Source organism: Pithys albifrons, chromosome 6, assembly GCF_047495875.1.
Source record: "Pithys albifrons albifrons isolate INPA30051 chromosome 6, PitAlb_v1, whole genome shotgun sequence".
NCBI classification, from domain to species: Eukaryota; Metazoa; Chordata; class Aves; order Passeriformes; family Thamnophilidae; genus Pithys; species Pithys albifrons.
Window position 1 is genome coordinate 13342038 of NC_092463.1, and position 144179 is coordinate 13486216.

Here is a 144179-nt window from a genome sequence, read left to right on the forward strand (position 1 = left end):
CCTCTTTGTTTGGCATCAGGATGTATAAATATCTGTCACTTCCTATGCAGGTATCTGTATATTTCAAAGTAACTGACATGCTAGAATTATCAATAAAAGAAATATAACTTACACAATAATCATCACTTCCTGACAGCTGAAATTTCAGAGAAGTCAGCTCTGTGCTTCTTTAAATGAAAATGAATTAACAAAACCTTACCAATGTGAAGTTTGTCTCTCACTATCAAAATAACTCAGCTTACCTGTGCTAAAGACTTTGTGAGAATTGTTGGCAAATAAGAGAGGAATAGGCAGAGATTTTAAGCTGGACATTCTCTCCAATAGCTATAAGACAGCACTGATAACCCAGCTTTAAAACATGGCCTCATTGAACATCTGCTTTTTTTATTCCAATACATACTAGGTAAAGCATAAAACATATACTTAATCATGTATTTCTTTTGTAAATACAACTTTTGAAGTACAGTTTGAGACAAGACATCTGTGCAGCAACTGTAGACAAAAATACAGTTGCCTTAATTCTCTTCAAAAAGTTAAGCTTCACAATATTGTTCAATGGGGAACTGCAAATTTTTTGTGCTGGCAAGGTACAGGCAAGATCCAAGAAGACATCCTGGGCAGAAAGTGCTTACATAGTCCAAATGAGTTTCTTGTGTACTGAGGACATTACTGCATTCTGTTCTACATAATATTTAGGCTAGAATCTAAGGGGGGGAGGGGGAGGGGAAGGTAAGTTTGTTAAAATGAATGCTGTTGTTGATAATGGTTGTTACTAAGTGCACCTGCCTCTCATGAGTACCAGCCTCATGCTCCGATCAGCGGGATTTTGAAAAGTAAATGTGCCTCTTAAAAATGTAATTAGTACCTCAGAAGGGCCTTCAAATCACAGAAGTTCCTGGTTGATATCTGTTTCAATGTGCACAGAAAAATACTGGACATCCTCTGGTTTAAAGTGAAGTGGAGATGATAACCAAAAGAGAAGGAGGACAAGGCTAAATACAGCAAAAACAACATCAAGGGGAGACAGCAGTGATAAGGATATAAGGGCTCTGCAGAGATGTAGCCATTTCTTTAGCCTGTAGCAGGAATATCCCTCACTGATTGGAGCTAATTAGGGAGGACAAAGGTTGAGCCTTTTTAAACTCCTCAGTAAACCTCATTTGATGCAGGTTGGTTATAGCACAGCTCTGGTTCTAAAATGGATTTTGAATGTCCTTCTTTCATTGGTCCATTTAAATAAATACAACAAGCTTTCTAAATTTCTTATGCACAATAAATCTATTTTAGTTCCTGATGACTGATTTTATGGCTCTGTAAATGAGGTGAGAACACCAGTTTTGTTTCTTTTTAGCACTGTAAAAGAAGAATTGAATAATTTTGTGAGATCTGGAAAAGGTTTAACAAAGTGGTAGGGAGGTGATTTGGATTATAAATCTTGCACCTTTTACTGAAGACACCACAACCAGTTTATTGATGAGAAAGTTTAGAAATTTCATGACCAGAAATTGGGAATGACCAGTATTGGGGAAATAATTCAGTTCTCTGTCCTAGCACAGATAAGTGGATTGGAAGCTGAAATTGGACTAATTCGAGTTGACAATAAAGTGCATTAACGTTTTAATAAGGGAAGCAATACATCATTGAAACAATTCACTTAGGGTTGTTTTGGACTTGTCCTTAAGCTGAGACTGGGTGGCTTTCTACAATTCAAATGGGAGCTGAGGATTTAGCTGCTGAAAAACCTGAGTGAGGTTCTGGTGCCTGCATTATGCAAGCGGCCTCTAGCCTTCAAACCAACTAATCCAAGCACTCAAGAGCAACAGGCGGAACTGAAAGGCTTGAATTACACATGTCCAAGAGACATGCAATTTGAACACCAAATGTCCCAAATTGACACGAAATGAGCCTCCTTGGGGAATTCAAATATTTCAGTCTTTATCAGAAAAATTAAGACCTCAAGCACACAGCAATATGCCTGTGGGTGATGGACAGTTAAATGCAAGTGGTACCCAGCAGAGTGCAAGCACATGTACACTGTATCAGGGAGCAGCAAACATTTTTGCACAGCACCGTGCAACGCAAGTGGCCAGGGAAGCCAAAGCAAGGTCAGTGCTGTGCTGCCTCAGGCCACCATTGAGCCTCCCATCTGCTTTCCTGCAATGAGCCCCGCCTACTGACCTGTGATAGGTGAGAGGAGCACAGCTGAAGTTTTACCTCTCACACAACCCATCAGGCTTTTTCCATGCTCTGAATTGCTGGGCCCCAGAAGATGGGTTTTTTTAGCCAGAGACTCCCAGCTCTGCAGATTTATGCCTTGGTGGTTGCTGGCCAACTGGGAATGGTTTCAAGGTTCATGCATTCAAAAGCAGATGAAACCCAAGCTGATAGAGAAGAGCAAGATGGTAACCATGGGCACTCTGGATTCATGAGGTAAGACTAAGTGCTGTGCATGTGACTGAAGAAGCATTTGCTGTTTTAGTTCCTTCTATTGTGTTTAGTAAAGTGTCTTATTTTTTTCTCTCTGCAATGCTGAGCCTTTTGGTTGGCACAGTTTAGGCTTTTGGCACATTTAAATTTTCTTTTTATTTTTTCCCCTCTGCAGTTAGGAAAAGCTCTTTTTTTAACTGTGAACTTTTTTTCACAAAAAAAATCTCAAATCTTAATAAAATCTGAAGGTGGCAGCAATGAAACAGTAGCAAGGCTGTGACTACAGCTTCTAGGGCAGGTTTGCATCACACAACAAAGAGATCCCCAACCCACTGCTATGCTGACTTTGTAAGGTCACACATCTCAGCAGTTTAGGCCTGGAAAGGTATGTGGCTGAGGTGGCAAGACCTGCATCTCCAGCAGGACTGTTCAGTCTTGTGATGGGAAAAGCAGTGCTTGCGCACCACGGCTGCCAACAGGGAGAAGGTGCCTGTGCAGAGCCCACAGACATGCCCAGCCCTCCTCAGCAGGTTTGAAAGCCCTTCTGCAAACATCAGAAAGGTGTATATACAGGTGTGAGAGTATCTGTAGGTTTTGTCTGTGGAAAGTTGATGTACACAGAGGCTTTTAGGCCTGATGGTTTTACTGTGTTCATATTTTATATCCTTCTAATATCATCAGAATGTATCATGCTGAAACTAAATTGATTTGCGTGGGTTGGTCATCTCAGAACAACGTCCAGCCTTCAACAAGAGATATGCTGTACTTTGGTTCAGAGATAAGGCTTGGTTTGTCAATGGTAAAAATATTATCACAGGTGTTGCTGACCTATACCTATGGTCCAGAGCACCCCACCTTGCCTTCTGCTAGTCCCAAGGCTCCTCCTTCGGCTTTCCCTGTAGTCAAAGGAAAAGGTGGATATGTTCAACAAAGTTCACCCACCACCACTAGGAACTGCCTAAAGCAACATGGCTGTGATAGAGAATGATAAAGCAGCACCTATGGCCAAGAGTGACCAGCACAGGGTTAACCACAGTGAAAATCACCCTGAAAACTCAGTCTGTGGTTTCACCATGAAAAAGGGCACAGAACAGTTCATTCAACAGCCCAGTGAACTGCTGCGAAGGACAGGGTCCAAGTGGCTCATAGAGGCTTTTTTGAGATTCACTTTCAGACTGACAGAAAAATTGCAGGAGTGGCAGCAACAACCACCTTGGTGAGGGCTTTGAGTGGACAGAAATCTGTCAGCTGCCTAACATTTGTGTCCTCAACTGCAGTGGGTTCAGAAGGTGCCCAAGCATCCTGGCTGTGGTGTTAGTGCCGGACTCCCCCCAGTTAGTTGTGTGATGTTCAGTGGACAGGAAGTTGAGGGGGTGAACAGGTCTTTCTGGAGGGCATGATAGGGGATGATTAGGCAGGGACTGGCAGTGTGCTCTACTGCTGCTACTGCTACCCTACGGTGCTTCACGGAGGGGATGCAGAGGCGTAGCAGGCAAGCAGCAGGAGAGTAGGATGCCACATGGCAAGGAGGAGGAAAAGAGAGAGGTGGAGGAGTAGGCAGAAGGGAGATTCAGTTTAACATGGCATGCCAGGCCTCCACTGCTGCTTCCCTCCCTCAGGCCTGCTCATCATGAATTTAATTTGCGCATGGGGTGAGGGGGATTTTGTTGGCACAGTTTTATTCTTATTCGATGTGCTCCTTTGCATGGCAAATGCTGGTAGTGTGCTCATTGCTGTGCATACAGGCAAACATGGCCTTGGGTGTACTTTAGTCTAAGGCCCGGATTCTGCAAACACATGAATAATCTGAAAAACAAGAGGACTTACTAATATGCTTAAAATGACACCTGCTTTTGTCTTCATCTCTTTTCTTCTCCCTACCAGTATACTTCTCCTTCTGGATAGCTAGTTTGAGCTCAGTATCTCAAATAAAATTGGAATACAGAAAAAAAGAGTGATTTTTTTAAAATATCAATTTAAAGGCTGACCTCATCTACATGTACTCAGTAAAAGAAATAAAATCCACTTATGTGCTGCCCCAGCTAAGATTCTTCTATGAGGGAAGGCTCAGGAAGGGTCATGCTTGAAATGGCAGTTGATATGCAAGCAAGGCCATTGTCATTTGGAAAGATTTGTCTTAACATGACTCAGAAGAATTTAGATACATACTTTGGTAGGTGATAGTTTACTTTGCTTATAGGGATTAACTTGCTCTCTTAAAAAAATTATTTGGGAAAAAATTATTTGGGAAAGTATTGAATTCTTGAGCAATTCAGTGGAAGGCAATGCAATTATCTGTCATTTTGAAAGAGGGTAAGAAAATTCACAAAAGATAGAATGAGCATATGTGTATATATATACATATATATGTTTAAAAAATAGATTTAAAAAAACATTCCTGAGGTGTGGAGGCTCCGATCAGCAGCAGAGAGCTCCCTTTTCTCAGTAGCTGCAGCATCATTACACAAAGATACAGAGACACAGGAGCCACTATTCAAATGCAGCCCCTCAACTTTGTGACCACAAGTAGGTTCTATTTTGGTCCTTCCTTTTGAGGCTGCTTTTGATAAAGGGATCAGAGTTTTTCAGCTCCCTGCCATTACATGTTGCTGTTGACCTCTACCTGCTTCTAGCTTTTAGAACTTTGTTTCCATTCCACTTCTTTAGTGTGAAGACTAGGGCTGGGATCTGTATTTTTAAAACCTTGGTGCCAACTGCTGTGTGCTGTTGTACTGTGACTGACTTTTACTTTCCCTACATTTCCTCTTGTGTTTCTAGATTGGAATTGTCCAAAGTGTCTGCTGGAGTATGGCCTCTGGACTTGGATCTCCTGGTGATCTGGGGCATAAACTGTTGTATGGCAAATCCTGACTTGATCAAATTGGCAACAGAGTCTCAAGATTTCTTTAGGTACCTAATGACCACTGATTTCACTATCAGGGGAGTCCCAAATTGAGAATCTGTGCATTCTTTTTCTGTGGCTTGACGTGTCCCTTCAAAACAAGGGTATTTTCTAAACTGCCTTTTTCCTTCCTCCCCTCTGAGCAGACAGGGGTTTTGGTTACCCTGTGCTGCTGTTCTGTGATCTTCAGACAACATTTCCAGTGGGCTGTCATAAACCTTCATTCCTTTTGCATTCCATGTTATCATCTGGCAGCCTGGGTTACAGCATGGACCATGGGTAAGGAGTGAGACCCTGCAGTCACCAGGGAAATTCAAGGGTGTGCAGGGAGAGTTGCAAGCCATATATGACATTGGGGGAACATACTCAAACTGGCCCTCTACTTGTACAGCTCAGTAGCCTAGTACTGAGTAATCACATGACAGTTTAATATTGCTGTTGTTTAAAAAGACAGGTAGAGGTGCTCTTAGGAGATAGGTTTCAAGGAGTTAAGAGAACTGTTTTCCAGCTTTGGTAATCTTGCATTTTTGCTTCTGTCCCACAGTTTGGCTGGATGATCTTTCAAGGTTATAGGAGTACCTTTTATGTCTCCTTTTGTATACTATTATTAGAAGTATTTCAATTGTTACACACCTTTATAAACCACCTGGAGATGCATGTGAGACAGAAATGCAAAAGTAATATTATTGGTATCATATTACTATTTTTCCCAAGGAAATCGCTGTTTTCCACAAAGCAGAGCACGTGATTTCTTGTTTATTCTGTATTAATAGCCTTGTGTTGTGATGGTAAGTAGGACACAGATACAGCTTTTCAGTGATGTACAGCACTCTTTCTTATCTTTAATTAAATGCTATTCCCTTGTATTGAGACGAATTCTGTGATTACACATGTTTACAGTCTTTAAGTAACTTACCATCAAATACACTAATGAAAATCAGTGCCCCAAAGTGACTTGTGCCTTTTGTCTTGTACTATCCCACACCTCTCTCATATTTTATTTTTTTTATTATTACTTCCATTTTCCATTTTAAAAAATAAGGGGTTGAATTAAACATTTTCATACGAATTTCCACCAACCATCTCTGCTTTTGATCTAGGGACATGTATCTATCTAGCTCTCTGCCCTTCCCCAGAACAGTAACCCCTAGGGATACCATAGAGCATAGAGATGATACAATTTAATAAAGTCACAATAAAACATCCAAGGCCTTTCATACTTTTTCACTTTCTTTAACTCAATTTATTTTTCATTTCATGGACAGAGATTTAGTCCTGGTATTAGTTTATGATTTTGCTGAAAGAATTACTGAACACATACAAAAAGGAAATATTATTTTTATTATTTATTTTGCACCATGTATACCATAGGAAAAAAAAAAGGTTGAAATCACTTCAGTACCGCTGTGTTTTTCATTACAAAGTTATTACATATAGAAATTACTCCAAATTATCTGAAATGAATGGAAATTATGAGGTTTAAATTCCCCAGGTTACTGCAAGCACAGCACTGGAAATTTATTTTGTCATCTTGCTGAACATAATTGCTACAACAAAATTTCTTCCATTTTACAACCACAGCATAACTTATTTATACCAGTGTTGTTGTAATTTTACATCAATAAGTTGCATGGGAAGGAGTACACAGGTGGTAATTGAAAACAATAATTTGTAGTGGGGTCCAGGTGGAACAGTTGGCTCAGAGATGACTTCATTTGATGCTCTGTGAATGCTCTGCTTCTCAGTGGCCTTTGACTAGGGTACTATCAAACCTCTGGTCCACCCAGCGGTGAGGTGGACTGATAATCCTAAATTACATTTCAAGGCATCAGTGGAGGTGAGAGAAAGAACTGATCTATCATTGTGGCGCTGACTTGCAGCTCATTCACAGAAGCCAAAAGTGAGGTGCATTGGGAGAAGGTGCAATCACAACTGGGAAAGTGGGAAGCACAATCATGTAGTCAGGAGCAGCATCCTCGAAGGAAACACAATCCAGGGCTGGGGCATGTGTCTGTGTGCACACATGTGTGTACTCGGCATGTATTATGGCCAATACCAGCTGTTGTCCCTGGCTTTCCAGCTTAACCATCTTCAATGAGCGTGGCAAGATGTTGTGTGTTTGTTGAAAAGAATGCTGTTATTTGATAATTTTCAATTAAGATGTGAGTAGTTGCCTGAGACACGAGCAATGACGCTAACATTCATACTTTGCTTCACTCTTTATGAACAGGAATGTGTAATTTGGGTGCAATATACAAGCACTCCCCGGCCAGGAATCCACACTTCTGCAATCCGTAATTGTCAACAGGAATAATGAAACTGCAGAGGCTGATACTGAACCTAGGAACTGATGAATTTTTCTGTTTGAGTTTCGTTGCCTGAGTTAAAATAGTAAAAATAATAATAATAACAACAATGCTAAGCTGTTACTATGGATATACCCTATTTAAATAAAATAAAGTAGGAGGAACATAAAGGGATAAAGAACAAGAATGAATGAGTTGCTGCTCTCTTCTGATGTTCAGATTCGGATTTTCATGATTCACGAGAGACAGACTGGAATGTTTCTGTCATGAGTTCAAGCTGAAGATTTCATTGCAAAATTCAGAGCTTAGAGGCCTTTGTTATTTTAAACAATCCAAAGATTTCAAATCCTCTTAAAATCATCTGAGAAGGGAAAGAGAAGAAATTGGTTGAAACTTCCACTTGAAAGCAGAGCAGAGCTGTATGGATCCCAAATTTCAGACTGTAAGTTCTGAAGAGCACCTCTGAAGGGAGGAAGGGTTCTTTGTCCCCTCCACACACAAACCAAGTTGCACATGCATCTCTCTTATGCAAGGCCATGTTATGCATTTCCATAATGGACAAAGTTTTTAAAGTACCTCTTCAGACAAAAATAGCCCTCAATTTCTATGCGGTTTTCATGGATTTTTAAAAAAAATTTTGCAATTAATTTAGTGCTGGTTCACAAAACTTAGCTTACTGCACCAAGCAATGATGACATTTGTTTTCCAAAGACACAAACAATCCTTGGATTGAAGTTGTTAGGGAAGATGTGCCAGCTTTTTTTTAAAAAAGCCTTCCCAGCAACAGTGGGTTTTGCCCATCTTCAATTTTTTTTTTTTTTTGTAAATAACAGTCCTAAAGTGGGTGCTATGTGAATGCACAAATGGCATTCATAGTGGGATGGAGTACATATAGCAGATGGGATGTTTGACTCTTATTTATGTTGGATCCTTGTAAAACATGTTCCCCTTTACCTTTGCCTGATGGCATGTGCATACAGATACAGGTGGTTCTCTGCAGGATGAGAGAAGGTGCTGGAGACAATTTTTATCTGACTTTTAGAGAGATCCTCAAGGTAAAAATGTAGGGGCAGCTTTCTCTCTCCCTGAGATCCTACAAGTGGTTTCAATGGGGATGTAACTGAATCTCTACTGTTAAAAGGTGAAGCTTTAACAGACCAAATTCTGCCTTTAGGAATAGACTTTCTAGAGCTGAAGAAGGAAAACATGGACTGATCCTGCATTCAATCTGATTTTTAAAAAAACTTAAAAAGGAAAACAGTGTTTTTCTTCTGACTTGACAGGTCCATGAGTTTTTATCTTTTTTTTTCTTCTCTTTTTTTTTTTTTTTGGGTGGCAGAAATGGTATTGTTTTGGTTCTCTTTATTTTCATTGAAAACAGGAGTGGGTGAAAACTCGACCCCAGCATTTGGACTGTTATCTAGTACATTTAACACTTGGAAATATTTAGAAAAATGAGGGACTCTGCATGAATTTAAAAAAAGGAAAACAAGCACAAAACCAAAAACCAAAACAGAACCGCCCCTCAAAAGAACTGAAAGACCACTGACTGAGGAAAAGACTCCAGGGAAGGTTTAGAATGTAAATGTTGAGAAAATCCATTTTCTGAATTCACTCCTAGAAACATCAGCAAGTGACAATCACCAAAAATAAGGGGACAACAAATGTCTTGAAAACACACAAACATCCTCATCTCTTCTGCCTCACTCCAAGAAGTCTTGAGAATGGGGCAGGGGATAATGCATTATCCTCTTAAGTCTTCATTTCACTGCACTCTCAAATACACCAGTGTCATGGAAAAGAAAATTAAGTGAATAAATGTTGCAATTTATATATATTTGAATGGATAACAAGAACAATTTTACTGTTTGCCATAAATGAAAACTCCACCAAATCATTCCCCTAATTGAGGTTCTGAAGCTCTGTTTATGGCTGCAAAGTGATTTGATACAAAAAAATTACACATTTTGAGTTATTGTATCACCCAGAAATTTGATGCCACTTAACTATGTAATTTTCAGAAATGATATAAAACCACTGCAGAAAAATATTCAGGGAAGCCCAAAAGACCTCTTTTTATCTGTTTTTATGGGTCTAAAATGAGAACTCACAGAGATCCTTGCACTGTATGTGAAGGCTGAACTGCCACCTCGGGAGCTTTATTAATATGTATGTAAATATGATCTGGTTAGATCCTGTGTTTCTGTGCCGTTTCACAAGGTGGAGTGGCTAAATAAGCCGAACAGATCAACGCCTTGTGTTTATTTTCTTTTTTTTTTCCCTCCCAAGAGGCAACATTTAAAGATTCAAACAGAATGAAGACAGCAGCCTCATTTATGTCAAGATTGTCTCAAACCTCCCTTTCTTCCTTCCCTCTCTTCTCCCCCCTTCAACACTCCCAGCCCAACACCCAGACCTGTATCAAAAACAATTTACTTCTAACTTAGCATAAGCTTTCTCATTAAAGTCTGGGAAGAAACCAAAATCACATCACACAGAATCAGTAGCTCCAATTTTTCTTCCACTGAAAAGTTATTTGACCAAATGGGGAGAAAGTGGAAATGCATACAAAATGTGTCCAAGTGACACATCGTGCTTTCCCTCCATGAGGATATTGGGACTTTCTCTTTACACTTAAGCTACTGTTATTTGTGCATCTATATCAGTGCCAAATTTTAGCTAAAGACATTGTACGATTAAAAAAGAAAAAAAAAAAAGAAGAAACCCAGAAGCTGAGCATGTGTGTACTGAGAGTTCTTGACTCAGCACGCCTTGTTGTATATAGAATAAAATGGAATATTTCACATTAGGTGAGCTTGTTTTTCCCTATGATAAGAACAGTGTTTCTAGATGAGGACTCCTCAAATCCCTTATATTTTATGAAGATAGAAAAGCTTATTATCTTAATAGAAGGTATTTTGTGCAGCAGAGCTCCCCCCAACTGAAAACAAGGGACCATAGTACTACTAAAGCTAACGAAAAGCTTCCTTTCTTCTTGCAGGTTATGCTCCGTTTTGCCTGGGCTTTTTTTCTTTCCTTTGGTGATATTTTTGTGGGGGGTTTAGGTGTTTGTTGTTGTCGTTGGGAGCTGCGGCCCCAAGTTTGCAGACCAGTGTCGGAGGCCGGAGCTGAGCAGCAGCCCCACGACAGCGGAGTGGCCGACTGAGGGGGCGCAGGCCCCTCTCCCGGCCGCGGACGCCCAGCGCGGCCGCGCAGACCGGGACAAAGGGAGTCGATCCGGGGCCGCGGCCGCCGCTTGGGCAGCCCCCGGGGACCCCGGGCCCTCTCGCGAGGCTGCTGCGGCGGGTGGGGGAGACACAGAAGCGCGGGGCCAGCTGCAGATGGAGGCAGGTCGAGGGATAGGTCAAGGTTAGAAAGAGCCTGCTATTGATCTGGCTTTGAACGCGAGACAGGGAGAGCAGAGAGACTAAAGGGGGAGCTGTGAGACAAGACATTAACAGCTTTCAGTGCTAATGATAACAAGTGCCAGACAGGGGAGGAAGGAGAAGACTGAGAAATCACTTTGGAATTTTTTTTCCTCTATTGGGATGTATTTTCGGAGGAGGAGGCAGGCTGGGGGCTCAACCTCCGAAGCCCTGCTGACAGCCGGAGGGGCGGGAGGAGGATGCGGTGGCCCCACCGCCCCGGGCAGCTTCCGCCTGGTCAATCATTGCCGGCCCTTATCTCCTGCTCTCGGTGCCCACTGGAAGACACTAGTTAATCAACAGATGATGCCCAATAACTTCCCGATAAGCCGCGCTCCGAAGGGGTGCAGCTTCCTGAAACTCGCCGAAGAAGGGCCGCGGCCGCCAGCGGCCGGACTTTGCACCCCACAACACCCCCGCGGCCGCAGCCCCGCAGCCTGTCCTGGGGACGGGCCGCGCTGAGCACGGCAGCACAGCCACACAAAGCCTCTCGGCCTTCCCAACCGGGAGCAGAGTGGAGTCAAAGCGGGGACAGCGGTGCGGGCAACCCTATCCCCGCTGATCCTCCCGAGCCCCTTCCCCGTGGGCGCGGAGGCCGTCGAGGGGAGCCCCTTTCCCTCCCTTATCCCCTCCTCGAGGCTGCCGCATCCCTTCCCCCGGCTCGGACACAGCTGCCCCGAAAGCCTGGAAAGGCGGCTCTCCCTCGGCACCTGGGGCCGCGGCCCCGTCCCTCCCCACTCGGCGGTGCCGGAGGGGGCCCTGCCATCATCACGGTCATTTCCCTTTGCAGGACCGAGCAGGGCAAACCAAACACACACGGCGAACAATCGCCGCAGATTAAGCACCGCTAAAGGTCCTGTACGCGTTTGCCGAGCGTTGGCAGAGGCGGAGGGCCGAGTCCGGGCACCGCAGGGCACGGTCAAGCTGTGCCGGCGCCCGCTGCCCGGCCGGGGCTGGAGTCTCGGCCGCCCTGAGGGGTCTCGGCCGCCCTAGGCGCCCCGCCAGGCTGGGCTCCGGGGGGCCGGGGACTGGCAGCGGCGGAACGCGAACTGTGAGCGGGCGGGCAGGCGTGGGGAGGGAAAGGCAAATTTGCCGGTGGAGGCGAGAGCAGTGCTGTTTAGCCAAATTCTTCTCAAACCTGTTTAAGGGCATCGAGATGAATTCTAGTCCCATCAATGTTCTCATGCGATTTAATAAAAAAATATTTACTCATTTAACGTGGAAAGTAAATGACAAGAGTGCAGCGCGACTCTCCAATTGGGCTTCGGATACAGGCTGGTTTCTTGGGTTTCTGCTCCATCTGCTTACGAGTCCCCAGGCCTCCCCTCTTCCCCTTCCCCTCGCCCTGGCCAGACTTGGTGCTGAAAAGCTGTTTGCACCGAACTATTTACTTATCGGGAGAGGAAGAGGAGGGGGCAGAGTGAGAAACAATCGCAAAAGATGGGCTGGGAGAGCGCAGATAGAGGGGAAAAAGTTGGTTACCAGGAATCTTCCAAGTTAGACGCTCACGCAGTTGTGGGCATTTACCTGCGTGTGAAATAGGAGGACAAGTGCACTGGGATGAGGTTCCTGGGAACTCGGCGTGTCTCCATTCGTGGCTGAGACTTAATTCCTCCGAGAAAAAATACTCTCTGCCAGGATTTTAAGGGAAGGGGGGTAGGGGGGTGGGAGAAGCAGCTCGGAGCGTGTATGCGTGTGCGGATCGGGTGTGCGCGCGTGTCCCGTTACCATCGCGCTTCGGGTAGGGAAGAGAGGAGGGGGAAAAAATCCCTCTCCCCAGCCCACACAGATATTTGTGTTGTTGTAAAACTGTTTGAAAGAAATGCATGGGCAACGCGCTCGCCGCCGTGGAGCTGCGGCGGCGACTGGAGGGAAGGAAGAGCAGCCCGCGACCCCTGGGGATCCTCCGCTCCTGGGCACGGACGGCAGGAGGACGATCTAGAGCCGAGCCCGGCCGTCGGAGAGCGGCGGCCGCGATGGATAACGGCGAGGCGGAGGCACCGGCGGGCAGCGCCGCCGCCCCCCGCCCGCGCCCCCTGCGAACCCCGGCGGCCGCCTCGGCCCGAGCCGCCCCCGCTGCGGCCGGCGCCGGGTTCGGGGAAGTTTGGCCGTGCGTGAGAATGCAGATTTATTCCTTCCTCCCGCTCTTCCCCTGGTCGCCGGCACTCCACGTAGTGAAAGCGGCGCAGCACAAAGCCCGAAGCAGCGGCGAGCCCTGCGAGTGCCGTAGTTGGTGTATGTGCGGTGTGTGTGCGTGTGCGGTGTGTGCGGTGTGTGCGAGTGGCGTTTCTTGTTCTCTTGCAGGGTACAATGTTAAAAAGCCACCGCTAGTCGCCCCCAGTGCTCCTACTCTCTGGGTCTTTTTGTCTCTAGTGCAGATTAAACGTCACGTCCGCACTTGAACTTGAATTTTATCCCATTGTACAGAGGCAGCCCCAGCCATAGAGAGACAGAGCGCTCCCAGAGAACCAGGACTCCGCCATCTTCACATTGCAATATATAATAGTAATAGCCAGCACCAGCCCAGCTGCACTGGGGGCTTGCTTCCTTCCAGTCCCAGTGCCAGGCGAGGGGGGAAGAGTGCAAAGTGGTGCAGGAGCACTGGCAATCCAAAAGCACCAGGGCAAAGCAGTGCCACTTGAACTGGGGAAGAGGAGACATAGTTTCGGCTATCCCTTTTAAAAAAATTCTCTCTATAGATCTACCCATCAAGGGTCAATCTCTGAAAAACAATTTTTGGCAATTTTTTTTTGTGTGTGTGGGCTATCCCAATTCTAGTACTTTTTTCTTTTTTTTTTTTAATTACTGCTTTTTTAATTTTATTTTTTTCTTTAACCGTCCTGGTGGAAAAGCGCACTTGCCAATTTGCCAAGCACTGTGGAAAGAGGGAAAGTGTCACTTGCGGTGCATATCCTCCTAAGTTCAAGAAGAGCTCTGGAAGTCCAAGTGGCAGAAGCAGTGGAGAAAGGACAGAGTGTGAAAGAGAGAAAAAAGAGCGAGAAAGCTTTTCCTGATGATGATGATTTTTAATTGAGAGGGAATCCCATCCAGTGCACCACAGCAGCAACAAAAAGGAGGCTTTTTGTTTTGTTTTTGATTTTTTTTTCAAAGAAGAACGCGATAAAGAAGAAGAATAAAGAGGGGGGGAAAAAAGAGGAGGAGGATCGGCCCCCAACACATCTCCCCAAACCAGTGAAGCTCTCCAGGCGATGCCAGTTTAAATGCCAGGGCAATGTCCCGTCGCAAGCAGGGAAACCCGCAGCACTTGTCACAAAGAGAGATTATCACACGTAAGTTTGAACTTGGAACCAGACGGAGTCGAGATCGAGAAGCAAAATTAGGGAAGGGGAGGAAGCGTGGTTTTTTTTTTTTTTTTGGGAGGGGGGAACTCCATGAGCAACCAAGGCTGGTAAATGACTTCAGAGAGAGGGAGAGGAGAAGGGAATTAAAGAGGGGAGGGGGGTGTGTGGCTGGGGGGGATGGGCTGGGGGTGGAGGGGGGGAGAAGCCCGAAGTTTGCTGTGCGTTTTTGCAACGGTGCGGAGGTGAGGCGGGCAGGCAGGCGGGAGGGCAGGCGGTGCAGAGCGGAGAAGGAGCTGCTGGCGGGGAGAGAGCGGCGTGGGGGGCGCGGGACTCTCCCGGGGAGCGGGTGCGTGTGCGGGGGGCGATGGAGCGGGCCGCGCTGCTCCGGACCGGGCCGGGCCAACCCGCCGGGGCTCAGCCGCTCGCCCGTGGCCCCGCTCCTCGTTCCTTGCTCCGGGGGCAGCACGGAGCGGTGGGAAAAGTTGGCCGAGAGCCTTGCCTCGGCGTGACAGCCGGGCCGCGGAGGGGGTGGGGGCGGGCAAGCGGATCAAGGTGGGCAGCGCGGGGGGGAGAGGCGGAGTGGCCGGGGGGACTTAGCAAGAAGCACACAGAGGCGATGGGCCGGCGGCGGGGCCGAGCCCCCCGGCACTGGGGCGCGGGGCAGGTAGATGGACAGCTGCACCCTGCCCGCCCCAGGTGCATCGCCGGCAGGAGAACTCTTCTCCGAAACGCAGGGGAAGGCAGAACCAGCTCGGCTGGGGCTAGAAGCAGGGCAGGGGCTGTCGAGGGGAGGGCGGGAGTGTCTGTCGGTGGCAGGGGGTGCGGGGAAACCGAGGTGAGGGATAGGGACGGAGTGCACGAAATGCGAGAGAGTCAGTTGTACCGGCTCGGCTGCGGGGCAGGAGCAGAGGCTGCACTTTGCTAAAGCGCCAATGAAAATACACATATATCACATATATGTTCCCCCCACCCCGCAAAAAAAAAAAAAAGGAAAAAATAAAGCGGGAGAGCGCGGGGGGGGGTGGAGGGGGGGGGAGGGAGGGGGCGGAAGCGGCGCTCCCCCCCCTCCTTTCCACCGTAGCTCCAGCATCCCCCTCCTCCCCGTTCCAACCCCTAAAGCTCCGGGAGAGGGGGGAGCGCCTGCAGGCAGAGTCCCCGCGCGGGCACCCCGCTCCTCTGCTCCGCCGCTCCCCCGCTCCCGTCCCCCGGGGCTTGTGCCGGGAGGAGCGGGGCGATGTCTGGGTGCGCTTCTCGGGGCGCGGGGCCCCCAGCGCTCCCCGCTGCTCCGACGCCACCGGAGCAGGGGGAAGGGGGAGGTCAGGCGGCTCCCCATGTCCCCCCTATAGCACAGGACCAGTCTGGGGGAGTGATAAGAAACTAAATGCCCGGCGCGCAGTGGCCCCTCGCCCCGCCGGGAAGCTCGGCCGGACCACCCCCCGAGCCCCCCCGCAAGACGAGCCCGCAAGTTTCTGTGCTGCGGGGGGCGGCGGCTCGCACTGAGCCAGCTTGGGGCTGAGCCTGAGCCGCCGCGGATCCGAATATTTATGTTGAGATTTTAAAAAATTTAAATAAATAAATAAAATATTCCCCCTGCTTCTTTCCCCTCCCCTGAAAGCCAAGAATAGGAGCCATCTGCCAGGAGCATTTGGTGCTTGCAAGCTCCTCTTTTTCTTTGTTACCGGTGATAAATTCCTATTTGTAAGACTTCCTTGGGAATCGAGATATTTATGTGTATATAATTTTTCCACCTCCTGTGGGTTTTTTTTTTCTGGCAAGGGGTTGTTGGCGGACGGTTTGAGTTCCGAAATTTTAGTTTCTTTCGCTGTTTATTTCCCTTTATATATATCTATGGATATAGATCTAGATATATATAGATCCCTTTATATGTATCTATATATCTATAGATATAAATATATATTAATATATTATTTCCTTTATTTTTTGTGTGCGTCTTTATGTTTTGAAAACTACCCACCCCCCAAGCCCATCAGTTGGTGAAACCTTGATGAAGATGCATCTGATATTCAGCTTTTTCTTGGTTTTTGGTGTGTGTGTTTTTAAATTTTATTAATTTGTTTTAAATTTTTTTATTCATTGTTATTTTGGAGCCAGATTTTCACTACCATAAAAGGTGGATTCCCCCCGCTCTGTCCTTCGATTTTAACCATTCAGTTTGGAAAATGTGTTACCCTTTTTATTGGTGGCTTATTTTCCCCCTTTTTTAAAAAAAAAAATCTTTTTAAAAGAAAGAGCATCAACAGCCCCCTTAATCGCCCAGTGCAATTTCTCCCACTTGTTTTCTGTCTCACTTATGAGAAGATGTGGGGTGTTGAAAGAGGGTGTGTGGAAAATCTGTTTTGCTGCACACGTCTGAATTTGTTTCAAGGGGTGAAACATTTCTTTTCTCGCTGCTGTTGGTGTTGGCTGGGGGGGGAGGTGGGGTGGAGAAGAGAGCCAGGTAGGTCTGTTCTTCCAATTTGATCTCCTTTTCTGATCGCTTTACTTGAAGGTAAATAATGAGGCAGGAGAGCATTCAAAGGTGCCGAGGATTTGCGTATACAATGGGTTTAGCGGGAAGGCTGGGGGAGGAATGGCGAGCAGAGCGGTACGAGTTTCCCTCCCTCCCCTCTTGCATTTATCTATCCCTCCATCCTGAGGAAGCTGGCGGAGAAATCAGGCTGCATACTGAACAGTGGCAGAAAAAAATGAAGGTATCCAGGGGAGGAGATGGTGGGAGGTGGGGGTTGGGGGGTGCTGCGTCGGGCTGGAGTTTGGGGCTGGGGGAGCAGGAGCGCAGGCGTTTCAGCGCTTAGGTCTGAGCCTCAGCTTCTGGCTTGAAGGAGACGGGGTCGCAGTCTCCGCACTCCTCGGGAAGTGTCATTCATGGGGGGACAGCAGCCAGGCAGTGTCCTCTCTGAAGGGGAGTTTGGAAAGTAGTGGGCAGCAGAATGGGAAACCAAAGCACTTGCAACAAAATAAAGCCAACGCCAAGGCAAGCCCCTAAAGCCGGGATGAATTGATGCTGTATTCAGAAATCTTGCATTCATCGTGTTTAGCTTGGGCTTTTCCCCACTCTCTCCCTTTTTGGCATCTTTCAGGAGAGTTGCATTTCAGGATGGACTGGAGGTCTGTGCCAGGCAAGGAAAGAGAGATGGGGAGAGAGATGAGGGGAGGGGGGAAGAAGGAAAGGGTTTTCTGACACTGTTCAGCTGGAGTTTATTTAGTTTCGTGCATTTGTTGTTTGGAGAAACGTTTAGATCCTGAGTGTAAGACAAACAAACCAACTCAAAAAGCAAAGAAACTGCTGTGTAGTTGTGCTCCAGAGTTGCAGCATCTCATTAACACAGTAGTCTTAAAGACTGCAAAACGAAGTGGCCTGCCTGTCCTTGCCAGGCTCACCCAGGAAGTCTTGTAATGGATGTATGTGCAGGACAAAAAGAAAGGATAACACATGGAGAAAAAAGTGCAGCTCTGGAGCTTTCTTCACTGGTAGTGGACAGAGCAAACTTGATAGCCAAGCTCATTTAAATGCAAAAGAATGACAATGCAAAATAACTGATTATGTAGAGAAGAGTAGTTTGAGGTATTGAGCTGCTCTGTTCAAAGAAATATTATTTTGGTTTGATTTAGATTGCTGATTTTCCAGCTTAGATCCTCATTTTTTTAAACTTAAGCAATCTGTTTTCAAACTAGCCTTGCATTTTGCATTTGAAGGAAATATGAAAGGCGAGACCATATGAAAAGCTTGCTGGTGTAGTAGTTTTGCAAAAGGCGGCAAAGCAAGAACACTTCTGTAGAACAGCAGCAAAGATTGTGAGGGAAAGACACAGCAAAATTGTACAATTCCAGGCAGAGAACCAGGTTTTCCAAAGGTGGCTCCTCAGTAGCTGGTCAACAGGTTTCCTAGGAAGAGCAATAATTTCCTGTATCACTTTGTATTTACATGTAGTTATTAAAAGTAATAACAAAAACCCCTATGATTTTCTGCATGTCAAAGTTTTGCAAATTGCTTCAAGGAGCTTCTTAAAATGCATTTAGATTTATTGCAATTACCACACATTCCCTGCAGAAGAAAACCCACACCAATGTAATCAACTCTAATACAAAGAGAATGTAAGCTGTGACTGAAGAATTAGACAGGAAATTACTATTATTTTAAGGATGGCTGACTTTTTCATAATACCTGCATAGTTGTGCACAGAAAAACTTAATGTGCTTTTAAAAGACATGTTTAAAATGTGTTTGCTTTAAATAGGACAGGAAAAAAATTAAAGATTGCGTGATGTTGACTTCCAGGTTGCCTTTCATTTGAATAAATTTATATTGAATTTACAAGATAAGTAAAAAAATACTGGCATATTTTCATAGTTTCCTGTCTTTAAAATATTTTTTAGAACCAGTGCAGAGTAACTAGATATTGGATTTATGTTTTTCTGTCCTTTTTGGTTGATGTGTTCCATGGCTTAAGTAGACGTATAGTGGGTGAGAAACCATTTTGCATTTTTTGCTGGTCGGCAGATGCAGAGCATATTTTGTCAAGGCTTATTTAAATACTGAGAAATAAAACTCTGCAAGATTTTACAACCTGGCTGCCTCTAATGGGAATGGTGGAATCCCTTGTCTTGTGCAAAATATATGTTTCTCTGCAGAACAAAGGGTTGTCTTGTGGCATATTTGGCAGTAGTTGTGACTTAATGGAGTGTGTGCTTGTAGAAATGGTACAAATTATTGATATCAGTTACGGACTCTGGTTGACTTCAGCGGCGCTTACCAGGGCTGAGCTTGCTGCAAGCAAATCTGTCCGCTTCAGAAATGCCTCGCACACGATGTTAGCTTCTCTTATACATTTCCTACCTGGATCATTTTAGCGCTCTGTGTTGTTTGTTGATGGAAAATACTTTCCAAAGTAAACTTCGCTGGCTGTTGGAGCCTGCCGTGTGCTCCAGCCGCCAGTGGCGCGGGTTGGCGACTAGGGGGAGCTCCCAGCCCGTGCGATGGCCGCGCCGGCCCCGCCGCGGGACGCGCGGTATGCGCCGCCGGAGCCCGCACCGCCGCTCCCGGTGCGCCCCGTAAAATGCGCTCAGCGTAAAATTGTACTATGGATTTCCATGGGAAGATCTATATAGAGCCCGAGAGGGGCTAACAGCGAGACAAATCTATTTTTAGCTAAATCGCGGCTGATTAATTGACTCGGACGGACAGAAGTTTTTAATTAAAATTAGTTTTAACGGTGTTTTTTATTGTCAACAGACAGTATTTAAATTCTCAATATGTTGTTGTCAGATAGCGATTGGGGTAATGATACCTGTACATGAGTGAGCCTCTGCGTGGCAGAGAGTGGAAGGAAACACACAGGGATCCGTATGTTTGTTCCCATGGATGTGAAAACACAGTGAGGAAGCTGGAGTTCTAGGAGAAGGTGTGTGCAGCAATCATGTAGACACACATGCACAGAAATTGATGTTGATTATATGTCAGAAAGCCATATGCACCCTTGCCCAGAGGATTTGATATGAAATGGTTTAACTGTACTTTGATCCTCAGGTCCTTAGAGCAAAACATCCACAGTTCCTGCAAATGAAAATAAGCATTTTTTTTTCCACTAGAGAAATAAACACAAAATCACACCTGCCATATAGAAGTTGCTGCTGAACAGCTCATAAGGCTTGTGCTGTGTGCTCCTACAGGCTTGTGCTGTTCTCTGCTGCTGTCGGCTTGTGTGTTGTGGATGGACATTAGCGGGACTCTTTCTTGCCCAAACATATAATTTAGTGGCGTATACACAGGAAGCTTTGGTCAGAGGATGTCTGTTTCACCCATCCTGAGAAGTTCGTCAAGTTGTGGCACTGTTAACATAGCAGGAGCATTTTCTTATTTTTAGGGTGCAATATGTGGATGGAGGTTATTCTGTGATAGGAAAGCGTGCTTTATTCTAACCTTCAAGAGAAGTAAATTAGGTCAGACAAAGGATCTGGGCTGTCATCAGCTGTACAAAAACCCTTCACTCTTGGGTAGAGAAGATCAGTAATTTATCTGATGATTTCTCTACTTCATTTAATGTTTGAATTGAACTAGTTGGAAGCATATAGACAGGAGTCAGCTCATTTGACAGATCGGTAAGCTGAAGAGCACAGTGCCTGGGCCACTGCTGATGCTAGTGTTGCACAGCCACGGGGAAAATGTCCTCTTCTTCCATCCCAAAATCTCAGACTTGACTTTTAAACTTTTATCAAGAGAAACAGTTATCCCCCTCTCCTCCTCCTGGTCACCTCCGCCCACCAAGTACATGCATGTCCACGGTCCCCTTCCTCTCACTCCCTCCTCTGCCTCCCATCCTTCCCACTCTACCAGGTCGAAGCCTAGTGAAAAAGTCTCCCTGTAAAGACCTGCTGCCCCAAAATAGCTCTCCACCTCCTTGCCAGATCATTTCCTACACTTTGTTTGCAGGGTTGCAGCACAGTTGTAGTTTGAATTTGGTCTCCCTTCAGTAGCATCCAGAGAAAGTACGTGGAAAAATAAAGGGAGGCTGGGGGTTACCCACATCCTTTGAAGTTAGGGATACCAGAAAAAAACCCCCCACTTGATGAACCATCAGCATTACCTGTAGATGGCTTTATATATAAGTACCTTTTCAGTGAGGGAGGGAAAAGGCATCAATAACTGCATGAATTGATAAATGTATGATTTATTCAGCTGCTTTTACTACAGCACCTTCCTCTTTGGTGTTTATTTACTTTCTTAAAATGTACATGGGCAGGCTGCACACCATTCCTCGGCACCCACAGTTACAGCCTCACAGGCAGTTGTGTGTTCAGCTCTTGAACATCAGTTAAATTTGCTCATTGTCTCCTTCCTAAAATGCTGTAGCTTACTTGGTACTGTAGATCCTTGCCAAAGCTTTAAGTAGCAGCTTGTTTTTTCTTTTTTTTTTTTCCAAAGGATATATAAAAAATGCCTAAAGCAGGCTATTCGAAAACAAATTAAAGTAGAGGGACACACTTCATGCGTTGCAGGCACGCGCCAGTAGAAAGGGGTTAGAAGAATATAATCATTTTACTGGCAAAAGTGACACCAGATCGGGGATTTGATTAATGGTGCAGCATTCACAGGGACTTAGTTCTGTATTTTTGACATATGCAAGTCTTTTGTGTAGTTGCCTCAGTGCAAGAAATTCTGTTTTGTTTTTTTCCTGGAGCAGCTGATAATTTGTGTGTGTGCTGGATATGCCCAAGGTACTTTCCAAAGACTAAGCACTAGACAGCACAGTACAAAAAAGGAATCTGAAGTTAAGGGAGAGGAAAAAAACACGCTGGTTTACTTAACTTTTTTATGACCCCTTTTACTAAGCCACTGGAAGAAGCCATAAATTTGCTGAATGTTATAATGAATATGCTTCAATGAAAGTAAAAAAAAAGGCTTAAGAAAATTGTATATGAGCAACAGTGTGCCGTACACAATTGAAAAACGCGGTGTCTTTTGAGCCTAATATTTAAGAACGGAGATGTTGTGTGTTTAATACATGTTCAGAACTAATTACTTAATTTTGATCATGCCTTTTAAATCCTTGGGTAAGAATCTCTGCTTCCAATATCCTTTTCTATGCCAGTTTAAAGCCCGTACCCAAATACCGCTCCTTCTTCTTTTGTGGCACCAAGAGCTCCTTTCTCTCCTTGGTTGTCGTTTAATTTTAAATAAAACAAATGTATTCACTGGGGAACAAAGAACGCTTTTATATCACATCATCACATCCCATTTTATCTGCAGAGATTTACAGCTTATGCAGTCTATAGAAGAGCCTATGCATTTTCTGTTCTCAAAAGCCATAAATATTTTTTTATGAACATATAGTTTACTTAAGAGGAGACACGACACTCCCTTCAGTAACACTGTGTGTAGTTTCTAAAGAATTAACATCTGACAAGTGTTGGAGATTTGTACAGATTCTTGGATATTCTTGTGTTTTGTCCTCTTTGAGTCTGGCATGGTTATTGTGACATTTTCCTTCTTTTTTCTAAATCCTGATGTGTTGGCTCTTTGTGGCACTGGCTTGTTCCATCTCAGGTGTGTGCAGAGGGTTAAACTGCTTTCTGAGAGATTCGCTGTGCTTCTGCTAAAGGTGTCTGAGGTGCCAGTGTTGCAGGATAGTCCTCCAACTCGCTGCCCTGTGCAGGTGCTGAAGTGTTGGAGCGAGCAGGCCGTTTCCCCCCACTCTCCCTGCGCTGCCTTGTCCTGGACCCCTTGCTGTCGGTACCCAGCACGGGGGTCAGGCTCCATCCTGCCTGCTGTGGGGCCACTGACACCTGCTGCGCTGCGCTGCTGCCTGTCCGGCTCATGGCAGCGGGTGACCGGATGGTGGTGGGGGACTGGATGTTGGCAGCTCGGCAGCTGCACCGGGGCCGCGCGCGCAGAGTGTGGCAGAGGCGCCCTCGCCGCCACTCCAGCTCTGCCTTTGTGCGCTTTGCATGTGCCGGAGAGTTTCTGGGAAAGTCAGGCAAGAGTGCAGTCCCCTGTGTTTCTGGGACTTCTCCAACAAGTTGCCTGTTTTGGCCAACTCAGTCTCAGACTTTTATTTAGGGAAAAAGTAATAAAATATTATGAACAATTCTTTGGCAGTCCTCAGAAAAAATAAAAATTGGTGGCAAATAAGCTGTGCCTAGTGTCACTGGGTGTGATGCTGGTCAATATTGTAGGCATAATCTCAACTCTGCACCTTGCAGCTGCAGGGAGCTGCTGGGAGGCTCTGGAAGCAGGTTATTGATAAACTTCGACGGCAAGGAGCTATGTCGCCTGCTTTGAGCAGCGTTAGTCTTTGTGCAGCAAGGATCCTGACACTGATCTCAGCGATAACCCAGCCAGAGAGTGTGTGATTCGAGCTATTTCCGTTAAACATGTTGATGTTACAGTAAATGTGACATGTGGGTGTTGATTGAAGGGACATCATTTTCAGGCCTGCTTTGGGCCAACACCCTGAAGAGCAAGTCAGTTCTTTGTGCTCACTCCCCAGCTAGGCTAAGCTCTCTCTGGCTGTGCCTTCAAGACAGCAGTGATTATGTGAGGAAAGCAGTGCACCTGACATGCTGCAGCACACTTGCAGACAGTTTCCTGTGGCTGAGCACCAGGAGCTGTGGCCCTGCGGGCAACCCTCAGCTTGTCCTAGAAAAGAGTGACTGCTAGGGTAGCCTGTGCTTCATCCCCCAGATGGGCACTAGGGTGGTCAGTGGGTGTGGTAGGGCAGAAAGGGCTCCCAGCAGCACCTCTGTGGTGAAAGCACTGGCAGTGCTCACCTTCACCACCCTGCTATCGATGTGTGCAGAAACCAGCCATGGAGGAGAGGTTTCACATGCAATGCTTTGGCCTGACACCAAAACGTTTCTTCTTCCTTTCTCTGCCTCCTTTTGATACTGCAGGACAGGAAAAATAAGGAGAATAGCTTGTCAACTTCTAGATCCCTTCTTACCCAGGTTCTGCAGTGTAATAAAAAGGCAAAAAAATAAATGGTCGCTGCCTGGACCCAGCCTCACCCAAATGCTATGAACAAGCATCCGTGCTTCTCTCCTTTGAGGCTTTGGAAATGTTTTTTAGGAACAGTCTTTTCTGCTATTAATGGGTATGATTTTGAGACAACTGACAGGCAGAAAGTAGTTAGCATGTGCATTCACTTTAATACTGGGCATGAGAACATTGTTTGCATGGGGCACATAGGCTCTAATGATGTCACCACTCTGGAGTAGGAGTGCTGGTGGCTTTGTGACAGTGCCTTTATGGAATTAAGGGGTTTGTCCACTGTATTTTGGTGTGTTAGGCAGCCAAAGAGCTTGGAGTCCAGTCAGCAAGTGTAATGCTTTTTTAAGTAAAGCAAATGATATAGATTGTCCAGTTGCATTAATTTCATGAAGCCATCACATAACAAGATTGTCACTCATGTCCCCATAGATTGCCCGTTGCCGGCTCACTGTGTTCCCTAGGCAGGCAATGCCAAGGCAGTCCTCTTCAAGTGAATCTCTGGATGCAGGGAAAATGCTGGGCACACCTTAACATATCTGGAAGAACCAGGGCACAAGTCTTGTCTGGAAATACCTCCTTTGCTTTTTTTTTCGTCTTTTCCCATATAAGGTTTTCCATTCTCTTTTTATTTTTTTTTGTGCGTGTATGAGCCTTGATTTCTGCTTCTTAAAAAAATAGTGATAAATTTAAAATAAATACTCATGAAGAAACATTCTCCTTCCTCTAAACCCAGCTACCAACAACAGCAATAAAACCACAGAGTTAAATTCAAATAATGTGAAGCGACTCATTTGAAACCCGCAGACACAAGTAGAGTCAGAACTTTAGATTGAGACTGGCCTAAATTGCCCCTTTGGTATTAAAGGACTCCTTAAATGCCTAAGATCTTGGCTGTTGTATTAACCAGGCATGACCCGATGCATTATGGGCTGGACTTGCAGGCTTTTTTCTCTTTTCCTTTGTGGGTTTTAAATCTCTCCTGTAATGTTACTTGAATGTAGGTTTTTAATGGTTTAATTGAGTTGTCAAAAGGAAGCCTTTTTTTTTTTTATTCCGAGTTAAAAAAAAAAAGCAAATTGACATGGATAAAATTAATTTGAAGATCTATTCAGTATTTTGTTTTTCATTCTTTTATGTCTGTTTTCCATGTCCTGAATAAGGGGATGTAATATAGCTTCTGCATTGTTGAGTGAATAGCTGGTCTCATGCTTGATGATTTATTAAGCTCAAATCAGAAATAGAGTTGGGTAAAAAATCTTTTGATAGTTTGAAACCCAATTACTACTGATCATGAGGGCTCGGCATATCAAGAAAACGAAAAGCTGATTTTCGGTGATGTGACGGCTGCCAAAATATGAAGGAATACCAGATGTTATTTTAAAAAAGTGCCATTGCAGAGTCCTTGTAAAGAGTGAGCGAGTGTAAGTGAATAGGCATATGTGGATTTAACTAATATTCAAATGAAGTGTAGAACTGAAAAGAATTTGTAACAGTTTAGCTGTTCAAACCTCCTTCATGTTTCCACGAATGCCGAGTCAGGACCCTTATCAAATGCAGCAATTTTGCTATGTTTTCTGAAGAGCACAATTTAAATCGGAAGCAAAAAAAAATCCACACATCAAAAAGATAATAAAGTTGAGCTCTATGATTTTCTTTTTATTTGTTACATATATATAAATGGCAAAATTCAGTCTTTGTAATTTAAAATACAGACTTTAATCTGAAGGCTTTATACAGGAATGTTAGTGAAACTAATAATAAGCATTTTTCTCCTCTGCCACCATTTTTCCTCATGACCCTTGGTTCAGTTCCTGTTTTCATGTTGTCTTTTCCAGCTCTTTGTCCCATCTTGCATGTGTATCTGTGTGCCTGTGTGTGCCTCTCTGTATGGGTTTTTTTAATATTTTGACAAACTGCTCCCCCTTAATAGGAATTCTGGCTGCAAATAGCATGCACGTTTCTAAAGGAACCTTTTCACAGTCCTTTTCTTTTGGCTCTAAAATGATGTATATGTAATTGGTAATTAAAGGTGAAAGCTCTCTTCAATATAAACAATATTGCTCAATGTTAGATCATTAAAGGGAACCGCAGTACTAAATAATTACCTTTTGCATCCTGACATGCTGTTCGCAAGCACCCGCTCCCTTCCCAGCAGTCCCTTTTCAGCACAGGGTTATGGTTACATTTTCACTAAGGGAAGGAGGCATCTTTTCATGATATAAATTGGTGAATTAATTGCATAGTATTGTCTTCAAACTCCTTTTAAACTTAGATTAATGGGAAAAAGGCAATTAATGCTTTTCAGAATGCTTGAGTTTGGAAACAGAAGCCTTCCTGTGCCCATTGTGCGTTCCAGCAGGATGGTACATGCTCAGGCACTTCTCTGGGGTCTCTGTCCTTTTCTGCTGCTGCTGGTGCTGCTGCTGCTGCTCTCCTCTTTGCTGTTAGGGAGGTCTGATGCAACTTTTAATGCCACTGGTAGATCTGCTGATCAGTTGCTTATTCTGAAAGGCAAAAATTGGACTGATTCTTTTTCTAAACTACTTTTTTCAAGGCTGAATCATTTTTTTTGCCAGGTAATGCATTTGACCTTCTACCTCTTATCTCTTTCCTATCTTTTTTTTTTTTCTTTTGCAATTGCTGAAGAGTGGGACAAAAATTCTTTGGTTTTTGGACTGGAGAAGAGTCCACATCTGGATTATAACATCAGTTTATCACAGTCTTACTTCTTTGAGATATTTGTGTGACTTTTTTCCCCCAGGAAATCTGTAAAGAAACCACTTGGGCTAAGAGAGAACATTTTTCCTCCTATTTCTTTAACCCTGATTCGATTAGAGGTCTCAGACACTGATTTACATACTGCTAGTTCCTCTGTTTTGTTCAGCCTAAATCCTGTAGTCCTTGCAGAGGCAAACCAGCCCTAGGCAAAAGTCAGTGGAAATTTTGCCTGCATAAAGTCCAAGGTTTGTATGATTTGGCAGTTACATGGCAGAACAAGAGAAAAAAACCAAAAACACTTTTTGCCTCACAAATGGATTGTGACCCACAATTATTTTGTAATGTAAGTATTATCTTATAAATACCCATTAAAACACACTACTTTTTGTTAGTAGTGAAATGAGAAGTTATATATTTCCTAGAAATTGATGCAGGTCGCTCAGAAATTCTTTCCCAGTCTTTGGGGGTAAAGGTATGAAATTGATCAGGTATGTGGGCAAAAACTTTTTATTAACCTATATAGCAATGGCTGGGTTATTTAACATCAGAAAAATAGAGAGGAAGATTTCAGGCTCAGCCAGTATTCCACTATGGTAAATAAGTACCTCATTTCCTTCCCAGTGTACAGAATTTTGAAACCCCTCAACTGCTCATGCGACCCTATCCTGCTTACCTTACTCTTACAAATAGTTTGCTGCAATTCCTGCTAATGGCTGGTCATTTAATCTTGCTGGTAACTTTGCAATGAGAAGGGTGGTACTAATTTTGTATGTCATGAGGGGAGCCTAGTCCTGCTAGTTTAGAGTATACAAGCTTTCCCCCTTTCTTTGAAAAAGCAGGAGAGGTTTGGGTGCATAAGATTTGCTGGATGGGGCCTTGGCCAGATGGCTGGGAGATGCTGTGGGAATGAGAAGGTGGGATGAAAAGAGAGTAACTATTTCAGAATGTGACTTGGGGCTTGAATGCTTGCAAAATGGCTCTTTGCTGATATCCTTGCAGTGCTGGCAGCAGTGGGAAGGAGCTGTCAGGAAAGCTATGCCAGGTCAGCCTTTCCATTTTGTTTCGGGCAGGCTTGGTTGCAAAATATATTGAAACCATTCTGGGAGAGTGGAAAGGCTGAAAAATAAAAGAAAGATCTAATCAGGCTTGACTTCTTTGGTGGGTGGGGGAAGGCCTGGCCTTTGGTGTGTGTGAGCACTGTGAACACTCAAAGCAATCTCTATCTCTTCTCTCCTCATCCCTTTCCTCCCTCTTTCTCCTTGTCCATGCAAAGCAGAGGCTGACCATGTGGAACCAGCGCTGGCCGACGAGGATGAGAGCCTGGCAATAGCAGACCCAAGCGGCATCAGCATCGCTGCAGGTGGGACAGATCCCGACTTGTTAACCTGCGGACAGTGTCAGATGAACTTCCCGCTGGGAGACATTTTGGTTTTTATAGAGCACAAGAGAAAACAGTGCAATGGCACTGGTGGTGTCTGCTATGAAAAGAGCATGGATAAGAGCAGCCCTCCCCCCTCCTCACGCGCCGAGCTCAGGAAAGTGTCAGAGCCAGTGGAAATCGGGATCCAAGTCACACCCGATGAAGAAGACCGTCTTCTCACGCCTACAAAAGGAATTTGCCCCAAGCAGGAGAACATTGCAGGTACAGCACGTTTTACACTCAATCAACTACCTAGGTAATCTTTTAACTAGAGTCCTCTAGAAAGTGCCATGAAACACAGGCTTCAGTAAAAGGTCTTTATAGGAGGCTTCCATTCTGGAGGATCCTCATGGCTATGCAGGGCTGTCCATCCTGTATTTAATTCAGCTTAGCTGTCTGTGCAGTCAGCTTTTGAAGAAAGGGTCCTCTCAGTCCCCCGAGAGAGCCAAGGGGGACTTGTACATACAGAAAAAGGGAGCTTGTACATACAGAAAAAAGCAGAAAGTTAGGGTCAGAAAATACTTCACGAGCATCCTTAAGCAGGTAGAAGTAGCAGAGGGATAGGGGACTTGGTGAGGTTCTCAGTTCAGTTCTTTCCCAAATAGCCTTTGTCACCTGTAGACTCACTGAAAGGACCAAATTCTGACCCTAGGGAAGTCATTGGAAAAATCCTCTTCCCGCTGACTGTTAGTGGGAAGAAGATTTTGTTGTGAGGGCTGAAGCAGAAGTTCATTAAGTCCTTGCTCTTTCCGTTCCTGGGGTAGATGCTGGCTTCCTGGCCTGCACTTCTGCCTGTGCTGCCTCTCCTGGGTCTCTGTAGATGGCTTGGGTTGGGTGGGCAACACCTCCATTCACATCCACACCCCAAATGGGTCTTCTGAATGAGGATACAAGAGCACAGGCTGGCCCAAGTGAGCAAATTAAAAAGCATTTCTTTTTCCAAAGCTCTTTTACGTGACGCAGTTAACATTCATCCAGCAAACCTTCCATGCTTAGAGGTGGGCAGGTGGGTGATGGTATCCACCTGGGTGAGCTGACATGCAGTGGTTCCTGCAGAGTGCCTGGTGTGGGGCTGCTTACATACTGCAGGGTGTTTCTCCCCTCTGCAGTGGTGAAAGGAAAACTCTCCTCCCTGTTAGTGGGCATTTTATGTTACACAGCAGGATCTCCCCTCAAACAGGCCTTTTTTGTTCATAGCAACTGCATCCCATACAGAAGACCAGTGGCAATTTGTCTTTGCTGCCACTGTCCTGATTTCTCTAGGAATTGTCCTATAGGATTAGATCTGACAGTCCAGGATCCTGCCTGTAGTAGATACATTCCCATGAAGGGATCCCCAGAAGACTGGTGAGAGGCTTCTTTATAATTAAAGCTTAAGAGATTCCTGCTTTTAATGCTGGAGGTCTCTGAGTCAGTCCGCAGCATCTGTGATGAGCTTGGGCATCATACAAGTGAGATTGTGGGCTTTGAAATGCTGGTCTTCAGACCTCCTGTCTTTTAGAAGAGGGCATACGCCACCCATTGACTACATTGTTTTCTTCTAGGGATCTTTTTTGGGTGCAGCCACCATGTTGGCATGGGGCAGCTGGTAGCTTTGGAGGCATTATGTGGGGCAGCCTGTGTTGTAGTGTTGTAACCAACCCTTACTGTAAGACCCGCCTCCATCTTTTGCTCATTCTTTTTCAGCTTTCCTCATCCTTTTGCAGTTGTAAATGCATTTCTTAGTACAGGTGACTACATCATGGTGTAGCAGGTTTGAGGGCTAGATTTCCTTCCCATTTGGTAGGAGCAGAAGAGATGTATTCAGGACATTCTCCTCCAGTCTGCTGAAGGCTGCCTGAGTGGTGCTGAGCACTTTCAAGAAGTGCTGATCTCTGTGGGAGCTGATGGTGTTCAGCTCCTTGCAGAAGGTGCCCAGTGCTTACTAAGGTTGGTTCAGGAGACCTTTTCTGCGGTTGCAGTCCAGAGCTCGTCTCTTACTAATTTCTGCCCAAGTTCAGTCCATAGTGAAGTACCTCAGTGGCCCAGTGCAGAGGATGCTGTCCCATCTCAGCTTCTGGGGGTCAGCATCAACATAACCACCGCTTTTGCCATGCAGAAAAACTGCCAGGGGAGGAGGGGGTGAAGGGGATGTTTGCATGTGGAAAAAGCATAAAAAAATTTAAAAGCTAACCCGGAGCACCTAATCTCTTTCAGACTAAACTGAGTATCAAATGAAAATATGTAGGAAAGATTTTGAATTGAAAAAAATAAAAGGGTTTATCATTTGACTGGCATTTTTGCAGCAGTGCATGGAGATAGGGACATCCACTAAATAGTGCAGTAATAATGCTTTGTCAATTAGGAGCCCAGCTCTGAGATAAAAAGGTGCAGTGTCCTTCCATATTTTTTTAATAGCAGCAGATAGTTTTCAATAGTAGGATAAAAGCCTCACATTACAGCCATGGAGGGTAGCCATGAAAAACCCACAGAAGTCATTCACTGGAAAGGCTTTAGTGGGATATACCAAACCCCTTATTTATATTTCAATAGAAAGGCTTTCTGCATTAGCCAAGAAAATCAGAATCTGCATTTAACATTAAAGGTATTTCCCAGTGAGCGGCTGTAGAGCATTGTTGTTAGATTTGTTAAAAAAAGAGACTAAATACGATTTCATAAAAGGGAAACTTAATCTCTAAGGCAGCTTTCTCCTACCCTGCCACCCCTCCCTTTATTTTTTTTTTTTTGTAATAATGCAACAGCCTACAATATTTTTACTTTATATGTGACGAAAGATATTCTTAGCCCTTCTGTACTGCGACAGGAAGAATGAATTTCTTTATTCCACCAAGAAATATGTAAAATAATCCCTTAGAAGTATGGGGAGATATGTTTGTTCAAAGTATTTAAAATGTTATTTTAATCAAAGGCACAAAACACTCTACATGCTGTGTCAGCTAAAGGAGACCATTACATTTTAACAGCAAATCATGCTCTTTTTCCCCCTCCTAGCCAGACCCCCTCTTTGAAACTAACTTATTTTTTATTAAATAAAAAGGCGAAAAAGATTAAAGAATAATAATAAAAAAAACTTCAGTGGCTCAAATGTATAAAGTAATTTAATATGGTGGAAGCATTAATTATTTTAGCTTAATTGAATTCTGAGGACTGCAGTAGTTGCATTTTTGTAGACAAGCTCTGTTTATTATTTCTTTGCGTAGATTAACAGTAAAGGAAACATAGATAACTTTCAGTTATTTATTGTAAAATAAATGTGTCAATTCATGTGTAAAGCAAGCTGTTCAAAGATAATTGAGTCTTTATATTTGAAGAGGGAAACCAGAAATCACCCACTCGCCACTCTGGCTCCCTGAAATATGCTGCCACCCCTGCTGCCCTCAAAGAGGTTTCAGCTCCTCTCCTTGATCTTGTGTTATTTTTGTCAGCCTTCTTATTTGGTCAGAATAATTTGTGCGGCCTTTTGTGGTGTGACTAAGCCACCAAATATTACATCTTCCCATGGCTGGATGCACTGAGGGTACGGCAAGCGCTGAGCTTTGCTCTGCCGTTGCACCTCTCTTCCTTCCTTCTGGGTGTGAGGATATGGGATGCAGCACTGTGCTGAGCATTCATTCTGGCACAGGGTGCTCCTGAGGTCTTCATCTATTTCTTTTTGTCTTTTTATTTTTTTCTTTCTTGATAGCTCTTCTTGCACTGGTCACTGAATGCCTCTTGACCACACAACAGACCTTGCGCTGCTTTGAGGGAGGCAGGTAGAGGGCTCAGGAGTCTGTGAGAATTTGTATGCACGCAACAGAAACCTCTGATTGACATTGCTATATTTCAGAAGAGACAAAGTTGCCTTTGTCTCTGCAATCAACTTTTAAAGATCTTATGATGATGAAATCTGTCGTCTTTCCCTGACTGGTAACTTGCAAATCCAGGGTTTTTAAGGTGTTTTCATTTAGTTACCACTGTCCATGAGATGTGTGGTAGCATGTTAGCTGGCACTAGGATGTGGCTTGCTTAGGAGCAATCTGCCCTTTAAAGTTTTTGTTTTTTCTTTTCTAATTGGCTGACCTGTTTGAAAATCAGTCCTGCTTCTTGTATAGAGGGTGTGATGATATCAAACAGATGCACCAGATTTTTGCACAGCAAAACATAGCCTGGCCAATGAGTTGGCTAGAAGTTATCAGTCACTGCTTCTTTTACTTACCGCTGGCAGGTATTTTGGAAAAAAAAATAGACCACTGTTGCATTTTATATCTTGTTTCATCTGTTATATTTATCAGATCTTGGGCATAACCAGGTGACCTGTCTTGGTTGAAGAATGATCTGTTCGCTGTATCACTGTTTGCTGACTGATAGTGTCTTCTCTCCTCCCTGTGAACTTGTGGGCCACCAGTCTGTTTGTTAGTGGGACTCTCTGAAATGATCCAGAGTTTTTTAATGGTGGACGGTTTCACAGAATCCTGGCAGAGAGGAAGTAGCCTCTGTGGGGCAGGCCCCACTTGGACCAGACCTTCTCCAGATTCACTGACAGGTCGGCACCTTCAGGCCAGCGTACCTTCACAGACACATAACAACAGCAGCAGCAGAGATTCATTAAGATGGTGAGTTAATTTCTGCAAAGATAGAGCTAGGAAAGGGGGTTGATTGGAACTCATTATTCAACCTGTCCTGGCCACCAGTGCTGGGCTTCACACATTGTACTTGAACTAGACGTGTACATCTTGAAAAAAGGCTCCCTGTCAGAGGCAGGATTTAACTGCAACCCCTGCTCCATGAATGTTCATTTCAGTCTTTTGAATGGTAAAACTGCCAGTGAGAGAAACTAAATAACTCGCATGTGCTGGAAGTCAGAGATAAACACCGCTGCAGGTTGCCATGAAATAGGCTATTTGATATATTTAGAATTGTTATTTTTCTCCAAATTAAGATTAGTTAAATCCATGTGTGTTGTGTGAGTGATTGTTAACTCAATGGCATGGATTATCCTTTTTCAAATCATGACAGCTAATTATTATTGCTGTCTACCCTGAGACATTTACTTACAATGTACCATTATGGACCTGTGCACCCATATTAACTGCAGGACTCAGCCAGCCATCATGATGCCTTCACATGTGAGGGAAGGAAAATGAAAACTGAAACAACCCCAATACTGTGACAGCGATGTCGGGCAGGTTGGGAAAAGGTGTCCTGAGCAGCACTGAGCTGGCACAGGGCTTGATGGCCATTCCCTTCCCAAGGCTGCCATGGTGCTGGGTGCTGCCACCAGCACCTCCCTAGGGTTGTGGGTTTTGCAGGAGTGACTTGTCAAAGCCAGGCTGGGAAAAAGACTGTGAAGAAGAAGAGAATTCCAGAAGTGTGGTAACAGTGCCTGAGAAACTCAGCTTGCAGCTGCAATCCTTTTCGTGAGGCTTTTCCAGGCTTGTTTCTTCCCTCACATCTGGTAGGATTTTCCTGAGTGCAGAGGAGTTACCTGGCCACCTCCACCTCCTCCTTTGCTGTATTTAGCAACACGTTTTTCCAGGTACTTAGCAACACATTTTGCTAATTGGTATTGCTGAGAAGTAAGGGGAGGACACATGGCACACGGAAGGTGTCAAGTGGTGGTGCCTTCAGAGAGGGTTAACAAGCAAGCCTCCTGCCCCTGGGACCTTGTTGAGGTCCTGGCTTGGGTGCAGAGAAAAACAAGCTAGGTGATCTCACCCAGGCCCCTGCTTGTGCCCAGAGCTGGGGACAGAGAGGTGTGCTGGGGGAGCTTGGCTCTCCTCTGGGGACAGGCCACCCCCTAGCCCCTGGGAGTGGGCCACATTGGTAGCTGCCCTCCCCTGGTTTGCTGAGGCTTCAAGCATGACTAAAGACTGCTGAAATGCTTGAAGTTGGCATAAAGTTTTCAGGCTGCCGGTGGAAACCAACATGGAGCTCTTCAAAGAAAGTGATTGTCTCTGTGGGGGATCCTAAGAGAGGGTGCCTGTCAGTGTGTGTGGCAGGTCTGCAGCCACGGGCTGTGGTCACAGTATATCTCACCAAGGCAGCAGCACAGACCCTGCTAATCCCAGCAAGAGTTAAAGGTGAGAAACCTGCAGTTAAAAAATCCTTCCTTCCCCTTGCTTGAACTCCACCACACCCTGTGGCCCCAGTCCAGCGCCCTCTGCTCAGCCCCAGCCCGAGGCCACTGGCTGACCTCTCCCTGCAACCTCAGCTCATCCTCAGCCATGTCCTGCCAGGGGTCTGGCCCTGCCAGGCACTAAGGCTTCACTGGCATCTGCCAGTCAGGAGTGAAATTAATCACACTGGGTTTTAAAAGCAGATTAAAAAAACAAAGGCTGAGGAATATTATGCCTTCTATTCTCCCTGCTGGTTTTAGCTTTTTGGTTTGTCTCACCATCCTGTTTTTCAAAGTTCTTTTCCGCACCCTGTGTGTGGTTAGCAGGATTCTCACGAGGCTGAAACGGTAGGTGCCCGTGCTGGAGGAGTGATGGGGGTCCAGTTCACCCTGCTCTTCCCTGGTTTCACCTGGGGTAGCTCCCCTGAAACTGACAGAACCATGCCGGATTTATTGCGTGGCACAAGTGGGTACCTGCCCCTGAATGCACAGTGTGCCAAACTGAGAAGCAGAAGCTCGCTTTTCTTATTTTCTCTCTTTCTAAAAATCTCTCTCAGTTATAGTCATCTTTGGTTTTATGAGTGACACTTCTGTGTAAAACCTTTTTGACAGAAGTGCCGTTTTGCCGGCTGATGAGAGGGGATTTAAGAAGGTCAGTTAGTACACATGGCCAGAGTCTTCTGGCTGTGGGGTGAATACATGTGAGAAGTCACCCTTTAAGAGAAAACTTACTTGTTTGTACCAGCTTGACACTACTGTTTTTCTCTTTTAATTAAATAGAAGAAATCTGGACTTACATTTAGAACCCGTTCAAAATGTCATCCAACAAAGTGGCTTTTTGCCTTTATTTGGTCCCTTTTGTGAAATTACTTGAGTCATGTGTAAGACCAAAAATCCTGTGTATATCTTGTTATTATTATTATCATGGAAGCAGTAGTAGATTTTTGTAGGCAACTCTAATAGTAAATGGCGAAAAAGTACTGGTCAGCCAATCAGTACTTATTTTTCTTGACAACTTTGTGAGCAGCTCTTAAGAGCACAGTAAAAGCCATGCTCAGCCATCTTGTGAACTGCTTTGGCATTTGTGTGAATTTGACTAATGGTAGTATGCTTGTGGCCAGTGGAGTATTGACTGCAAGGAAGGAGTTTGTAGGTGTCTGCAGGAGAATTCTGCATTGGGATGTAGCTGAAGGAAAGCCAAGTGCATGGAAGCACTATAAAAGAGAAAAGCTCCTGTATAGATAGAAAAAATCGCTGTTTCTCTTCAATGGAGGATAAATATTTAAAGGCACAGAACTGATTTCTTTGCTTCAGTAAGACAGAAGTATTGCTATAGCATGAGGCTACCTCCCTTAGTGTCTTTTCCATAGACTGTTTTTCTTTCTCAGCCCGTGTTTGAACTGTGCTGCCTATACACACAGTGACCAAATCGGCTGTGACATAAAGGTTGAACCTTTCTAGTTTTTTTTTGAGATTGGAACATTTTTCTATCATAACTGGAGAAAAAAACCCGACCTTGTGAAGTAATCATACTTTTTGTACAAGAAAGGCTTGGATTTCTATGTCATGTCACATAACTTCAAAGGGCACAGATTTGGGGCTGACTTTCAGCACTGGCTTCGGTGGCCGAGTGGGAAGATGGAAGCCTGGAGGTTAAGAAATAGCAGAGAGAGGCCAGGTATGGAAATAAAAGCATGTTTCTCAGCAGAAAACCCTGGAAGCCAGGAGAAACTGGGTAGCTGGGTAGCTCTTGTCTTGGGGGATGTGTATGCTTGCTCCAACGAGAGCATCCTTTTCAGCATGGCTCCTTTTTGCCATTCCCTCCCACCCTCCAAATGGTAATTGGTGGGCTGTGCAGTAGAAATGTTATTTAGAAAAAAAAGAAGAAAAACTGGGTGGGTGGGGTATCTAGGGATTTGGTGTCTAAGCTCAGGAGTTAAGCCGGAAATCCCAGAGATGTAATGAAAACAAAACGGACTTTTCACTCGCGCTGTGGCATTCTGGCAGTGAGAACGCTTTCGTGAGCCAATGTTTTCATTGTAGGTTTTCTCGAGAGAAGTTGTGGAAACGAATCGTTAACCCCTTAACAGGAATGAATGTGGTTGCTGCAGCGGGGAGAGGAGAGTCGTCTTGGCTCCTAGATGCCGTGTTGCAGAGCTTGGGGGTGTGTGTATGTTTGTGTGTAGTGGGGAAGGTGGGGTAGATACCGCTTGTAAGGAGTCTAATAATGGCAGATGTGAAGTGGTTACTTAGTGGTTGTTGTTTCTTCCTCTTGAATGTACGCCTTTGCAGAAAGATTAGAGCATGATCAGCACAAACCACTGTTAAACCCAACAGCTCTTAAACTTGCTCCTTCTTCTGGCATTTGGCAGCGTATTTCTTGAGGAAGAAAAGGGGGACAGGGCTCACTGATCCCTCAGCAGGATCATAAAAGCTGTGGATGGAAAAGACCTACCAACTAGCAGATCCCAGTTTTCTTGGAAAGTGGAAGTAGAGGATGCATGTCTGTAGCAGACATGTTATGTATATAGTTTTAAATGTCCAGCAGCCTTGGATGGTGTTCAGCCTTACAGGAGTAAGCCCCTTCTTTAAAATTAAGGGAGTTTGGTGGGGAAGTGAGCTGGGAGTGATTAATCTAATTTACGTTAACAGCCACTTTTGGTGAAGAGATTTTGTATTCCTGTCCTCCATGCTCTGATCAGGCTGCATCTTATTTGTGGTATTTTATCTCACTTTTTGATCACCACTGGCTCTTACTGTTTTCTCTCTCATTACGGTATTTTATTTGCATGTATTCTTGCAAGTGGTATAGAGCATCATCTCCTTTGCTCTAGCTAAAGAGCATCTCATCTACCCTTCAGCATCTCGGAAGAGCAATTAATATTATTATAGACCTTCCAGCTGTCCTAGGTCCTCTAGTTCAGCCCTTGCATGCAGGTTGTGGGACCCTCGGTGCTGTGCAGACTTTGGATGTAATTGCATAGCTGCTGCAAAGAGCTGTGTCTCCGCAGCTGACCTTACTCAGCGCATCTGGCCTCTGAATAGATGTTTGCCTTCTTTCTTCCCACTTTGACAGCTCCCCCCTCTGCACTCCAGCCCCTCACTCTGCTGCAGCCCGCTCCTTGTCTGCTCACGCTGGGAAAGCACGGCGGCAGCAAGGTATTTGTGGCTGAAACTGCCTTGGCAGTGAGCAGAGGTTGAGGAGAGCGTCGGTTCTCCTGCACACCCCTGTTTGAAGAGGGGAAAAATAAGAAAGGAAAGAGATGCTGCTGAATAAATGATGGTTCTGCATGTTTTATTCCACGCTCCTTTTGTAATGGTCATTTAAACAAGGCGGAGTGGTGGGGGAGGAGAGAACAAGATGAGACTGCAGACAGGGATTAAACAGCCCTCTTCCTCTTTTAAAAGACATTTATTATTTTCAGAGTCAAACCTGTAGTCAGCTAATGTAATTGTAAAAGTCTCCTTTGAATTATTACCGAGGTGCTCTAAAGTCTTCTATTAGAGCTGATGCACTTGTGTGCAGGCAAAATTCAGACTTGAATTTAGCACCTACTTGTTTTATTTTCTGTATTAAACGAACTCCTGCTTCATTTTTTCCTTTCAAGACCCACTCTTCATTTCCCGTTTTCTAGACTGCCCTATTACTAGCTCATAAAAAGAGTTAGAAACTGGAGGGGAGTTTTCTGAGCAAGAAGGAATTTTTTTCCCTTTTGTTCCCCCCCCCCCCCCCCCATGTCTTGGCCTGGAGCCAACCTGTCTTTCAACAAGTAGAGAGCCATTCCAAGTTGAAATTTATAGAGCAGAGTCCAGGTTCAAGGGCTGAAGCCCGCCAACAGCTCCAGCCTCTTTGTTACTGATTAATTCTGCAAGCGGTTCAGCTGGTTTGCTCACTTCTGCCCGCTCTTCACAGCGCCAACGGGGTTCCGAGGCGGTTGCCGCTGCTTCTCCCTCCCTGCTTTTCAGCAGTGCTTTCTCCCCCTCATTGTACAGCATTCCCCCCTAAATTCATTTTAACCCCATGGAGTTCAAGTTGCACTGAGTTGACTTTACAGTAAAAATGACAAAACATCCTTTCCCTCCACTTTTTTTTTTCCTTTTTAACTTTCTTTTTCCGTTTGTCTTCCCCCTTCTCCCCTCCCCTACATCTAATTTTAAACGTCTGGAGCTTCCCATTTCGCTTCAGCTCATATTAACGATTGCTTCTTGGCATCAGATGGAACCCAAGCTCCCAGGTTTTAATTAGTTTACTCAAATGCATACAGTGGAGCAAAATAGTTTCTTTCAGTTTTACCTGCAAAGGATGTTTCCTGTCTCAACAAGGGGGTTTTCCTCGGGAGGGATTTGAAAGGCAGTTTTCAAGTGGTCTCAAAATGGGGCCCCACAAGAGTGAGTGTGGGAGGTGAGGGAAGAAACAGCAGGAAGAGAAAAAGAGAGAGAGAAAACCAAACCAAAACAAAAAAGAGTTTTGGAAAGTACCTTGAAATGAGAATGGTCCCAATCCTGCAACAAATTGGATGTCAAAGCACAACCGTATTGACGTCAGTGGGGGTTTTACCATTGACTTCAATGCAGGCTGGATTTCATCCTTAGCCTGCGCCGAGCTGTAGGTACGCCAATGGTCCTCTGCAGTCAGCGGGATTACTGATGTGCAGAAAGTTAAGCATGTCTGTAAGCGTTGGCAGGATTAAGATCTGTGCTGGTATTTTCAGACCAAGTGAAATGCATGTGGGAGTTTTTAAAGAAGAAAGTGCATGGGAGTTTTAAAAAAGGGAGAATATAGCTGAGCCTGCCATTTATAAGTGCCTTGGGGAAAAACCTGGGTTGCTATTAAAAATATTGGAGGACTAATGTGTTACTAATTGTGACAAAATTAACTTCTTAAAAGTATTTGATTGTGACTCTCAAGAAAATAAAATGATGGGGATGAGTTGCTAAAAATTCAGGCCTGTGTTTCTGTTAAAACATTTCTATTAACTAGAAATAAAAGCAAGCCTAGTGGTTCACTTTACCATGCATCTTGGATACTCAGTTCCTAGAAGTCTGCTTTTGAGTAGGTTATTCAAAGAATTAAAAAAAAAAACAAAAACAGAAAAAAAACAAGCAAAAGAAGCTTAAACCCAGTAGCTGTCTGAGACTCCTGTGTGTGGCTTTTCTACACAGCTCTTAAATTCTTGTTTAAACATTTCTCGAGAGCTGTTTCTTGTGAAATAAAAATGTGTGCTGTTTGTCTCTAGCAGATTAAAAGTTTTCTTTTTAATGTGACAGCTTCTCAAATCTAGTCGGAAGTATGCCTCTATTTTATGGTATTATGAAACAGGTCTTGAGAAGAAACAATACGTTTAAGTAACAGAGAACGAGATAGAATTTGAGGCTTTCTTTCTTTAACGGTTTATAGTCAGAAACCTTTTCTGTGTCTGCCTCTGAAACTTTTGCGCATACAAGTGGCAGCACATGTAAACCACACTTTGAAATTTAACAGTTAACTTTAAAAAATATTAAGTTCAGCAAAATGGCATTTTTATTTTGGAATCTACAGACAGCTCTTTGTAATGATCTGGCAGAAGAATCTAAAGGTGGTTTGTTTTTTTTTTAACTCCAAAACATTTGCAATTTCAGCAGTAGAAAACTGAAGCACACCCGAGCTCTGAGGAGGCTCTCTCACATCTGCCTCTGCCTGTGTGTTGATTCCCTGGGGTCCCATTTATAACAATCTAACAAGATAGAATCTGCCTTTGAGTATCAGTAAATATGGATAAAGATCACAAAACTGTACTCATAATTGTTCAAGACTAAAAGGCAGAATAGAGTGTTTGATTAATGTTTAAGGTACAGGGCCTTTTTGCAAGAAAAAAGTTAAACCAGTAAGCCCCAACCCCACCTAAAAACACCCCTGAGCCCCCACGCCAGCTCCCTCAGACTTCCCCGGAAGATGCTAGCCTCATTGTACAAAGTTCATAATTTAAGATGATGCACTTTGATTTTGAAGCTGATTGAGGATACCTGATTAGAGTTGTTTCTCCAAAGGAATGCACAAGGTGGTTTTCTGTTAGCAGTATTACGACACAGGAGCAAAAGACATTTTTACTGGCCACCAGAAGTACCCACCCCTTCAGGGGACTTTTGATAGTGCATTGTCTTGGACTGGCCTCACCCTTACCATGTCAGCTCTGAGGGTGAGGAAAAACATCCTCAATGCTCTGTATCTGACAATTAATATTCATTAGAAATAATTCCTCAGGGCGAGGTTATGGATGAAGTGATGTCTGTCAGAGACTTCTAGCAGAGGCACCTGCATGTTTTGGATGGACTGTTGAGATGGGTTGTTTGAAGTCTGTGGGCTGAGGTCTTGAGGCTGCTTAGGCTAGGGTTTTTTCAGGATGATACCTGGGTGGGGCAATTCACTGGTTGTCTTCACTCCCTCTGCAGGAAGCTTGGGAACTCTTATTGTTTTCACTGTTGGGAGACTTCGCTGATTTCTGGAAAGGTTTGAGTGATAGGGAGTGGAGAATGCAGATGGGTCTGTATCTCTTTCATCAGCTCTTTTAAGACTCTTGTTTAAATGTGTTTGCTTTGCTTTTCAAATGGTAAATGTCAGTGTTTCAAATATCACTCTTATTTAATAAACAGACCTTTGAAATGCCCAGGCCAGGACTTTGTTAAATGCTGGTCTAGAAGTGGCAAAGGTGACCCAGGACACACACAAAGAGAGGATAATGTGGGGAAGAGTCAATGCTAGACTGCATTCAGGGCTGATCCCTCTCAGAAGCCTCTGAGCAGGGCAGAGGCCAGAGCTGGTCCTATGTGAGGGAGCCAGTGGTGGGGCTGGATGCTGGCCAGGGTACCTGGGGGATGTGCTGAGAGGGTGGTTGTGCCTTTTGCAGTGAAAAATCCATGATTTGTGGAACAGGGTAAGGGTACAGAGAGAAGACCTGGAAGGGCAGATGTGTGTATGCTTCAGCGGAGTTTGTGTCTCACTGAGGAAGCTGTGGCCTTCAGGGTGAGACAGTAACTGGGGTGTGCAGAGAACTGTGCTAGCAGAAATACCACCCCAGCATGCCATTATGGGAGAACCCTGGCACTTCTAGGCATGTTTGAATACTTCTGTTTCTCACCCTCCTGTCCCTACTCTTTGCCCAGCCATGGCTGTGTGATGGCAATGAAGAGCAGAGCCTAAACCCTGTCCCCTGTAACCTTTCTGTAGGACAAGTTGGTGTGGTTTGATGGGTGAAGAGCAGGAGTTGATCAGCCCTGTCTCCCATCCTGCAGCTCCACCTTTGTTCCCAGGAGTGGAGCAAGTCCAGGAATTTTTAATGCTAGTTGCTATTGGTTTTAACTGTCCTATCTCTTTGACAACACCAGCTTTAAGACGCCCACAGGCGATATGCAGTCTCATTTCTCAGATGAGGCGGAAAACGTGTGAATGAATTTATTTTCTGAAGTGCCCGGCTGCATCCAGTGGGGACTTGGGTCTGTCTGCCATGCTCAGCACTTCTCTAGATGAGGCCACAAGTGGTACTTTCCAAAATGCCAGTGGGGAGCAGGTGGGGGCAGTGGGACTGTGGCCAGGAGAGCTGCCCTCTGGTTCACTGCTCACAGCCCTACTCTTTTGTGTATGCAAGCCCTAATCTCTTTGAGTATCTGTGCTGTTAATATGTTCTCCTCATCTCCAAACTGATTGGCAAAAAGGTTGGATTAAACAAAAGTGAAATCACAGACAAGGCACTGGGGAAGGCAGTGATATCTCCCATCCTTTCTCACAGTCTGCACCTGCTGGTGAGGATGGATGGAGGATGGGAAGCTTCTTGCCACTTCCTGGAGCCTCAGCAGGATTGCCACTGTGGGCGCAGTGCCAGAAGATGGCTTCTCCCTCATAACTGAATAAAGATCTAAGGAAATTTCACTTGTGAGCATGTGAGAGAGAGCCCTTTCCTGTGTGAGGATATGTGAATTCTGAAACTGGGTGCCTCAGGTGAGATGCTGTCTGAGTTAGACTGGGTTGGGACAAGGGTGGGTGTCCTCACCTCCGCTATGGGTGTTGGTTCCCAGAGAAGTTGGGACTCCTCTCTGTTGAATCCCTGCAACTGGGTGCTGAGGAAGAGGAGGAGGCAGAGGGAAAAAGAGGGGAGGAGAAAAAGAGAAAAGATCTGTGACACAATCATGCAACACCCACGTAAATATTGTTTGTATGAATTAGGTCCTTCATCTTTTGTTAGCAGCAGCTTGTTAATTAACAGCAGATTAAGTGCTGCTTTCTTCTGACACATGAATATATTTTGGGTTAGAAAATACTTGTACTCCATAAAACTGTGTGACTGAACAATTCAAAAAGTACCAGCGGAGTGCCGTAATGGATTCCCTTTTCATCCCCTCCCCCCCTGCCTACTCCTCCTCCTGATCTAAATGCAAGCAGATTTCTGCAGTCTAGTGCAGAAGAGGCACGTTAAACACAGCTAAATAAATCATGTTTACTCTTGGCGTTCTTGGTAGTGAAAAATCTGTTGGCTGTTTTTACTTCCTTATTTCTCAGCATTTGCTTCCTACCTGTTTTTGAGCCTGTGCCCAGAAATAGTAGCTTTGTCAAATGAGTGGATTATGCCAACCAGCAGTTCCCTCTGCCAAGGAAGCTGCTGGATTCCAAAACCCAGTGACTTCTTTCTTACAGTGACACTGAGATTCCCACTCTTCCTCGCCCCCACTCCCCATTAGAATATAAAATAGAAATATTAGAATCTGGGGAAGGAGAAAATGTAACCACATCCTGGCAGTTTAAGAGCCCAGATTAAGGAAAGTTGAACTTCTGTTCCAGAAGCCCTCCTTTAAGCTGTTTGTGGAGGTGAAAGCACTGAAGATAGCAATAATAGGAACCAGACATTTTTCCTTTCTCGTTATCTTTCCTTGTCACATTCTATCCCAGAAATGGAAGTGGGTTTTGTTTCAAATTCTTTTTTTCTTCTTGTCTTTACAGAGAGTTTTACAGCTGGGAGAGAGAGGTAACTGAGCCTTTATTTAACCAAGTTGGCTTGTGAGCTTTTGCAGGCAGAGGGTGAACTCTGGTTTGGGGTCTGAATTCTGTTCCTGACTCTGTGCTCTTGGGTGGCTCCATAAACCCCCTGCTTGAGTGAGGGGCTGATCTTCCTTTGCAAGTGGGGTAAATGCAGATGTGATAATGCCATGCACAGTGCCTGTATATATATATATATATCTAAAATATATATAAAGAGAGTGGCACATCTGCTGTCATCAGCAGAGCTGTGTCGAGTGGAGAGGAGTATAGTCCAAAGGGTAACTCCATTTTACCACAATCCTGTGTATTAAGTGCTTCTTTCTGACCCCAGGTGGCAACTTTTTAGCCTGGACCCATCTTCCTCACTGCTGTTATCCCAGATGTCAGTGATCCCAGATATGACTGTAACATGGATTATGAGCCTAGTGGACTCTCCCTGTTTAGTTTTAAAATTAGAAAAAAGATCCTTTTTCCCATCAGAGCTTTGCATGTATTTACTCTTTGATCACATTGGAAGGGCCTTATCCTGTCTCCAGAGGAGCTTTAGTTCTGCTTTCAGTGGTAACAGGGATCTGGCCCTGTGCTGAATATTAGCATTTTAATGGCTTACTTAAAACGCCATTGCTGGTACACTCAAAGGGCTCCCGGCAGGAGAAGAGTCCAGCTCTGGGGTTTTGCAAAGTGATGTTGCAGGCTGCAATGCCTGCTGAAAGAGAGGAGTGTGGATGGCCCATTTGTCATAGATTATTAGTATTGTCAATAATAACATGTCTACAGAAGCCAAATTAATTCCTTCTTCCACTTAGTACTAAGTCCAAGAAATGCCAGATCAGTTTCAGAACAGGGGAAAAAATAAACAGAATCAAAGTTTGCATGTTATGATCCCTCTCAATTTCTAGTGGGAATACCCTTATGATAGAAATGATATTTCCATAGAGGCACTGGCTGCCAGTTTGCTTAATTACATTAAATAGTGGTATAAACCTCTGCAGAACATAAACCTCTGTCCCAGCCAACCATTAGAATATTGAATCATAAGGAATAATGATACCAGTGCTAACGTTATATCAGTCCTTATTGTATTAGTGATTGAAGTGTTATTTAAAAAATAAGGTTTGTTGTAGCCGTTTAGGTGTGCATGCATATTTTCTCTGATCACCTATTAAGAGACTGGATTTGAATTTATTACAGGGAAATAAAGGGTTTGCTTCGAGGAAAAGCTACTAGATCGCTACTTATGATTCTACAATTTGATTCTACTTGTCCTTAAGGAAGGTTCATAATGCTTACCTTGGAAATACCATCTACATCTAGAAAATTAGGGTTAAAAAGATGACTTAGTTGAAACTAATTACAGGCTAGTTTAGTTCTTTAGTTGGTGACATTTTAGAGATTTTGCTCATAATGCAAGAGGCTATAGAAAGATTTGGTTGGACTGTGATACACAGCAATAAGCTGCTGTTTGAGTATATTGACATTTTCATCAGAAATGAAACAAAAGTCTACTCACCTCTGTTTTACTGGGGTGATAGGTATGAATTTAATATTGCTTCCTCATCCTGAACATGGAAGTTTGAAGGAATTCTCTTGCCCCACATTGTTTGTACAGTATCTCGGTTTTGTTACCACTTTGGGGTTTTTTTAATACACTTTTCTATCTAAAAGCTTCCATCTCAAGCAGACTTGATAATAAAAAGCCTTTTTGTACCTTATGCTTTTATCTTATGGAGAAAAATGTTATTCTGTTCAAATAAATGGGTAAATTGGGAGTTATGGGAAAATCTGGTACAGAAAACATATACCTCAGAAAAAAATTTCTGTACATAGAATGCTTCTGGGTTTCTTGTAGTTGTCTTTGGTCTTATTTTTTTATCAGATTGAAAGGAGTAAAGGGTTCTTTTTATACTGTACTTGTGTTTTACTTCTCATGGTGCAGGACTCAGTTATCCTGTCTAATTAACATTTGTGACTGGCCAAATTCTGCATGGATCCAAGTCTTTGGGTAAAACCTGATTGTTCTATTTAGCAGGAGGACTGAGCACAGGTATGCAGCACGCATCCTTTTGCAAATGAAATGCTGGTTCATGATTTCATTTGTTAATTTACATTATAGTCTGAACTAGATTCCTGGTTGCTTGTTTGTCTGCTTTCTTTCATTATTTAAAACCTAGTTAATTTTCTAGTCTCTTTTCCATTCAGAGTGTTATTTACTCAGTTGTGCTGGTGTCCAGTGAATTGAAGACTGAAGCTTAAGATCCTCATTTTGTGGATTGCTTTACCATCTCCAGTTGATTGCTCTTCTCTTTAATTTGACAGATTCAGTTATCAGACTTGAGTCCACTCAGACACACACAGCTGGATTGGTTTTCCCCTGAGAGATTCCAAAACTCAAAGGGAACCCTCATTTTAAAAATTGCTGTTGCTCCTCACCTCCTCAGCAGCTTATCTGCTTTGCTTTTTCAAGTTTGCTTGTGTTAGTGAATTGCTCTGCTGAGTGTGAACGTGCTCCTCCATGCACAAGGGAAAACTTAAAAATTATACATGTGCACATTAACGCCCCCTCTCTCTCCCCCTTCGCCTCCACTCCGTTATATTACTTTCAGTCTGATGTATGTATTCACACTATGCAGGTAGACCATTTTTCACATTGAAATTCAGCACTTAAAAAGTGCCTACACTTACATTGCTTTTGGCAAGGGGTTAGCCAAAAAAAACAGAAGCTGTGATTCTCTCCCAATGCTAATTGTGTCTATATATTAAATTTGTCCATCTGTGCTGTGCAGGGACATCAGCATCACCTGGTGGTTTTCCTTCACATTCCCAGCAGTGAAGCAGTTAACAGTGCTGCTGCTTAATATATTGCTGTTACAGAGCCTTTTTAGTTTCCAGGACATTTAACTAAATCAGGTGGATGTCATTAGCCGATTTTCACAGATGGGGAGACTGAGGCACAGAGGAGCAGAGTGACTTCATCTGCTTCTTTTTTCCCAAGTTCCCTCCCGTTCCAGGAATTGTTTTTGCTACCAAACAGCTGAAGAGCTGCTAAAGCCTCATCTCGCCTAATTTTACCAATGTTACTTTTTTTTGTGTGTGTGAGATAGGAACAAAATTCAAAACTACTAGTAGAAAGCAAACTTTAGAGTTTAGAGATACTTACCCAGGCAGGAAGTCCTGCTGTTCTCTTTTCTGGAGGCCATATTTAACCTGATGAAACGTTAGCAGTGCAGCATCTGATGGTGTTAGCAGGACTCAGCTCTGAATAACCAAGGCAGAGAAGTCCACTGATGTTAATGACTCCTGCTTCTCTGTGGCTCTTCCCTGGCCTCTTGACCATCCTCTTGTGGTCAAGCCTGCTGATTATTTGTAGTGACATTTCTCTCTTTAACAACTGGTTGTATTTATTATTTTGCCCTTTGGAAAAAGCTCTTTCCATCCACTGAGTTCCTTTATTATTTTCAGGGCCTGTTAAATTGCTATGATTGTCTGTTGGGGTAGTTACATGTTTCAGTTCCATCAGGAATATTTGCTGGTATATAGAAATATTCATGATATAATCAGAACTAAAATTTTTAGACCCCACAAAGACTTTTACGACCATTGAAATTCCCCAGGACTTAATTATGAGAGTTGGGGAATAAACTTGGGAAAACTGATGAAGTGTTTATTGTCAACCCTTTATGCCTTTTGAAAAAACCTCCCCAAATCAGTGTAATTGTTGTTATTTGTTAGTTTATTGCAGTAGCTTCTGGACATTGCAGCTCAGATCAGGGCACCATTGTGTTAGGCAGTCTGCATTCAGAGGGTGAAATCTGGGCTCTGCTTGGAAGTGTGTTGGGACTGAACAGACTAGAGAGGCAGTCAGCAAGAAGGGGAAAGCTGGATTCTGGGAGAGGATGTGCCATAGATGGAGTGGCTCATGCCCTGTGGTGTGCACCCGAGCCCTCTTCACAGCCCAAAGCCATGTCTGCAAGACCACCGTTCTGAGATAAGTCCCTGGTTTCTTGTGTTTTTATCACATCTGTTGATACACCGTATTTACATATCCCTTACGATGTTGTTAGGCCAAATCTTGCCCTGTTTTTCCCTGCTCTTGCTCCCAGTTACCCTCATAGCAAAGGGATATGGTCCCCCTGGGACAAAGCCTTGAGTCAGTGGTGTGGGCAGAGGGCACAGCGGGGGGAAGTGATGAATGCAGCCTTGGGGTAAGTGAAAATCCTTTTTCTCATGTGTTTAATTGGGGTCAGCCCAGATGTTTCAGGGGTACCCTTACATTCATGTCAATAGTACAGACAAGGGGGCAGGAGCAGATTTAGATGAGCATCAGGTGGGAAGGAGGGATGAGTGGTCCTGCAGAAGCCCCCGTGAAGTGGCACATAGGGATGCTGCCAATGCTGCCATGAGGCACCTGGATTCTCCTGTGCACCACCCACCCTGGCCCCAAGTGGAGCCAGTGACAACCCACACCCGATTTTCTAAAGGTGGAGTTTTGGACTGCAAAAGCAATCTTGCAGGTATAGTGCGGGCAACTTCTGTGAATTCATGTTGTTTCTTAGGTAAGTAAAATTCTCCACAGCCTGCCCTTGAAGTCCAAGCCTCCAAAATGCCATGCACAAATATGTGGATGACTAAAATGTGGATTTTTACACAGTTGAGAGGAACTGCATGCTCTTTAGATATATTAGTGTATTTATTAACCAGAGTGTGCCAAACTCAGTTTATTTATCTTTGTAAAGTAGTTCCAGATCTTTGCATGCAAGGCACTAAAGAAATGAAAATATTATTGTTATTATTGTTGTTGTTATTATTATTACAGCATCTAACTACTGACAGGCAACCACAGCTGCACACTCAATTCAAGCCATTTAAATTTAGGGGATGATTTTTACAATATTGACTCTTGATGCTTTTCCCTGTTGACTCCATATGCAGAATGTGTGTTCACCTGCCCTGAAGAAGTATCGTTATTCTCCAGAAATATGTAAATGTGCTTTAAAGAAAGAATGAAAATGTGGCATAAATATTAAGTATTTACATTTATATGGTAGAACTCAACTGCCATTTAAGAAGGGCTTCAAAGCAACCAACTGTAGGAGCTGGTAGTTGCTTCTCTGTCATTAAAAAAGAAAATGCACTGATTAAAATAAAGCCAAAGAATCTCACAGACAAAGGATAACATTTAAGATGTTCAAGGGTCTGACACGAGCTGTGAACAGCCCAGGAAATGGAGATCTGAGTTTCACAGTCAAGCGTTTTAATCAGTATGGCTGTGCACAGCCACTGCCGCGTGTGTGTTATGTAATATCACACTTCACCCGCCCACACGCACCTAGAGACAACAGGCATCTTCGAAAGGTCTTGGCATTATTCAAAGGAAAGTCTCCCAGCAATATCCCGACATGGTGCGCTCCCCCCCCCCCCCCGCCTTTTCCTTTCTCCTTCCCTCTCTCCCCCCCCCCCCCCTTTTCTTTTCTGTGGTACATCGATAGTGGGTGTTTTTGTATCTCCAAAAACGAAACGGATATAGGGAGAAGAATCCCATTAGCTCCATAACGTGTTCTCACAGCAACTCTGGAAGTTCTGGTCATAGCCATTTTTTTTTGCATTTTGTAGCATTGTCTTCATGCTGTTATTATTTTCATTTTAAATAGAGTTGAAATTTTACATTCTGAAGACACCAGCCAATTATTAAATGGTACCTAGCCTATGCTTTCTTTAGATTTTTAAATAAGAAATAATTAATCAGAGTTTTTAAAGGTCTGCAGAAAAGGCAGACAGGCCTGTGAAACCCCAGGATCTAATAACAAAAAGGTGAGTGCCTTATAAGTTTGAAGATATCCTTACTCTGGCATTTGAGTAACAGACAGAGCTCAACCACATTTCATTCCGGTATAATGAAGCCCTGAAGTTAACTGTTTTTAAGAAAAAAAAAAAAGTCGCTGTCTGCTAATTAGATGTATTTTAACTGCAAAGTCATTTTAGCAGCTAATATTGTTACTGTGTGCTTCAGTGTGAATCCTTAGTGAAGCTATTAAACTGTGAGAACCTGAACTTATCAGACATTTTATAATGTGACTAGATTTTTGTATCCTTATTCAGAAATCTGTGGGGAGTGGAGGACCTTTCGGGGGCTCAGACATGGAAAACACATTTTTTACCAACTGATTACCGGGGAGGGCGGCTGAGACCTCCTTGCACCCTCCTTGTCACTTTTTCCTTGCTTTCTTTTCCCTGGCAATAATATTTCTTCTTTCTGTTGCACTCTCTCCTCTCCCTGACAGCGGTCAAGCCCTGCAGTTTGCCCTTACCCCAAGGAATGGGATTTAACAGCAGGGACTGGTCTTGGTTATTTCAGGGTACTTACGACTCCTGCCTGTTGTGTACAACAAGTTGGCCGTTCTCAGTAGCCAGTAGGCTCTCAGCATCAGGCAGGTTCCTGCTTTTGGAAAGCAATAGCCCACAGCAGACAGTAGACTTAGCCATCATTTCCCTATCGCTTTCTCACCCCGGATTCTTGCTTTGTAATTGCTGGGCTGGGTTTCTCAGGGCTTGGATTTTTCCCCCTATCTTATTGCAGTGGTTGATTTCATTCTCCTTTGCACTCTTAAACAAAGCGACTGATACAATATCAAAACTGATAAAAAAGAAGGTGATTTTTTCCCCCTTTATTTGCTCAGATTTGAATTAGGTTATCTGCCTATCTTGTTTATGAAATTTTGTGCTGTCTTTTCTGCACAGACTGTGACTCCCAAATCTTCCACAGCTCCATTTCCATATTCCTGCGTGCTTGTTCTTTGTTAATCACTTGGCAAGCGCTTATTTGAATATTAAAAATTTCTTTAATCATCAAAGGCAGGAGCACAGCTTCATGAATATTCATATTTTTTTCCTCCTCAGACTGGATTCTAGTTCATTACCCTGCAGTAAAGCCAAACAGTCATCAATCGCGCTCATTACAGCCGCTGGCGTTTTGATTGGCTGCCTGCTGCTGGTAGCCCGCGTCCCCCATCCTCCCGCTCTCCTCCATGAGCTGTCGTATACCTGCCAACAACAACAACCAAAAAAAAATTAACAATTCAAGAATAAATTTCTCTGGTTGAAAAACAACTTTGCAAACTTGTCATACAGTCCTCATCACTTTTTCCCCCTTGATTTTACACCAAAAATTTAAAAAAAAATAGAAGGGAGAAACTTGAGCTTTAGAGATGAATATTTGTCAAGAGAGTTGACGTAAGTTTCATTTGCATAATGACTTTGTACTTCTGCATTAATAAAATTTGCATATGAAGCCATGTTAATTACTCCTGATCATGCTTTTTGCATTCATGCATAGTAATTTTCTCCGACTTGTGAGAATTAATGTCTTGGCATGGGGGGAGGAAGGGAGGGAGCTGGGGTACTGTCAAATTTCTGTGCCAGTGCCCCTCACTCACACTCTTTTTCCTCCTTGTTCACCATGTCGCTGTTCTTGATCTATGACTCATTTGTACATTATCATTCAAAATTCTTGGGGGAAAGAAATGTATCAATTCAAAGGGAATCCTTGTCTCCCAAAATTAAAAAAATCCCTGAGCAAAATATAACATGTAATCCCTGCCCTGCCCTCCTTTTTCTCTTCCCAATGCAACTTTTCCATTTCTGTCTCGGGCAAAGTTTTAGCCTTAACATCATAGCTGGTGCAGGGAAATTGCTCCAGAACCACTGTGTGTGTGCAGGTGTGTCTGGCTGAGTGCCGGACTCGGCGTATGAGGAGGTATAGTAGTGTGTCTGCCCATACCATGGAATTGTTCTGCCTTTCTGGGGGCTCTGTGTGTATCTGCCCCTTGCAGGGTGTGCATTTATTGCTGTTCTAGTTGCTGTTGGAAACGTCAGTGCATGTGTCTCTCTGTATGCTCTCTGTGCGTACACGTGTGTGCTTGTGTGTATTTGTTTCTTCAACCCTGTTGGTATCTGTATAAAGAGATATGGCAGAAAGGTAATACTATCAGGTTGGGAACAGTCCATATGAGAGGGTGTGATACAGATGAGACAACTTGTTTTAGGAAAAGCTTGGAAAAAAAATCTGTTGGAAAGATTAGTGAATACATTCATCTTTCATTTTTGGATATGTCTGCTCAAAGCTGCTGCAATGGTGCATGTGAAACCCATCTCAAAACATCTGCAATATTCTTCCTGAACATGATGGGCACAGGGCAGGAATGAGGCTTCAGCCTGCACTCCAAATTTGTAGCTGTACACTGTTTGAACAGATGTTTTTCTTTTTATTGAAAGAGAGTTTTTTAATAATGGAGCTGAGCTTTATTCTCTAACCAGCTATTGATTGGATTTTCTGTCACCAGACAGGCACAGAGAGACACACAGGAAAACTTGGTTCATGCCCCATTAAGTGACTCACATGTGTATGTCTGCCTGTGCACCTGCCTGTCTGCCTGTACATAGATACTCACCCAGACACCCACCCAGCCAAACACACAACACCCCTGGGACACAGCTACATGTGGCTGCAATTATATGTGACATGAGGCATAAAGGCAGATCTCTTAAAATTTAAGATTGGTTCCCCTGGTCTGAGCCATGCTGAGGAGGGACATTTTGGATTCTGCTTTGGCTTCCTCTTCGTGCTTTGCTTAGGGACTTTTCTGCATATGTGCCTGAGGAGTGTGGTGTTTTACATATATCATATAGCTAGTCATGCCTAGGCTCAGGGAGAGGGACAACAAAAGGATGCAATCTATGCCTTGATTGTGTCCTTTGTCAGGCTCATCTAGGCTCATAATGCTCATTTCCATCATCTGGGGTCATGTCCAATTTACCTTATTTTCTTCTTTGGAAGTTTAAAAATAGCAGAGAGCAAAAAAAATTTAACAGTGCATGAGAGTTAACATCACCTGTGAGCTACTGCCATATACAGGTTCTGAGGATATTATGAGCCTGTTTAAGGCTTGAGAACAAAACCTTGCTTTACTGTCAGCAATGCAGATGTTTTATTTACACAGTGACAGTCCCTGTGCTTGTTTCACACTTATACTATGTGCAAAACTTCCCTTTGCATCCGTGCAGAATGAACGCAGAATATATAATTGAGATCTGCAGTGCAGGTGAGTGGTTTCCCAGTGCTGACCCAAGAGGAAAATCAAGTGTCACACATCGTGTCATAGATGTCTGAGTGACACAGTGCTGTATGTGTGTGCCTACTCTCCCCATCCAGATGGGATATTTGCCTCTAAGATTGCACTGCAGTTCTTGTGGTTTGCTTTTGCTTCATGCTGATTGTGGCTGCGCCCTTTGTGGCAGTCAGGGGCTTGCAGGTGTTTTCTTTTTGAAACTCCTGTGCAATGTGATGTGGTCGATTGGATGTAGAATTCCAAAGATCAGCTACTCTCACTCACCTATGGCAGTGTTGGCTGAGCAGAAAACTCTCAGCACCACCTTAGGATACTATCTATCTACCTGTATCTGTCTTTTTATCTGTTTGTTCATTTCATGTTTGCCAGTCATCTGTAATTGGTAAGTTGAAGAATGTTAGAGCTCCTGTCTTCATTTTCAGCTTTAAATAGACCCTTTATGGGCAAAAATCCCTCGCAGGATTCCACAGAGAGGAGCTGGAGAGATAAAACAGGAATATGTTCCTAGCAAACACAAGCTGAGCATTTCTGAGCAAAACTGTTATTCTTTCTATAGGTTGCACCTGAAGTATTGTGTACCTAATGGTGGAGCACTCCTTCTCTCCCTGCTGTTCCCTAAGGCCACTGGATATGATTTCCATCTTCATGATTTGCCACTTCATCTGATTCTGTAGGACTGTCCTGATTTGTGATGAAGAGGCAAACTCTAAAGTGGGAGCAAAGAGGAGGAGGAATCACCTAATCTGACTTGGTTTGTAGGGGCAGACTCAAGTCTCCTGGTCTGGCAGCCCCATAATTTTTGTCTCTTAGTGCTGGACTTGGGAGTGGTGGTGGCAATTCCTGATCATCTGCCAGAGTCTCTCTTAGTCCTCTCTTCTTCTCCCTTACCCATTCTTTCTTTTCTGACACTGGGTTAGCAATTGTTTTATTTCCTCATATAAACATCAAAGCATAGAATCATAGAATGATTTGAGTTGGAATGGACCTTGAAGATCATCTGGTTCAACCTCCCTGCCATAGCCAGGGACATCTTCCTCTAGACCGGTTAGTCAAAGTCCCATCCAACCTGGCCTTGAAGACTTCTAGGGATGGGGGAAACACAGCTTCTCTAGGTAACCTATTCCAGCCTTTTACCATGTTCACAGTAAAGAATTTCTTTTCAAGATCTAATCTAAACCTACCCTCTGTCATTTTAAAGCCGTTTCTCTTTGTCCTATCATTACATGTCCTTCTAAAAAGTCCCTTACTCGCACTATTGTCAGCTCCATTCAGGTACTGGAATGCTGCTGTAAGGTTTCCCCAGAGCCTCACTTCTCCAGGCCGAGGACAAAAAAAAGACCTTCTGAGTGACAGGTTCAGTTCCATCCATTCACTGGCATTTGGCTCATACAGTCCTTTTGGTAAATTGGTTAGGTACCTTGTTTAAACAGATGGGTGTCTTGCCCCCAGTACCTCTAGTGGGAGGCTCTTACACTATCCCTTTGACTGTATGGTGAGAAACCTCCTATTTGAGAGGAGATTATTGGGTAAGAGCAGGGAGGGCCTATCTGTATCCACTTGGTGTGAACTTTTTGCATCTTCTCATACACCTCAGGGCTGTGCAGATTGCATCAAATTCATTGCCGATGTGGGACACACCAAGACTAGAAAGGAGGCTGTCACTCTCAGGGTGGTGGTGTGTGCCAGGGCCCATGGACCTCCACACTAAAGCCCCATGCAGATGAGGCTATTGGTGCACTTGGTGGGCTTCATATAGTTCTCTGTGTGATGATCTCCTTCAAAACCTATAACATTGCATCATGATGTATACAGGGCTACCTGATAGTAGAACCTGTGCCCTTAGTCATGATGGGGCCACAGACACACCTCATGTATCCTGAGATGTAGTTCCCCTGTGGTTCTACTTTAAATCCCCATTTCAAGCTCATGACTTTGCTAGCAAGGATAAATGCCCAGGCAGCTCAACACAGCCTAGCTATTTTTATTGTATTAAAAATACAAGGTACAATTGTTCGGTCTTTGGGAGGTGTTACTTCTAGGTTGTTCCATGAAAAAAGCAAAGTTGTTATTCACATCTGTTACAGTGGCAGTAGACTTGTTCATATACACAATTGAAATCCATGTCTGACAGGTACAATCTGGATAGCAGTTATCATAACCTGTTTGTGTAGTAATTCCAGAGAGATGAAAAAGTTACAGAAGTCAAAAAACAGAGCCCCCCAAATAAAAAAAAAAAGTCCTTCCTTGTCCCACAAGCCACAGAGATGGGTTCTATTTAAAACCAGTCCTCACAAAAGAGCACAAATTTTGTCCTTGATGCTTGAAGCTCAAGTATTTACACAGGGAATTTAAACTCTTCACTTGTGGTTTTGGCAAAAGCTTCACACAAATGTTTTGCACTGGTGGTCTCTCAGCCATTTAAGATAAACGCCAAAATCAAATGCAGTCCTTGCAGATTGGAGCACTGGATGTTGTGCCAAGGATGAAGTATCCCTGTTTGCCTCACATGTGTAGCTGTCAGATCAACATGCAGGCCTGGTTTCTGAATAGGGACTCTCAAAGTGGAGAGGCTCCCTTGAAAAATGTTGCAAGTTTAGGGTCAGAAGGAGCATGGATAAATATTTTTTCTTGCTTCCTCATTGCAAGTTCCTTTAGAAAATGTTTTTCTAGAGCTGGAGGGAACACAGATAAATATTTCTCCTTGCTGCCACGTTGTTTGCATGCATCTGCAAGGCACACACTCATATACAGCCAAAGATGTCACCATTTAGAAAGAGAGCGTTTGCCAGAAGGTACTTGACAATTAGCACACGTATTTCCTCATAGAAATACAGGGGGAAACTGTGGTTTCTGATCTACCACTGTGTGGTAACTATTGGCAAATGCCAACTTTTTAATGGTGACTACTTCACCACATATCTTCATTGAGAAACTGCTCTTGATTAGTAGCTACCCTTTAGTTAATAACTAAGTGGCAGGCATAGTTTCAAATGGCAGGATTGGGATTCCCAGTGGATGGAAAGTGGTGCCATTTACTCAGTTTCCCTTTAAACTAATTTGTGCCACCCAAAAACATGACTTGTGGGCGTGTATGTCTGTGTGTCTGTATTTGTGCAGGAGTATGTCAATATTAAAGACTTGTACTTTAGTTTTTCAAAGCCACAGAGTTCAGTCTGGACTAGTGCCAGGAGGAGCAAGCACTTCCAGTGGAGGAGGAGAAAACTCTTAAATACAGCTTTTGACTGGCAGGTTGTTCCTAGAGGGGTTAAAAATAAATGATATGGTTGAAGGTTACAATATCATCTTTTAGTTGCAAGGAAAAAGGCTGTTCCTTTCCTTGCAGGCTTAGTAGGGAAGCGGCCTGCATAGTCGGAGCAGGCAAAATGCACAACTGGCCGCAGCTCTAGCAGGAAGGCAGCATGTGGCCACCAAGGCTTCCTTCTGGGAGCTCAGTTCCTGGCACCTCACTGCGGCCATTTGAGCTCTAAGTCACCACGCGTTGTCCGGGCTGGTGTGTGGAGCTCACTTCAGCAGTGGCTCGGCAGAAAGCCTGCCCAGTTTTGTGTCGGCTCAGTGCATTAACACAGCCATCAAGCAATAATCCCCCTTTTGACTTCGACCCTGAGCAAGTGCCGGTGGTGACGTCCACTGCCTCTGACTCTGCTCTGTGCCAGGGCTGACCATCCCCCACCTTCACCCCACTCCATACCCACCACAGGCCCCAAACCTGAGTTCGTGGGTCCCCCAGGTCTCTTCTTATTCTTCACCTGTCCAGTGTGAACCCGGCAGCCTCAACCGGACACAGAGAGAGGTTCAGACCAAGCGTGTCATGTGTTAGGCAGCCAGACCCTACATCGCTTGTTTCCCCTGATGATGCCTCCTCTGACCCTTCACACTTAGACCCGACTGACAGTTTTTTCTATTGTTTTTTCTCCAGGGCCGTCCAGGCCTGCAAACCTGCCGGGGGCTCCCATAGCTGCCTCCTCCCACCCTCACACATCTGTGATCACGTCACCTCTCCGCGCATTGGCCTCCCTCCCGCCCTGCCTTAGCCTGCCCTGCTGTGGTGCACGTGCAGTCTCAGTTGGCGGGACTCAGACTGAGATTCAGACTGAGACGTCAGGCACATTTGGATGTCATTGTCAGTTGTCAGGTAATAGAAATACTTTTTTTTTGTTGCTATCTGAAGGTCAGTAGTGCTGCTGAGTGATGTCGTCTTTGTTTTGGGAGAGCTGCCTTTGCTGGGTCGCGTGGGAAAGGCAGAGAAAATGCCTTAAATCCCTTTCCCCCTTCCCTCTCTACCCTGGAAGAGGATGGGAAGTGGAAAAGGGCATGTGATTCCCTCCATTTCCCCATCTCTCCCTTCCTGCCTGCCCACCCTCAGCTATTACCCACAGCCACTGCTGGGCTATTTGTGCCATGTTGTGAACAAATGTCTGAGACTCCTCACAGAATGTGATACCACAGTATCAAGATTTCATCTCTCTGGGATGTTTATTTTAAGCCTAATTGGATAACATTTAACATCTGAGCTATTTTTGTTTCCCTTCTTTTTTTCTGGCCTCTCTCCTCAGTCATTCATATTAAAAGGTCTCCTCTGCATCCATGTGCACACAGGGTGTATGTGCTCCATGCTGTTTTTTCCCTTGCTTTGAGAAAATGCTCCTTGGTAACTCACTGTCCATTCCTGGTCTCTACCCCATCAGCTCTTCTTTTTCTTTATTCGTTTTGGATGCCTGACTTTTGTCACCACAAGGAGGGGAAAGTGATGAAAATGAAGGCACACCAAGCTAGCCAAAGAGGACATGGGCATATTGTCGCCAGACCCCACCATTTCAGACCTAGTGATCTCTTTGAAATCAGTGGGTGTTTCTGAGCATGGCTCAGTTGCAAGACTGGATCTATGGTGAACTGTGGGCTGGAGAGGTGAAAACCAGGGGGAGCTTTAAAGAAAATACAGATGTGGCAAAATCCACAAATGTTTATGGAGTCTCACTGTGGTGGGCCAAACCCCAGAGCTCTCATTCATGATAACATTCGTGTAGTTTTAATAGGGAGTTCTCCAAATGATTCTGGATAAATGTGAGGACCAGAGGATTTAGAGAGATAGCAGTGACTGCCAGGAGTAAAGCCCTTGGGAAACAGCTCCTCATTTTCCTCCTGAAGCTGGCAAAACTTTGCTGTGCTCAGTTTATTCCTTCTGCAAGTAGTGATACCACCTGGCTGCAGTATACTGTATCTAATGAGAATGTCCCTGTACATATCTCACTGATGTAATAAAGCAAGGCAAAATGATTTGCAAGAAATTTAAATTTGCATCTTGGAAGCCCATTGTCTTGAAAGATAAAATATTCTCAGGAGGAGGTTCCCTTCAGGGTGCTGTTTTGCCCCTGATAAGTGCATGCAGAGAAGGTTCCTGTGCTGCCTGGAAGATGCTCAGCCTGCACCCATCCGCTTGCACTGGGGTGCAGGCACTTGGGCTTGCAGGAATGTGAGATGTGTGGTGAGGTGCTGTCAGTGCTTCTGGGGGTTTGGTTAAATTTTCTGTTCAAGCTGCTGTATGCAGTGTGTCAGGGGATGTTGTTTTAATCAAACTGCTTCATCAGCCTCAGCAGACTGACAACTGGCCTGAGATGGGTGTCAAGACAGACTCTTGCAAATGGTGAGGATTGAATCAGAAAGTCAGATAGCTCTCCTACCTTCTGCATTCCTTCCTCCCAGTAGTCAGTAAACCAAACTGGAACGGATCTCCTGTTTTGTTGTTCTTTCTTCACTGGTGTAGCATCCATGCATGTGCCTTCGGTGGGCAGGTAGTTGTAACAGTGAACTGGATTCTCAGGTTCCCTGTTGATTCTGATGCCAGCAGGTAGTGGTAAGGGAAACAAGTACAACTAAAAATAGAAAAGGAAGGAAGGAATAACCTACTAAAGAATGTGGGAAGGTGAGTGTTTTGGACTTCGTGAACTTTGAGTTCTCACTTTGGAGTTCTGTGCTGAGAGTTTTCAGAGTTGCCTGTTTGCTGGGAGAGCGATGCCAGCTCTGTGGAGAGAGAGACCTGTTATGGCTTCCTGTAATTACTGCTGCAGTCTGCAGCACTTAGAGAATAGGTTATATCAAAGTGCATGCTGCTTGCTTATGACAGTAGTTGGTCAAGGTCTGCTTGAAAGAAACATTTTCTTCCCTTGAAAAAGGAGATTATGCCTACTTAACCCTTTCTTAGCTCCCATAGTATTCACTGTATGTGAGCCTGGACATGGTTCATGGCAAGGGTTATGGGATCTTTCTGTCCCCCAAAATGTTTTGTGGAAATGGAGGAAAAGTGAGTTCTTTGTGTTGACTAATAATCTAGTGACAAACCCTGCATTGTGCCCTCTTTTTTAATGTAGACATTTACAATAGTCTCTTGCTCCAGCTGTAGAGATCAGCTTGTCTCTCTGACTTGATTAGCCTTTTATTCTGTCAGCGCTGTTCTTCCTTCTGAGGAATTGTTTTCCTTCTTTGAACAAAAGCCATCAACAGTTCCTGCCTCTCCTCATCCTTCATTGTTTTGTACCTTTCCTGTTTTTCAGTATGCATTTAATTCAGGACCTGGAGTTTTTCTGTGCAGTTCTGAAGCACATTGTGACTCTGAAGGCTTGAAGTTGCAGGTACTCCCAAGTCTCTGCTGGGCACTCACAAATCAGGCCCTCAAGAGTCCCTTGCAGCAGTTTGTGCTGGAAAATCTAAACTTCTGGCTGCCAGTGGGATTTGGGAAACACATGTGTGAAAAACTGCATTTGAAAATCTCCAACCTAGATAGGAGTGATGACCCAAGATGCTGAGTGGTGTTCAGTCATGCACAGAGGAAGTCATGCTGCCTCATCCAGAGCTGCTAGTGATCTTTAGAAAACCTGCTGCTGATAGTAGTTTCAATCACAGTAAATGGTGCTGAGACTTCTGCTTGGATGTCCACTGTGCTGCTTGGCCAGTGCAGGTCATGGTCTCCTCTGTCTTTGTTCAATTCTTGGTGTTCAGGACATGATAGGATGAGGAATTTGCATGTAAAGGTCTATGTTTTCCATGTGATTTATAAAAACCAAAAACTTACCACTGGTTCAAGCTCTCTCAGTTCCTTCCTTCCTTCCTTCCTTCCTTCCTTCCTTCCTTCCTTCCTTCCTTCCTTCCTTCCTTCCTTCCTTCCTTCCTTCCTTCCTTCCTTCCTTCCTTCCTTCCTTCCTTCCTTCCTTCCTTCCTTCCTTCCTTCCTTCCTTCCTTCCTTCCTTCCTTCCTTCCTTCCTTCCTTCCTTCCTTCCTTCCTTCCTTCCCTTCCTTCCCTTCCTTCCCTTCCTTCCCTTCCTTCCCTTCCTTCCCTTCCTTCCCTTCCTTCCCTTCCTTCCCTTCCTTCCCTTCCTTCCCTTCCTTCCCTTCCTTCCCTTCCTTCCCTTCCTTCCCTTCCTTCCCTCCTTCCTTCCTTCCCTTCCTTCCCTTCCTTCCCTTCCTTTCCTTCCTTTCTTTCCTTCCTTTCTTTTCTTTTCTTTCGCCTCAGAAGCTTTTGTCTCTTGAATTGGGTTCTCCCATTTTAAATGTTTTTAGTACCTATTTCATTAGAAGTTGTAATAGAGTAATGAAATTGACAGGGTTGTGTAGCTTGGATCTAAAATATAAATGGGCAGAGCATTCATTTTGCTTTACCCCTAGCCAGATTAGGGTGCTTTTTTGAGCCTGCTTTTTATTTCATTTCAATGAATTGCTACTGCTGAGAGTAACTGTAAACCACACAGGTTTTTTTTGCATAACAGAGACATGCAAATGATTGTTGAGAGACATAATTATGTAAAGAAAAGTATATGCCTGTATGCATGCACACATACACTGCAATGCTTTTTGTGGGGCTATTTTTTCACAATACATCTTCATAAGGCTCCTTTTATGATGCTGATTTATTAATATTGTACATTAAGGCTTAAATTGTCAAATCTGCCTAAGAGATTTGGATGCCCATTTCCCATTAAAGTTAACGAGAAATGAGCATTGAAAATCTCAGTGCAGAAGTGCATGGCACTTTACAGTGTGCTCTCCAAAGGAAAAAGTCCCTGCCCTGAAGATACTGTGGTGCAAAAGCCCTAGAAACAGGATCGTAATTGGCGTAAAACAAAGGGGATTGTAATCACACAGAGAATAATTTGTCCCCTGTGCCTGCATTCAGATATATACCCAATCTGAAATCTTTGGACCTGGGCCTGCGAGTAAGGGTTTTTATATACCCCCGTAAAGATAATTAAATCTGTCCAATACACATATATTCATCTAACCAGTGAAACTGCTTCCTTCCCACATGTAAGCTGGTGGAAGGAGGTGGGAAGCAATTACAATACTTAGTTGCATATATAAAAACAGCAAGTGGGCATGGACAGCAGTGATTAATGGACAGGGCTGTGAAGTTTAAGGTCTAAAACAGAGGAAGGCATGGGGCCATAGCTCAGAGGAGAGGAACAAGTGCCTGCTAATTCAAGGAATCAGCTGTACTAGTCATTAGGACATTCTGAAAATCACAGTCATCTTGTAAAGTTAATATCAATTTACTTGGCTACTGAAATTCTACTTATTGCTTCATTTAACTAGTCTGGTGTTTTCTTGGCAGAGATTAAGGTGACAATAAAGATAAAAGCAGTCCCTGTAAGTAAATCATAGGTTTTAAAAGAATACTTTTCCCTCCTTCTATTATATCACCATATTCATTTTATGTTGTTTTATAACGGCATTCAGCCAATAAGAAGGGCTAGATTAGACCACCCTGCTGTAAAAAGCTTGATGCAATTAATACGATCTGTCTAGAAAGCAGTATTATTTCAAAAACTTTTATGTTAATGATATGGTATGCACTTGGAACATTTCTTACTTGAACAAGAAGCATGCTTTTGTTCACTCCAGACTGGGTTTTATTAACACAGGAGGATCAATGGAAAACAAAATAGTAATCAGAGTAGAGAATCCAAACTCATCCAGCAAAAACCTCCTAACTCATCATGTCCCAGGACAATGGCTGGTACTCTACTCTTCATTTTTTGTTGAGTGGAATGTCAAAAAGAAAAAAGGTGCACTAAAACTTGTTTTCTGTTTAGCACTGAGTGCTTTTTTGAGATGATAAAGAGGAATTGGGTATAAGTGTCTGAGGACAAAGACCTATATTTCCCTGAGACCCTTTGTAAATGTATCTTTTCATTTTGCTGCATAAAGAAGTGGTTTGCATAAAGTGCTGGCTAACTTTCAGGAAAGATGTCCCTATTAGTCATAGCTACATGTATTTATTTATTTTAGTGAAATATTTAATGCATGCTATAGTCGAACTGACTTTGTGGATGATACTTACAGAGTGCAGAGGTATGTGAGAGATGTATATACTAAAAACAGTAATGCATCAGTCTGAGTGTATTCATCCATCTTTACACCTGTCTATCGATCTATGTGTTCATTCATCTATCCAAGTATTAAAATCATATGTGACCTGCTGTCTGTGCAGCCCTCTGTCTCACTAGATATTAAAATCGGATCCAAACTCAACATAGGTGGGTCTAACACAGGCTGATTTTTTGACTGAATGGTATGTTTGTCGAGAGGCAGCGAAGGGACCTTAAGACTGCAGAGTGGTGACCGAAATGAGGGTGCTGTATGGAGCAGGGTTGCTGGCAATGCGAGCATGGCTGCAGCTTTGTTCTAGACAGATGGCTGATCACTATAACTTTGTAAGTCCTAATTATGTCAAGTTAAGAACCAGCAGGAGCAGTAGTGATATTTAAAGGTGGTTTAAAGTGGATGCTTGCCATTTGCAGACATCTCAGGAAAAAAGAAAAGCCCTTAATTGCAATATTAATGGGTGGAACTGAAGTCTGGTAGTCTTGGGACAAAAAGGTTCAAGGCAATATTGCCTGCAGTAAGGACAGTGGCTCCAACATTGAGGGAGTTAACTCGATCACATACCACTACACTAAGCCCAAGAGTCTGAACTCTTCAAACGCTCCAAATGGAGAGCTAAATCAAAGAATCCTGTTTCAAATCCATCCAAGATGTTGCTGTTTTTCTCCTCTGACAGGAGAAGCATTTGGAAGTGCAGTTTCTTTCTTTTTTTATAGCTGTCTTAAAAAGGAGTTTGGATGTTTAGCACAGCTGGTGCTCATTACATTATGCACTATCAATAAAATAGCATGTGTAATTAATTTTTAATGCAGTGCTGTATGCAGCTCTTTAAAGCAGTTACTGTATGGAGAGAGCCGACACTGGTCACTGACATCAGAAATATTGAAATAGAGGGCTAGATTTTGCATTTTTAAAGTGTGTATCTGCAAGTGGGGGAAGGGCAATTCCCAGCCAGCAGTTCTCTGGCCACAATCAAATTTAAAAATATAAGAACAAGATGGATGAATGTGATTTTATAATTTGCTTATTGGAATGAATGATTTTATTTCCTTCCAGAGTTTGCTGAGCAGTGGCTGGATTAGGAGTAGGTGACTTCAGAGCATAGGTAAGCGCCAGGGGAGCGCACAGCAACTGATCCATCTTTGTTAAAGCACAAACAGGTTTTGGTGGTATCAGGTAGGATATGAGGCAAAAAGTGAGCTTATGGGAAAGCAAGGAAAGGACATTTCTATCTCATTGAACAGTTTTGGTTTTTCTTCACAGGGCTCTTTTTTTGTGCCTTATTGTTCCCATTAGTATTAAACCCCATTTTCCCCCTGTGGTTCATTAAACATTTGGAAGTATTGGTAGTATGGAAGGGAAAGAGTAGCTTAGTTACACAGAGGCACTACTGATGGCAAGGTGCCTGCTGCTCTGACAGAAGATCCAAACAAATCACAGTCTTCTTTTTTTTTTTTTTTTTTTTGCATATGCAAGGTTTGGGCACCATCATAGCTTTTGGCAACCATTATGTCCAGAAACACCTTGGTTATCCAAAGGAGAAGAAGACCTGTTTTTGAAGTTGTAGCATGGTGCATGTTTGTATTCAGCAAGGGGATGGGAATAGCTTTCCTGTTTCTGCTGAAGAGTAACCACCAGGGATGGTTTTCAGGATGGGGCAGCCATTCCCTTGCTGCCACTGCTTTCCCAGCCGTTTTCAGGGAGTTGAATGCCTCTTGGTGAATACTTCCTAAATAGAAAAGAAATCAACTGCAGGAAGAGAAGGAAGGAAGCAATCACCTAAAAAGCGACAAAATAAGGGGTAGTGCTTGTCAGGTGCCTTGCCTTTTGGTTGGTTGGGCAATGCACCCGTTTTGTAAGAGCAGATTTTTTTTTTAATACACATGCATGAGGCATAAATGTTTGCAATTATTCTTTCTTTCTCTCGGTAAATTGCGGTTCCTTTGTACATAACATATGCTAAACAGTTCACTTGTACAGCCTCACCTGGCATATTCAGGATGGAGTTTCCTCCTGCCCCTTCAGCAGTAGCTTTTTGTCATCACTTTTCTTCTTGCTTTCTGTCAGATTCATGTGGATGTGTTTGTGTGTCTGAGCCAGGAAGTGAATTGGCCTGTTCAGTTTGTGAGAGGAGATAAACCTCTCATGCACAAATATAATGCTCAGTGTCAAAGGAAGTAGAGCAAGCTATGGTATATGGCGTAGGTAGTTGTGATGAGAACTGCTCTTTAGTTCTCAAGCCAGAGTGGGAAAGGTGGAGGCAACAGAGAGGCGTACATTTTGTAGTGAAATCACTTCATTTTATTTTATTTTATTTGTTTCAGAGGAATTGGATCATTTCTTCCTGGAGTGACTCAGGTTTAGGCCAGAGAACTGCAAAAAAATTACCTTGTGTCCCTCCAGAGCTATCTAATTCAGAGGACCTGGGCTCTTTTTTATTTTCGGAGTGCTTCATAAAAATAGATGTAAGGAAGAGTGCTGTGCTCAGAGGGGATGCTTTATGTTCCGAAAGGGATTTGAGTCAAAGAAGCCATGCTGATGCACCTTGCATGTTCCCCACCGGGCTCCTGTGTTCTGCATGTTTGTCCTTTCTGCTGAGCAGTAAGCAGCCGAGCAACTGTTAGACACATGCGTTTTTATGCTGTTTGCTTTCCTTTAGACAGGTTTTTTTCCAAGCATTTTTGCAGTATGTACAGAAACCTGGTACGCTAGTGTGTGGTACATGCTTTTGGTATCTTTATTTTCCTCTTGTTTTTGTCTTAATCAAGCCATTTCTATGGGTCCCTGATTCAGCTAACATAACTTGCCATAGCATAGGGGAAGTCAGGTTCAATGAGATACTGAAACACTCACTTGGAAAGAAGCAAGCAAAAATCCCACATAGTGAGGGCTTACATTTTTTATGAATTCAGCTGTATGAGTCAGAGGTCCTGGGACTTCTGGAATGAGGTTAATGCAGACACTAAGCAAGGACATGGGGAGACACAGATGCTGGAATCTTGCCATGAAATGGTGTTTTGTACATTACTGTCTTTGCTATTAACATAAAAAATCTCTGGTTAGAGTGGGGCTGGTTTGCACAACATACCTGCTGCAGCTTTTATGCTGGTTTAAATACCACTTGTCTATTTGAAACCTACTGTAAATTTATTCTTTTCAGTGCATCCCCTGGCAGTATGAGGGGAGCATCCCATCCTTTCTGTGTGTCAGACTGCCTCCTTATACATCCTGTATTGACCTAGATTACTTCATGTGAGACACAGATGTAAACTTGATCCTTATGTCTCTCCCACGGCTGTGTGACAAGTGTGGTGCTTCCAGGGTGTGCTGTGCCATGCCAACAGTCCACTGAGAGATGGGTCAGGGGCTGCCTAGGGATGCTTGGCTGAGCATCTTTCTGTGAGGTGTGTTCTGACTTCAGTGGTTGTTATACTGTTCTTCCAGCTGTGAACATGGTCTATGGAATTCCGGGATGTACAAAGATTTAAGTAAGAATCACAGTATTGTTGGGAAATACATACCATTTAAAATGTCCATGGTGATTAGGGCAAAACCCAAAAATCCATGGAACCCTGTAAGACCTCAGCATGGCGCTGGTGCCTTTTGCATGCAGGGGAGCTAGTGTTTTCGGTTTGCATCTTCTGACAGAATTTTGACTTATTTTCTCCTCTTGTCTGGTTGAACCGGGAGACAGTAAGTTCATTTATTATGGCATAGATAGGCCTATAATGATAAGTATATAAAAAAATTAGATCCGAGTGTTTACAGATTGATTAATCTGGATCTTTAATAAGTGTGTGAACTGTTGAGTAAACTGGTAACAGGATCATTGTGGTTGTATAAGTGAGGACAATATTAGTGAGTAACTTTACTTTCCTGTAAAACTTTCTTAAAAAACCAAGTAATTCTTTCTCTATTTTTTCTGTTTCCTCCTCAAACTGAATCTTAAATGCTCTTTAGCCTATTGAAGGAAAACACTTCTCTATGATTATCAATAGATACATAGAATAGTTGTAAAATGATCCTGTGAAATTGCTCTAAACTCCTTCTCAGTTTCCTTTGTACTTTTTCTGCCCATTTTCCACATGGAGTGCTGTGAAATCTGCATTGATGCTGCCCCTGCCTCCATCACCACTGTCACCATTCATTAGTGCAGTTGAGCACACTCATAAACATCTGAACTCTTCCCATATTTAGAGCTTTCTAGCCAGCAAATCTTCCCTTCTGCTCTTCCCTTTTTGAGAAAAAATCCAGTGGTCAGGTTTTGAAGTGACCACTTGAGATATAATTTTAATTCAGTAGTCTGGTAGCATCCAGAGCTGTAAGAGAGAGCAAGAGTGTGGAAGAAGTACCACCACTGCTTAAATAATTTTCTCCTTGCCCTTTCCTGCTAAGTTTGCCAGGCTGTGTCTTGTGCTTATAAACTGAGATTTTTTAAATTTGTTTTTTCCTTAATAGGTAAAGATAAGTGAGTGCTGTTTCTCACTTTCTCCTCACTTTTTCTTCACAGATGTCTTTGCTCTCTGGGGCCAGCTGGCACTGCTGGGGAGGTATTACCCAGGGGATTTCATTGCCTCAGGATTAGATTTCCCCATGTACATGGCAGCATGGAGCTAGATTGCGTATAGCTCACTCCCAGCAAGTCCCAGTGAGTCACCATCCTGCTTGCTGGGCTGTCTGATGGGAACAAGATGCTTTGTCCCCTGCCACCCTGGACATGGAGCTTCTGCCCATCCGTACCTTCCCTTTCCTTTGCTCTGCTCCAGACATTCATACCTTTTTCTCTGTTTTAGTATATAATTTAAACTTTGCTGTAAGGTAGGTCTTTCATTTGTTGCTGTCACTGCCAGTGGGCCCTGTAGTAACAATTACAGCATTTTTTTTCTAAAACTCAAGTCCAAAGTGAATTTTCTGGGTTTAGTGTTTTGTTTGGTTCCGCCCCCCCCCCCCCCCCCCCCATCCCCGCATCATATTTTTTAAATGGAAATGACTGCTGAAAGTAAACACAGCTTGCAACCTACAGACTTACTGGGCCAGCACAAATTTCCCTAATAAGCTGGGGGCAGGGGAGGGGGGGCGGTGTGTGCGTGTGTGTGTTTTTCCCCCTTATACCTTGGAATAAGAGTCCTGCCTCTTTAAATCCTAACTCAAACTTTACTGGCGATTTTACAGAGCCTGGTTTCATTTATAGTGGAGCCAGACTTGCTGTGTGAGAGCCGTCCGCATGCTGGAATTAGTCTTAAGCTCGCTTCTGTGGCGTTGCCAAATTCCATGTTTGTGTTTTATTTAGAATTCTTTTCACGGCCAGTCGAATCTGTTCAGGCACACATAGGCAGTGTTGCGCCCCATGGAGAAAATAAGCAAGTTTGCGTTTTCTTTGGCATAGGCCGTGGCCACAAAAGACTGTGGTCTAAAAAAACATTTTTTAAAAGCTATTTTAACCCATAACAGATGTATAAAGTAGGCACATGCATGCCAGCTTCCTTAGTTTTAATTAAAAAATAATTATGGATTTAATGGGATGCTAGTGACAAATTTGGATGAATGGTGGGTGACATTAACTCAAGGCTTGCTTCAACTTATAAATTAGTGCATTTCTCTTGGCCAGTGGTACAGATGAAATTAACCGAAGGAGTAGATTAATATTTCTTAAAGTTACATCGAACCAAATGAAAAATCAAATCAAATAAAAACCCAAGGCCCCTTCCTCCCTCTCTCCCTCAGATTCCCATTTGCATGAGATCACAGAATACGGAGGAAAGGTTATTTTCTCTGGCTAATAAATTACCTGGCCAACAATAAAGTAGACTTAGGTTCTCAAGGTACCTATCCCTTTCATAATTTCACATTGGTAGCCACACTGCCAAATTATTGTGATTAATGTCAGCAGGTGCTTCCATTTATAACCACATCTAACTAGCTAACATGGTACCTCTGAGCCAGAAAATCTTAAATATAAACCCTACATACGGCATGTTGCAATGGTTCTCTCTCCATATCATACTGGCCATGATTTCTCACGTTTAGGCTATTTTCAATTTGGGGCTCGCCAGAACTGGGCTAGATGCACAGGCTTGCACAGGTAACAACAGTTTATATTTATGAAGAAATAAACAAAGGAGTAATAAACATGTAATGGGCTAACCCCAGATGGTATCTCTGGTGTTATTAGTCAGGTGCATGTATAGTTGACGAAAGGAGAGGGAAGGATTAGCATGGGGAGGCTCTAGATACTGAAGGAGAAGAGGTCTGATGGGTTCATTGGAAAAAGTGTCTTCACATTCAAGCCTCCATCCCACCCACTGACACCCTGAATAGGTGCTGAGTAGAAAGGTGATAAGGCAGCAAAGCTTTTTAGGGTGTGCAGCAGAATCACATTTCTTCTGTTTGTCCCATCCTGATTCCTTCCAGCTGCAAAGGCAGCTCGGTGTGGGATGGGGCTTTCTTAATGGGAGCAGATGATCAGCTTTATGATCTATGGCACAGGGAGATCCTAGGATCCTTTTGTTTCCGGGATAGCAAAACCCTGTTTGCTGTTCTCTGACAGATTCTTTCAGGAAACTTCTCATCTGCTAACATTTAGCTCTCATTTTAAAAAGCAACCCTGAAACACTGCTGATATGTGTAATCTAGATGGGGAGAGTCCTTCTGCCCTTACACAGTGCTAGTTTTCTGTAATGAATATGTTAAATTGTTTCCTTATTTGAAAGTCAAAGTGACTGTTGGTAAAAGCAAGTTGGGGAAGGAGAGTGTCAGGTGCTTGGTGGATACCTGTCCACATTTCCTGTGATCAGTCCCTTTGTTTTTTGATCTACCTATGTTTTATGACTAATTTCCATGCAACTGTTGCAGGGTCCCCCACCTTGTTTGCTGAAAGCTGTCTGCCACGTTAAGCTGAGGAAATCCAGCAAAAGGAAGCTGCTCTGCTTGGTTTGAGCCAGTCTGGAGAATTTGAGCTACTCAGGGAGATCCATTTGATCCCTCAGGGAGGGCAGTGTCTCTTCTTGATGTGCAGGATGTCCATTGCCTGAAGCTGAACCAAGCCAAGACTCTAAGGATACAATTCTTAGGCTTTGTTTAACTGCAGTTAAAGAGATTTTCCTTCGTCGATTGCATGAGGATTTCTGTGGTAACATTTCCCTGAGCTTGAATTCCTCATGAGGGAAAATGAAGCTCCAGCATGAAAAACATGAGTCATGCAGTACAGATGAGAGTAATTTTTGCATTCCTGGAATTTTTGGAAGGGAAACATTACATTCATGATAATCCTTTCAATTATACCTTATTGCTAAAATAATCCATGAGGCATTCTGCAGTAGAGCCCTCTGCTATTTGGTTAAAGTTGAGGCTTTGAAAATAGCACCTGAAAGCTTTTAGACTCCTGTGTGTCAGTATCTTAATTTTCTTTTGATGTTGCTACACACATGATCGTCTTCCACCCTTATTTACTCCTTTGGATTTTTTTTGTTTAATAAATAAGGCTAATTTGATTTGTTCTGATCTGTCTCAAGTATCTAATTGCTGCTGTTGAGAATGATTAATGTCCAGTTGAAAGGATTCCATATCTATAAATGAGAACTGAAAGCAGATGTTAGTTTGATGAACGTGTGCTGCCCATTCTTTGTCTGCACTGGCTCAGAAAGCAGGCTGCTGCTATCTCACTATCTATCAAAAGAGAGATGTTAGATGCCAAATACAGTTCAGAGGCACACACTGATCATGAGCAGAGCGAACAGTTAACAAATAATGTATCCCAGGTAGGTTTTTTTCTCTGCTTGTGAAATATCTATACACAAGACAGTGTTATCCTCAAATTGTCAGAAGTACTTGACAAACTCCAGTTCAGGGGAATGCATTGTGAATTGATGACAACCAGGACTGCTCAAGGAGCAGTGTTGTATTTTGTCCAAGGACAGGTAAGTTCAGTTTCCAGTGCTAGTGTGTGCACAGTGCTGATTTTGAAGTTAATTGAATCCATAAAGAAACCCCCATCAAAACCAAACCAAAGCTGATACTATTTGCTTTGCTATTTGTGGACTGGCTAGTTGCTCAAGCATTTCTGGCAAGCCAGACCAAATGCTTTTCAGAGTTCTCTTGCTTGAGTTCATGCAGATCTGTGGAGAGCAGACAGTAAAAAGAGCAAAAGACCAAATTGGCTGGGCACAAGATCAAGTTTTGTATCATCCAGGCAACTTTGACATACACCTGCACACAATAAATGCAAGAGCTTTTTAGATAAAAGCAGTTACAAACAGGATCTTTTCGCATGAGCTCTCCGGTTTAGTAATGATGCTTTAACAGCCCTTTCACAAACGGTGCTCTCTTGTGTTCTCCGGACTGCTGGACTTCACCTTCCCAGCCAGTGTGTAACAGCAGGTTAGCAGCCAGTGTGTGGAGGAGGAGAAATTTTGGCCAAGGGCAGGCATTTCTGATAATGGCAATAGGATTGTCAGCTTTAAAAAAACCCCAAAGATTTCTTGCTTTTTAAAGACTCTTAAAAGTATTTCTAGTAGTTTTAAAGTGTTGACCAGCATTACTGTGAGTAAAAAACAGCTTAACAGATTTAGTCACTTCGATTTTTTTTTTTTATTAATAGCTGTTGCTTTTTTACTGTTTGTTAAATCACTATTCAGGTAATGTATAGAAATCTGTTTCACAGGTGAACAGACATAGATGTAAAGATGAACACAAATCTTCCTTGCTGTCAGTAAATCAGGCTGATTTGGGATGTGTGTGTGGCCCAAGAGGGAAAGAGAGAGAGGAGGGTAGATGGAGGATAAAAGGAGACAGAGAAAGAAAGGACTTGGAGTCATGGAGAAGGATAGGTACTGACATCTTTGAGCTCTGTCTATGTCAGCTTCTGTGCTGTAGTCATGTCAAAATTACAGCAGAGTCCTTCCAGTGTGACTGCTTCTCTGGGACCTGAATAGGACTCTACATATAGCCAGGTGAGAACAGAGGAGACACTCTTTTTTTGTCCCAAAAACTGTTTTTTTTTTTTTCATTTGGGATGTAACTCTATAATAATATTAATTCCAAATATAACTGTTTCTTAAAATCCATGTGTTTTGAGTCACAAGATGGTACTGAAGTGGGCAGTAAGACTTTTTCAATTAAAGTAACTATACTTTAGCAGTGTAAAGCCTGGCCTTTTAGATTGTTTCTTATGATTTTTCCTGACCTGTATCTACCTGACTGTGCTATAATGTCAACAATTCCCAGCTGATATACCTCACAAAGTTACTGGAAATTGGAAAATGGGCCAAAATAAAGTAAATGGTAACTCTCTTCCTTTCAGGACATACTTCAAGTTATTAAACAACAAACCCTGCTTTTTGTCTTCTTTCATTTCTCTTTATTTCTCCACACTCTTCCTAGCTTTATTTTCTCATAGGAAGGAAATGGAATTGATGTAAATATGGCTATCCTAAATCAGGCTTGTGAGATATTCATGTGGCTGATATCATTACTGGACAGCCTGCAGTGCATGGCAAACTTCATTTCTGAATTCAAGACTGAATTCAAGAGATGGAGCATGGAGCACAGCTGACCAGGGAGTCAACACTTTTATGTTGCAATTTCTTTTGATCTAGTCTCTTTAGGTGGAGTAAGAGAGAGTATCTTTGAGAAAATGTTTTTTGACATGGTGGCTTTCCTCATTGCAATGAACAGAATGAGCTGCGAGTGTGTAATTTTAGCAGGACAGGGCTTGTCTGCAGTATTTTATTGTTTCTGGAAGTGGTCACTTGAGCAAGTACACATGTGCTATGAGTAAGTATTGGTTTGCTCTGGCTGCTTCTTAGCAGGTTTTCCTATGAATGAAGGTGTGTCTGGCCTTGGGCAAATTGTGGAACTCCCTCATGTTGTCAGCAAGAGGGTGTAAAGGGGTTGTTGGGAACTTCACGTGGAGCTCATAGCTCAGTGCACATCTGAGGCTCAGCATCAGGAATCTCATATTTGCTCTGCACCAACAAATATTCTCCTGGCCTTACACAACTGCAGGCATGGCTGTAAGGATTAATCATGCGTCTAAAATCAAAGGAAAACACCGCACAGGGAGTGTTCCTTGGAAAAAAAGCAGCTTTAGGAGACCAACAACAGGCTCAATTTACAGGTGGGAGAAAACAAAGCATTCTTGTCTAGGGGTCCCCAGTGATACCAATGAAAGGACCCTATATCTGGCTAAAATAGGAAAATCCAGGTTGAAAAATACTGTGAGAGGATTTGAGAATTTGCAGTTTGCTTTTATTGTGATCCAGTGAAAAGCATTAATAAGAGAGGGAGATCCTTGCATGTCATGTCCTGTTCCCTACAGTTTGGGAAATCTAATTCCAAGCTCCTGTTGAATTTTCCCTGTGATCTTGGTAAGGACCCTTAATTTCTCCCTGGCAAGTGTCCCACAAACTCAGTAAGGAATTCCAGCTCCACACTGTTCTGGGAATATTATGAGGATAAAGATGTGTAAGTTTCTGAGGTGCTCATATACTAAAATAATAAAAAGCTACAGAAGTATATAAAATGAATTGGAATAATTTAGGCTAATTTCTGATGACCTGCTCGTCCAGGATTTTATTGGATGTGATGTAAATGAGACTAAGGGCCATTGATAGTGATTGATGTTTATTCAACTCTTACTGTGTTTAAAATACTCACAAGTGTATAAAAGGTACTGCTATTACTCCTCTCTGTGAAAACAGTGGATCAAATTGTGCTCTCAGGTACAGCAGCTCAAGACCATTGCAAATTAAATCACTGGAAATCAATGGGGTTGCACATTTGTAACTGAGATCAGAATTTGGCTTGGCCTGGTGCAGTGCTCTATGTGCTAATTCTTGCATCTGAACCTGGAAGAAATGGCTTTTTTATTACAGAAGTGCTTGAAGAGACCCCAGGAAAGTAAGGTGTAAATATTAGAGTCTGCCAAGAGCTAGCGGCAGTTTCTGCCTAATAAACTGGAAGTAAATAACGTGGTGATTAGCTGGAATTGGCAGGCCACTTAAAGGCAGTACTGACTGGATATATAGTTTTCCCTGCTCACACTTTAATACTATATAATAGCATGTATGGATGCTTGGAAGACATATGAACTTCAGCAGAATTTGTTCTGAATGTACCTTGAAACTTCTATTTTTGAATAATCTCAATGATAATAACAACAAACAATAAATACTTAGCTACAACCATTCATCCCAAGGAGACCAGAGCACTTCTAAAATGAAGAGTGAGCAACTAATACTCAACAAAATCCAAGTCATTACAGCAAGGGTAGTTTTGTAGTTCAAGTGGTGAACTGGGAAGACAGAGGAAATTGGGGTTTCTTGCTGCTGCCTGCACCACACAGTCACTCTGTAGTCATGGCTAACTCTCTTTTCCCCTAGTATGTGTCTGTATTGGAGGCATATGAGGCTTAATCTCAAGCAGTTATGTGGATAAAGCAAGCAGTGCAAGAACCTAAACAGGATTACTGTGAATAAACTTGAACATTCAGAGAAAATGAGCCTGTGGACATCCACTCTAGGAAGAAATATGATCACATAGTGAGGGAACAAATGAACTCTTTCAGGGGAGAACATAGATGAAGTCCATGGAAGTTATCAGAAAAATCAGTTGCTATTGATTCAGTGAGCATTAGGTCAGGTTTCTTGCTCCCTGACTGCCATTAAGTTGCATTTCAGGACATAACAGGGCATTTTGGTGAGGACTGTAAGAGAAAGTTTGGCACAGTCCACTCATTTTTGCAATTGCCATGCTCCTGTCTTATTTCTCTCACTTCTTACATTTTCTATACTGTAAATAGCAAGAGAAGAATCTGGTTCAGTTGTCATTTGCTGCTTTTCTGAGTTCTACTTTAAACTCTAATTTGCAGTCTGGATTACTTTACATTTTCTTTACAGTGAGGAGGTTCCTGTTGCAAGGAAGAATTCCCCTCTCCTATGTAATAAAATGACCAGGCTGGTTTAGCATTGTGTTCTCAAAGAGAAAAGGATATAAAATACTCAAACAGTGCCAGGTGCCCTGACAGAATTAATACTTCACAGTAGTGTGTCATTCCTGCAGCCTCTTTTTTTCAGTTACCCATCCCTCTTAGTCATTTCATTAGTCATTATTTTGGCAAGGAGTGTAGCGATCTGGTTTGATTGGAAAGCAGCAGGCTATATTGTCCAGCTTTGTTACTTATAGTGGCCATCCTATTGACATATAAATTTCTAAGAATTTAGGCTGTGTATGGGTCAGAAAGTGTAGTGCTTCTTGACTCCTCCACTCTGTGAACTATAGAATTTTGGTGGTTTAGAAGTGGAGTGATAATCCTTAAAAACGCTGCAATTTGCCTGGGATTGTGTAGCATAGCTCATCTTTGTAGTTTCTCCTAATCAGCCCTCACAGGTGTGTATGACCATTTTACAGGCAGGAAAAAGCGAAGAGCTTTGGCACGAATTCGGTTAATAAGTTCCCAGTCTCTAGAAATCTGGTTTGGTCATATTGCTACATGAAAAACAGGCTTAAAATGAATGTACGATTGAAAGTGATTTGCTTTGGGTTTTGAATAGGCCTGTAATTCAGGTCAGCAGTTCTCAAATTATCTTGCAGAAGGTAAGAATATTTTGGCCCAAGGTAGTGAGAACTGAAATGCATTACAAAAGTACATCTACAATTCCTGCTTAGGAAGTCTAAAACTTAGATATGGAGATACTGGAGCATTTCTGATCAAATCAGGAGTTTAAACATCTACTGCAATTAAGAACAGGCAAAATAAATAAATAAAAAGTACTGGACCTGAAATATTTAAATATAATTAATTTTATTTTGTTGAGATTAAGTATTTAATACCTGAAGCCCCCTAGGAAGGCAAACCAAGGTTGGCTCTACAGTGTGAGACTTTGAGTTTTGAAGAAGCCAAGAATCCATAGTGGCTACTTTATGTGCATTTTCTTAATTTCTTCAACCTCTTGGGCAAAAGTCAGAGCTGTGTGAAGGTAGGTGTGTGCAGTATTTTGCAAGGAGACATGAGCTTGTTCTGCCCATGCTTCAAGCCAACTGGACCCAAGCCAACCTCCTGCGGAAGCCCTACAGCTGTGTGAGTGAGGATGTTGAGCCCCAGCCCCGTTTCTCTGCAGGGCTTGCTAGCTGGGGTTTGGGGTTGTACTAACCACAGCTACCTGTCCTCTGCATTGGTGCTGGCTTGCGCCTGGCCAGGCTGGACTGCAGGCAGGGTGAGCCTTTGTCAACCTGCCAGATACCTTGTAGACATACCCTTCCTCACCCTTGGTAGCAGTCTCTCAGGCACTTAATTTTCGTTGAAGTCAGCATGAGCAAACGTTAGTCACCTTGATTAGTGGTTGCCAAAGAAGGTCGTTTGTGTAACATGTAGATTTAGCAATCTAGGCATTGACTTTGCATTACTAATATTTGGTCTGCTTTCTCCCAGGCCTTTCCACTGTCTTGGTCACTGTCAACCCTTTCCTGGTAGCTGCTCCAGCTCCAGTAATTGCATCTGACTGCAGTGATACAGTTGTCAGCCCTGAAGAAGCCTCTAGACTTTATTGCCACCCTCCCTCAGGCAATGCACTTTGCCACCAGCCCTGAGAGGCTGGTTTGGAGTCTCTTGAAGTTGCTGAGATCTTGATAGTGCTTTATGGTGATACTGCCCTTTCTCTTCACCTTGAAGAGGGGAGCAGCGATTTAGCCAGAAGCGAGCAAGTGACTTCAGCAAGCTGGTACTTCTTCCCTATGGAGTATATTAAATGTTCTTCCACCCTAGAGGGTACAAAGTCTGGTTTACCAAGTAAAAAAAAAAAAAAAGAATAAAAAAGAAGTTGGTGTTCGCTCATGTTTCCAAGTTGTCTGAGCTTTGATTGGTCTCTGTAGATCAAGGAATTATAGAAGTGCATTATATTATCTGTTACTAATTCACGAAAATTCCTTCCTACTTGGCTTCCAGCTGAGAAAACTTGAACTTCATAGTGATATAAAAGCTTGTAATTGCCCAGAAAATTTTTTCTCTCACTTTTTTCAGGTGCTAGCACTAGTGTTCTGAAAAAAACCCACATGATCTAGGTGTGAACGTGTGGTCTGTTAAACTCACCAGAAACTTCATGTTGACTTCTGCCAGGCTTCTCATAAGGATTTGCATTCTGAGAATTGAGAATAGCAAATGTTCACTTTGGATCAATTATTACATTCTCATGTGGTGGGTTTTTCCTATTGGAATGAAACCCAAACTTAAAGATTTCAGAGAAATTAAAATTCATTTCCAATTTGTTAGGCAAAACCATGGTGTTTTTTATCTGATGACTTCTGGGTCAGCATCAATGCTATCTCAACATTTTTCTCTCAGATCTTGCAGTCTGACAAAAGAGTTGACCATGGATCTCAGGACTGTTAGGGAAGGTTCCTGACTGCTCAGCAATTCTCTTTCTCTCTCTTGCAGTCTTTCGATGAAACTTCACTGACATTCAGCTCTTAACACGGTCCTATTAGCTGTCAAAAATCTTTGGTAAAAGTGTTCTAAGCAGCTCTAGTTTGTCATCTTCAAACTTGTTTTAACTTTAACCATGTCAAATCTGTAAGATGGAGTCTGCAGTGTTCTGTGGAAAGAACTGGGCTTTACATGTTGACTGCATTGCTTGGTTGTACAGTTATCCTCAAAGAGCTTTTTTTACTGTGATAGACATAAGAGAAGCCTTCAAATTGTCTCTTCCATATCCTGTCTTTCCCAGCTAGATTACAAATAGAATATGAAAGTCCAGACATCGGTCACTCAGCCCTGGGGTGTTACGAATGCCCTCTTAGATCTGTGAGGAAAGCAGTGGAAACATACCTTGTAGAGTGGATGCACTTCACAGTTGGAGAGATGTAACCTAATTTGTCAGCTATCACAAACCACTCATTTCATTTCATTGCTACAGTTTTGTCTAGAACTGTTCAAGCCCTGCAGGGTTCAGTTCACAAGGTTGTATGTGAGCTCAACCCTGCTCTCAGGTTGAGGAAGGGTGGGTGGAGAATCAAACCTTTCAAGTTTGCTTAGAGCGATGAATCTGAGAAATTCACACCTTCAGAACTCCTCATCGTCTTCCCCTTCTCACACGTGCACTGAGCCCTTTTATACTCTACTCAGAACTTTGTCTTGATCCTGATAATTCTTTCACTCTGCTTGCATTTCTGGCTTTCTTTGCTGAGTCACCCAAAGCGCTATATAGTGCTTTCCTCTCCTCTGGGGCCCTGAGTGCTGCCACTAATTAGCTCTTGCATTGTTATAAGATGCATTCAGGATCTGCCCCATGCTGTAGATTACCTCACGGGTGATTGGATCTTCTCCTGGTAATTCACATGTGGAATCTCCCTCTCTAGCCAAATTCATGAGAAATGTGGTTTATATTTTGTAGAAAGTACAATAGGGATACAGTTCTGCTCAAGATACTGAAAACAGACACCAGTGTAATATTGTGGCTCATTAAGGTTATTTGCAGCAGGATCCACATGCAAAAAAACCCCCACCCTAAAATCCAGTAGGCAAAATCACAATAATGTTCCACAGCCTTGCTGTGGCACTTGAAAAGATTCAGTAGCATTTTTAATTCACAGTTGTGCCCCTATCACTGTCCCCTTCTTTAATGTTCATATTAATTCCCAACTCCATTTCAGTGTGTTAGCCATATTCAGTTCCTGCTTACATCCAGCTGATTACCAGGAATTAAATTCTTATAGTGGCAAAACAAATTAAAGGTGAGAAAATAACAGGATTTTGTGTATGCTTCCAATTACTTTAATGAGTTTATATATTTTTACTTTGGCTATAGAGATGTTTTAATGTGGCTTCTCAACTTGGCACAAAGCAACTCCCTTTCTTTCTACTTCCCGTAGGTATCCTAAGAAGGCATAATCCAAGCTTGTGGAATGTTTTACCTGCACGGTCAACCTCACTTTTTTTCACAATGACAGTATAATTTCTCTGTTTAAGTGCAGTACAGAACATGTGGCTTTGAACGTGTGGATTTTGGTGAAAGACAGATTCCCTCTCTCCTTGAGACTAGAAGTAGCAATAGCACTGAGCAGTCAAAATATTTCAAGTCTCTTGTTTTAACTATATTCAAATGTGCCTGTGTTTCGTGTTCTGTTATCATTGCAGGAAAGGATTCCCCATCCTTGATAGCTTTTTTTTTGGTGCTTATTGCAAAGATGAGAGCGAAGAAGTAAGGGGGAGCTCTTCCACAACAAATATCACTGCATGTTCTGCGATCTTTTGGAAAGAAACACGTTTTTATTATTTTAAATTTATCTTCCAACAGTCCTTATTATTAAGATATTCATATAAAGGGATGTTAAATAATTAAGCCTGTGGAAGGGGCAATATCAACAAATGCTGGAATATATTTAAATAATGAAGAACATCTTTAATTTGTACATGTAAAATAATTTTGGGCCGATAGCAGGTTAAGCATTCATATTTATTAAAATGTACTTGCCTCTGCTTTAGAGGAAGAAGGTTGTCGTTTCATATACTCTCCTTCAGCCTGAGCCACTTCAAGACTTCCTTCTCTTCAGTCAAAAATAATCAATTATGTGTTACAGTTGCTTTCCCCCAAAATACTTTGATTGCCTCATTTTATTTTAGCTGAGAGCACTCAAGTCATTCCTCTTTATACAGGAGGGAAGAGGGGTGTAGAAATTACCCAGTCTGTAACCAAATAACCTGGCCTTTAGTGAGGATTCCTAGTGATTCAGAATATTGACAGCAATCAGGAGTCTCAGGCTGTTGAAACTTCCCCTCTAATTGAACTGGGAAAGGTAAACCAGTTTCAGTGCTCCACACGCTGTAATTGCAATAATTTAATTTAGCTATTTAACCTGTAATTCAGTGGTATTTATTAAAGAGCATAGGAGAAAATGAGGCCATTAGGAGCCAGAGATGAATACATTGAAATGAAAATGAACACTTCTAACTGCTAGTTGACCTTCGTTTTGTAGCAGTTTTTATTAGGCTGGTCACGGTAATTACTGGGACGTGAATCATGGAGAAAAGTGAATAATTTTGTAATGAACATTTTTATTCATTATCTCAAATTTTCAGGAATCAGAAAAGTATCATGTAAAAGTATGTCCAATGTTCTCCTTTTGTTTGTTTCTCGACGAATAATGGTTTGTGGACAATAGATCGGTGCAAAGCATCACTCCAGTGTGAGAATTTTTGTCACACTGAACTGATGGACCTGGTGTTCCACATGCAGCATATCTGGAGACTGAGCAGTTTGTAAATCAAGCAGGAATCATATGAGTAAACATAGAACATGCTGGTCATCCGTGTTAACACTTTGGAGGGCACATTTTGGATCAAAAGCTGAGTATTAAAACTTCTCAGTGACTTGTGCTGGATTCTCTGTGCTTGAGTGTTTTCACCCGGGCTCCTGCCAAGGACCTGTCCATTTGGAAATAGGTCTTTCTGACCATCAGTAAGCTGTTTTGGGGAGTATGGTCAGCATCTGTGGAGGGTTCTGAAAAAAGGGGTTTGGGAGGCAGGGGTTAGGCCTCTTCCAACACCACAATGCAAGCAGTAGAGCATCCTCCATTCCTCTCCTGCTTCAGCTCACACCAGCATTTCCAATGCCAGCCTAGCTCTGGAGCACCCAAGCTGCTGCCTCAGGATTTGCCTCAGAAGAGAAAGGATGGATGGAGAGCAGGAGTGTGTGGATCTTTCGCTCTGCCATGGCTGCTCCAGGACTGTCATCTCTCTGGGGAGCAGGGGAGTGGATCAGCCACCTGCAAGGAGGTTCCTGTGGGAGTGAACCCACACACTGCCCAGCACTGGTGCCTGTGTGCCATGTTGCACAACCTGCCGGGTGTCCTGCCACTGCAACCCTTCCAGCCATACTGTTTCATTAAATCTCCTCCTTTGCTGCAGCAAATTGTTTAGAGTTAGTGTCTCAGCAAGGAGGAGAACAGGCAGCATTTTGGCAGCTGTGCTGTGATTGATATTCTGTTCTCTGCTCTTGAACCCTCTGATTGTTCTTTTCACCACTCTTGTTTTCTTACTAGTGTTAATCAACAGGTCAAATTCTATAGTGGCTGGCCTCCTGCACTCATAATTCACAAAATCAGGATGGGTATTTGTCATGGTTTTGTGGGAGGTCTTTTGTGTTCGTTTGTTTGATTGTTTATTTGTTTGGTTTTTTCTAATAATTTTTAAACTCTTTTGTGAATTACTGCCCAATACAATGAGATGCAAGTTCATAAATGAGGAGGGTTACTCCCGAAATAACTGCACCATATCTGCACTATCCACGGCCACAGTAATTCTAGCATGTATGAAGAAAGTGAATTTATTGATTCTAATTTTTCACCCTGAAGATGTTGCTAATAATTCCAGCTTTTTGTGTTGGAGGTGATCTCCGTTAAGCATTCTTCTCTTTACTTAAAAGTGACCAATAAACCCATATTAAGCATCAGTGATGAAAAACTCCAGCTGCACTAACCTCTTAATTTTTCAGTGTGTGTTTTCTTACTTGAAGCTCTTTGATTTTCAGCCTGACTTTGAAAAGAAACATAGGTCTCCTTGAGCTTTAAAGTGTCCCAGTGATGCACATTCCCAAGATAGTTTTCCTAATTTCTTTCACTGTCTTCACTTTAAGGCAAATCTCAATCTCTCTCGTAAATCTCTCATTGGGACTGACATCGACTTGAGGGTTGGCATTCAAATGGCTGAGGTTATATTGTGTGGATTTAAGGTGGCAAAAACCAAATGAAATTGTAAGTGATAAGATGTGAACACTTTCAACATTCACCTGGGGTAAGAATTGAACATAACTTAAAACCTGAGATTGGAACCTGAGTGTGCTTATGGAGAGGCACCAAGAAGCTGGGCTGAAGAAAGGGAATGTTATGTTTTCCAGTTGACTGACTTTCCTGCCATATCCCCTTACCTGCGAGCTATGTCCTGCTGCTCAGCCTAGAATCCCAAACTGGTAAATATGCACTAATTTTCTCTACCTGATACTGATTTAAATTCGTTCTCACCAAAGAGCCTAACCTGAATACTTGCTGAGGATTGGAAAGCACTCACCCCCTTGGAATTTGGCAGTGTGATCTTAGGATGGCCTGCCAAGTCTTTTGTGGGGGGTTTAGTTACCTATGACTAGTTTTCTTTAGAATACTGCCACATTCTTTTGGGCCACTTTGGCTAAATGAAGATGTACAGATGAATGTCTGACCACCCCCATTCAGTGATCAGCCCAAAAACTTAATCTTGCATCAATCTAATAGAGTTAAGTTTTATTACTAGTAGTTTTCCTCAGTGGTGACTAGTTATTTGCCATATTTATTCAAATGGTTAGAACTGAATGTTCTTACTAGAGACATTCTCCTTGCAAGGCAAGCATTAAAAATCCTTACTGTACATTTTTCTCCATCTACATCAAAGATGCTGTAGTGGTGAGAGTTACAGATATACCTGTACAAATAATACATTTAACATATTCCTTGTATAGTCAGTACCTATTTTATACACACACATGTATCTGCATGTATATGTGGGTCAGCAATAAACAATTTTACCACTACATTTTTCTTTGAAAACAAATGCCAGCCAGGGATAATGGTATACTTTCTCTAGCATAGGATCTTTTTAAGCCATAGACTTTGCCACTGGGGACTGTACTATGAGATAATTGACCCACGTGAGTTATGTGTCCTGAGTCTAAAGCAAGGGCACACGTGGTGGCATCAAAATCAATTATCTCACAATACTTTCCCCAGTGGAAAGGGCTGCTGCAGTTAGAATAGACCCATGAAAAAGATTTAGATATTTTAAAATGTTTTCAGTGACTTAATTCTTATAAATAATGTTATCGCATTATGCAAAATATAGAGTAACAGTGGTGGATTAAACTGTGCTAAGTGTACCTACTGATGGACTCTGTACAAGCACTCACTAGCTGGGGATGAAATTTCATTGGGGTATCACTGATGGAGTACCACCAAGGGAGTATTAACTGGGCTGCCTCCACTGCGGCTATGCAGGTGGACTGTCAAATAGATACATCTTCATTTCCTCTGTGGTCGTCATCCTCTTGCATGTGTCAGAGAGCAGCAGAAGTAATGACAAAGCTGCCAAGCTCTGAGGACAAAATTCTACCTCCGCCATTCCTTGCAAACTGTTGCCAGAATAAAACTATTTGAAGAGAGCAAAGGAATTTAAGGGATAGTGTCTCCAGTCAGAGCCTGATCACCCAAATGATCATAGTTAAATTATCATGTACTGGAACTTTGAAACTCTTCAATTGCCCCGTTGCTTGGTTACAGGATCATTAGTCATCTATTCTGGTAGCAGGGTGAGAGATAGGGGAACTGGAGAGAAGGGGGGAGAAGATTACATGTGCTGTTGAAAATGCAATGAGCACATTCGATCATATCTAATTCCCATTTATATTACTGTGGACATCCCTACTGCCCAGCTGCCCTCTCAAAGGCTCAGAGCTATGGGATTTTTTGATGCATGAATGAAGACTGGGAAGAGGGCCAGCATGCTGTTCATAGGCTTCTTCATCATTTATTACCTTCTAGTTTTAATTGTTTTCCTGCTTCTCCTGAGATACTTATCTAGGAGGAATTGTACTATGCAATGCAGACACACAAGGTGGCAACTGAACATTGCATGTTAGCTCAGTGCACTGTACAGTAGATCGATCTTAATAAAATAGGGAAGACTATTTACATTAATAGAAGAGGCCCATTTGTAAACCCTTCATTACTGAAGTACACAAGTTTGACTCCTGTTTGTCCATTATAAAGGTGTGGGTTATATAATAATCACTATGTAACTACACTCTCTGCATCCTTGTAGTAATGAAAATCAGATCTCTCCATATGTCACACGACTGCATCCTATTGTGTCTGCAGGGCTACATTTTAGTCTGGTAAAAGGCTCTGGAAGATTTACAATAGGGCAAACATTTTATCTGCTTAGTTTCTGACTGGTACTCAGCAGAGGAAAAATAAACAGAAGCTCTCGGAAGTGAGCTTCATCATAGGAAGTAAAACAAAGGGGAAGTTGGCAAAGAAGGGAAGGATAATTAGTGAGGAAAGATAGGAAATGGAGTGTGTGTTTCATGGAGTGAGTTTTGAAGAGAGGAATGCAGATCTCTCATTTGCTGTATCTTCAACGGAGCTTCACAGTGTTTTTCTGTGGGCAGCTTTCAGATGTCACCCTCACTACCATTTGCCTGCTCTCGTCAGAACCCAGTGGCTTTGTCACACGCCTTACCTCTGTGGCAGTTACCTTTTGTGTTTCTCATGCTGCTATCCAGCCCTACACGTCCTGCTGGAACTGTGTGGCCATGGCCACAGCCTTTTTTCACTGCAGTGCTGGCAATGGCTGACAGGGGGGTCAGCCACATGTCCAAGGTGTGCAGATTATTTTATTATTTCTTCCTACACTTCAATTACCTTGAATGTTTTTCTTACCTCTTAGGGGAGTGGATTTTGTCTTCATCAAAGTTCAGGTTATTCACTGAAGCAAACGGGACTTCTCTGTCTGATACCTAGAATTCCCTGTTAGGTAATTGGGAGAGCGTGTGTTGACTTTGATAGGTCTGCTGAGCAGAGTCCATGTTGCCAAGTTCAGTAGACAAAGCATATACACCAGATTTATCCATTCCTCATCCATCTTGATAAAGGGATAAATATTGACTCAAGTGTTCAATCTTGTTTCTCTCCCGTCCCCCCTTCCACCAAAACCAAAGGTTCATGTTATATGGATAACGCCAATTGACCAAGCTTAGATAAAAACACCTTGTGCTTGCACATATGAAATGACATCAATTAGTCTGAGTAACAGGTCATCTTGCCTGAGAGAGCACACATCATTAAATCTAAAATGAGGATAATATGTAATTTATAAATATGTATCATATGTTTTCCCTAATGAGTTAGGAAAAAACCCTTTTACCATCATATATTTTTAATTGTGTAATGAATGTTACAGTATGTGAATCAGCTTGATTTAAAAATACAAAAGATTTGAAGTACCCTAATCATAAATCTGTAGGTGTGTGTTGGAAAGGAGATGCAGTTCGCGTGACTGATGAGATATTAACAGTTTTGACCTGATCTCTCAGTGACGGATATTGATAATACTCATTTCTAGAGTGCACTGAGACTCCCATACGGCAACTTGGTTGAGGTTGGAGGGGGTGTGTGCAGCTCATGATGAGTCCAGTGATTCCAAATGGGGTACTTGGATAAACCTAATTTATTTTTGTGAATCACGGGTGTAAATTTAGAAAGCAGAAAATGCCTGTTTCATAATGCTGCCGGACTCTGGGAATGGGACATTGTTATGTACTCTGAAGTGCTCCTTCTCATCTGAGATGTTGCCATCTTGGGGCTTCTTTTAAGGATTTGCTGGCCTCAGAGTCAGGAAATGTTTCCCTGATAATCAGCTTACACTGTTACTAGCCAAACAAAATCTCATTGCTTCCTCTTATACCACAGTGGGATCTCCCAAACAAATCCTTAGCATCCTTACTATCTGTCCCCTGTAAGACACTCCTGGATATTTATCTGGAGTCTCCCATCAAACTCCAGCTATAAGCCAGCCCGATTGCTGTCTGCTTTGTGTGTGTTCAGGGCCCTTCTTTCTGCTTTGCATCCCATATCCCTAAGATGCATTTTTTAGTAAATCTGGCATGCTGTGATATTTTGGTTAGAAAATGACCTATGTGTAGAGTTAAGAATCTACCTGAGATTGATAAAGGCAAAGCAGTCCAGACTGAAGGTTGTCAGTCAGCCCCTCTGTCACTCAGCTCTGCCTTCTGGTCTCAGATGTTGTAGAAGATGGAAGGCTCTTGGTCACTGCTAGATCCAGGGACATTGACACTGAACTGTGGAAAATATTCTTACTTCACAGTTACAGACATGGGCCAAATTCAGTCCTGAGCTTCACCATCCCAGAGTGTTCTTGAAGTCAGGATGTGATCCACAACACAACTAAATGGGAAAATATTTCTCCACATAACAAAAACCTAAGACTGTCTATGATTTTGTGTACCTTGCTAATTGGAGGGTGTAGCCAAATTGGAGATAATTCAGAGAACAACAATGAAAGTGTTTGAAAAGTTGACAGAATTGTTTCATACAGAAAGGTGAAAAGAACTAAAAATATATGACCATGTTAAATAAGGAACAGGTAGAGGGAAATATGATCCAAGTGCCAAGGAACACTGGGGGTGATTCAGTAGTGTGACTCTCACCAGACCTCATTTTCAGAAGGTTTGGAGTGAGATTTTGAGGTCTGTGAAGCCAGAGGGACTTCAATATTGGCTTGATGCTACACATTGGGTGCATTTTCAAAATGAGAGCTACAGCCATGGATAATAGGTAAACTGAACTACATGTAAAATGAGCATTAGGAAAAGCTTCCAGACCATGACTGATTTTCAGGTTGTAAAGTGTTCTTAAGAGGTGGAAAACTGCCAAGTTTCAGCAAAGTACTTATAGCCCCATCTCCTAGCATTTGGTGAATATGTTGTCTTTCTTTGAGGCATTTCAGTCTAGATTAGTTGTTAAATTTAGACTGGGAATAGAACAGGAAACTAGTTGATCAGAAATCAAGAGCAAACAAAGTGAAGGATGTTTTGGAAAGGAGCTACCTTGTGCCCAATCCTGAAGTTTTTGGTATAGTGTTAGCTAGAATTCAGTCTCTTGTGGAATCAGCAAGGATTTGGTTATGGTAAGTAATTGTGTAAAAGCAGAGTATGTGATTTTGCTCTCCCTATCTCTAGGGAGTACTTTGTGATGGTATGCTGTCATGACCCACACAGGTTAAACTTGACAGTGAAAGTGTGTCCCTGTTAAATACCCTGTGAGTCAGGCAGGAGACCTAAAGCCTAGTGTTTTGCTCACGCTGAATGGAGGTGCAAAACTCATTGCTGAAGGATGTCTCAGGGACTAAAATTAACAAACAGATCCAGAAAAGGATTAGGCAAAATCAGGAAGATCTGGTGGGTGGTTAATAAAAAGGTTAATCTGATCTGGATCAAGCCCTAGAACTGAAAGACTCTAAAACATTGATTTCTAAAAGGTGGGAGATCTGGATGGGGTCTAGTTGTGAACGTTTTTATATCTTGATTCACAAGCTCTTTCCCTAACCTTCAACTGGTTGCCATGATTGAAAACAGGGTCATGTGGGCCTGTGGGCATGACCCAGGGGACTTATATTCTTTTAAGAACAAGAGCAGTAGTGTCTGGCTCATGGGATCTCACTGCTTTCACTCTATCCAGAAAGAAACCTCGAGGGTCAGCCCAGGATGCCATAATTTCTCTCTCCTGTGTGAAGTCAGTGCAGCACTGGGGTCTGACCTGAACACCCCTTCCACTAAAGGGGTCTCCAGACAGATAATCCAGAATACTTCAGGGTACAGATTGTTTAAACTGATTGCCATCCCAATTTATCTGACTTGTTTAAGCATACCTCTATAAATCTGCAGTGAGAAATTTCCTCATACAGCCAGTTTTAAGCTGACAGAAATAGAGGCTGCACTGGGGTTTGCACTGGTTAAACTGAGTACTTTTGATTAAACTGGTGCCAAATTCTGTGTGGACAAATCCTCATATTGTAACAAACCCACACATCCTCCCTTTCCTCTGACAATCATATCAGGCTGGTGAGTCCTATGGACCCAATCTAATAGAAATGGAATTTTTACCATGCAAATCTTATTACCTAAAGTGCCAATGAAACTAATGGGATTTTGGATAGTAAAAAATATTCTCTATGTGATACATAGTTTGGAATTTAAATTCATGGGGGTGGGGGGAGGAATGTAAGGAAAAGGAGCTGTTACTTCATGTGGTCCTTTGTGACTTTGGAGGACCTGCTCCTCCCAACACCTCTCAGCTCCCACTTGATTTCAGTGGGACCAAAGTGGTATTTAGCATCTTGCCAAACTGCGTGCAGGTTTTGGTTTTGAAATTACACAACTAAGTGTCTGTTTGGTTTAGAACTCATATAAGGGAGGGAAACAGAGATAAAATATGTCCCAAACACTCCACTTCAAGGACAGACATCTAGAGGAATACATATTTTTCCAAAGGGAGACATTTTTTGTTTTGAGGTTTGCTGGATGTATCAAGAACACAAGGAACGTTTGGCAATATTTTGACAATTACTGGACTAAAAATAAAAAAAGGCTGAATCTAGATAACACTTTCATTTAAGCCCCCCTCCCCAGTATACACACAGATATATATGCTAGCATCCTCAGGCTTCCAACCTGTGTGACAGCTCTCAGCCTGAGGACAGTGTCAACAGATAGATCTAAAGTTAATAACTGAAGTGTTGCAAACACTACAACCTGTAAAACTGTTCCCTATAGTTCCTATTTGTTGTGATAACGCAGCACATCTTGAGAAGGGTTCAATGCCCCTTGTCATTGCTTGGGCAGAATTGGCTTTTCTGGATGCTTAGTTCATGTGTACATTCAGGCCTTAAATATTTTTAAGTAAAATCTTTTTAATAAAAAACTACAAAGTTGTGCTATTTCGATGGTGATTCTGATTATTCGGTGTTACAATCTAATCCCAGTTGGCAGCTAAGCACCACACAGCCACTTCCTCACTCACCTCCAGTGGGATGAGAGAATTGGAAAGGTAAAAGTAAGAAAACTTGTGGGTTAAGGACAGTTTTAATACTTGCAATGAAATAAAATAGCAATGAAAAATTGTAATGAAAATGAAAATAACAAAACCAGAGAGATGTAAAACTGAAGAAAAGCAAGTGATGCAAATGAAAAACTGTTGTTAGCTATAAACTGAAATATTGACCAGACTCTTCCTGTAGAGCAGTCCCCCAAGCCAGCTTTCCCCATAGTTTATAAACTCAGCATGAAGGCATATGGTACAGATAGCCCTTTGGTCAGTTGGGGTCAGCTGTCCTGGCTGTTTCCTTTCCTGTCTTTTTATGCACAACCAGCCCACTGGCTGATGGGGCATCAAGGAAGATGGAAAGTCCTTGACTTCAGGGTAAGCACTGCTCAGCAACAACTAAAACATCAGGGTGTTATCCACGTTATTCTCAATCCAAAACAACTCTGTACCAGCCACTAGGAAGAAAATCAACTCTATCCAAGCTGAAACCTGGACACTTGGTTTCCTGTCACTTTGGAAGGAAAGATGCAATAAATGATACCTTTATTTTTATATTTATTTTAATGAAACAGACAGAAAAGGCACTTCAGAAAAGTGGAGGAAAGAGGAGGAGGTCAGATACAAACAACTACAATGTGATGTACGTTTTTGTGGCGTTGATAGTTATTATTCCAAAGAAAATAATGCCCTTTTTTATTTGCTTTTAACATTTCGCCCTTGGCATCTGTTCCATCCATTGTGGACTAACCTAGACTCTGTTCTCTGATGATGGGTTAAAGCGAGCACTTACTGAAAAGCATTCTCTACTTAATTACTTTTCCTTCTTCTGGAAGCTATTTTTTTATAGTCACATGTTAATTGTGTATTAGTAGGCCTTTCTGATTAGTTGAAAACATAATGAAACCTTTGTAAACAACGGGGAGAAAAAGAGGGAAAGAGGGAGGGAGGGAGCAGGAATGGGGGAGAAAGGGACAGGGAGAAAGAGGTGTAAAGTGGGGGCTGGATCGGTGCGGGGGGAGGTCAGCCAGTTTTGAAAGGCAGAAATTATGCAAGTGGAATTTTCTGGTTTTTTGAATGACAACTTCCCTCGCCCAAATTAATCAACTTACTTAACGAGAAATGAGATGCATGGAGATGCAAATTGCTGTTGATCTCCAAAAGCAGGGTGGCAAAGGCAGCAAGTTGGAATGGCATGGAGGGGGGCTGAGCTGCAGCTGTCCACTAACAAGTCAGTCCTATTTGTAAAGGGCATGGAGCTGAATAACGGTTTTGTTATTGGCTTTCTTTTTCTCAGCCGTAGGTAGAAATGCAGCATTTGTTTCCTGCTACTATTTCAGTGAGATAGATGCCCTCCTATTTCATCTCTCCTGCCCGTTTGACTTTCACAGTGGAGCTCTGTGTTCTTCATGCACCCCAGTCTCTCCATGATGGGGCAAAAAATTGGGATGCTCAAGGAACACAGGCTCAGGACAGCATTTCAATCATACAAGGTAATACTAGGAATTATTAAGTTATCTGCAAACCCCTCAGAAAGGCGGGGGGGGGTGGGCGAGCAAAAAAAAAAGAAGAAAAAACCCGCATGTAAACAGTACTTAGGATCCAGCTCAGAGCCCAGCCTGTCTAGATCAGATTCGGTAAATTAGCTGAATCAGGCCCCCTTCTCAGAGTTGTTTTTTTCTTTCCCTGGAAAGCTTCTCCTTAAACACAATTCACATTGGTTGTTTTTAAAAGGACTATCCTCTGTTTGCAGTGCTGGATTTTGAACGGGTAGAGCCTCCCCCTCGCCGATCCTCCGCCTCCACCTCCTTCTGTTGCTGCTTTAAAGAGCTGTGCTTATAGGGATTTTGCAGCTCTCCGTGTGTTATTAGAAAACGTGTGGCTGGGACGGTTAAAATGGGAGTGCTACTGTATGCAAGAGCAATGTTCACTGTAAGCAATCCAAGGAAATCCTGCCAAGGCAGTATATGAACAGCAGCCAAACAAAACACAGGCGCCTTTCCAGTGAAAACCAGCACACTTCTGCAAATAGAGGAAAAATTGACTTTCTGATTTGGAGTGTTTCTACAACTAAGAAGAATTACTACAGTGATTGTTCTAAAAATATTTTTCGGCAGCACATTCTCCAAGGGGTTGAGATGCTTAGCATTGTTTAATTATGCTTCTCTTAGGTGATCAATCTGGATTGTATAGAAATAAAATAGGAAGTTTTTAGGATCAATTTTTTAGCCAACACTGGCATTATTTTTCTGCAGTGTTATAGTGGCATAAAACACCACCTATTTAAGGAGCAAAAATGGTATTTTTATCTTTGCACTTCAGGAAGTATGACTGGAGATTCATCTTTCACTGCTTCATAGTTATAGATTGCAATTTAACTGCTTAATCTAGAGCAACCCCCAAGATCCCTACCTCTGTAGCTGATGGGTTTTATTTTTCATCTGAAGCATTTTATACCTTCCTCCTTCCCTTGTCTCCCCCTCACTGCTCCCCCTGTCCTGCTCCCATTTAGGCCGTTAAAGCTTCTGCTCATTTTGCCTCTTTGTTCACCCAGTCTTGGCTTTTCCCTTAGAGGACTTTTGAGTCCTGTAGGAACACTTTAGTGTAGATGTGTCTGCTGATATTCTGGCATTCAAAAAGTTTCCTTAATGATGGAAATTGAATGGGATTCCACAAATTTGTGTATTGTCAAGAATAAATATGTTATTAAAAATAATTGTTTTGCTAGTCTCAGCTACAATTTTTTTCCCAAAGAATTCGTAATAATGGAGTTTAAGGACACAGTGAGCTTATCTAAAGTGAGCTAAAGAAATAAGATAGATCTGGGGAGAATTGTTATTATGCTTTTTTTATTTCTAAACCCCAACATAATAGCAATAGAAGAAAAAGCAACAGAATTGTCAAGGATTAATTTCAGTCTATGTATTTCTTCTATTTCATCTGTTTTTCTTTTTAACTAAAGATACAGAAGATACTTTACTAGCTGTGTCTCCATTTATTCCTCTAAAATATTTATAGCTGAGTTCTTTAGGCTTCTAGCAGCTGTGAACTCAGTTATCTTCTTTTAACTACACCACCACAAACCAGATTTATCCCTAAACTGAAGACAGTGTCTTGAGAGTAACAAATCCCAGTGTGGAAGAAGACCCACATCCAGAGCCCATTGAAGCCAGTGGAAAGATTCATATTGACTTTGGTGACTTTGCACTGGAATATTAAACATTCATTTCCTTTTTTTTTTTTAATGTAGCTACTCATTTTCAGAGTGAAAGACTCCACTTTAAACAAACCTTAAAATTGCCCAAATTTACTAAATTGTCTTGTACTGCATTTACCAGTCAGGCAAAACTTTGAATATGGTGAATCTGTTGTATATGCTTCTCCCATGTTAAGATCATGTTTTTGAAAGTTTAATTTGAGTAGCTAGGGAAGGATGGACCTCTGCCCTGTACTCAGCCCCCTTTCTCCTTTGTGCATAGTGCTGTATTCATAGCCAGTCTAACAAAGACCAGATCATGTATTTATACATATATAAACACACACATATACTATGCATATAGATGTGTGTGGGTGTTTATGCACATGTACATTTATATACATATATATAAAAATAAAAGAAAGCTTGAAAATTTCTACCTTGACTGTAAAGGATATCATCCTCTGTGTTCAAATTAGGGCATGAAAGTTGTGGCATATGTTGTGTCAAGGCACAGCAGTGCAGTTCTGTATCTTTAAATGTTGATGCATGTGAAACCAGGTGAGATCTGGCCCCAGGTGCTGGCTGCTGCATGCATTGTTGAACAATTTTTAAAGGATGCAGATTGGGTGGTTGGAGGAGGAAAAGGGATGTCTTTTCTCTAAATGAATCCTTTTTTTTCCCCCTTGGTGAAATATGTTTTAGGTTTAATGAAATGATTAAAAAAAATTATCAACTTAAGCTTCATACATTCCTCTAATAACAGCTCTCTATAATCTAGGCCTGACCTGGCTTCCCCTGATGAGCAGTACTAGTTGTCATGGAGCCCCAGTTATGCCAAAACTGGGGGAAGATTTTGTTGAGACCAGGAAACTCATTTCACTGTTGGTTGTACATAAATGCTGAATTAAGGATCCTACACAGAATTACTCTGAAGGGAAAGCTTGAGTGCTGAAGAGGTCCTCCAAGGAATGATTCTGCTTTCCCTGTCTGCACTTGAAGAGCCTACATGGCTTGAAAAACAGCTCCAAAGCAAAGTTTTTTCCTTCATTCCTTTCAATATAAATTTAATTTTGAATCATTTAACCTTCAGGTCCATAGGTTCAAATTCTGTGGTCACAGAGATAAGACATCAAGATAAATTGCAGATAATTTTGATAGTGGTCCATACTTGAGGTGTGTGGCTTCTAAACCTAATTAAGTGTAGTTTGTTGCAGGCAAAAATTATTGATACACAAGGAAGGTTTTATTCAGAGACATCTGTAGGCTGGCAGCTGTGCCAGCCATGTCTGTTCTTCTAAGTAACGGAAGCCACACAGCCGGGAATAGCAACATTTTGGTGGCAAGTGTTGAGAATATTGGTTGAATTGCACTATGAAAATATTTTCATTATTTTTATTATTACTGTTCTGCAAGCGGATTTGAGATATGTGCCTGCCTATGTCTGCATGATTGAATGGATGAGCTGGAGAGAGAGGGCTGTTATTTTTATTTTTTTCAATCACACCTCCTTAGCATTTTGTACATATCAGCATTCTAGTCGAGCGATTTGCTAATTGCACTGGAAGACCCACTTTAAATTCAGGAATACTGAAACTTTGAAACTGTAACATTTTGACTGGCGAGAATGACCAGTCTTCTTTTCTCTTTCGCAGTGAGCTAGTTGAAGGAAGCTGGCATTGTCGCAGAGTGAAAGCTCTGCAGAAGTGCCGCAGGTTTTTCATATGGAAATGTGAAATAATGGGGTGATTAAATAGAGCTGTATATTAAAGTACATCTGACATTAGAATTAGCATAATGTGCTCTAGCCCTAGGCTGAGTACTTTATTTGCCATCTGCGTCGGACCAAAATCCCCTGGGGAAGCGCTAAAATATTCTGAATAAACTCAGCCCGAGTTCTTATTGAGAGTAAAATACCATTTGTGGCACGTCGTATTGATTCGTCTTAATTGCGGTGCAGAAAAGAACATTCAGTTGCTGATGACTTTTGTACTCTGTGACAAGTCGGCTGGAGTTATTCTAACACTGCAGTTGGTTAACCTGAACAGACTGTCGTGCTCAGAGAAGGAGAAAACCTTATCTTCAGTAGCATAAACTATAGTATCATCTCCCGGCTTTGCTGCTTTCTATCTCAATACAACATCTTTTTTTTTTTTTTTTTTTTTTTTAATTCCCTGAAAACAGCAGCCAGCGAACTGGAGGGATAATGGGGCTTCATTGAATCACTTCAAGAAAATTCACATTCTTACCTATTTATTCTCCCCAGTCTCTCTCTCCACACTTCCACCTCCATATCGTCTTAAAAAAATCCAGAAACATCTGACCAGCTTTCATCTAAGGGAGTGAAAATCAGTGGAACTTGTCCTTGAGGATCCATCTCCGGAACCATTAGTTCAAGAGATTTATTATGTATATTCTGTAAAAAGCTGTGGCTTCTCCTGTGCATAAGCCCACAGTCTTAGTCAGTTGTAACGGTTTGATTTTTGTCAACTCTCCTCTCAAATAGGTTGCTGAATACCTTTGAAAAAGTGCTTATAACATGCATAAAAGATAAATATTTCATCTGAAGGAAAATACTTTGATGCTCCATGCAATTCTGTAACATTCATAAGGTCCAGTTTTTACCCTATAATTGCCTATCATTATACACAATTTACATATTCAAACATTCTCTACAAACCTTAGTCTAGCATGTTTTTATTACAAATTCAGATCAAGGGAATAACCTTTAACTTCAGAGACAAATGAGACAAATTTACAAGTGCTTGTCTGCTGTTTTCTTGTGTTTTATAAATCCCTGCAGACCTGAACACTTTTGCTATAACGCCACTCAGAACAATATACATATATTACTACTTGTTTGTAGTGCTTCGGTAATGAGTCCCCTTTGTATTAGATAACCTATATAATTCAGCATCTAGGCCCTCCATAACGTCAATTATCTCCTCATAGCTAAATGTACATTCCATTAAAACAAGATTTACAGCCTTTACAATACTTCTTAGGCTTGAACATGGAGATTTTGTGGATTTAAAGAAGCAGAGATGGGAGTTAGCATTTGTTAAAGAAGCAATGAATTAAAACAAAAATGCTATTTCATTTACCAAATATGAATAGGCACCTAATACCCTTAAGAAATAGTTGCAGTAAAACAAACTGAAGTACTCCTGAGGAAAAAAAGACAGGAAAATTTAGTTTCTCCCTTTCGCTTCTTTTATTGTTTCCTAATTTACTCTTTATTTTTCCATTATATGACATGGACAATTTCCTTTATGTATCTTTCTTTTAGTTCCTATTCAGATTACTGAGAATTCTTGATTGTAAGATGAGAAAATGGCACCTTAGAAAAGTCTGTGGGAAAAAAAAATACTCCAGCACTTGCCAGTTTTTCAAACAAAGCTGGTTACAGGAAATCGATTTAAAGGGAAGCTGCTGGCATATTTCATATGTTGTAGAAAAGACTGACGTTACTTCAAATGCATTTGAATACCTTATGTAAAGAAAAGGCTTAAAAAAGTGTCCTTGAGCAGTACAGGGGTTTTTCATGAGTGCTGTAAATGGGATCCTATATATTAAACCACTGGCCATTGGTAGTCCTATGGTCTTTTATGGTCTTTTAATCTCATGATTGGGTATGTTGCCCCCCTGTATTTCATTCCTCATTTTCACTGATAGTTTTCACTATTTTATACATCAGGTTTGTAAAGCATCTTTTCAGTCTGCTAGCTGATGCCTTAGGTTCAGAGAAACTATCTAAAAGACACAAAGCTATTTAGATGCTAAAGGTGGAGTCAGTTGAAACTGTTGTATCACAAAGGGCTAATTTAAAAGTTAACTCATTCACTATTGATCTTTTAATATTGATTTTCCTGTGTGTTCCTCACTTTTCACACTTCTCCCTTTCTCTGCTTTATAAATTGCCTTTGTATTTTAGATTTAACACCAATTAGGAGAAGGTGTTCAGAGATGACAAACATATTTTTTATCTTCTATTTAAATAGTGCTTCTGGGTCAAAGTCTCTGTGTCATGAGTTCCAACTTTTGCTATGCAATTTTCCTTCTTTTTCTGCACTAAGAAAAAACATTCTCCTACTTCTATAGGCTGAACTTAACTTCCAGGAAGCCAGAAGCTCTTTTAAGGAATGAGAAATTGGACATCCAGAAAGAAGTTGCCCAAAATGCCTATTGACATTTTATACCTAAAAATATAATGTGATTTTGTAATGCACCAGAAATTAAACTAAGCTGTGCATTTGGCTCATTTATGCGAATCTGGCAGTACAGATCTGAGGTATGATTAAGTCTCAAGGAAAATGAGACCATTGAACACAAGCTGCATCTTCAGCCAAAGGTCGCCTGTGTCCATTAAGAAGCAGGAAGCATCTGTTTGTGTTATGCATGGCTGTAGTCTGCCTTCAGCCTCCTTCTTTTTTGTAACTATAAATGACAGAGAAAACATACAATATGCTTCTGGGGGAAGATTAATGAAAAAAGAATAAATCACAACTTGGTATATTCATTTAAGTCTAGTTAAGATCCCTTGTTAGTGTCAACCTTGTATTATTTATCTGGAAAAAATCAAAGTCTGCATTGGTGATTATCACAACTACTTTGAATTCATAGCAGAGTAATTAAAATCAGAGTTTGGTGAGGTGTATCAAGTTGATATCTCTAAGACTTTCTAGGATTTATGCTCTTTGTTCTTGGAATTCTGAAAGGATTGGCCGTAGATAGACAGCATGGCAGTCTGACTTCTCAGCTATGTGAATGGTAATGTATCTGTTTGGTTTTCCATTCATTTAATAAAATAGTTCATTTCAAAAAACAGATACTTATTATTACAAGAATGCTAAACAGATGATTTGCAGTACTGTCTAATAGAAAAAGAACACCACTTCAGAAAATAAAATAGTCTCCCAAAAGTGGAGCAGCACTTAATCCACCCAAACCAGAGATGACAGTTGACTTTAGCACAGAAAGAATTAGTATTAAATTGCTAATAGTAGTGTAATATTAATATATTTTGATATTGATGTCAACCAGTGCTACTGCAAATATTTTCCAACAGGCAGAAAATGCTCTCAAGAATGTTTGCATCACTAATCAAAATTAGTGCTAGGAGTGAGAGGTCTTGTGGGTTGCGTAGGTTTTCTTGGCATAAAGCTTCTTGCATAATCTCTGTGGAGAACTTGCAGTCTCACCAGTCAAGGTAGAAACAGGATGGGAAAAGCTGTAAAACATACAGGCAGTGTGTGGGAGAAGAATATTGCACGAAGTCGTGATTTTGCTTCTCTTTGAAGATGGCACTGGAGGAGATAGGCTATCAAGAGTCAAGGTAGGAAAAGAGAACAGGGTCTTATATGGAAGGAAACAGGATTCTGTTACTGAGAAGCAACGTCTCAGTCACTTCCTTTTCAGACACTCTTATTTTTCCATCCATTTCTTAAAAACATTTAATTTTTGTTTCTCTTTCACATCTTTTCCTTTCACTGACCTCATCCTGAGATTCCCCATTTCCAGATGATGATAGGCTGCGCCGCCCCTCACGCTTGGGCTCTTACACCTAAACTTTCATCTCTTCTTGACTGAGATGCGCTTCAGGTTGACTGAGGTTTACAAGAGACAGTGGCTGTTTATCTGAGTGTGGAATTGGAGGTGTGTAGGTTGTAAGACTGCAGATGACTTGCTAAGTCATAAAACACCAGCTTTATCTATGAGTTGTTGCTAACTTTATGAACTGGTAGTGATAGCCCCTATCACCCTTTGCAGAATGTGCTGCAAGACTCTCTTGAGCCCTTTCTTTAGATGAGTGCCGTGATGGATGCACTGTCTTAGCTCTGGATATGGATAGAGAAGTTGTGCTTATTTTTCATCCTCAGCACTTGTTGCCATCAAAACAAAATTATGATGAAGAGAAGTGTAAAGAGATATGGTTTCCTTTGAGTTTGGTATTTAAAACTACTGACTGGCATTGGACTGGCATTGGTGATCCACACCACTTTTTTTTTGAGACTGGCAGTTCTTCTGAAATGGAGGTAGCAGCACTTCCAAACAGCCCAGAGTGTTCAGGAGTGGTAAAAATCTTGATATTGTGTGTGCTCAGCACATGTTTATTCTATGACAAACATATGTAAGGAAACTTTCTTGCTCACTTGGGTAATTTAAAGTGATAATATGACTTATAAAACCTCTTAGCAGAAATACCTGTATTAGAGATATTTTTGCATACCCAATAAAGCACCGAGTATGAAGCAATTTGGTTTACACAGCAGATCCATTCTGCAGACACCTGTAAAGCATTTGGCCCTTGTCTGGGTGATCTGTCAAACCATGTATAGCAATTTATTTTTTTTCACTATACAACACTAAATCTTTCCAGTATTTAATGCCCTTCTCTTTAATGTCAGCTGGTCTTATAAGGAGACTTGTTAAACTCATGTTCTCAATTATGGCATTTTAATTTAATAATAATTCAATTAAAGGTGTGTTTTTTTATGGAGTATCCACGCTACCTTTATTGGTATTATTAAAGTAACCATCATAATAACAAGGAGTAATTATTTAAATATTCATTAAAAATTGAGTGGTGGAGAAGAGAATAATATTGGTGAAAAGATTGTAGGAACCTGAGTCTGTTCCTGAGTGCTACATTAAAAGGTGTCCTTTCTTTAATGCTTGCGAGTTTCTACTTTTTCTGAACTAAAGGTGCAGTAAACCAGCATTAAAATTCCTTAACTTTTTTATAGCTACTGTTGTAACTTTGTAAAAGGGAAGCAGAATTATTATCTGGAAAGTATTGCTAGAGGTAAAGAACAGCAGTGGTTATGTGGACTTGACTGCAAGTCCTCACCATAGTCCTGGCAGGGGTTATGGGTGAGTGATTAAAAGAGGGGGAGTTCATTCTCTGTTACAGCTAATGGAATTATTCAGGCATGCTGAGGGGAGGATTCATAAGGCACTGGATGCCACTGTAACTCAGCAGAAAATAATGAATTCTCAACAGTTCTTATCTCACACTGATTATTGTTTGATGGTATCCAGAATAACAGGATATTTTGAGGGAAAAATTTATCTCTAGGGCAAAGGCACTCAGCATTCAGGGTATATAAAAAGTCATGTACTAACTGGGCAAGGAAAATCTGCGTATCACTAAATGATAGAAGTCAAACTGCAGAGGACAGATAAGTGAGGGATTCAGGCTGCCTGGTGCAGTAGGATGGATGTCTGCAGACCCAGGCTACGCTTGGTCTGATCAGGCAAACTGACCTGTCTTTTCTCACTGACCCCTGTAAGGGCAGAATTTGGGAAGCAGGATCTGAATTTAGCTTTGTTTTGTGCTGTTCATGAAAGAGAAAAAAGCTCATTATTGCTTTGACATTTTGAATGGAACATCATCTGTCATGCAGTAATGGAGGGAACACATTTTAATATTTCTGGAAAAGACCATCTTTTGTCATAATGTGCAGAAAAGGCAAGAGTGTTCAATAAGTTCATAGTTTATAATTACCTGCTTTGGGAGAAGACACTAGAGAGATATTTAATCTCCCAGATAAAAGTGTAGCAAGATCTAATGGTTGGGAGTGGAACTTAGCAATATGAATTGGAAAGAAGGAAGCCATTTTTTAGTACTGAAAGTCAACCATGGCCACAGACTACTCCAATACAAACTGAATTCTCTCTCACTTGACATTTCCAAATCAAAATAGGAGAAGGGGGTGCTAAAGACTTGAAGTAGTTCAGCTGCAAATCTCTGAGTTGGTTCATATCTGTGAATGAGGTGCAGACTGAATTGTTTCCTGTGCTTTCCATATACGCGTAGGTAGGACAATATATTGCTATCTTAAATTGCAGGAAGAAAGATTTAGATTAGGCACTTGGGGGACCTTCATATGGTAAAAGAGAGGAGGAATGAGGTAGACTTTGGAAAGGTTGTAGAATCTCCAATTGGTGGCCTTTGAAGTGGGATAATGGAGCATTTGCCATAGATATGAATAGATGCATAGATATGGGCATGTAGAGACAGGAAAAGGGGTTCAGGCTAAAAGAGAGTATGTTTAGATTAGATATCAGGAAAAAATTCTTTACTGTGAGGGTAATGAGGCACTGGAAGAGATTATCCAGAGAAGTTGTGTATGCCCCATCCATGGAAGTGTTCAAGGCCAGGCTGGAGTTCTGAGCGACCTGGTCTAGTGGAAGATGTCCCTGCCCATTGCAGGGGAGTTGGAACTTTAAAAGTCCATTCTAACCTGAACCCTTCTGTGATTCTGTGATCCCTTGGACCAGGAACTGGACAATGGCACATCTTATGGTTTATCCCAGTCCGCTCATTCTTTAATTTCACAATCGTTCCTAGCCTTCAAATCAGTATTTCTAAACCTATACACCTGTGTCTCAGTAGGATTCAGCCCACCAAACTTCTCATGTCTGAATGTAGCAGTATTTGGCTTTACTGCAGCCATGAAGCTACAATTGATTGCTCAGGAGTTGTGACCTGGATGTCTCATGTCTGTATGGTAGATACACCATATCTACTAACTGCTGTAAAGATAAAGAATTATCCTTGAGCTATCAGCCCCAACATTCATGCCCAGTTACAGACTGTAGGATTGAAACTATATCCAATTCATTGAACAGTATTAATGAAGTCTTGGCATGTATTTAACTCTAAGCACATGAATAATTTCATCACTATCTAACAGAGCACTTCGGCCTATGCTTGTTTCACTGATGTTGATTACTCACATGCTCAACGTCAAGCACATGCTAAAGTGATAAAGACTGCATATGGCAAAGACTATATAGCTAGTTGTCATAAAGTGGGTATTTAGACAGACTTCAGTGCAGGTGGCAAGGGATTAAGGTAGCCATATATCAAAAGTAGCCCTATAACAAAGAGTTCTAAAGTGTAGGTATACTGCATTATTAAATATGAGTATCATTCTTGAGCAATACATGGTTGTTTCTGAGCATGTTTAAAATATTTAGCAAGTTTTTGAATATAAAATGTTCAGAGTAGGTCTTCAAAGACTTTGTGACATTGTTCTGTTCTTAAAAGTGAACATCTACACTGCTCAGGGCAACTTTTATGCAAGATAACCATGAAGTGATAGTATGGAAATTAACTTTAAAAAAAAACCACAAAAAACCCAACAAAACAGAGAGTCTGGGGATAGTCTTTGAGGGTTGTGAAAGTTTAAAAAAAAAAAAGAATGGTCATATATGCAGTCATGCACACACGAACATTCATGAAGCACTCAGAGACTAGTAGCCAGCTAGCCTGCAGTCAATTTTACTGTTGTTTTGGAGTCTCCTGAAGAGGAGTGTTAAGGAGCAGAAAAGCTAAACAAAACAAGACTTACAATTGCTAGCTTGTAAATCTTAGATCACTAATAGCACTAATTTGGTGTTTGAAAAAAAACTAAAAAGGAGGGGATTTACTTTCCTCTCTTGATTTTCATGGAGGTGAAATTTTGGAGAACAAAACAAACCAAAATATTTTAATTCTATGTAACATGTAATAGCAAGCATCCAGCCAGCTGCCATTTTGAGGGTAATTTTTTTAATCAGCCATTTCAGTTTTATATTGGCCTTGAACCTCAGCCTGCTCAGGAATTTCTTCTTCTTACATATGTGCCTTTGCTGAAGTAAACATGTTGCCGTTGTTGTCATCTAATACACAGCTGCTTTCTTCCTCCTGTCAGTTCTTGAACCAAGTAAAGAGAAAGCATGCACACACACAGACACTCACACATTTTATTTTTTTAAAGGAAAAAAAACACAAGAAAAAAGAATGCATGCTGTGACTTTAAAAATGAAAGAATCGAACAGCTGTGGCTAATAAATCGATTAATTAGAGTGGATAAAGTGAAGGTGAAGGGTGCAAAGCACTCTTTAATTTGAAGATATACGACCTTGTAAGATTCTGCACTTCATTTGCTATTAGATCACACTTCAGAAGGAGCTTTATTAAAATCTATTCTAGGGTGAGCTGAGGTAAAACATATTGTTTAAAAAAGATTTTGACAGAGTATGTTATATACTTTAGTCTGCTTCAGTGATTTCTGTCACTTTTTATACTACACATGTTACTGTGCAAGAAAAGTTAAAGGTCTAGACATTTTCATCATATTTCTGTAAGAAACAGAAATTTAAATATTTGAAGTAATAATGGGAACATTTACTGTTGCTTTGGCTGCAAAGCTGACATAAAACTTCCAAACTGCCTCAGTGCTGAGTAGATTTTTAAGGGATAATGTATCGGTTCCTTTCCATGTTTGTATGTGGCTTTCATTAATGTCAGTTGCAGTTACAGGCACTTTTTCCAAGCTGAGTGTAGTTCCCAAACTTGTGTTTTGAGTTTTTTTTTCTGACAGCGATTGTTAGAGATTAATTGAAGGAACTGCATCTGTCCTGTACAGACAGAGTATGCAGGGTCGGGGCAAAGGGGCCATGTCAGCCAGGAACAAATGCCCACTGTATTGTATACATCTTTTCTTGGCTATGAAGACACAGCTTCCCTGAAATCGTGGTTTGAAGCTGCTATCCAGAGCAATAGCCCCACTAAATCAATAGGAGCATGAGGAGTTGCACCACATTTATCACCAATCTTTGTAAATAAGTCTCAATCTGATACATGCTTTTTTCTTTATGCTGTTATGGATGTATATTGGGTGATAAGAACAGATAAACTTGACAGGCTGATAGGTAGGCAGATAATCTGCTAGCCTCCTTGTCTAAGGTTTTGTAGGTTTTATTAGCAGCAGCTGTTCCCACAACAACCAGAAGAGGGGAATTCAGTCAGCAGCAATCCCGCTTCTCCTGATGTGCCTGAGTTTAATTTTTTTTTGTCTTCTATGAGTCATTCCTCTTTACAAGGCAGTTTTGATAATACAATTCTGTTCACATTATAAACTCTTTCATGTTCAAGCTCATGAAACAGGCTTTTGTGAGTGGCAGCCTCCCTATTTACAACGGGTCTATGCAGTGCATCTTTGGATCTGAGCTCCTGTGGAGGGGCTGAATTAGGTGTTTCTCTGGTCCTTGTGTGGGCTCAGGTCCTGAATCCTCCCGCGATTCAGGGAGGAAGCTTGGTTCAGGTATTGAACTTTAAGGAAATTTAATGCCTTTAGGTGCAGTGGGGCTGTTGCTAGCTGAACTATGTGCTAGCAAACAAAGAAACAAGCAAGAAATTTATTTTAGATTTACCAAAATAGGTAGTTGTTTTTTCAGGAAACCTCCCCCTTATTTAATAACAAACAACAAAACAAATACTGGACCATGATTTTCAAGTTGACACATATTTATGAATTTATCAGAGTCTTGCAGAGACATTGAAAAAAGAAGGGGAATAGGAGGAAAGTGCCTTTTGAAGATAGCATATAGTTTATATTGTGTCCAGGACCGGAATTTTCTAACTAGCAAAATTATGACTGTGGTGCAGACTTGTCCACACCTGTCCTTTATGTAAAGCTGAATCAAGGTTAAAGGAATGCTTTCCACCTTTATGCAGTCGTTCAAAGAGGCTGGAAAAGCAAACAGAACAATGTATTTGGCTCTGGTGAGTGTTTCTGCATTGGAGGGCAGGCTCAGGCTCAGAAATTCTTGGGACCCAGTTCAAGCACGGCCCGACATTTGTTACTGTTAATTGCAGCTGTGCTGTCGGCTTTGATTACCGGATGTTTCATTTGAGTGGCTTCTTGGTGTTTTGGCAAAAAGAATGTCAGAGTGGTTTCTGCAGGGGTATGTTTTCCAAGCTCCTGTTGACTTGAATAGGACTTGCGTGGCTAAATACCTACATAGTATTTTAAAATGGAAGTGCTGGCACGACTGAAGCATGTATAAATTAAATTCAGCAAGATCTCAGGGGACTGCTGCATGAAGTATATAAAATGAAAGAACGAAAATGACACTGAAGCTCCTTGCAGGTGCCTTGTATAACCTACCACACTGCATTTTCTTGGGTTTTCGACCGTAGTCATAAATCCCATGAAATAAATTTCGTTTTGTGGAATAAACATGTGAAAGGATTTGAATCCTTACACGTCATCAAGGAAGGTTTTATTTGCAAGTTAGAGGATGTAAACGTATATAGCCCAAATGCGTATGTGTGATATTTGTCATACATGTTAGGTGAATAAGTGTGGTGAGTAAATGTGCTGTTCAACAATTTATGTCAGTCAATACTTTGCAATTAAATCCTTCTTTCAGAAGTGCCAAGAAGGAAATGTGTTAGCAAAATAAAGTGCATGCCAACTGTATTTAAATGTTCTCTGCTATATTATTTTTTAAGTGTTCTTTCTGTTTTTTCTTTTATAGGTAAAGATGAGCCTTCAAGCTATATTTGCACAACATGCAAGCAGCCTTTTAATAGCGCTTGGTTCTTGCTTCAGCATGCCCAGAACACACATGGATTCCGCATCTACCTGGAAACAAGCCCTTCAAACAGTTCCCTCACTCCACGCATCACCATCCCTCCTCCTCTGGGACCAGAGACTGTTGCACAGTCCCCGCTGATGAATTTTCTTGGAGACAACAACCCTTTTAATCTTTTGCGGATGACAGGACCCATCTTGCGTGAACACCCTGGCTTTGGTGAGGGTCGGCTCCCAAACACGCCTCCGCTGTTCAGCCCACCACCTCGTCATCATCTGGATCCACATCGCCTTAGTGCCGAAGAAATGGGGTTAGTTGCCCAGCATCCCAGTGCCTTTGACAGAGTTATGCGTTTAAACCCCATGGCAATTGAGTCCCCAGCGATGGATTTCTCCAGAAGGCTTCGAGAGCTGGCAGGAAACAGTTCCACCCCTCCGCCAGTCTCACCCAGTCGCACCAACCCTATGCATCGCCTGCTGAATCCTTTCCAGCCAAGTCCTAAATCACCTTTTTTGAGCACCCCACCACTGCCCCCCATGCCCCCCAGCAGCACTACGCCTCCCCAGCCTCAGGCCAAGAGCAAGTCCTGTGAATTTTGTGGGAAAACATTCAAGTTCCAGAGTAACCTTATTGTGCACCGGCGCAGTCACACAGGAGAAAAGCCCTACAAGTGTCAGCTCTGTGACCATGCTTGCTCCCAGGCCAGCAAGCTCAAACGCCACATGAAAACACATATGCATAAAGCTGGCTCCATGACAGGCAGGTCAGATGATGGACTGTCCACCACTAGTTCCCCTGAGCCAGGCACAAGTGAGCTCACTGGAGAGGGACTGAAATCCAGTGAGGCAGATTTCAGGAATGAGAGCGATCCTTCCCTGGGCCATGACAATGAAGAAGAGGAAGAGGAGGAGGAGGAGGAAGAGGAACTCGAAAATGAGAGCCGGCCAGAGTCAAGCTTCAGTATGGACTCAGAGCTGAGTCGTAACCGAGAAAATGGCTCCAAGTCGCTGCCGGATGAGAAATCTCTTGTCCTGGGAAAAGTCATCGAGAATGTAAGTCTAGGTGCCATTCAGCAATATAATGACATGTTAGCTGAAAAACAGAAGAGGAGTAGCTTCATGAAAAGGTCCTCTGACCAGCGAGACTTGTGTCCTCGAGACCTCTGTCAGAGAGATCCGGGTGATGAAGACTCAGTGGTAGGAGAGCTGGACCGCACTGAGGAAGGTACGGTCAATGGAAGAAACTTTGGCCCTGGTGAACCCTTCCCAAACTTGTTCCCCCGTAAGCCAACACCTATCACGAGCCCCAGTTTAAACAATTCCTCTAAAAGAATAAAGGTAGAGAAAGATTTGGACTTGCCACCAGCAACGATAATACCTTCTGAAAACGTTTACTCCCAGTGGCTGGTAGGGTATGCAGCATCGCGGCACTTCATGAAGGATCCGTTCCTTGGATTCACAGACTCCCGACAATCCCCCTTTGCAACCTCTTCCGAGCACTCGTCGGAGAATGGGAGCCTGCGTTTCTCCACTCCGCCGGGGGACATGCTGGATGGGGGGCTCTCAGGGCGCAGTGGCACAGCAAGTGGAGGCAGCACCCCCCACATCAGTGGACCCGGCCCTGGGCGACCCAGTTCGAAGGAGGGGCGTAGGAGCGATACATGTGAGTACTGTGGCAAGGTCTTTAAGAACTGCAGCAATTTGACGGTACACCGTCGGAGCCACACTGGAGAGCGGCCTTACAAATGCGAGCTCTGCAACTATGCATGTGCCCAGAGCAGTAAGCTGACGCGCCATATGAAAACGCATGGCCAGATAGGGAAGGAGGTCTACCGCTGCGACATTTGCCAGATGCCCTTCAGTGTTTACAGCACCCTGGAGAAACACATGAAAAAGTGGCATGGAGAACATTTGCTGACAAATGACGTCAAAATTGAGCAGGCAGAAAGAAGCTAAGGCCCCCCCATCCCACTCCCCACCCCCATCTCCGCTAGGTTAAATTTCAGGGGTCTAGGTAACATTTTATTTGTACAGTTTAACTATTGCCAACTGAGAAAAGATGACCTAACTTGCCTCCGTAAACATAACTTAGCATAACTATGGTATGTGCCAGACTTTGGCACTTAAATATAACCTGTGTCTACAAAGTTCTATTAAACCCGAGGGTTGATTAAGGCAGTAAAAATTGTGGAGCCTTTTAACTGTGCAATAATTTCTGTATTTATTGGGTTTTTGTAATTTTTTGGCATGTGCAGGTACTTTTTTTTATTCTGTTTAAATTTCTTTTAAAATTTTGTTGGGTATCTCTTTTTAATTTTACCCAGTCGTAGCCTGAGATTACTTGCATTGTAAGGGAGAAACATATCTTTTAAAATTATAATTTTTGGGCCGCTGCTTTGTTGAAATTTAAGCTAAGTCTGTGTAATTTCTTGTGAAGAAGCCAGCATGCAAACTGAAATCTTTTTGTTTTTTTTTCTTCCTTTCTTTTTATTTTTCTTCCCTCTTCTTAAATAACCTTGAAGGTTAGGGAAAACAAAACTGTACAGCGGATAACAATCTTTAAAAATTAGCACTTTCTTCTGAAATTGGATCAAATACGTAGCACTGACAATGTCGCTGATGATAGAGGCCTTTTCTAGGTATATTTCAGCACTAAAGTTATGGCAGCAAAAAAGACATAGGTGCAGAAGGCAGCTAAAATCAAAACCCAGAAATATTCTTAATTGTGAATTACTTTCTGGTATTTTGTTCTTGTTAAAAGCTATGGCAACATAATGGTGTCAGTTCGTCACTTTTTGTAGTGTTTTTCCCTCCCTCTGCCCCTCCTGTGACTCTTCCCAGAGACAACAAAAATACGTCTTGAGCATTGTAATATTATTTTCAAACCTCAGAGGAGCCAAATACCATCTTTTTCTTTCTTTCTTTCTTTCTTTCTTTCTTTCTTTCTTTCTTTCTTTCTTTCTTTCTTTCTTTCTTTCTTTCTTTCTTTCTTTCTTTCTTTCTTTCTTTCTTTCTTTCTTTCTTTCTTTCTTTCTTTCTTTCTTTCTTTCTTTCTTTCTTTCTTTCTTTCTTTCTTTCTTTTCTTTTCTTTCTTTTCTTTCTTTTCTTTCTTTTCTTTCTTTCTTCTTTCTTTTTTTTTTTTTAAACCACAAAATCATAAAATTTGAATTCAGGACATCTACTTTAGTCCGTATTTGCTGTAGTTAATTACTAGAAGATAGGAAAGTGTGATTTTGTCAAAGAAAAGCCTCAACTAACAGGCATTTTGTTTATGAATAGAAATATTAGAACTAACTTATATGATGTACAGTGATGTTATTATAAGGAAGAGAAAAATAAATCCTGGTTGATTTAGCTGTCTTGGCAAGATTCTGCTCCTACTAAAGTTGGTAAGATTTTTTCTCTTGACTTAATTAGGAACAGAATGGAATTGCATTCAGACAAAAGCATTACGACAGACAAAACGTAAAGCAGAGAAAAATGCACCTGCTCTGCTTCCAAAGTCCAAATGTTTTAAAGCCTTTTACAACTAATATTAGCAAACAGTAGACAATTATGGTTAGAGATTTTAATTGTGTTGACCCGCACTTTAAAGCTTTTGTTTGTGGTTAAGAGAAAAATGGCTTCTCAACAAGAAATTACATCATATTCTACTTGGCCCAAAGGTGGGTTAAACTGTAAGGGAACAGCTGAGATTAAGTGTCAGTGTTGCTAAGCATGGCATTCACAATACTGGCACTATAAAGAAAAATAAATAAAAATAATTTATTGGACAGTTTTTCTACTGCCATTCAATTTGATGTGAGTGCCTTGAAAACTGATCTTCCTATTTGAGTCTCTTGAGACAAATGCAAAATGTTTTTGTGAAATGGAAAGACTTTTAAAAAAAAAAGTAAAACAAGGAAAGTACATTCTTTAGAAAAAAAGCCACATTTACTTAAAAAAATTACTGGTTGAACATAGTGGACATGAAAATGCCATAAGACCCAATCACATGAAGATGTATACCCAGCACAACTTCGGACATACATTAGCTGAATTATTCTCAGCCTTTTTTTTTTTTCAGGACAACGCTGCTTAGGAAATGGAATGGAAATGATTTACTGCTGAATTAAAACTCAAATGACACACAAGTTGCTATCATTGAATGAGAAAAATCAATTCAGGAACAACGGCTAATTTTTTTTAAAAGTTAAATTTAGTGCACTCTGTCTTAAAATACGTTTACAGTATTGAATACATACAAGGGTAAAAAAGAAATTGTGTGTATGTGTGTTTGAGCAATCTTTTTTTTTTCAAAGTTTGCTTAATAGGTTATTAAAAAAATGCCATAATGGCCATGTGTATATTGTTTTCTTTTGGTGATGGGGTTTTAGTATATATTATATATATTAAAATTTCTTGATTACTGTAAAAGTGGACCAGTATTTGTAATAATGGAGAATGCCTGGGCATTTTACAAAACCAGAAAGAAAAAAAAAATTTTCTTTTTTCCTTGAAAATGTTGCAGTAAAATTTAAATGGTGGGTCTATAAATTTGTTCTTGTCACTGTAACTGTAAAGTCTTGAGTTTTAGTAAATTTTTTTCTGCCTTGGGTGTTGAATTTTTATTTCAAAAAATGTATAGAATCTCGTATTCGGGGATTAAAAGGTGATTGCTACACCACGTAGAAAAAGTATGTAGAAAAAAGTGCTTAATATTGTTATTGCTTTGCAGAAAAAAAAATCACGTTTCTGACCTGTACCTATTTTTCTCTTTTTTTCTCCCCTTCCCCCCCCCCCCCCTTCCCCTTCTGGAATGGATATTGATATTGGTTGATTCATATGATGTAGGCACTTGCTGTATTTTTACTGAAGCTTGTAATTTTTTAACTGTACGCTTGTCCTTTTAAAGGGATTTAATGTACTTTTTTGTTAGTGAATTTGGAAATAAAAATAAAAACAAACAAACAGGCTGCCATAATATATTTTTTTAATTTGGCAGGATAAAATATTGCAAAAATAAAAAAAAAATTTGTATGTGAAGTCCTTATTGTACAGGAAAAAAGGGGGTTGTTAGACGACCTTTGAGTAAAAGAAACAAAACAAAATAATTAAGTGCTTTTTTATTTTAAATTTTGTTGTTGTTGCTGTTGTTCACAAATAATTTTAGTTGTATATATATTTTTTTTGTCAGAAATGGCCTACAAAAAAGTGCTGTTCCCACAGGGCTCTAAATAACTTCAAAGCTGCCTGGACCCCTTGCATCAAGGTCTTACCAGGTATGGTTGAACCAGGCTAGATGGTTATTTCCTGTTTGTGTGAAGTGAGATTCCGTTCCCGGAAAGGTGTCTGGGGTGACATCCCACAGCTTCCCTGCAGATTTTAGAGAGAAAGAGAGAGGAGATTTCTTCCCCTCCTTCCAAACAAGGAGATGTCCAACACATCTTCCTTCTCCTGGCCAGCCCCCACTCACTGGTCCTCACACCCTGCTACCGCCCTCTGGAAGAGTCTTTTTATAGCAAAAAGTGAGAGCTGTTGTATCCACTTTGACATAAAATGGTCTGCTGTTGGTGCAGCTGTAATTGAGTTGAAGTAAAATTAGTCCAGGCACAGTCCTCCTCTTCCCTGTCAGAACAGGACTGACTCCATGTACAGGTCTTGCCAGTCCATGTTATTAGCTGCTTTGCTGCTGTTCACTTCTAATTGTACATTCCGTAAATTTCTGAATGTTTGAGGGACTGGGATGAAATCCTGTACCTTTTGATTTCTCTCTTTGCAGTTCTTCTTCTCTCTCTCACACTCTCTCCTGTTTGGGTCGAGGGGAAGAGAGGTGGCAGAAGAGTCACTTATGCTTTAGTGAAGGGGAGAAGGAGAAAATGCTCAGCGGTCTTGCAGGAAATGGCGGTGAAACTTAAAGACAACAACAAAAAAATATATTGCCATGCCAGAATCTTCTGCTGCTTTCATCAGTGCAGAACCACTGGAGCAATTGGAGAGGCATGGGTGTGACAGTAAGGATAATTCGGTCCAGCTACCTATCAGATATATGCCTTCCTGGCTTGAACAGTGTACACTTAAGACTTCTGGACAAATTCTGGATCTCAATTAAAGTGATATAAATCAGGAATTACTCATAACTCTTAGTCCTGGGTTACTCCAGCGTAATTGAGGTTGGAATGTGGTTCCTTAAAGGCACATTTTCCCTTTTTGGTGTAAATTCAGATCTCTGGCATTCATATAAATCCAGAGTCACGTCACAGAACTCAGAAAAATCTCTTGGACTTGCAATGGTGCAATGAAGACCAGAAGTTAATGGCACATTTTCAACCCACAAATAATTTAAGAAAGAATTTCACATTTCATTTTAGTGTAAGTTGCTTAGGAGCTCAAATTTCCGTGTTGTTTTTAATGATCCAGGATATCTTAACACCAGCAGTTGTCTAATTTTGTGACTTAGATCACTGAAACTAACAATGTTACCCAAAAGCACAAGGATTGTGTTTCTGCAGACTCTAGTGATACTGACATGGCCTTCCTTATCTTCTAACTTGGAAGAGCTGTAGTTTACTAGGCCACAAGCACAATGTAACATGGACATAGCTAGAATGCTGTCATAATTCTTTCCACACTTTCAGTAGTTTTTCAATATTTTTTAAGGTTAGTTGAACTTAGTATTTCCATTGTGTCTAGTCCTGCTTCCTTTGTAGTCCAGAGCAAAACTCCCAGTTGACTCCTTGGCAGCAGGACAGGTCGTGGAATGTGGTTTTAGAAAGAAAAATACCAATTTCTAAGGAAAGGGTCAAAAAACCAGCATTTCATCCCAGTCCTATGTGAAAGACAGTCCAAGGTTTTGTTTATCACAGGCAAACTCATTTTTATGGTGCTCTTTGTATTTTAGAACTGCAAAGCAAAGTAACATTGATTTAAGTTGTTTGCATTTGTACCGGCAAGGCAAAATATTTTTATTACCTTTTTCTATTACTTATTGTATGAGCTTTTGTTGTTTACTTGGAGGTTTTGTCTTTTACTACAAGTTTGGAACTATTTATTATTGCTTGGTATTTGTGCTCTGTTTAAAAAACAAGAGCACTTTTTTTTTATTATGGATAAAATGTTGAGATGGCTGGAGGTCATTTCAATATGGCTTAGTGAAATATTTATTGTTCCTTTTATTCTCTGTACAAGATTTTTGGCCTCTTTTTTTCCCCTTATTGTCACAATGTTGAGTTCAGCATGTGTCTACCATTTCATTTGTACGCTCGTTCAAAACAACGTTTGTTCCAGTTTCAAGTTATAAAAATAAATTGGACATTTGACTTGATCTCCAAATCTTGTCTTTCCTGGTTTTTTGAAATTGAGGGATGGGAAGGGGAAAAAAGAAAGGAGTGAGGAGTTGAAGCTTCAGTACAGACAATAGAGCTCATGCCATATTTTCTGTCAGTTCTCATGGGAGTCAATCAGGAGAGAATTCTTGTTTGGGGAGGATATGTGAGAACCTATCTGCTAAGCAGATGCTCAAGTCCTTTTCACATCCCTTTGACTTAAATATAATGGAAGGTATTTTCTGAGTAGGAGTCTTGAGACAAGGTGGTAGAAAAATGCTTGAAACAGTCACATTTCTCATATGAAATTATGTTATGTTTGGGGCCATTAGCTCAGTGTCCAGAAGGCGGTAAGAAGTGCTTGGCTCTTATGTTTCTTTCCATCCCTTTTCATAAACTTAGCTCTATGGTGTATGCACTTCAGTTTGTTAATGTGCTCTGCTTCTTGCATGCAAATAGGGAGAACACTTACCAATTCAACGAGGACCTCAATTTGGGCCACAGACTGTATTATGTGGAAGCACCAAAATATAACTGCAGCTAAAGATCTGCTCCTCCTCCTCAGCTAGGGACAAAGGCATGCACAGTTAAAGGCAGAATTTGGCACAATTTGCAGTCCGAGGATAAGAGCTGACAGCTACAGGCATTTCGCTATCCTCATGCTCTTTATCAAGCCAACCTGTTAGCTAATGCATGGAAATCTTAAATAGAAGAATTGTTATTCAAACCATTATTGGAAAGCATAGGAAAGGTTTGGAGTGTTGCAGACCAGATTCTGATTTCCTGGAGGCCCTGGTCCAACAAACCATGTAACAGGCTTGTGATTCAAAGCAGGCGGGTAATTGAAATTCATTTCAAAGGAACTGCTCCTGGACTTTAAAGTATTTGGCTCAACTCAGAAGTCAGGAGAGGAAGCTAAGTGGTTTGTGCTACAGAAGAGCTCCTACAGATGGTCCCTTCCTGATCTTAGGCTCCGTGAATCTACAATCTAAATTTAGGTATGTGTCTAAGTGCTTTGTTGGATCAAGGCTTCAGAGTGATATAAAAGTTACAGGCTTTGAAAAGTTGCACTCATGAAAAACCAGTGAAAATGAAATCAGAACCCAACGCTGACAATTATATTGGGCAATAGTTCACACTATAATTTCCCAAATGCCATGTTCTTTTGGAGGCCTTTTGCAGTGAGCTGTAAAGGCTGTTACATTTTACTTCTAAATTTTGTACAGTTTGCATTTGAATGGGGTGTTTTTGACACCCCATAAACATGACTTCACTCTAGCAGAGCTTTACACTGCTCTGTCATTTTGTCAGCTGTAAAGGCACTGCAGGCCCTGCAGATGTTGATGTGGTGTTAGAAGATTTAGCAGCAGCAGCAGCCACTGCTGTGCATTGTGCCTTGTGGCCAGGAGAGTTTGGAGGTACAAGGGGACTCTGTTTACTGCCCCTGCTAAGGGAGGTGGTATCTGCTGGGAAAGGAGAAGCATGGACCTTCTGGAATTTTTAATGCCTTAACTCATCACTAACTGGGTCTGCTAGAGCTTGTCTGCTGTCAGAGCCCTGATTACTCACACAGGCTGGCATGGGGGAAAAAGTAGAATTAGGCCCTTTTTACAGAGAAAATGTGAGAAATCACAAGTAAAGCTGCAAACAACTAAATCCAAATGAGTCTCTGTGACATCCTTGGGTTGGATACTCCTGTTTCACACATCCTTTTGTAATCCAAGAACTTCATTATAATTAGTAAAGGAAAAGGGCTTAAAAATCTTTATGAAATCCAAATGAAACCAATGGAATTCAAACTTTGGTATGAAAGGAGATGTACTTAAACTCAGTGTTGTAATTATTGTAATGAAAAACTATGACATAGGTGATTTAATTTCTCAAGGTCCATATTCTTCACACTGATTGTTCACTATATTACTCCTTTGGAATCAATGCATTTACTCCTGTTTTACGTAAGTATTCCACGAACTTGAATCTGGCTTAGTGGTTTTACATACATAAAACTTACATAAATTATGAGAACATGCCACAGAATAGCAGTGGCCATTGAACTGTAAGATTACAATTGAGATTTTTCCACCAAAAAGTGGAGATAAGAGTTACATTTACCCTCCCAAAGGACAGAACGATGCCATGTGATCTATATGTCCAATTAAAACAGCTTCAACACTGAACACTCAAAATGAAAGGCTTGTGAACAGACCAATAATTATACACCAAAATCATTCAGGAAATAATTCTGAATAATGATTATATTTGAGAAAATTGTGATCTATTTGCAGACAACTTGTAAGCAAAAAAGAAGCAACATTTGGCTAATAGTTGATTTGCTCTGAATTATTCTCCTAGCTCAGCTAAACACTGACCTTTAGCTACTCAATGACAACATGTATTTCACTGCCTGAGAGATGAAAGACCATTCTCTGGGATCACACATGTTAGAGATGGAAAAGACCTATTCACTCCTTTTCCCAATACACTGCCAATGCAAGACTATTTCTTTCAGTTTATTTCTTAAACAGGATGCTATATAGAACAAGATAAAACATAACTTTACATCTACATATTGGAAAAAAAATTGGCTGGTAAGAAAAGATTCTTCATCCAGTTTTCTCACTGTCCATTTCCCCATGCCTTTAACCACAGGATATAACAATATGGTACTAAATTTGTTGAGAGTGGACATGCGCTTCATGTCTCGGTTGGATTGCAGTTTGAGGGTGAGACTAGTTCCAAAAGTTGTTAAGATTCTTCTATTTTCCATACTAATTGGGAGGCCATTGCATTATGCAGACAGGGTACATTGATGTACAGATAACTTTTTTCACCACAAAAATTAGATGCAAGTTTCCTTTTATATGTATCTTTTTAATTATTTCTTATTCTGACAGGATACCTGTAATAAAGTTCCTTTGCAATCGAAGATCACTCACATATTTTCATACAGAGTTGGCAAGTGGCAGTGCTGATTGTGATAGAAGTCATAGGTATCATCAGAGAACATAAAAGCCAACAGGAATGTGAAAGAAAACAATGATGTTTTAATGATTCCTGTAAGCTGACTAGGAATTACAATAATGCAAAAAAAATACACATCGCTCTTCAATAATGTTTTAAGCATAAATGTCCAATGACTAACAAGCTAGATGTGTGTGAGTGTGCAAAAACTGTGTACACATCTCTGTGTACTTGGATAAAATTGTATCTGTAGAAAGCTAGAATATACAGTGTTTTCACTTGAATTTCTCCTAATTAACAGGCAAGTGTAACTGAGCTTATTGTAGTCCACAGCACTATATCCTTCAGATTGCCAGTTACTTTAGCAAGCTGATTTAAAATGAGTATTACAATGATAAATGAAGACCCCTTGTTTCCGCTGTAGAAGTAACAACTGAAGTCCCTAAAGTGTTTTTCAGCAGAAACCAACAGACCATAAAGCAAAGTTCAGTAACTAGCCAAGCTAATCTGGTACACAGGAAATTTCAACAGTACCAAAGTACCAATAGGAAGTATGCTGATAATTCTTTCCCTCACTATATTCATTAATTTGTATGTAGAGAGGGATATAAGTACCTGTGTGTTTGGGGCATGTAGGGCTTCACTAGTCATGGTACACAGGTCTTCCCACTGGTGTGAGAAGTAGAGAGACAAGTGAAACTAAGATAATTTAGAACAGCCAAGTAGACATGGAAACACAGAACAAAGACCACAGGACAAACACTCCTCATTTAACTCTCTGTGATGTGATGGTGAGAAGGATTTTTGGATTGAGGAAGTAGGCCAAAGGAGTAGAATCTTCATATAATATATTTCCAATATGAACCAGCAGCAAACCCAAGGAAAATTGATATTGATAGCAATAGTAGTTTTCATTCAGGATGTGGGCTGCAGCAATCCAATCAGAAACCAAGCACTTACCACAGGAATACTTTGAATTCTTAGCACTGATGCAACATAGTGCAGCTTCACTGAGAAAAGCACTATTCCAGCAAAATACCCATAAATGACTGACAGAACAAAATGGCACAATTACAGAATTAGAAGAGGAGAGGTAAGGAGATGTCAAGAGATATAAACAAGGGAGAAAAATCTTGTTTCACATAGTAATAATGTTCAGAAGAGAGGAATATGTTGGAGGATCACTGATGAATCAAGACTGTTAGACATTTCAAAATACCTAAGTGAAATGGGAGTTTAAGTCACATTTTAGAAGTAACTTGAGTTCTAAGACCCACTGATTTTTAACAAGCTTTACCTTTCCAAATGATGATTGAAAATGAGGCAGTGGTCCAAAGTTATTTTAGAAAAATTTCTTGACATAGATATTATTGTGCTCATATTCCAATTGCTTAAATAATTGCCTTTGATGTCTGAACATTTTTGAACATAGAAAACTCGTAATGCCAGACTCATTCTACTTCAGTTTGTGGGTTAACCTCATCTTAACTAAAGAGAGACATAAGTTGTAACTCCACGTGTTTCAGGTGAGGAAACCTGAAATCTGTACTCAACACAGATTCAGGGTAAGCAACACATGGCCAGCACACTGTTTTAACCATTTCAATCGATATGAAAGGCTGCAGAAATATCCTCAGATCAATATGGCTCATATGTGTTCCAATAGTCCTATGACACTCTTGGAATGACACCCATGTGGATACCTCTCTCTACCTGAAGAAGGTTCAACTTTAGATCTGCAATTTGGCTTATTGCAAAGACTCTTGAAGTAATAGTATGAAATTGTAGCTATTTAAAAAGGCCAAACTATGAGCAACCAACAACGTGAACTTTCTTGTTGAGGAAAACACAATTTTTAGTGAAAAATTCATGTCTCTGCATGAAAAATATTCACTGGTGAAAATGTTGCTATGTATGTGTAAGTTTTGAAGTTTGATATGTGAAGTATTTGCAGTGTGCTCTACAGTAATTTATCTTTTCTATAAAAGAGTTGCAGGATAGCTTGCAGGCATGCTCCATGTCCACTCTAGTGCAAAGTCAGGTAGATGGGACAGTTCTTTGCTGACAGATCAAGCTAACTGGAGAAAAGGACAGGACTTCAGCAGTACGATTTCAACTGGTACATCTTGTTCTACAATGAACATTTGACAACAGAATGTCTTGTCCAGCCATGATGCTGATACTCCCCAGCAGATGTATGCAGAACAGCGGTACCGACCAGTGGAGGTGGAGACATATCTATGAAGATGGATTCTCTTCCCATATGTGGATCTGAAAGCAGATTGATTTTTTTTCCTTTTTTAGTAGCACATTAGAGAAATTGTCTAATTCTGAATTGTGGGGGAGCAGAACAAAGTGGGACATATCCTGATATAAATCAGCATTGCTCTGTTGTGTGAAGGTAACATATCAACTGAGAGTTATTTTCCAATTTGTGCTATCCAGCCCAGCTTGGTAAATGGTTTTAATACCTGATATATTTTTTCAAAAAAGACTAAGATGTTCTTCAGACTTTGTAAAGCAAGAGGTTTTGAATCAAATTTCCTGATTGCTTTGTGATACTGAGTGTGACTTTCCAATAAGTCAATCCTTATAAAGAGTAGTGGAAAGCAGTAACTCTTGGTAAATTAAGTATACTGTGCCTGTCAGTAGGAACTTCAGTCATGTATGCGAATGATCAGGCAGCAGATTTAAGTAACTCTTTTGTCATTTCAGTCTGATGTAATTTTTCAAGCATTTTTTCCCAGAAGTATGTACTTGTCTTGATATGCAAAAACTCTGGCCACAGAGTTCACATGATTTTTCATACTCAGAGACTGCTTCTTTTGTTAGCTGTTATTCAGACGTGATTTCATGATACCACTTTAATCCTGATGATGAATGATCCTCGGTGTAAAACCAGTACATTTCTCTTCACCACACTGTTTTCCCACAGATGAGGTTTCAGTCATTTTTGCTCTGGCCCAGCAAGACTGGACATTGACTTCTCCTAAACTGTTAATGTGGACTAATTTGTACAGGTAATTGTGCCTCAAGAGAAGTTTCTTGGTTTCCGTGGGACACCCCTCCCCAGAGGTCTGGTAATCTGCTTCTGCAGTTCTTTCATAATAACTACTTGACTCAAATAGAAGCTTAAACAAAAATGAATTCAGATCCTCTGAATACAAAGGCCACTAGAACAAGCTGCATGCCTATGAGTAAAGTGTTGTTTGGCTTGCCTATATGCCTACCAGCCAAACATCATATCTCAGTTTGCTTGTATTACTACATGCTACTAATTTTCTCTTCAGGGCACCTTTTCTGCTCAGGAAGAGAAAGAGCCATACAAGGAAACAAAGGGGAACAAAGTGAAACAAAGACATCTTGGAGAAGTGACTCTCAAAACAAAGCAGGTTTTGAGGGGTCAGTACTGGGAGAAATTCTGTGCAATGTTTCATTAAAACCTAAGGTGAGGGACTGAAGACAATGCTTATTATATATGCACACCAAACCAGGTTGTGAAAGATCAACACTGTGTTGAAGGTTTATGGTGGTCTTCCAACTGATTTTAATATCTGACTAATTTACTAAACAGCCATTGGCCAGGAAAAAACAATATTATGTAGGATTAAAAATGACAGGGAGACAAGAATATATTGTTGCAAAAGAAAAAGGGCAGATACATATCAATAAGAATAGTCTGTAAATGGCATGATATCCTCTGTCCGGTCTGGCCAACATTGGTGAGGACTTTAGACATTCATACGTGCATTCAGTTTTTAAATATCAAGAAAAATGTAGGCCTGTTGGAGGGTTGTCTTAAAGGGAGCAAAGGAAAAGATCAGAAGACTACTGTGTAAGTTTGATGAGGAAATATTGAAATTATTTGTATTGTTTATCCAAAGAAGAGCAGAAGGAGCCAAAGTGAAGAAGGAACATAGAGAAAAGAATGTTATAAAGATGCTCTCCCCCTCTGTGGTTTTGTATGATTCCATGGTATTTGGAAGAAGAAACAAATACATAGCACCTTCACAAGGAATTTTACCTTTTACAACTCTCGGATCCTTTCCTTGGCAAACCTTTCCTTTCCTCACAAATCAGTTGTCATGGCTCCTTTAAATGGCATCTTAAAAGAGCAAAGATGTTTTGTTTTTGTTTTTTTTTTTTTTAATATTTGCTGAACAAGGCAGTTTGGTGGCAACTTTGCCTTCACGTAGGCTTCATCAAACATTAGTAGAGAGCTGTGGAACAGATTCAGGCCTGATGTAAGGTAGTTCAACATAACCTTTGAAAGAGTTCCTCTTTCTTCCACTAGACCTGAATTTAGCCCTTAATTTAACTCAGAGAAAAATGCAAATTAGCCTAATTAAACATACAGTTCAAGCAATCAAGTTACTGGTTTTGTACTGTATTGATCTATTTTAAAATATCAACGTAGGACAGTTAAAAGCAAAGGGGGCAATTAATGTCTTTCCCTGGGAAGGTGTGAAAGGTACCTGTCAGGTTTCATTAAGTATATTTATTCTTTCCTTTCAAATTGTCTCTGCTTTGAGCAGACCAGTCTTCTGGGTTAATGGTGACAGAAGACAGCAGCACTGCTGTAAGCATTCTACACAGCAAATGTAGCCTATTAGTGAAAGGTGGGGAATCCAGAAAATGAAATACTTTATTATTGATGCCTCTGAAATGCCCCATATGTTTATAACTGTCTCAGAAAACCAGCACTGGAGTTTGATACTCCTGCCTTTGTGAGAGACTTAATATTTTTGGGCAGCCCTACAACAGTAAGAGAAAAAACTATTATTATTATAGCTTTATGAATGAGTCTCTGAAGTGCAGAAAGATTAACTTAATTGCTGAAGGTCATACAAAATATCTCTCTGAAATATCCAGAAGTTTTGTGCAGATCTCCTGAGCCCAGGTCTGGTGAGTTTTGATCTTAGTCTGAAAGGAATGTGCATCCTTTGGTAGACATGTTGTTATGGCAAGTGACATCTGAAAATATAAGAAATTAGGCTTTTCCATAGAATCTTCACCCAGAGCTTGTTTAAACCAGTGAATAATATCCCAAAGGTTTGAAAGGGACAGCTAAAAAGCCACCCTCCATTTTGGTGCAAGCACAGCATGACTGCCTGACCTCAGCCAACCAATGAACTTGCCCCTAACCAGAAGAAACTGACCTGCTGTGATGAGTGAGAAGGAGATAGGGGAACTTTCTTACCAGACATTTTGCAGTGGAAGGGATGGGGCTAGAGGCAAAAGAAGGGAGAAGAGGCTATAGGTAAAAAGAAGGGTCTTTGTGTACTTCCTGATGAAACCTGTGCCTGTGCCTTGTGTGTGTTTGTGTCAGTTCCTCTGGAGCAAGAACTGCAGGGCTGTGATCACAGCCATACAGTTTGCAAATAACCAACAAATGTGAGCAGCCATAAGTCTCTGAATTGTGACCTTTGATGGTGGAATAGATTTCCCTTGTGATGCTGAGATTCTTTGACAGCTGAGCCTGACTCTGAGTTTACATGTTTTGTCAGGCCAGCATCTCTCAGGGTTTGTGGTTAGGGTGGCCTTGGTGACAGTCACAGTTTTCAGTTCAAGATGTCAAAGAGATGCTGGGCTGCAGCAGTAATTCTTTGGATATTTCTCCAGCTGAAAATCTGCAGATCTGTGTCTTACGTTTTCTTCTCAGTAGCTTTTAATGTTGTATGGATTTTTAAGAAGTATAATTTTTGTCAGTGCCATTTAATGATGCACCTTTAACCAAAGATAAAACACTACCCACATTGCTTCTGATTTAGCCTTTTTGGCCTGGTTGCTGCAGATCATTTTAGCAAGGGAAAGGTTGTCTGCAGTATGAATCCCCCAACCAGTGAAACTACTTTGTCTTAATTACCTCAGGACGAGAGTGCGCCCCTGAAGCAATCATCTTTGTTTGTTAACACACCCTATCTGCTGTGCTACTCTCCATAAATAAAACATGACCAAGATTACAATGTCATGTTCCCGTGGACTCTAGACCCTGGTAACTGCTCAAGTAGAATGCACAAAAACATCCCACAGCAACCCTATGTGTATCGGAGGGCATAGCAAAGGGATGTTTCTCATTCCTAAGCAACCACATGCATACCGGCTTCTAATATTAAACATGATGTCTGCTAGAATGCTAACAGGATGCACAAGACATACTCTTTCTCGCCTTTGTCACTGGAAAACAGCAGATCCCAGGCCAGATCTGTAGGTGGTAAAAATCAGCAGAAGCTGCAAGATCTAATCCAAGAGTTTACTCTCTGCAGATTGCCTAATTGGAGCCCATACCCACAGTACTAGCAATTACTGAGAACTGGGGGCAGAGGGTTGTAGGTAATGTTGAGGAAGATTTAAGGATTTGCAAGTGCTTTGTCTTGATTTTCTCTTGTTTTAGTTTTTAAGGGTTTGTCCATTAGTACTCTGTCACTGTTGGTGTCCCTCTTAGGCAGGATAGCACTTGATTACTTAGGCTACGATAAATTAATACTATAAACAAATAGATTGGCCCCTTAAATATCTGGGAGGGGAAGGTAACACGTACCAGCTGTGAAATACTCCTAAGGCTTTGATTCTTAGAGGCAAAATTGGAGGGTAGGGTAACTTCTGAACTGAATAGTGTCTTAATCTGTAGTTGATCTTACTAAAATTAAGGGGCACTGTGGAGTTAAAGATTTTTTAATGGAGGTTAAGATAAGGGCAGTGCAAAATCACTTCCTCTGAGATAGAGTAAGGGGGAATGAAGCTGCCCAGGTAGCTCAGAGGAAGGCATACATTCCTGTTATCCCCTGAGGGGTTTTGACTTTTGGTGCAGTGGCAACCTGGACCAGTGTGATAAAACAGTAGGGAAGATGGGATGGTTTGAGTTCTGGCACCTTTTGCTGTGCTGCTTCATGGTCATGTAGCTTTAAAAGAGTCAAGGAGAGCATTTCTGATCTTCTGTTTGTACAGGACAATTCCATTACAGAAATACCCTGTTACACCTGCATTACATGTCTACAGATATGTCGGGCTCAAAAAAGTTAATTTCAATGTACTCTTAAATCTCCTTTTTTTCTGAAAAAAAATTATGTGTTCCATTCTGCTTCCTTCTGTCATCAACTCCCCCCACCACATTAACACTGATGAAATGATGAAACTGCCTTCTAATGGTCCACAGATCAGCCACAGTGGGGGTGCTTGCTTTTCTAAGTGGTTCAGGGTGATTCTTATGCAGAGAAGGTCCACAGGGAAGATCCAAGATATACGGAAAGAGAACAACTAGGAAAAGATTGCTTGAGATCATGAAAGAGATATCTGAGGTTTGTAAAATCATGGTGTTTGTTAGGGATGGACGAAATGATGCTGGCTGAAGGTCAGAAGCAATTTTCCCCTCTGTATGCAGGTAAGGTGCAGCACTCTTGATACATCTTTATAAAGGTATACATGCCTTAAAAGCAAGGTTTTGGAAGCTTGCAGAAAGGAAACCTGAAGCTTCCTGAATGCACGGAAACCATCTTTGGCTCAGGTGGTTGCTGTGACACAAAGGGCTGGAGACTTAAAGACTATTTAGAGGAATGTTATACATGTTGCTTTGATCTTATTTGGGCGCTGTTGGTTAAAAAAGACGCATACCTTGGTTCTCATCCCACACATTGCTGCCAAGGCCATACCTGGGGGCTAACAGTAAGGCTGGTGCTCTAGGCTGGTCTATGGGCTTCATGGCAGCTTGCTAAAATTTTCTGAAACAATCTTCAATGGCCTTCTTAACGGGGCCATGGTGTATGTTTCTAACTGTGATGTTCATTCAGAATATCTCTGTCTCTGGCCCATATTATTAAAAAAACCCCAACTCTATGTCCAGTCAGTTCTCAGCAGCTCTGCTCAGAGAATCAGTTGTGCCAACTGCCCTGGTATTCTTTGTGAGAGAGACAAATATCTCCTGCAAGGGGAACCAACAGCTCTTTTTTATAGAGGACACCAAACACATCAGAAAGGGCACACTGCTGTCTGACAGGCTGTTGCATGGATTATCAAAGGCAACTGCCTGCCAGTGCATTGACCTGCTGTAAGCTTTGGTCAGGCCACGCATTTCATTCATTTGTGAATTCAGAGGTGCTTTTTGAAGGCAAAAACTCTTTTCTTGGCTAGTTGCTCTAAACGCAGGACTCCAAGTCTCTGTAGAATACTTCAGTTCTTTTAATGATTTGTGCCCTGTCACTTACAAGGTTCTGTCTTTTTTCCCAGCACTGCGATAAAATATTATTTCCCTCTCTTGTGCGTTCTTTCTGCTACCACACTTTCAAGTTTTGTTTTGTTTGTTCAGTGTTGTCTTGATAAATTTCATGTTGTTCTTCCTGGTTTCCTCTCTCATCTTTGTCTTTATATCATTGTCCTGATTTAAAAGAAACTGCTTTATTTCTTGAGCTTAAATCTCTATATCTGCTTACTTACCTCTTGCAGTTGCCTTGTTTCCTCAGATACAACCCTGGCTTTTATCTGGCATCTCACAGCCTCTCTTGGCAACTTTCTGCTAAGTGTCTTCTTTCTTCATTTGTAGCACCATTGTTCAGGCGGGTTTCACTTTGAGATTTGCTGGCTTTCACTAGTCAGGATGGCATGTTGGAAGTTATGTAAGCACTGATTTTTTTTTTATTTAAAAGCTATCAGATTAAAATGTGTGAAAAAGAAGGGTAGCTAAAGCAATAGAATACTCTCTAGTCAAAGTTTACTGCTTCTAGACAACAGCTTTGGTTTGCAGGGAAATACAGAGGTAGAGGGGGAGGGAGCAAATCTTCGTATTGCATAAAATCAGCGTGGCTCTAAGTCTCCACAGCTGAGGGTTTGGCCCTGACTTTTAATTCATTCATCTTGCTCAGAGACCTATCATCTGCAGAATATTTCAGTCATTTTGCAGCTGGGGAGAGAAACGTGTTGGGGCAGATCTATGTGTCCGTGCAGAGGAGTGCGGATGTTGTGAACCCGCCTATGCCCAGGTGTGCGGGTGGAGCTCCTCAGCCGCTCCCGCTCCCACGGCCGCTCCGAGGGACCGGGGAGGGCCGGAGGCAGCTGCTGGAAGGCGATGGTGGTAGGTAGAGCTTTCTGCCCTGAGGAAGGAGCAGGAGTAGAGACTGTGTGCTGCCGGGGCTGTCTCTAAGCAGCTCAGCCTCCTAGGACTGCTCCTGGGTTGACTCGCCATCATCACCTACTGATGTCCCAGGGCTGTGCCTGAGGCACCATCAGAGCCATAATTTGTTGATGAAAGGATATCTTACTGTGGAAAGTCTGAGTTACTGACCTCTGAGTCCTGTTAATTAAAGATTGGTAATCCCGGAGGGAGGAGGACTTGGAAAATCACACTTTGTCCTGCGCAAATGTTGGTTATGGTAGGCCACTGCTGGCATATACTGTCATTAAGGGAAACTCCAGACTGAACAGTGGAGTCATCAGACAGAAACTGGTCTTGTAAATCGGAATTGCCAGTTTTTGTGACAATGAACAAGAATGTAATTTTTAAACCAAATGTATGTGTCATAACTTGATGACCTCAGTGAATATGCTTTAATTAAATCCTTTTGTTGCTTTTCACCCCTTTCCCTCAAGCAATTCCAAGTTATTGAAAACAGCCAAACAAAGTCTGTTGTGATTATTATGTATCTGACAGAACTGTGAATGACCTACAACTATAAAGAGACAATATACCTTATCTGTGGCCTTTAGACAGAACTAGCCATAGCCATTACTGGGGTAATAAGAACTCAGCTCTCAGTGCGATGTGCTGCAGTCATCCCCTTGGGCTGCCTTTAAGCTGCTCAGCTGTTCTGAGCCTGCAGCCTTCCCCTGCAATCATGAGAGCCGAGCTGATGCATATCAGATCCGGATTTGGCCCAAAGACATTTGCTTTCGTCTTGGGAAAGGGATAGTCTGTAACTATATCATTCAAGTTGGAAACCTAACCTAAAGGCATGAAGCACAGGACTTTTATGGGAGCTGCAGGTGGGATGGAGCTATGGAAGCCCTTCAAACAGGTTTGAAGAAAAGGTTCAGAAAACCTGGGTGATGTGGAGGATGCAAAACTGGAGATAGACCAAAAGACGCAAGGAGAGAACAAGGAATGCATGGGAATGAAATCTAGGCCAGGGAAATGATGGGAAGGCAGTGAGAAAGCTTTGTGGGAGGTGAGGGTCAGCAGAGTGGTTAGGGAGATTTGCCTGCTGAGCACCTGAGCATAAAGTGGGAAAAGGAGGAAAGATTTGGAAATTGGAGTACTCATTTCATTTGGATAATAAGGCATGAGATCACAGAGAAGTCCAAGGCAGGCAGGAACTGGTATGATCTGAGGCAAAGGGCTAACAAGTGGCGCTGGTGAAGTGTGTTTGAGTTTAGACTACAGAAGGAGAAAGAAGCTTGACTGAACAGGCAATTCTGCTTTTGTGGATCTATGGAGAATTTTCTAAACTCTTAGAGGATCACAGAGAGGCAGACCATTGAAAATAACTAAGTGGATGATCTCATTCCATTATTTTTAACTCCATATACCACTGATAATTAATTTGTCTGTAACCATATTGATTTTTTTGTCTCATGTTTTATTGTCAGTGCTTTGTTTGCAGTACATAACTGGTAAAGTTACAATTAACCCATATTGCCCTGTCCAAATACATCCGTGTTTGTTTAGAAGCACAACAGGAATATAAAGCCTTTAAATGATTCTTTCAATGTACGGTAAAATGCTCATGCCTATACTAATGAAAAAAGATTACAAGAGGAGTTTATTTGTGGATGAAGGTCAACTTAGAACTGACCCTATACGGAGCCCTGTTTGGGGAACATAGTAGTCATCATGAAATTATTCCTGTTGTGCTCATATCTAGAACAAAAGATCTGTACAAAATATTCTGCTGTACATTTTTACCCAACTGATTAGCATTTCTAAGAGAATACTTATGGTCAAGTGAAATCAAGATACTTTACATTTCTTGAAAAAATGCATATGCTAAACCTGTTATTCTGTGTTGTTTTTTTTTTCTTGGTGTCTTGACATTTATTTATTGTGTTAAATGTAACCCCTCTTCTAGAAAAATTAATTTTGTTTTGAATCTTCAGGATAGCTAACACGTATTTACACACACACGCACACACACACATACATATTCTCCCTTTTCTTTCACTTGAGTTTTCAGTTGCACATTGTGAACCTCAGCCACCAGGTATAGCGGTTCCTTTGGGCAATTTGCAACAGAATCACTAAAATGCCAAACTCAAGCAGAAATGCCTTCCTGTGTGCCTTGGTTTTTGCACTCAGTTCTTCATGTCAGAATGGCTTTGCTTTGCCATCAAAATTCACAGGAACACCTGGAGACAGTCTCAGAGAAGCACTTCCCAGCCATGATGAGAGTGCTCACTGTCCCTCGTCCTCTCAGCCGCTCAATCTCCTGTAACTGAGATGTGTGGACCCTCCAAAATGTTTAGTCCACCTGCAATTTCCCTGACTGCCCAAAACTGTCCTTCTCAGCTGCCAACAGCTCTCACTACATCCTGGACCAGCTGAATAAATGTCCTTCTTTCTCGTGATATCACATCTTGCTACTGCTTCTGCTGTATTTGACATACCATTATGGTCTGTAAGGCCTTACTTTCATTCTTATTTGTGTGTAGGTCTGTGGTTGGTGTTGGTGCTATTTGTGCTCATACTGTCATGAGGAAACTGGCGTAAGAGCCTGGACAACTCAGGGATGTGTAGGCTCCTAGCTCTGAATCCCTAGCCTATGAACACATACGAGTACAGTCTTAAGTCAGCAAAGCTCTCTACTAAAGTTAGTGTGAAAGTTTGTTTCAGAGGTTGTTTTGGGTCTTAAATGAAGCTACAGTACCTATAATTTCTCTGGTTGCCATGGTTCATAGTGTGAGAATCATTCGGCTTAGTCATTTCTGATCAGAGAGGAGCCCAAGCCACAACTCCTCACTTCAATTCTCTAGGGAACACCTAGGATTTATTCACTGAAGTTTCTAGAAAGCTACATAAATGGCATTCTGGTGGTGGACACTGATAATTTTGCTTTTCTGGCTCAAAAGAACACTTTTCCATTGGGATAAAACGTGTGTGAGGGAAACACAGCCCTAGGGAAGCTCTCCATCGATTAAAACAAAAGCCTAAGAAGCTAAGGACTATCATAAGCCTCACAGCCTTCCATTCCAAGTGTGAAACATACTTTCTGACCCTGCTTTATCCAGTATGCAGAAACATGTGCAGACAAAAACAGAAAAAACCCCAACAAACCCTAGGAAAACAAGAGGCCTGGCGCCGCATACTCCTCCTCCATGGGGAGATGATGAGAGAACAAAGAACATGTGATGGATGTGAGGCACATCACATATTGTGATGTCCTCAGATACTCAAATGAGCAAGTATCCGAGTTTCAATGGGACAGAAAGACACCTCAATTTCTGCAGCAGATTCTAGTGGAAAGTGAAGATGCCAGGGTGAGGGTTCAGTGCCATGGTATTCTTCTTGTAGTGAATGTTCATGGATCATCAAATTTAGTAGTTAACATAGACATGTTTTCTTCTGGACATTTCATGGCATTCCTAACTTTATTAAAATCATGTGTTGTACGGCTGTGGGTTTGTGGTTTGGTTTTTTTGGTGTTTTTTTTTTTTTTTTTTTTTTTGTGTGTGTGTGTGTGTATTTTATTCTTCCTTGTATGTAGAATGTCCTAGTTTGACTGCTGGTCCGGTGGCTATTTTCCAGGAAAACTGTTTTGTAACAGCTGGCTCACGTTCCTCGACTTTAGCTCATAGACTATCAGAGTTGAAAGTCTGCCTGTAATCATGTAATGGAGACAGGACATGTTTTTAACTCACATAGTGAGGCTGAAGCTACAACACCAAGTAACACTTTTCTTACAGAAAAAGCTATAGATAGGCAGAGGGAAAAAATAATTATGACTGAAGGAAGAAATTCTTCAGTTCTGCTTCCATATTGAGTATTTGGGAGTCTGTAGGTGCATTTTGTTGGTACCAGTTGTGATTGCTTGCCTGTGGGAGATAATTTTCACTCGGAAGGTTTGATAATAAACAATTCTAATACTTCCCAAAATAAGAAGCAGTTTTCAGTGGGGAAAAATATTGTTTAGGTGTTTTTTGGAAAGTGGACAACCAACCACCACCCTTTAATAATACTCTCATGTAAATCACACAGGGAGAACTGAAATTATAAGGGGTTTTTGGAGTTTGCTGCCCATAATCATCAGACATCTTATATTCAATCTTCAGCTATTGTTGTATTGTAGAGGTTCTTGAATGTGATGCTTTTTACAGGTCCTGATCATAGAATCATAGAATCATAAAATGTGAGTTTTCGGGGTGTACAGGAGAGAGTGGTTCATTGGACAAGAGATGCATGTAGCAGTCAGGGGAAAACAATTAATGGATTTCTTTGTCAGTCTAAGTGTTGTCTCAGTTGATAGGGAGATATGTAATGGGATGGCCTGATGGGGTTATTGGCTAACACAGGGCCTGTCTGTCTGTCTCTTTTGTTTCCTCATCTGATCCTTTTCACATGATTTATATTGCTGTAAAAGGACAGTCCAACGATTCAGGATATTTGCAGCAGGTTCCATAGTTGTCTTTCTGAATTTGAGCTGAGATGGGGTAAATTCTAGCCTCAAAAGGCTGAGTCAGCTCTAGTTGCCCTCCCATTTCAAGCTATCTTTGCTCTCTGGGGCTGAAAATCAGAGGCTTTTCTCACTTGTGTCAATCTGCTGCTCTGCAGGCATGCCATGTGTATCTAAATGTGCTCACCATATTTGCTTGTACTGGGGTCCTTAGCCACTCAACTTTGTTCTCACATTTCATCTTCCCCTGCAGAAAACAGTCAGCTTTCTGGGTGACATCTCTTACCAGATACCTGCTGAACTGGGATATGCTGTTCTAGCATAGATCCAGTCTGCCTGAAGTACAGATTCAATCTGGCAAGCAGGCTCTAAGGCGCATAATTAAAAAGAACGTTGAAAATTATTTAAACACTATCTTAGCAGGGGAAAGCTGTAATCTGAATGTGTGCTTTTGCTCACTGTAAATGTTTAGTGGCTGCAGATACACAAAATGGATCCATTGGCTTGGCTTCCTCTCGTAGGTGGGCGCCTTGATACAGTGTGTGAGCTGTACATTCATTTGACAAGTAGGAGGACACAACCCTGTCAAGCTGCAAAAAATGTAACATCATAAACAGTGCGATAGTCATCTGTCTTCATGGTGTCAGTATATTTGGGTTCATTATCAGCTGGACTTATTATGTCAGGTTTAATACTTTGTTAACTGCGGTTGAGCAGAGTGTGGTTGGCTTAGTACACGGCAGATCATTCATTTCTACCCACAGTATAGCATATAGACTGCTATGTGATTGTTCCTATGCTCAACAGAGGTTGGTCTCAATTGAAAAGTTATTAAAAATATTGGAATTTTCTGTTGCAGAAAATAAGAAATAAAGTGTTAAATTTTAGGCCACACTCTACAAAAATAGGAGGGGGAAAAAACATGCATTGTTCCTCCAGATAAAAACCAATAAATAACAAAACAAAGGCCCACAAAAGCCAAAGGAGCTGCTTGAGACAAATGTGAAATCCACTTTTAAAGAGAAAAAAAGCAATAAGTCAGCACAGCACTAACAGGTAACATAGAAGGTGACAAGTAACATGTCTCTTCAGAACCCTAGACAATGTCTTCTCTTTACAGCTGTTGTCACTTCATTTGAAGGACATTAGTAGCTTCATCTTTACTGCACTCATGGGAATAAAGGAGAAGAGACAGCACCTAGAAGCTGTACTTCCCTGAAAGGATATGTTAAGGGTTATCGAGTAAGCTAAAAAGGTGAACTAAGTGAAGTGATGTCCTTGGTGTTTGATGTTCAAGCACAAAAAGAGAGTCAAAGTGGTGCATAGTTAGGGTTTTAGTCCTTCCAATACTAGTGTCCTCTCCAACAAGGCACTTTTGGAAACGGAGTTTTTAAAGATATTTGTCATAAATGTACCACATAAGCAGCCTATCAAAACACAGAATCCCTTCTTGGGAAGCCACCTTTCCTAATGTGATTTTTACTGTGCTTAAAATAGCAACATTAAATGGGGTTAGCAGAGATTTCTCATACACTTCAAATTCTCCTCAATTATATAACTTAACACTATTTCACACCAAGTTCTCTCTTTGATAGTCTTTGTGAGTTTCCAATTTGCTTAGAGAATTAATGTATTTTCTTCTGGGTTTAAGAAAGTTACTTTTTCATGCCAGTATTGTACAAAGACTTGTGTTTACCTTGAATGCATCTTGATGTTGGTGCCAATGCAATTTATTCTTGTGATGATAAGAGACTGGCTTGTAGTTGGTTCTTCTGTTAGTAGGGTGTTTTGAAAGCCTGTTCTGATGTTTACTGGGTGTTTTTCTGCTATGTTCCTTTTCACATCCTGCTGATTGAGTCTCGGTACCATCTTCAAGTTAATGTCCTGAGTTTGTAATAAGTGTGTATCTGTGATATTTGTGAATAATATACTCAGCCACTGCTGTGTTATGTGATTGAAGCTTTATCTGTTCAACACACATATCTTCCTCACAAATACATTATTTCTCATGAGGTTGCATTTGATCCCAACAGGGTCTCCTGATGGTAGTTTTGAGATGCTGCTAGCTCATCACCTATTGTGTGCTTTAGACTTTGGAAGTCTCAATGTTTGTCTTACCCATCCTTTCACTGTCGGCTCTAATAAAGCTCTAACAACACAGGAACTATTGGCAAGCATCTAGATATTAACCTAGTAAGATCATGTGTGTGAGAGGTCCTCTGTTTTGTTTCTCGTTGAACTTTTCTGTAATAGGCTGGAAATTTTTTCTTTCTTTACTTGACAAGCTTTCACATTTCCTGGTAAATTGCTCAAACTCATTGCTAACAAACTAGTGTCTATTGTCTGAAATTGCACAGTGTGGGATAACATTCGTGATGAAATGCTTTACTGCTTTGTTTGGGACGGTCATTGTGGTAGTGTCTGACAGCTTGTCTTGGTGCCAGGAGGAGGGTTTTATATAAACAGTTTAGCATGAGCATATCCCTTGTTTTGACCAGATCGCTTTTTCTCAAGATGCTGCTCTCTGCAGTGCCCTGGCCACACTCCAAGTCAGGGAATAATTTTCTGTCTATAAAAATCCCTCTCAAAGTTACAAACAGCGAAGTCCTAAAGACTCTTGAATTTAACTTGTCAGTACAAGTACAAGGAAATGTCATCTTAAGATAATGAGGGAAAATCTGAGTTGTTTATTCCTTTTATCATTTTTCTAAATTTTGAGGAAATTGAACTTCAGCTTTTATTAAAAATCTGCAGAACATTTTCAAATGGTGAAAAAAATTCTCTTATCTTTTGACATATCCTCTGTTTCAGGCAGCTGTTGGGGTGTGTATCTCACAAATCAATCTGTACTTCTATCATAAAAAAGATGTTATGCTATTGAAATCTTACATAATCCTGTAAATAATGTTTTCCAGTGTAATGAATTATCAATTTAAAATAGTTTTGTTGGTTTGTTTTTTTAATAGATATTTGTTCAAAAGTGCAATTTAAAAAAAATGTTCATCAAAGAAAGAAAATTGTTACTTCTCATTTCCTCAGTTTTCACTGACTGAACTGAGATTTTGTTTCCATGCAAATCCTTTCAAAATAAGATTTTATCAGTTTTCTTATTGCATAACTAGAATTGCCTAATCATCTCCAATATTTGAGTAAAGGGTTTGCAAAATACCTGCAATGAAGAAGGAGGGTATGACTTATGAGCAAAATTTTGCTTCTATGTGAGCAAAGGTGCCTATTTATCAAGACTATACAATCCCAAGACACTGTGAAAAAAACTCAAACAAATGCACATTGGCAGTTTCACAGGAATTAAAAGGGTAGTAGGAAATTTAAGTATGTATTGTACTGCATGGAACAAAATAGTTAAAGTTTGACATGTTATTTTTTGGAACGAGAAAAATGGAATTAGTGACAAGTCCTTTTGAGATCCTTTGGGATGGAAGATGGCACATAGTGGCAGGATGCACAGTATTTGCTGTATTATTATAATCTTTCTAATTGTTCAGAGAAATAAAATGTACTTTGCTTGCCATCCTGTCCCTCAAATTTCCATCCCCTCTTAGAATATGCATTTGAACAGTATAAAATGATGTTTTGGCAAGCCCTGTTGAAGATAATTACACAGACACTTTATTTAGGTCAAAGCAACTGGGACTACAGTTTCTTCTTCCAAGTTCCTAGAGATTGTTATTTTGCGGAGGGGTCATCTGCATAACTTAGAAATTAAGAGGCCCTTGCATTGTATATGAGGCATAATTTTGGTTTTTTTTCCCCTGTTTGCCTTTGATCTGCACAGAATGAGGAAAACCTCCTCCAGTATGAATTTCAGAATTATATGAATTCTGAGTTTGAAGAATCACAGTGTGCTGGGAGGAAGGGGAGAGCTGGTTAATCCTCTATAATGCTTTCTAAATGAAAGGAAGGAAGCATTTTAATAGCATGTTGCAACAACCAGTGCGTTGTGTGTGCGTGTGCACACGTGTGTGTGAGTGCATGCATGCTCATACCACCAACCCTGTGGTTGGAGTTGGAACACAGAGCCCGGCTCATAAATAAAGCTCGGATGGGTTGTGTTAATCATTGCTACTCCTGGAAAACAACTTTCGTAGGCTTTAGTTTGTAAATCTCATGCATTACTCGGATGTTTTGCGCTCTGCTTCTGGGGAAATATTTTATAAACCACGTGTCATTTCTCTTCTCTAAACAAAGGATGAGAACTTAATTTTGGGGTTCTCCAGATTTACAAGGTAAATTTGAAAATTCATAAAAGCCAGTTCCAGGCTGTGTACCAAAAGTTGCAATTATTGATGCATCCTAAATTGAACATGAGGCTTGCTTTAAAAGAAAATTGCCAGTAAGCTATGAGCCTTGTGTGCTGTGTAAGCATAGGAAAAGCTATGGCAATTAGCCTCCTCTCCAATTCAGGTAAGTTCTAGAAGATGTGAATGTGGTTCACCCACTTTTCAGGATAAAGTAACAACCTAAGAGTGATGACATATCATATATGTTGATAATTTCCAATTAAGTTAAGAACTTCATATTTTTCCACTAGCTATATATCTGATATGTTCTATATGAAATTATTAAGGTACAGGACATTATGGGCACAACTCCTTTAGTCTATGACATTACAGTGGGTAATTTCCTTACAATTTATATAGGCCCTGTAGAATTCTTATACCCTTATTCACCTCTACATAACCATAAAATTTACATGTATGTTATTATATCTGTACTTGTAAAAAATAATGTGCTTATATGTTATTTAGTATATTTATTTAAAAATATAATAAAAGGTCTGAAAAGCTTTTACTATTTGAAAATACAAGTGGAAAACATTTTTTTATAATGTCACAGAACTCCAAAAATCCTTCTGTAAAACTGCAGCTGTGTGGTGCTCTTTTGCTGATAGCCTGTGCAGTGAAGGGATGCCATCAGACTCCTGCCGTTACTTACTAAATGATTCCCTCCTTGGCTCAGTAATGGGAGAATATTCTCCTCAGTTATCCTGGATACTATGTATGTAGAATATCTTATTTTTTGGTAAAGAATGGAAGCTTTCTTTAATCAGAATCAGGAGAAATTGAGCATATAATTAAGTAAGGATGTCTGAGGGTGTGTTTTTTGTAAACATATGTGCCCCAGGGATGCTGAGTTCCTTAACATCTTATTTTATTTATTCCTTGGCATTGTTTTCTGTTCTTATATTTCTGACTGTATGGTAGGTGTAGAAGCAGCGAGATCATCTAAGACCAAAAGGACAAGAAGAAAAGGAAAAAAACTTTGCTAAGATGATGGAAGGATGTACAGTGGTTTATTTACTCAATCAGAGGACTATATGGCGGTCCTGTGAAGTGGAATCATTTAATTAGGAGATGGTACAAGTATTCAACTGAAGTGCTACAGCTAAATTCTGTAATTGCCACATGGAGCATCAACTGTGTCTTCTTGTATGCTGTCTGCTCCTATAAGATTTCATCAGTGTGATCTGTTGTGCCATCAATATTACTTCCCATTTTCAATGGGAACTCCACTGAGACTGTGCAGCCTAGTCAGACTCCTGAATAATTTGGAGCTGAGTTGGATACAATAGGATCAATTGTTGAAAAAAATTATTAAGAGTGTTATCTACCAAAATTGACTTTTGAGTAGCATTCGTTTACTAGCTTTGATTGAAGTATCTCATGATCCAGAGAGATTGTGGTTTTAGATGGTAAATAAAATTCAGTGATGGAAAGTGCAAAATAGTTATACAGGAGGTGGAATCCTCCCTAAAATCCTTATCTTTTCGTGTCTATATATATATCTATGGACAGGATCATGTAGCCCCCCAGAGATGTTTAATTAATTTCTGAGAGTTGTTCAGAAAGTTCAGCTCAAGAAAGGCAAAAGGAAGATTAGGAATGATGACATAAAAAACAGTAGTAAAAAAAAAAGCATCATTATGTTTTTATTCATGTTCATGGCATATCTGTATCTTAACTACTGAATACAATTATGGTTATCTTATCTTAAACAAGACAAGGGTAACCTGAAAGCGGTACAGAGAAAAGTCATGTGTTTCACGAGATGCAGGAATGCTTTCCATGTACTGAAAAGAGCTGGACTTTTATCTTGGAAGGAACTTCTGATGGTATATAATTAATACTGTGGAGAATATCATTAGGGAAGGATTAGACTCTGTTTTTCACAATTCAGTGAAATTATTAGGTTTAAAACAACAGAGCCTTCCTTTTTCTTGTGCAGTACTTAATCAAAATGGAGAATAGGATAGAGTGGAAGTGAAAATCAAAAAATGAGTTAAAAAAGAATTAAACTTATTAATTGAAGTCCAGTGGTGGTTGTAAAACCATTTGTTTCAGAAATAAATTCTGCTTCACAAGGTTGTTAGAACTGACTGAGGGAGCTTGGCAGGTAAACTGGAGACTAGGCCCAGCCTGGAGCTCCTCCTCTGCTGCTTCCCCAGACATCCGTCATGAGACACAGGCTGGGCAGATTGACGCCTTATCCAGAGTGGGTTTTATCTTGTTTTAGACTTATTTTATTATTTTTATCTGCCTTGAGACCTTCTGTGTGCTGCTGTTCCCACCCTCTTAGGTCCAGTCAAACAAATCTGGGAGACAGTGTGTGTGATAATGGGCTTGCATACAAAAACAAGCTGTGGGAGAGACCACAGGAGTCTAGAGCTGTGACTTGCCCTTGCTCACAAAAACACGGAGTGCTAGTCAGGAGTAAATTATCTATCTGGTGAATTCTTGACCTTGTTAAAATCAATGGCATAACTATCTTTTGGCTCCAAAAAAGTTAGCTTTTCACCCTCTGTAATGAAAATTCTGTAGACATTAGTTAGTATACTGTATTCTGAATTATGATCTTATATTAGAATAGGCTAGTCCAGGCTAGAAAACTAATTAAAGAGTGCTCTTTCCAATTAATGTAAGCCTATTTACCTTACCTTCAGAAACTCTGAACTGCTTCCATCATTGTGCATGATACTTATCACAAGCTGCCTTGGTGATTATCCAGTAAGGAGCTGCAACTCTGAACTCCCAGAGAGCTCTGAGAATCCAGGAGAGACAACAGACAGCCCTTAAGAGACAGCATGCATCTACCAAAATCAGTTTTAAAATGAGTTCATCCATTTTTTTTCAAGTGTATAAGTTTCTGCCCTTCATGTTAGTGCTCCAAGTCTCACTCTGCCTAAACTTTCTACATGCATAAGTTAACTTCAGTGTGGAAAACCCCTGGGGAATATAGCAGTGCCTGTGAAAGGGGGTCATGGATATTCTTGATTATGAGATGTATATCTCAAATAGAGTAGGAATGATTTTAATCCAGATTATGGCATTTGTATTCTTTTCAAGTTAGTCTGCATATGGGAAAAACTACTAACATCTCAAATCTATGGTAGAAAAATTATTTTCCTTACTAAGATAAAAATCTTCAAGTTAATTTTAAATGTAACATATTTGGTTTTTTTCTCGGTTTGCTTTTTCTGTATGAGATTTCTCTTGTCCCAGTGCATTTTGTGAATAATAATCTTCAGTCTTCAGAAGAACAATAGCACTTGGATTTTCTTCCACATTAACTGGACTACATTTTTTTGCACACATACTAGAGATTTAGAGCCACATCCTTGTGAAAACTAAATCAAAGGAGCTTTGCTGATTTACACAGTCTGAAGATTTTTCTCTGTGTTCTGGGCTTTGCTGCTAGCCCCAGATTTCATGCTACAAGAAACCATGAGAGTTTCCATCATCACTGTATAACTGGCTCTATGCTTCCAAAAGCTGGGAGAAGGAGAAATGCAAATGATCTGGAGAATATTAGTACTAGAAATTGGTTTAAATTTAGTACTACACAGTACAAAGTACTTCCCTTAGGAAGCAGTAATAAGAAATTCTGCTAGAAAAAAGGAGACTTATTTAGACAGAAGTCAAATGGCTGCATCTCAACCACTGCAAATAAATACATAGAGATATGTCTAAGCCTTTGGAAATGATGTGACTGTAAAAAAGGCAAATGAAATCCCAGGTAAGACATACCTAGTAGTAATATCAAAATATTAATGGTACTACATATGGTATAAAAAGAATCTCTGTAACAGGACGTACAGTACAATTGTTCAAGCTTATTGCATCAAGATTAGGTTAAATGGGAGAAAACATATACATGAATCTACTGGGAAGAAGACAGGAAAGCAATCTATCTCAGAAAAAGAGATGGAAAGATCTCAGTAAGAGAAGATAATGTCCTGCCTCAGCCTTCCTGCCTGAGAGCTTAATTTCTAGCTTCATAAGTAAAACTGGAAAAAAATCCCCCAGACCACCATTTTATGGTTAAACAATGTCTGTGAATTACATGTAGACCCTAAAAACAATCGCTTCCTATGTACTTTGAGATTTCACAGCTTACTTTCTCACAGATGAATTTTAATATATCTGTCAGTCTTCTTTAGATAGGAAAAGTAGGATACAGTATGCAACACTGAAACTATTTCCTATCTGCTCTCCATATGGATACCGTCAGAGTAAGCTGCTTCACATAAAAATATTCTTAGTGGGAGCATAACAGCATCTGCATGAGGATTGAACAGGGGATTAATTCTTCCTAACTATAAGTGCCTAAGGTGTTTCACATAGAAGGCTAGTCATATCCAGAGGGCAATCAGATCTTAGGTGGGTTGGAACACCCTGGGAAGAAATCTCTGTCTTGGCTAGGCAGTAGTATTTGACACTTGGGTTTGGTGTCTCAGACAGTGTGTCTGTAACCTCTCATAGGTTAATCTTTCCCTTCATGCAGAATTGCTGGTGTGCTGCAAGTACTTGTCTCAATGAGAATTGAGTTCAAAATGAAGATGAAACCAGCATCAAAGAACAGAATCAATGGTTGTTTTGTCACTGATTTGAAGGCAGGAGAATTAGGTTTGAACTAGCATTTCTAACCAGAATATGAATTCTTAAAATGTATACTTTGTCATGAATCCCTTCTTCTCAGGGCAAGAAAAAGGTAGTTAACTCATTCTAAGTTTCTTTACTTGTTGCTTCTTCATGATTATTTCAAGCCTCTGAGGAAGAATTACTTCCAGGTTGACTTTTCCACAAGTTGGAATCTCTCCTGTCAGGATTATGAAGCTGTCTCCCACATAATTTAAAAATCTCTTTGATGTAACCTGTATCTCACTCTAGCTGCACAGTAAATATCTGGGAAATTATACTCTCCAGTGGGGAGGGTATCCTGTGGTTACAAGTATTCTGAGAGTTGATCCAAGAATTATTATTCTTCCTTTCCTCCAGTCTCGGTGATCTATAGTGTTTACCTCCTGTAGATTCCCCTTTGATTTTCATTCCTTTTGTCTTTGTCCAAGAACTTCACTACCCTATTCTCCATTTTCATATTGTCATCTGCTGCCATTGGAGATGTTTTTTACATACAAAACCATCCCTACTCTGTGTCTTCCCTTTGCATCTTTTCTATATAAATTGAACCTGTCCGTACTGATATTCTGGTTATGAGAATCATTTTACAAGGTTTCACTTGCACTTATATTTTCCATTATTTAGTGATACTTCTAGTTCTTCTAGCTTGTTTCCCATACAGAATTTCCATTCACATAAAGCCATTTTATGACTTTAGTGCTCTTATTATTCATCTTTGATTTTAGATCCTCAACTTCTGTCTTTGTTAAAAGTACACACTTGATTCTTTGCATTAAGTAAAAGCCTCTCAGTTCAGCTTATTTTAAAGCCCACATAACAAGACAATTTTATACTCGAGAAGTTGTCGCTCTCTCTGTTTTAGTGGAGACCACCTAAACAAAGCAGCCATCTCTCATCACAGAGGATAGCAGAATGCTCTTTGATTCTAAATTCTTTTTCTCTGTGATGCAGAAGAATATGGTGATCTGTGTCTCATACCTGTCTTTTCTTTTCTTTGCCAATGCATTATATTGGAAGGGTCTGTGAAAAAAGTCACTTGAGTTGATTTCAGCTTTGTTTCATTCCTTGTTTCTTTTCCTTGATCTCTGAGGAGGTCTTTCATCTTCCCTAAACAAAAATTATAGCTGTTCCTTAAGTCAGAGATTGCTTATCAGAAAAAACCCCCTTCCTTCTAAATAAATAAATAAGTAGAATAAAACTAGATGAATGTGAAGCAAATATTTCACATTGTTGTAGTTATCAATATGCTAATGTCTGTACTCTGCAGTATTACTGTGGAAATACTGCGGTATTACTGTGGAAACAGTGATGTGGGTTACTAAAAGAAAGATCATCTATCATCAAATGCCTGCTAAAAAAAGAGGGATCCATTTCTTTATGAGCCTTCCTATAAAAAATAACAGCAGAAAACTGAAAGCCCAATCTGATTCATATTGCTGTGGATTTTGAAGCCTGAGCTCAAAGCATCATAACCAGATTGCAGCCCAAACACTTCAGAAGGCATTCTAAAGCTGTGCAGGAGCACTGAAGGGATAAGCAGAAATATTATTTGTATTTTAACAGATAAATGCCATTTAGCTGTTTTCCTGTTTTAACAGGGAATTTGAATGATGATTCCTGAGTTTCTCTGAGGTTGGTTCACTTAGCAGCACTCTTTGATATTTGTGAAATGCCAGCTTTCTATGAATATAGGAGTTTGGCAAAGAACGAGAGAACTATTCATTAAAATTCAAAAGTACATAAATGACAAATAAGGAAGTAATTTAGAGGATGTATTTGGCATGTGGGGTGTGGAAACCAACCAAGTAGCCTACTGAAACTTTGACTATATTTGAAGTTGTGTATTTAACTCATCCTTCTGATCCCAAGCTGGCTCGAGTCTGCAGAGGAGGTGGTTTTAGTCCTATGAAAGGCACCAGGTGTGCTTTGTACTGAGGTCAGGGGTTTGCCTCTAGACTTGGTGAGGCTGGGGTGAAGGCTGAAAAGCTGGGCCATCTGCTGCCCGTGCTCCATGGGGTTGATGGAAAGTAACAACACTGACAAAAACAACTGGCAAATAGGGTACATGCAGTGATGTAACCAAGAGCTTAATGTTTTATATCTATTGTCACATGAGGTCAGGTATGGTTGTTGCCCAACTAATGGCAATTTTTTTCTCAAGAAAGGACAAAGACAGCACCTTGTATCTTTCCATAAGGGTTAGAAGAGCTTGCTTTGTCTCTGCTCTGCCTAAAGGTAGCCTGCCTTTGGATATCATTTTGAGTAGGGCAACTTGAGGAGAGGTTTTGCCTTGCCCGGGCTAAAAGGCTGGAATGCTGAATACTCATTGTTATTTGTACTTGGAATACATAGACAAAACCTATACTGGGATCACCTGTACATGTCAACTGCACTGTCAGCACACAGAAACAGAGTGATTTCTACTCAAGCTAATGTTATCTATGAGACAAAACACATCTCACAGACGTCAAAGCTTCCTTTGCACGAGTGATTTTCTTTGCATGCCACAATGATTGTGCAGACTACATTACAGATCTGTGTTGCTGCCTGGAGTTTGCAAACATGCCTTAGCTCCCTTTTCACAGGGAGTTGCTTGCATGGGAAAAACCTAATGAGTTCAGAGGCAAGATTTGAAAATATACAGTGCCATGAAATAAAATATTGCAGAAGCTCTGAACCCTACTCACAAAGAAAGAGATGTATCAATCTATTATTTCCTCTAATAAGCTGCCTGATGCACAGTAAAGCCAGGAATTACCTTTACTGGCTTGAGAGCCATTTTAAGGTGCACAAACGGCAGGGTAACTTCATTGTTCACAATGGTAATTAAGTCACTACATTATCTCATCACAATGAGTCACTTAACTGGCATCACTGTTGCAAGATGGGAAAATTTACCAAGCTGGAAAATTATGGGTCAGATTAACTCCTAGTGTAACATTCAGAAGTATTATGCCCTCAATACATTTGGCCCACCCTTTATAAATTAGATTTTGTTTAATGTGCTTTGGAGAGGAGATGAATCAGACCTGCTGTTGGGGGGGGGGGGGGGGGGAGGGGGGCGGAGAGGAAGAAAAAACCTTTCTCATCCTTTTAGTTTGCCCATTCCTCAGGGCAAATGGCAGTTGAAGTTGTGGAAATAATCCCTTGTTTTTCCAGAAAAGGCCTACCTGCAGCTTCAGCAGTAGATCACCAAGAGAGTGTATCTTCTGTACCAGGTCATGGGAGTTCAGTGAAGAGTTGTACAGTAGAAAGAGCATGCCTGCAGTCTCTTAAAGACATCAGACTGCTGCAAGTCAGCCATGCACATGGGCCTGAAGGGATATCTACAAGACACTTAAAGCTGTAACATCACACAGAAAGGTCTGAGATGGGAATTTAGTTTAAAATATACACTTACATTTGAAAAGTGTTTTAAAACAGACCATGAGTTTATGTTTTTGAAAAGCCCCTGTGATTGAATTTTTTTTTGACTGCTAATTTCTCTTTTTTAAAGAAAGAAGGAAGACAGAAACTGTTGGTATTTTTACTGATGTCTTGCATTATCCCTGAGTGACAGCTCCTTAATTCAATTGCAGGAAAATATGGACATCATGCCCAGGTAAACACTCATTAACTTTTCTTGGCAGCCCTTTTTAAATTAAAGGAAAAAAATGGCACTCCAAGTTGCTGCCAAATTTGGCAGCTCTGATCTTGTCCTAACTCTAATCCCAAGGAATATTTATCAGGTTTCTTTGCTGAGAATACTGTTGTGCTCAAAACAAAGTGGGTGCCGCTGTCTCTGGCAGGCTTGGAATTCATCATTCCCTGCTGTGGTGGCAATCCCAGCTTGGAAGCGAGTGGAGCAAAACCCCCAGTGGGTGCAGAATGCTGCTCGCAGATTTTAGTTTTGTAGAAAGAGTTAAATATTTAAAGATGAGGGCTCAGAGAAGGAGAGTCTAAGCCTGTTTAACTTGTTCTCTTCCCCAGAGCTACCCAAGTTTACAGTCTGTGGCGCTATCTGTAGGGCTTCAGACAGCAATAATAGGGAGGCAGAGAGGTTCTCTGACAAAAGCCTGAAACCCTAGTTTCTCTTTTGTTTTCACCCTAGTCTATGGCCACTGACATTACTCCCTTACACCATGGATGGGTAATAAGCCCCCTTCTCAGGAATAGAAAAGCTCTTATACATTTTAATGTGACCTTAGACAGTGCTTTTCAGAAATCACAGGCACATCTGACTACACTTGAGGTTGAATTGAGCTAATGGCATTCACCTCATCTTTAGATGCAAAATTGGAAGATAAAAAGACCTTGATGTGAAAAGGAAAGGGGGGTTGTGGGGAGCGGGGGTGGGGGTGGGGGGAAAGAGAAGCAGATTAGAGATATTGCTTAAAAATCTTATGATTGCTAGTTGATAACGAAATGTCTCCTTCTCTTTCTAAAAACCCTATGGGCTTGCAAGATGTCCTTGTGCTTTTATTTTTAATGATAGAATCTTTTTATTCCCTGGCCAAGGAAATTTCAATGTTGCTGCATATGTGGCCAGGAGATACGTTGACCTTTAGCAAATCTTATTTTTAAAATCAGATGGAACAGTTATTGCAATATTCCAGCCCTGTAAGATTAAAAAAGAGCTTTCTTCCTCTGTAATCAGAAGTGGATTAAATTTATTAAAGGTGCAGTATCTCTTTTTTAAATGACACTTGCCAGTCATACTGAATTCTAATAAGACTTCTGAAGATTTTGTATCCTCCTGCTTTTATTTTTTTTTAAAGCTGTAACCAAGTCTTTATAAAAAGAGTGGAATATCTTACTTTACTAGCAAAAAATCTTGATGCTAACAGGAGAAGGGCAGCAGACAAAAGAAAACAGTTGAAACATTAAGGAATTATAATGCTGAGTAATGAAACATGCAAAGGAGCATGTAACAAGGAAATTCAATGAGGAAAATATAATTGAAAGACCAAAGTAATTCTACTCAGTGAAAAGGTGCAACTGATACAGAAAAAGGCTAAAAAAAAATCAAGTAGCGAGTTAGTTATAACAATTTCAGTTATTCCTGAGCAGAATTGACTGCCTCTTGGGCATGTATGCACATTTGAGAGTCCAGGACCAGTCAATGCTTTTTGAATATGTTTGTACTTGCTAAGTACCAACAGTTTCTTGGAGTTGTCCAAAATTTAAGTAAAGCTACAATCCTTTCGGGAATGTACAGACTGACTAAATCGGTTTCTTGACACTGTTGTTATAATTTTCAGAGCAAATTTGAGGACATATTCAGCAGCTTCTATTAAAATAAAACTATCCAGAGTTTTTCTTGAAAATCATAGAATTGTTTAGGTTGGAGAATACCCTGAAATCACAGAGTCCAACTGGTAAACCAGCACTACCAAGCCCACCACTAAACCATGTCCCTAACATCCCTTGGAGTAACTTGAGGCCAATACTTCTAATCCTATCACTTTCTATCTGAAAAAGCAACTCCAACCTGGGTACAACCTTTCAGGTAGTTGAACAGAGCAGTAAGGTACCCCCTGAGCCCACTTTTCTAAAAACTCCCAGCTTCCTCAGCTGTTCCTCATAAGATTTCTGCTCCAGATCCTTCACCAGCTCTGTTGCCCTTCTCTGCACATGCTCCAGCACCTCAATATTTTTCTTGTAGTGAGTGGCCCAAAACTGAACACAGGATTCAAGTTGTGACCTCATCAGTGCTGAGTAGGGGGGATGAGCACTTTCCTGGTCCTGCTGACCACACTATTGCTGATAAAAGCCATGATGGCATTGGCCTTCTTGGACACTTAGGCACAGGCTGGCTCATGTTAGCTGCTGTCAGTCAACACCCCCAGGTCCTTTGCTGCCGAGCAGTTTTCCAGCCACTTTGACCCAGGCCTGTAGCCCTGCACAGGGTTGTTGTGATCCAAGTGCAGGACCCAGCCCTTGGCTCTGCTGAATATCATACAATTGGCCTCAGCCCATTGATCCAGTCTGTCCTGATCCTCTGTAGAGCCTTCCTACCTTCCAGACGATCAACACTCCCACGGAACTTGGTGTCATCTGCAGGTGCCCTTGATCCCCTCAGCCCGCTCATTAATAAAGATATTAAACTGGACTAGCAGCAATACTGAGCCCTGGGAAACACCACTTGTGACCAGTCACTGGCTGAGTGTAGCACCATTCACCACCACTTTCTGAGCCCAGCCATCCAGTCAGGTTTTTACCTAGGGGACGCCTGTCCCTGGGTACACTGATATTGCACAATGCCCCAAGCACTTCCGTGGGGGAGCACTTTATACATAAAATTATTATTAATATGCTTAGTGCACATGTCAGCAAGTGTTCATAAGAAATAAATGACTGGTACCCTTGCCCTCCAGAGACAGAGAACCTTATTTCTTTAACTTGACTTTCACTGGCCTGAAGTCTGGGTAAGAATTAGAGTCACTTCTAATCTTGTTCTTCCTATTGGCACAAGAAAATGAGCTGTCATTGAGTAGCACTGGCAATGAAGGACCATTTGTATAATTCCTTCTACATCATGTGCTATAACCACATTGTCCCTTTTAATTTAAGGATGTAAAGTTGTCAAATGGGGAAAAAAGAGCCTTTTAAAAATTCAATGGGACCTTCTGGAAGTTTTGTATGTGTTGTGTGCATACAAGTGTGGGAGGACTGGCAGAAAAGCAAAAGTAATCTTAGATTGTGTTAAAATTAAAGCTTAATAAGAAGTTTGGTGCAGTATATGGAGAAGGTAGTGTTCCTAAGTTTTGATTTTGAAATCTACAATTCTTCAATAGATAATTTTTTCCCATTAGATGAACTTTAAAGAAAAATGATAATGTAAGCACTGGTAGTTACTCTAGGTTGGGATTTAAGATTACAGCATTTAGTAAGATTATATATTTGATGAACAAGGCGAGGTGGTGTGTGTCAGCCTTTGAAGGGGTTACCTCGCTTAGGAAGTGAGTATTAACAGCATCTCAGCCCTACCAAGATTAATGTCAGTGGAATCAAAACTGGCATTAGCAGAGCACTGTTGTCAGGAAGCTCACAACAGTTCAATAACTTTAACACACTGGGTAGATTTCAGTGTGTGTGTCAAAGACTAGTACTGCTTAAAGAGGCATGTGGCAAGTAGGCAGTTTTAATATAAAGATCATAAAAGATTTGAATACCAAATGTACAAGTGTTGAGTAATACTTGTGGGTACTTGGAAAAACCCCAACTTCTTTTATTTCTGTTTCCCCCTTCCCTTTCTTTTCTTGTCTTTTTTTTTTTTTTGTGTGTGTGTGGTTTGTTTGTTTGTTTGTTTGTTTTTTGTCATAGGTTCCCATCCATGAAGAATTAGTGCAGGGGCCTAATGCAACATGTATATCCATTTTATCATGTACATATATAACTGTCAAGCAACCTAGTGAGGAAACAGAGTTTATTAGCTACTGATAATAGGGAGGATGTGTAAGAGAAGGATGAAACTGCTTTTGATGGCTTTGTTAACCATGATGCTCTATGTCTTGGGTTTGATTTTCACTTAGTTTTATGTTTCTTTACTTATTCTGTCCCAATATTAAGGAGTTCAAGCACTATAAAAAACTACCTGTAAATGACCCTTTGCTAACTATAAAGTTTATTTATAGTTCTTCAATTATCTGTGAAGCCAGAGGAACACTGATGAAAGCCAGTGATCAGTATATGCAAATGTTCTTTAGAGGCACTAAAAGAATTATATATGAGGACAGTTCCCTTTTCTCCCTGAAGGGAACAACAAAACAAGCCCACACTTCTAGTTAACACATGTCCAAAGGCCGGTGCCACCCTCTCATGGCTTCAGTGGTGATGCAAACGAGGAAATGTTTTATTTTTCAGCTTGCCCTGTCAGCTTCTGAGCTGAAAATATCAGGCTGTGTTCTGTGTAAGGGCTTGGTTTAGCTCAGGTTTACATACAGGTGTGTGCTGCGCCATTCTTATTATGAACTGGGATCTGCAATTTGGCACTAACCCTTCTGCTTCTTGGGAGGAACTCAGGATTAATTTCTATGAAAATGCAGTTTACAGGTCAAATACAGATAACATGTTGTGCCACATGTATTTGCAGAAGTGATAAGTTTGTGGATGTTGTCTGTAATTTTAGGAGAAAAAGGAAAAGACAGATCAGTTTGGAGAGAAGTGTTAATTTGTTTAAAGTATGAAATCTCAGAAAGCTAAAAGGAAATGATAAAAGTATAGTATGCTTGTTTACTTCTGTTATAGACTTTTTATAAATAAAGGGATTTGACTGCAAATGATCTGAAGTAGTATTTTAGCACAAGCCTTAAACTACATATTATCCATTCTTATGCTTCTCTCTCTACGTATCTAAAGATATTTTTGCTGTCCTTGCTGTTGTGGAAACAGTCCTTTTCACAACTTTCTCCTTTATAAGTTACTAGGATTTGCAAACCTAAATCTGACTTCTAGTCCTCCCTGATTTTTAATATCTGCCTCTGCTCTGCAGTTTGCTAATGAAAATCCAGAAGTACTGAGAAGGAAAGATAAATAAATATAAAAAAAATTATTTGCTTTAAATATGTGAAGTATTCCAATAA

The 144179-nt window shown here is 41.4% G+C and overlaps 1 protein-coding gene across 3 annotated transcripts; it reads left to right on the forward strand.

Moving 5' to 3' along the window:
• Positions 1-13510: 13510 nt before the first annotated feature.
• BCL11B (BCL11 transcription factor B) lies at positions 13511-110122 on the forward strand. 3 transcript variants are annotated; one of them, XM_071557559.1, is made up of 5 exons: positions 13511-14350; positions 27861-28226; positions 56165-56380; positions 102764-104482; positions 107653-110122. In XM_071557559.1, the coding sequence occupies exons 1-5, from the start codon at positions 14293-14295 to the stop codon at positions 107709-107711; spliced, it is 2418 nt and encodes an 805-aa protein (XP_071413660.1). In that variant the 5' UTR covers positions 13511-14292; the 3' UTR covers positions 107712-110122. The 3 variants fall into 3 exon arrangements, with proteins under 3 accessions (XP_071413660.1, XP_071413658.1, XP_071413659.1); XM_071557557.1 differs by lacking the exon at positions 107653-110122 and having other exon boundaries at positions 102764-105818; XM_071557558.1 differs by lacking the exons at positions 56165-56380; positions 107653-110122 and having other exon boundaries at positions 102764-105818.
• The last annotated feature ends 34057 nt before the right edge of the window (positions 110123-144179 follow it).

Excerpts from the sequence above, each read along its gene's own strand:
- BCL11B (XM_071557557.1), top strand. The coding sequence starts at position 14,293 with ATGTCCCGTCGCAAGCAGGGAAACCCGCAGCACTTGTCACAAAGAGAG. Across the intron at positions 28,227-56,164 it reads CAAGCAGGAGAACATTGCAG|GGCCGTCCAGGCCTGCAAAC; the intron begins GTACAGCACGTT and ends TTTTTTCTCCAG. Across the intron at positions 56,381-102,763 it reads ATGTCATTGTCAGTTGTCAG|GTAAAGATGAGCCTTCAAGC; the intron begins GTAATAGAAATA and ends TTTCTTTTATAG.